Here is a 144,179-nt window from a genome sequence, read left to right on the forward strand (position 1 = left end):
ATCCAATGTGTGAAATCCTCAGGCAGGATTCACCTTGAGAATGAGGATTGTGACCCATTCCCTCATCTGAGACACTAAGATCAATTTTATCATTGCACCACAGCCTTGATTGATGGCCTATGTGCCTCACATAGATATACATTGACAAAGTATAGTTACCTACTGAACTGATCTGGAGCTCCACACATAATTGTGTAGTAACCTGGACACCGGCAGTAACAGCAGTGAGACTCCATAGCTTGGGAAAAGATCTGTACTACTATAGAAAATGAGACCATACCTGGGTGTTCTCACATCTGGGTGTGAGAAGCCAACTCAGACATGCTGTCACTGCTTGTTTGCCCGGTGAGTGTTTCTAAAAGAGAACTGAACCAAATGAGAAGCTTTTGAAGGTTTGATGAACTATGCCAAAACTTCCTTGCTCCTTTCCCCTTTCCCCTACACCACTTGCGATTTGTGCAAGTTCGCTCTACTTGATTGCTGTATTTTCTGTGCAAAGGGACATCCACTTGCAAAGGTTTCGTCACTTCAGTCACTGAGAATGATCACTTCCCAGAAAAGTCACAAATTTCATCTGAGACAGCAGGTAAGGACTGTCCTCTTGGTCTTTGGCATAGAAAAAGGCAAAATCAATCAGGACTCTTGCTGATGCCACAGAGTGCATGTGTGATTTAAGGACAAGAACAAGCTAAGCTCAAATGTCTCCCTCCTACCCCAGCCTCTACCCCTTCCCACAGTCAAATAGCTTACCAGCCCTCACTGGTCATTCTCATACATTAAAGAAGACCACAGAGGAAAATAAGAATGACAGCTGTAAAAGCATACTCCATTTGAGAAGAATTTGAGTTTGTTTTGATGCAGACTGTGATAGTCAAACCATGAACTACCACTATGTCTTCTCAACGATGTTTCCATGAGATTACTGTGAAATTCCAAGTCTTGCTGAGCAGCAAGAGTACTGCAATGTATTGTGTTGATTATAATTTCATTTTCTTTAAATTGTGGGCTTAAACCTGACATCTTTAAAGTGTAACTGTGACGTGGTTCTCTGTCTAAATCGCGAATGCAATGTCAATTCTTAAACTGGTCCACTTTACAGAAAAGTGGAGAACACATCCCCAGTGACTCATGAACAGAATCAATCCTGAAGTTAAGTGGTCTACCAGCTCTGCCTCACTGCCAAAGAACACATTCACCATTGCTCAGTTCAGCATGTGCAAGTATTTCTTTGTGTACATAGATGCGCAAATATCTCTTAAGGAGCTTGAAAATTAGAGAACCATCCTTCTGAGAGTTTTTCAATGTATCAAGCTGAGGGTGTACTTGCATGGGAGTATATGGGCAGGGTTTATTAAGATGCTTTCTGCAACTGAATGGTTGCTGGCCATTCATAATTTGCCTCATGCATATAAAACGGCCCATCAGAGGGCAGAAAAATGGATCCAATTAAGATGGAGGCGCAGACTCTAACTTTCAGAATCTCTGCTCTTATTTTCTTTGATTATCAGCTAGACCCTCTCATGTGAACCTGAGTGATAGGGCTGAGGATGGGGCAGATGGTATACAAATAGATGCAATGCGTAGTGAGACTGTGAGGAAACACAGGCAGATGATAGGGCAAAATGCAGCCAGTGGGATGAATTGAAATGTAACATGGGGGCAACATTGAAAAGGGTGATGAAAACAGGACTGAAGGTGTTATATTTGCATGCATACAGTCCATAGAATATGGTAGATGATCTTGTAGCACAGTTAGAGATTGGCAGGTATGACATTGTGGACATCACTGAGTCATGGCTGAGAAAAGATCCTAGTTGGGAACTTAACATCCAAGGATACATATTGTATCAAAAGAACAGGCAGGTAGGCAGAAGGGTTTGGTGGCTCTGTTGGTAAAAAATGAAATCAGGTCATTAGAAAGAGGTGACATAGGATTGTAAGATGTAGAATCTTCGCGGCTAGAGTTAAGAAACTGTTAAGGTTAAAAAGACCCTGATAGGAATTATATAAAGGCCTCTGAACAGCAGCCAGGAATCAGGCTGCAAATTATAATGGGAGATAGAAAAAGCATGTTAAAAAGGGTAATGTTACGATAGTCATAGGGGATTTCAATATACAGGTAGATTGGGAAAATCAGGTTGGTTCTGTATCCCAGGAGAGGGAATTTGTAGAATGCCTGCCAGACAGCTTTTTAGAGCAGCTTGTGGTTGAGTGCACTAGGGGAAAGGCAATTCAGGATTCGGTGTTACAGGACATAGAACATAGAACATTACAGCACAATACAGGCCCTTCATCCCACAATGTTGTGCTGACCTTTTAACCTGCTCTAAGATCAATCTAAACCTCCTCTCCCGCATAGCCCTCTATTTTTCTACCACCTATATGCATATCTAATGTATCTGTCTCTACTACCACCTCTGGCAGTGCATTCCACGCACCCACCACTTTTTGTGTAGAAAATTTAATTATGACAACCACAATATACTCTCCTCCAATCAACTTAAAATTATGCCCTCTCATGTTAGCCATTTCTGCCCTGGGAAAAAGTTTATGCCTTTTACCATCTTGTACACCTCCATCAAGTCACCCCTCATCTTTCTTCACTCCAAAGTGAAAAGCTCTAGCTCACTCAACCTACCCTGATGCTATCCAATCCAGGCAGCATCCTGGTAAATCTCCTTTGCATCTTCTCTACAGCTTCTGCATCCTTCCAATAATGAAGCAACCAGAACTGGATATAAGTGTGATCTAACCAGGGTTTTATAGAGCTGCAACTTACTTCGTGGCTCTTGAACTCAATCCCCCAACTAATGAAGGCTAACACACCATGTGCCTTCTTAACAGCCCTATCAACTTGCACAGCAACTTTGATCTATGAACGTGGTCAAAATCCTGCCGTTGTACGTTCTTCCCATAGCCGCGTGAGTTTTCTCCGGATGCTCTACTTTCCTCTCACAGTCCAAAGATGTACCGGTTCGTAGGTTAATAGGCCCTTCATTGAAAATTGCCCCGTGATTCCGCGAGGGTTAAATTGTGTTAGTTGGGTGGCACAGCTTGAAGGGCCTATTCCACTCTGTATCTCAATAAAATAAATAAATAAAATCCCTCTGTTCTTCCACACTGCTAAGAATCCCGTCATTAACTCTATAGTCTGTCTTCAAATTTGACTGTCCAAAGCGAATCACTTCACGCTTCTCCAGGCTGAACTCCATCTATCACTTCTCAGCCCAGCTCTGTATCCTATCAATTACCTTTGTAACTCTCAATGACCCTCTGCACTATCCACAACCCGCCAGCCTTTGTATCATTTGCAAACTTACTCATCTACCTTTCTACTTCCTCATCCAAGTCATTAATAAAAATCACTAAGTGCTGACCATTTTGAAACACCTAAACCCTGGAATAGCCATCAGCCATCCCCGCTCTTCTGACAGCTAAGCCTTGTAATGGCCACAACATCATAGTTCTGTGTATTAACCAATGCTCTGTTCATCACCCTTGTTTCTGATACATCTTGCATTAAAATAGGCACACTTCAACCCATCTAGCTGCCTTTTTAAACAAAAGAAAATCTGCACATGCTGGAAATCCAAGCAACACACACAAATGCTGGAGGAATTCAGCAGGCCGGGGCAGCACCCATGGAAAACAACACAGACGACTTCCCGGGCCGAGACCGAAGGGTCTCAACAGACCCAAAGATCCTGGCCCAAAACATCAACCACAGTCCTCTCCATAGACGCTGCCTGGCCCGCCGAGCTCCTGCAGCATTTGTGTGTGTAGCTGTTTGCAACTTTGACCTATTAACTGTCTATCCGTCCTCATAGTCTTTTTACGCACTACAACTACCTGTACAATAATTCCCCATCTTCTGACCTAGCAATCGGGTTACCATCCCCCTGCCAAACTAGTCCAAACCCTCCCCAACCCCTATAGTAAACCTGCCTGCAAGAATATTGGTCCACCTCAGGTTCAGGTGTAACCTGTCCTTTTTGAACAGGTCATACATTCCCCAGAATAGATACCAATGATCCACAAATCTATAACCCTGCCCGCTGCACTAATTCCTCAGCTACACATTCATCTGCCATATCAACCTATTCTTACCCTCACTGGCACGTGGCACCGGCAACAATTGAGAGATTACTAACTTTGAGGTCTTGCTTTTCAGTTTCCTATTTAGTTCCTTATGTTCTTCTTTTTTCTCTCCATGTCATTGGTTCCGATTTGTACCAGAACATTAGGCTGCTCACCCTCGCCCTTTAGAATGCTCTGAACCTAATCTGAGATATCTGTGATCCTGGATCCTGAGAGGCAACATACCATCCGGGAGTCTCTCTCACATCCACACAATCTGCCATCTGTTACCCTAACTATTGATCACCCCTATCATCACCACTCTCCTCTTCTCCCACTTCCTTCAGTGCTGTATCTTTCCCCTGGTCTTGTTCCCCCATCCCCCCAACAGTATACCTGTTTTTGAGGGGAATGGCTACAGTAGTACTCCCTGCCTATTCCCTTCCCTCTCCTGACAGTCACCCCAGCTACCTGCCTCTTGCAGCTTCGGTATGACCACCTCCCTGTAGCTATCAATCACTTCCTCATTCTCCTGTATGGGAAGGTCATCCAACTGCAGCTCCAGTTCCCTAACATGGTCTATAAGGAGGTGTAGCTCGATGCACTTCACACAGATATAGCTATCAGGGTAACTAGAGGTCTCCCATTTCTCCCAGATCTCCCATATCTGGCAAGAACACACTACCTACCTTGGAACCATTCCTACTTCTCTAGCTAATAATTCTGGAACAAATTATGTTTTAAAAGGAAGGGATATTAGTGATTTTAGTGGGATTAAAAGTGTGGCTAAATCCTTCGAGCTTCATGAGATGTATCCCATACTGTTGCGGAAGGTTGCTGGGGCCTTCATAGATGGTGTCAGTTAATGAAGGACAGCAAATCCTATACCTTTATTCAAGAAGCTCGGTAGGGTTTTGTGAAGGCAGTGAGTCTAACATCAATGGCAGGAATATAGCCTTCAGTAATCTGTGCACTGATTATAAGAGTAGGGAGATTGCAAATATACAATATATGAGTTAGCTCCTAGCTGGAGTAGTGAGTGTGGACCTATAGGAAAAATATGATTTTACTGGAGAGAATACAGAGGAGGTTCACCAGGATGTTGACTACAATGGAGCAATTATGAGGAGAGACTAGATTTGTTTTTCTTGGGTACCTGACAGAGGCATACAAAATTATGACAGGCATTATTAGGGTAGATAGTGAGAAACGTTTCTACTTAACAGAGATATGAAATGATTAGAGGTTGTAGATTAAAATAAGTGGTCGGAGGGGAATTGACGATGAATTCTTTCATGTAGACAGTGGTTGAAATCCAGGTGTTGGAGGTAGGTACTCTCATAACTTTTAATAACTATTTAAATGAACACTTGAGATGTTATGGCATAGTAAGCTATAGGCTGAACGCTGGAAATTGGAATTAGTACAGATGGGTACTTGATGGCCAACATAGGCACAGTGGGTTGAAGGGCTTGCTTCTGCATTATTTTAACTCAATAATAAGGGTGACCCAATAATGACTGGAAATACTCAGCAGTTCAGGCAGCATCTAAGAAGAGATAAACAGGATTAATGCTTCAGATACATGTCCTTTCATCAGAACTGTGTACACTTAGAAATCAGGTTTGTTTTAAATTGCAGAGGGGTGGGGGGGTATTGAAGAGAACAAAAGGAGTGCCTTTGGAAGGCTGGAAGCCAAGGGAAAATGGATGACACAGATAGGTATCAGCTGAGGGAGTTTGAAAAGGGGCTTGGTAATGGCAGGAGGGAGAAGAAAGGAGAGGGAAACAAACACCAGAAAGGAAATACATTCCAACTGTGACAACATTGCAGCTACTGGAAGACAGGAGGACGCAGGGAAAGCTCAGTGGATCAGACGACACCTGTGGAGGGAGAAAAACATTGAGTTACATCACAACTAGCCAAGGATTGAAAAGTATAGTAAAGTGCAGGAGGTAGCGGATGAGCTTGAACATACATTATTATTATCTGCCATCATCAGTTTGGTTGCAATAATTTAGAAACTAAAAGTTGATACATTTGCCTTTTTACTAAATAATTGAAAAGCCTAATTTTGCAAGATAACTGAGTAAACTGTGAAACACCAAAATAAAAAGCAAAGAATTCAAACCCTAGATATGATTGAGTGAATTTGTATCTATTATGAACCAGATGGCACATATTTAAGGTAATTGTAGAAGAACCAGTGGGAACTGGAAAAGAAAGAGTTGTAGGAGATGTGACAAGGGAGTTACTCTTTGAAAGAGCCATTTCAAACAAAATATCTGTATGGCTTTCTTTTGTGCGCATTCTCTCCCAGTAAGATGCTGTGCCATGGGTGGTTTTATTGTGATTCTGTTATAGGGACAAGAGTTTAAAGAAATGGGGTTTTCTTTTTTTCTTTCATTTTGGGCCAATATCCTTCATCAGGACTCAATGTTCAATAGGTTTCAATGGGTTCCCCCGACCCCGGGTCTAAACTCCAGCAAGTACAGGTCCAGAGCCATCAAATGCTCATCATCACGTTAACCCTTTTATCCCCAGATAATTCTTGTGATCCTCATCTGGAATTTTAAGGGATTCTACAGATATGTCAAGAGAAAAAGGATTGCAAGGAACAAAACTCAGTCCTCTGGAAGATCAGAATGATAATCCATGCATGAAGCCAAAAGTGATGGGGAGATCTTTAATGAATTTTTTGCATCTGTATTTACTCAGGAGACAGACAGAGAGTCTGTAGAAGTGAGGCAGAGTAGCATCAACTTCATGGGCCCTATGCAGGTTATAGAGGAGGAGATGTTTGCTGTCTTGAGGCAAATTAGGGTGCATAAATCCCCAGGGCCTGACAAGGTGTTTCATTGGACCCTGCAGAGGGCAAGTGCAGAAATTGCTGGGGCCCTAACAGAGATATTTAAACAAAACACATAAAATACTGGAAGAATTCAGCAGGCCAGGCAGCATCTATGGAAAAAAGTACAGTCAAAGTTTTGGGCCAAGACCTTTCGGCAGAGATACTTTAATCATCCCTAGCGATAAGAGAGGTACCAGAGAACTGGAGCACAGCCAATGTTGTCCCGCTGTTTAAAAAAAGGCTCTAAAAATAAACCAGGAATTTATAGGCCAGTGAGCCTGATATCAATAATGGGAGTTATTAGAAGGAACAGGTGTCCCCCGCTTTTCGAACGTTCGCTTTACGAAACCTCACTGTTACAAATGACCTACATTAGTTACCTGTTTTCGCTAACAGAAGGTGTTTTCACTGTTACGAAGAAAGGCAGCACGCAAAAAAAAGCAGCGCGCCGTGTGCCCCGAGCAGCCATTCCTCCCCTGGATTCGGAACGGCATTCTCGCCGGCATTGCTTAAACACGTGCCTGTGAGCAGCCATTTGCAAGATGAGTTCTAAGGTATTGGAAAAGCCTGAAAGAGCTCGTAAGGGTGTTACACTTAGCGTAAAACTAAACATAATTAAGCGTTTTGATCGTGGTGGACAAAGTGAGTTTGGCTTGTGGAAGTTGACGAAGATGATGTTGAAGAGGTTTTGGCATCCCATGACCAAGAACTGATAGGTGAAGAGCTGATGCAATTGGAAGAGGAAAGGATAACAATCAAAACCGAATATAGTAGCGAACGGACTGAAAGTGAAGTCGTCCAAGAACTGAACGTGATGCAACTGCGTGAGATTTTCGCTGCAATGATAAAGTACAACTTTAATTTTGAAAGGGAATGTTGGTTTAGGGTATATTTGCAAGATGGTTGAGTGCTTACAAAGAACTGTATGATAGAAAAATGCACGAAGCTCAGCAGTCAAGCAAGCCTTCCACATCAGCCTCAGCAAACGGCGAACCTCGACCTTCGACATCGAGGCAGGCAGACATCGGAGAACATGACCTGCCTGCCCTAATGGAAACAGACGACGATGAGATGACACCCCAGTGTCCCACCACCCCAACCCCCAGGCCACGGACAGATACCGATTCACGGAGAATGCAGCGGTAGCTGGGAGGCACACAGCACATCTTTAAGAAAAAAGCCGAAATAAACAAGCTAATTAATTAGGTGCCGCCCAGCACGTAAATGTCGGCCCAGATCAGAGGTGATTGCTGATTGCGTCACCTCTGATCTGGGCCGACAATTACGTGCCGGGCGGCACCTAATTAATTAGCACGTTTATTTCGGCTTTTTTCTTAAAGATGTGCTGTGTGCCTCCCGGCTACCGCTGCACCCCTGCATTCTTCGTGGATCGGTATTGGTCAGCAGCCCAAAGGGTGGGGTCCACTGCACTACCCCAACCTTCGAGGACTCAACCTAACACACCATCATCAGTGTGCTCGGCAAGCTGTCTTCCCGATTCCCGTAAATGATACTACACTGTACATACGTTATTTCTACTTTATATAGGCTGTGTATTTTTACATGTTATTTGGTATGATTTGGCAGCTTCATAGTTTAAAGGTTACTGGAGAGAGTGTTTTTGCCACAGTGCTTGCACAGTGTTTCTGCCGAGAGCGCTTGCGTGAGATTTTCGCTACGGAGAACAGTGCAGGCAATGATTGTGGAAAAGTATTTCTACTTTATATCGGCTGTGTATTTATCATATCATTCCTGCTTTTACTATATGTTACTGTTATTTTAGGTTTTATGTGTTATTTGGCATGATCTGGTAGGTTATTTTTGGGTCTGCGAACGCTCACAAATTTTTCCCATATCAATAAATGGTAATTGCTTCTTCGCTTTATGACATTCCGGCTTACGAACCATTTCATAGGAACGCTCTCCCTTCGGATGGTGGGGGAAACCTGTATTCTAAAGGACCAGATATATAAATATTTGGATAGACATTGACTGATTAAGGATAGTCAGCATTGGTGTGGTAGGTCATGTCTAATCAATCTTAGAGTTTTTTGAGGAAGTTACTAGTAAAGTTGATGAAACCAAGGCAGTGGATGTTGTGTACATGGACTTTGGCAAGGCATTTGACAAGATCCCATATGGGAGATTGGTCAAGAAGATCCAGTCACTTGGCATTCAAGATGAGGTAATAAATTGGATTAGATATTGGCTTTGTGGGAAAATCCAGAGTGGTAGTAGGTGGTTGCCTCTCAGATTGGAAACCTGTGACTAGTGGAGGGATCAGTGCTGGGATTGTTTTTTGTCATTTATATCAATGATCTAGATGATAATATCGTTAACTGGATCAACAAATCTACAGATGACACCAAGATTGGGGTGTAACAGTAAGGAAGACGTCCATGACTTGCAGCGGAATCTGGGCCAGCTGGAAAAATGGCAGATGGAATTTAATGCAGACAAGTACAAGGTGTTGTACTTCTGTAGAACCAACCACGGTAGGTCTTAGATAGTGAACAGTAGGACACTGAGGTGTGTGATAGAACAAAGGAATCTGGGATTACAGGTCCATATTTCATTGAAAGTAGTGACCAGGTAGACAGGGTTGTAAAGAAAGCTTTTGGCACATTGGCCTTCATAAATCCAAGTATTGAGTACCGGAGATGGGATGCTATGTTCAAGTTGTATAAGGCATTGGTGAGGCGTAATTTGGAGTATTGTGTTCAGTTTTGGTCACTTATCTACAGGAAAGATGTAAATAAAGTTGAAAGAGTACAGAGAAAATTTACAAGGATGTTGCTGGGTCTGGAGGACCTGAGTTATGTGTTGTGTAATGAACCAGACTTAATGAGGGAGTTTAAGGTAAAGGAACCCTTAGAACAGGGGTCGGCAACCTTTTTGCCTCTGTGGGCTGGTTCGTGATTTAATGAGCAGACGGTGGGCCAGATAAATGCCATAAAAAACTTGAAATATGGAAATTATCCATTTAAATACATCTAGTTAAGTTTTGCCTCAAATTAATGAATAACGCATGCTAGAAAATCATTTGTGCTTAACCAAGGATGCCAATTAGTAATCAAAGAACTCAGTGTAGTTGCAATTTATTTCAATCAAGGCATATTTTGAATCTTTTAAAAGGACACAAAGAATCTTTAAACATAAAACGTATGAACATGATGCATTGAATGGTGGTAAATTAAGTATAATAAAAAAAATTTTTTGATGCAAACAGTTGATAAATCAATGTGAAACTTGATGCTGTTTGTTGCTTGAAAGCTTCTCAATATTGGGTGTCAGACTTGTTGATGCCAAGAGCAAGACATTATCCAGATGGGCATCAGTCAATCTTCTTCTCAAATAGTTCTTGGTGTGCTTCACTTTTGAAAATATTTGCTCACACAGATTCGTGCTGCCAAACAATGATGCCATCTTTTTTGCATGGTCCACTAAGTTAGGATACTTCCCACTTGCATGAATATATTTTCTATAGAAGTCAAGCACTGACACATCTTCAGAATGAAAGTTCGATCTCAATATGTCGTCACACTGCATCTCAATCAATTCCATTTGAAAAATTTCTGGTGCAGTGTCCACGTCCACATCAAATGTAGTAGCAAACACGATCCCATCTGAAAACCTGCCTGTGCACGGAGAGCATCTAATACATATTAATAAGGTAGTCTGCCTTCCCGTCATTCGTATATACCAGTGTGTGGTTTGGAACAAAACAGAACCTGGAGCCAGTGTAACAAGACACCATGCATGTCCATCAGTGTGGTCGTGTGAAACACTCAGAATAAGGAAAAATCACTTGCGGGCCGGATAAGCATAGTATTCCAATATTTGCTCGCGAACTAGATCTGGCCCGCGGGCCATAGGTCGCCTACCCCTGCCTTAGAAGATAGTGATCATAATATGATAGTGAAACCCTGCTGGTTTCCATGGCTGCATACGTCTAGGGAAGATACTCTCTGGTCCCGTCAAACCCATGAGATTGAGATGACTCTCCTACCCCAAATCCCGGTTTGTGTGGATACTGTGTAATTTGCTACCCTGTTACAACTCAGCGCAAAGAAACAACAGACAGCGCACTGCATACGATTAAAGGAATTATATTTATGAATCTTAACTTAACTTAAGGGTTAGTAAAGTAAAGAAAGAGAAAAACAAAAGGGGCTCATTATAACTAAACAGTCAAATGTGCACAAGTTGGAGCTCAACCCTTCCCACAATTCATATTCACTGATCCTCAGTCAATCTCGCCGCCTGGCTCCAATGAATCACAGCCCCCCCACCAGGTCAAATCCTATGACCGGTTCTCTCCAGCGTCTTCTCTCTTCATCTCCCACCGAACAAAAAAACCTAAGACCAACCTTCCTAATTGGATAGCACATATTCCTCAGCATCCCTTATCTTCAACAATAACCCAAACAGGCTGAAAGCAGAACAGACTGCTCTTACAGAACTGCTAAAAATGTGAACCAGGGTGTTACAATAGAATTCATCCTGCAATTTAGAAGGAGAATCTAAAGTCAGATATATCAGTATTACAGTGGAGCAAACAGGATTACAGAGACAGGAGAGAGGAGCTGGCCAAAGTTGATTGGAAGGTGATACTAACAGAACAGCATTGCCTGGAGTTTCTGGGAGTAATTCAGAAGGCACAGGATAGATACATCCCTAAGATGAAGAAGTGTTCTAAAGAGTGAATGAGGCAACCATGACAAGGGAAATCAAAGACAGCATAAAAGCAAAAGAGGAAGCACTTAATATAGCAAAAATTAGTGGGAGATTAGAGGATTCAGAAGCTTTTGAAAATCAGCAGATGGCAACCAAAAAGCCATAAGGAGAGAAAAGATGAAATATGAAGGTAAGGTAGCCAATAATATAAAAAAGAATACACCAAAAGTTTTTTTCAGATACATAAAGAGTAAAAGGGAGGGGAGAGTGGATATCGAAGCACTGGTAAATGATGCTAGAGAGGTAGTAATGTGGGACAGAGAAATAGCGGACAAACGTAATAAGTATTTTGCATTGGTCTTAACTGTTTTAGACATGAGCAGTATGCCAGAAATTCAAGCGTGTCAGGGAGCAGGTGTGAGTGTAGTTGCTATTACTAAGGAGAAGGTTGTTTGGAAACTGAAAGATCTGAAGGTAGATAAGTCACCTGGACTAGATGGTTCTGAAAGAGGTAGCAGAAGAAATTATGGAGGTATTTGTATTGATTTTTCAAGAATTACTAGATTCTGGAATGGTTCTGGAGGACTGGAAAATTGCAAATAACACTCCACTCTTTAATACAAGAGAGGCATAAGGAAGGAAATTATAGTCCATTTAGCCTGACTTCCGTGGTTCAAAAGATGTTGGATTCCATTATTAAGGATGAGGTTTTGGGATACTTGGAGGCACATGATAAAATAAGCTAAAGTCAGCATGGGTTCCTTGAGGGAAAATCTTGCCTGACAAACCTGCTGGAATTCTTTGAGGAAATAACAGGCAGGAGAGACAAAGGAGAGTCAGTGGATGTTGTTTACTTGGATTTTTAGAAGGTCTTTGACAAGGTGCTACATATGAGGCTGCTTAACAAGATAAGAGCCCATGGTATTACAGGAAAGATACAGCATGAGTAGAAGTTTGGCTAACCGGCAGGAGGCAAAGAGCAGAAATAAAGGGGGCCTTTTCTGGTTGGCTTCCAATGATTAGTGGTGTTCCATAGAGGTTGGTATTGGCACCGCGTCTTTTTATGTTTTCTGTCAATAATTTGGGTGAAGGGATTGATGGCTTTGTGGCCAAGTTTGTGGACGATGTGAAGATAGGTGGAAGAGCAGGGAATGTTGAGGAAGCAGAGAGTCTGTGAAGGACTTAGATGGATTGGGAGAATGGGCAAAGAAATGGCAGATGGAATCTAGTGTAGGGAAACATATGGTCATGCACTTTGGTAGAAGGAATAAAGACATAGACTAATTTCTTTTTTTTTAAATTTTATTTTTATTTGGATAAGGAATTCACAAATATCATGTACTTTTTTCACACATATAACCTTTTCCATTTTTTTATATGTATAAAACTATAGTTATTTATACATTCTTAAGTACACATTGAGATGATATAAAAGGAAATTAGACACTCTTATAGATAATTATGTACTGTGGTAATTCTAATCTATTAAGCTAAGTAATGGAATTAGTTGTTAAGAAAAATGGTAATAATAGTTTCCATATAACACTTCTGGACCATTTCCACAGGTCCAAAATGTTGTATATAAGCCTATGTATCAACCATTGTAGGTGTTTATATCCTAATTTGTTCATGCTTGCTCCTGCCCGCAGACATAATTATCCAATCCCTATGTACTTATTTACTTAATTTTTTCATTTTTTTATCCCTTTCCCAAATCTTTCCCTTTACTTGTGTTAATTCTCTATTTTCCAAAAGAAAACAAAAAAAACAAACATTTAGACTAGGGGTGCTTACGTTAGCAATATTACTGTGTTGATGAGAAGAGCAGTATAAATCATTAGGAGAGTCATCTAAAGTCTGCTCGCATTGGGGTTATATATTCAATCCATTTATTCCAAATTTGATAAAATTTTTCTTTTTGAATTCTCAGGGAGTGAGTCAACTTTTCCATTTTAAATATTTCCAAGATAATTTCATGCCAATCGACATAGACTAATTTCTAAATGGGTTGAAAATTCAAAAATCAGAGATGCAAAGAGACTTGGAAGTCCTCATGCTGGATTCCCTAAATGTTAAGTACATGTTGAGTCTATGGTAAGGAAGGCAAATACAATGTTAGCATTTATTTTAAGAGGACTAGAATATAAAAGCAAGGTTGTAATGCTGAGGTTTTATAAGGCACTGGTCACACTGTACTTAGAGTATTGTGAGCAGTTTTGGGTTCATTATCTAAGAAAAATTTTGCTGGCATTGGAGAGGGTGCAGGGGACATTCATGAGAATGATTCCAGGCTCTGCGCCTTTACTCGCTGGAGTTTAGAAGAATGAAGGGGACCTCATTGAAACCTATTCAATATTGAAAGGCCTAGATAGAATGAATATAGAGAGAATGTTTCCTATTATTGGGAGTGTAGGGCCAGAGGGCACAGCCTCACAATAGAGGGACATCCATTTGGGACAGAGATGAGGAGGATTTTTTTTTTAGCCAGAGTGTAGTGAATCTGTGGAATTCATTGCCACAGATAGCTGTGGAGGCCAATTCACTGGGTATATTTAAAGCTTAGGTTGAGAGGTTCTTGATTACTCAGGACATCAAAGGTTACAGGAAGAAGGCAGGAGAATGCGATTTGGAGAGATAATGGATCAGCCTTGATGAAATGGTGGAGCAGCCTTCACGGACTTATGTGTCAATTCTCTTACTTTGTTCCTCTGTTAGATTCTGCCTGCTCCTCTCCCAATAGCACAGTACCATTCTTTACTCCTCAGTCAATATTCCCTGTCATTTTAATGCTTTTCAGCAGTGCAATTCTCTGCTGGACTCTGGCCAGAAACACATTTAACATATAATATTTGCCAGATGTGATTCAAAGCCAAGCTGTAAATGCATTAAAGGTGGCATTCAAGTGCTGGCGCCATATCACTGCCATCACTGGTGGACAACCAGACATTGTAATCTATTTTTTTTTCAGGGAGTCTATGGAGGTAGTGTGCCATTAGCTGTGTTGGTGAAATGCAAGGACCCTGCAGTGAGCAGTCAGGAGTGAGACCTGTTTCATGGATAGTTTAGGCTGAAAGCTTTATGAAATTACTAAGTCCAATTATAGGCCGAAAACCAAAGGACCCAGTTAGGCTGGATTTGTGATTTTTGCTGAATGATTTCAGTTGAGCAAAGAATGAGTACCCAGAATGACAGATGTCAACAGTGCAAAGGGCCTTTAGTGGTTGTGCACTGCGAACAAATGACATCCAAGTATATATTTGAAAGGCTAGGTTTAAAGTCCAGTGAGAGGCCATTTAAGATTTATGAAAACTTGCCTTAATTCACCCTTTCCAGCCCCAATTAGAGAAGAGATGGATGACAGAGCAAAAAAATTCTATACAGTGCAACAAAAAAATCACTTATTAGAGGTGATGCAAACCATTATTTCCAAAGATCAAAGAGCAGAACCTGCTAAAAATGCAGTGCAGCCTCTGAAAGAGAATGACAGGCATCAGTTTTAAGATAAGCCGTGTTGTTCATTAAGAGAGGATGTAATTGAGAGTTACTGTAAGCATCTTGTAAAGCTGCACACAGTGATATATAGGTCAGATACACCTGGATGAGATTCATATTTCTCCATTAATACCTCTCTTCTAAAATACTAGTACATTTACTTGAAATGCACTGCATTTGAGTTCTGACTATATCTCTCACTTTCTTGCATAGATCAGTAACTTTAGTAACTGGATTTCAGTAACTTCAGATGATGTACTGTATAAGAGCACCTCTGTGTACCATAACATCAGTTATACCTTTTTAATCACCTATCTGAAATAGTGCTATAGGATCATTAGCACACACCCAAGACAGCAGGCAGTGCTTTGATTTTGTATCTATCTAAAAGGCATAGTTGTTGGCAGAATCAAACGTGGTGACGAATCAGTATATAGGAGGGAGATGAAAATCTGGCTGAATGGTGCCACAACAGCAATGTCAGCAAGACCAAGGAGCTGATTATTGAGCTCAGGAGGAGGGAATCGGAGGTCCATGAACTGCTCCTCATTGGAGGATCAGAGGTAGAGAGGGTCAGCAACATTAAATTTTTCAGCATTATCATTTCAGAGGATCTGCCCTGAGTCCAGTTTGCAAGTGCCATTACAAAGAAAGCATGGCAGTGCCTCTATTTTCTTTAGAAGTGTGAGAAGATTTGGCATGATATCTAAAACTTTGATAAATGTCTATAGATGCACAGTGGAGAGTATATTGAATTGTTGTATCACAGTCTGGTATGGAAATATCAATGCCCCTGAATGGAAAAGCTTATAAAAAGTAGTGGATACAGCCCACAGTCCATCATGGGCAAAGGCCTCCCCACCAATGAGCACATCCACAATGTGTGCTGTCACAGGAAAGCAGCATCCATCACAAAGGACCCCCACCATCCAGGCCTTCCTCTCTTCTCTCTGCTGCCATCAGGAAGGAGGTACAGGAGCCTCAGGACCCGCTCTACCTGATTCAGGAACAGTTACTACCCATAACAATCAAGCTCTTGAACCAGATAACTTCACTTAACTTCACTCACCCCAACACTAAACTGTTCCCACAGCTAATGGACTTACTTTCAAGGACTCTTCATCTCATGTGCTTTATTACTTATTTATTATTATTATTATGTTGTTTTTTTCCCTTTTTACATTTGCACAGTTTGTTATCTTTTGCACATTGGTCGTCGGTCTTGTGTGCAGCTTTTAATTGATTCTATTGTGTTTCTTTAAATTTACTGTGTATGCCCACAAGAAAATGAATCTCAGTATTGTACATGGTGACATATATGTACTTTCATAATAGATATACTTTGAACTTTGAACCTTGACATAGTTCAGTTTTCACTCCAGATTGCTCTGGAGTCTCAAACTATTTTTTTGTAGTCGAGTCTCAGGAATGGGGCTTGAACCACAACTTTCTAACTGAAACCCAGGAATGAGACCCACTGAACTGCACCCAACACAGGTCCTTCACTTCCCATTTGATACTGACCCACACAATTACTCTTTTACTGTTATAGTGTAGCGGTGTGCTACACACAGCGCTAGAATAACCACACGGAGTCGGTGAGTTAGAGTTGCGATGAAAGAGATTTATTCAAACTTCGCGGCCCGCTTTAAAGCCTTCCCGTTCCCGCCCTCCCTGGGCGGGACTACTGTGGGGAATGCATATTCCCAGACCCTTTCCGTGCGCAGGATTTTCCCCCTGCTGGTGAAGATGGCCTGGCGCCCTTTTTGGGACCGGCCTCTCTGCCTGCGCGCGCTGTTGTGAGCCGGTTCGTGTGTGCCAGAAAGTGGGTCGCCACATAACCCCCCCCCCAGAACCAGTGATACCTCCCCCAATGTCCACAGTCTGGATCGGCCTCTGTTTGGGAGGTCTGCCCCTGCGCCGCAGTGCCTGAGCCTGGACTGGCTGTGCCAAGTCCACGTGGGCCGGTTTGAGTCGGTCCACCGTGAAAACTTCCTCTCTCCCCCCAATGTCCAGCATGAACGTGGACCCGTTGTTCCTGATCACCTTAAACGGCCCCTCGTAGGGCCGCTGTAGCGGTGCCCGGTGTCCGCCCCGTCGTACAAAAAGAAACTTACAGTTCTGCAGGTCTTTGGGTACGCAGGTCGGGCTCTGTCCATGCTGTGAAGTGGGGATGGGGGCCAGGTTACCGAGCCTCTCCCGTAGTCTGTCCTGGACTGCTGCGGGTTCTTCCTCTTGCCCTCTTGGGGCTGGTATGAACTCTCCTGGGACGACCAGGGGTGCGCCGTACACCAACTCGGCCGACGAGGTGTGCAGATCCTCTTTGGGCGCCGTGCGGATTCTGAGCAGGACCCAGGGAAGTTCGTCCACCCAGTTAGACCCCTCCAGGCGGGCCATGAGAGCTGACTTCAGGTGACGGTGGAAACGCTCCACTAGTCCGTTCGACTGTGGGTGGTAGGCAGTTGTGTGGTGTAGCTGCGATCCTAAAAGGCTGGCCATAGCCGACCACAGGCTGGAGGTGAACTGGGCTCCCCTGTCGGAGGTAATGTGGGCCGGTACCCCGAAGCGGGCTACCCAGGTTGCGATCAGTGCTCGGGCGCAGGATTCGGAAGTGAGTGGGACTGCCTCTGGCCATCTGGTGAACCGGTCTATCATAGTTAGGAGGTACCGCGCTCCTCGTGACACTGGCAGGGGCCCCACGATATCCACATGAATGTGGTCGAACCTCCGGTGGATGGGTTCGAACTGCTGCAGCGGAGCCTTGGTGTGTCGCTGCACCTTGGCCGTTTGGCACTGCATGCACGTTTTGGCCCATTCACTGACCTGTTTACGAAGCCCATGCCACACGAATCTGTTGGAGACCAGCCGGACGGTTGTCCTGATGGAGGGGTGCGCTAAGTTGTAAATGGACTCGAAAACCCACCGGCGCCAGGCTGCTGGGACGACGGGGGGGGGGGGGTTGGCCAGTAGCTACGTCACATAGTAGGGTCCTCTCACTTGGGCCTACGGGGAGGTCTTGGAGCTGCAAACCGGAGACTGCAGTCCTGTAACTGGGGATCTCAGTGTCGGCCTGCTGTGCCTCTGCCAGCGCTGCATAGTCCACCCCCTGGGACAGGGCCTGTATGGTAGGTCTGGATAGTGCGTCCGCCACGGCGTTGTCCTTTCCCGAGACATGCCGGATGTCCGTTGTGTACTCGGAGATGTAGGACAGATGTCGCTGCTGGCGGGACGACCAGGGGTCGGACACCTTAGTGATCGCAAAGGTAAGCGGTTTGTGGTCTGTGAACGTGGTGAAGAGCCTACCTTCTAAAAAGTACCTGAAATGTCGGATTGCCAGGTATAGTGCCAATAGCTCCCGGTCGAAAGCACTGTATTTGAGTTCGGGTGGTCGTAGGTGTTTGCTGAAGAACGCCAGGGGTCGCCAGCGACCCCCGATGAGTTGTTCCAGCACGCCACCAACTGCTGTGTTGGATGCGTCCACCATGAGGGCAGTAGGAATATCCGTTCTGGGGTGCACTAGCATCGCGGCGTTTGCTAAGGCTTCTTTGGTTTTAACGAAAGCGGTTGCAGCCTCTTCGTCCCAGGTAATGTCCTTGCCCTTACCCGACATCAGGGTGAACAGGGGGCGCATGGTTCGGGCTGCTGAGGGGAGGAAACGGTGGTAAAAATTCACCATACCCACAAATTCCTGCAAGCCTCTGATTGTGTTGGGTCGGGGGAAGTGGCGGACCGCGTCTACCTTGGCGGGCAGCGGGGTTGCCCCATCTTTAGTAATCCTGTGGCCCAGGAAGTCGATGGTGTTGAGTCCAAACTGGCATTTGGCTGGATTGATTGTAAGGCCAAATTCACTCAGGCAGGAGTAGAGCTGGCGGAGGTGGGACAGATGCTCTTGACGGCTACTGCTGGCTATGAGGATGTCGTCCAAATAGATGAATGCAAAGTCCAGGTCGCGTCCCACCACGTCCATTAGCCGCTGGAAAGTCTGTGCGGCATTCTTTAGACCAAACGGCATTCGGAGGAATTCGAAAAGTCCGAACGGGGTGATAAGTGCTGTTTTGGGGATGTCGTCCGGATGTACAGGGACTTGATGGTATCCCCGGACGAGGTCTACCTTGGAAAAGATCCTTGCGCCATGTAGGTTTGCTGCGAAGTCTTGAATGTGCAGCACAGGGTAGCGGTCTGGCGTTGTAGCCTCGTTCAGTCTGCGGTAGTCACCGCATGGTCTCCAGCCCCCCGTTGCCTTGGGCACCATGTGAAGGGGGGAGGCCCATGGGCTGTCGGACCGTCGTATGATCCCTAATTCCTCCATCTTCTTGAACTCCTCCTTCGCCAGTCGGAGCTTGTCCGGGGGAAGCCTTCGAGCACGGGCGTGGAGGGGTGGTCCTGGGTCGGGATGTGGTGCTGTGCTCCGTGTCTGGGCATGGCTGCCGTGAACTGCGGTGTCAGTACTGATGGGAAATCCGCCAGAACCCTGGTGAATTCATCGTCGGACAGCGTGATGGAGTCCAGGTGTGGGGCTGGCAACTGTGCTTCACCCAGGGAGAACATTTGAAAAGTCTTGGCGTAGACTAATCGCTTCCCTTGCAGGTCGACCAGCAGGCTGTGGGCTCGTAGAAAACCTGCCCCCAGCAGTGGTTGGGCCACGGTGGCCAGTGTGAAGTCCCACGTGAATGGGCTGGAGCTGAACTGTAGCCACACCGTGCGGGTGCCGTAGGTTCGTATTGTGCTGCCATTTGCGGCCCTCAGGGTGGGTCCCGGTTCTCTGTTGCGGGTGTCGTAACTCGTTGGAGGTAAGACGCTGATCTCCGCTCCAGTGTCAACCAAAAAGCGGCGTCCCGACTGCTTGTCCCAGACGTACAGGAGGCTGTCCTGATGGCCAGCCGCCGTAGCCATCAGCGGCGGCTGGCCCTGGTGTTTCCCGGGAATTTGCAGGGTGGTCTGCAGCGGCGGGCCTCTGTGCCCCACCGCTGGTGGTAGAAACACCATTGTTCGTTGGGCTCCTCACTCCCGTCGCCGGGTTTTGTAGGCTCTGCTGCCAGGCCTGGTCTGGTCTGTCGTTGGGCACGCGGCTTGGTGATCTGTGCGACAGATGCCCCTCTCTCTTTCCTGGCGTTCCACAGCACATCTGCTCGGGCCGCCACCTCCCGGGGGTTGCTGAAATCTGCGTCGGACAGCAGCAGGCATATTTTTTTTAAAATTTTAACAAAATTCTTTATTACAAATGTCGGTGCTATACAATATTTACAAACCCAGTGAATAACACATTTACTACACTACAAACAGACAATACATGTTAAACCAATATATTGCCATCCTCGTCAATGATGGCATTTACACCCCGCGGAGCCCAACGGTCCCGGAACATCTCGACGGTCGCCGTGGACTGCGCGTATTCCTTTTCAATGTTCACCCGGGCTCGAACATACCCCCTAAACATAGCCAGGCAGTCCGCCCGGGGAGAACCTCCTGCCACCCTTGTCCAGGAGCCACGGATTGCAATTTTCGCCAGCCCCAGGAGCAAGTTGACAAGGACATCCTCATCCCTCTGTGCCCCCCTCCTTACTGGATGACCATATATGAATAGGGTGGGACTGAAATGCAACCAGAAGGCGAGAAGCAGCCCAGCAGCAGGCATATGTCCTCGGGCAGTTGCTCTAGGAACGCCTGCTCAAACATAAGGCAGGGTTTGTGTCCTTCAGCCAGGGCCCGCATCTCGTTCATTAATGCTGACGGCGGACTGTCTCCCAAACCATCCAGGTGCATTAAGCGTCGTGCTCGTTCGCACCGTGAGAGTCCAAAAGTCCTTATGAGCAGGGCTTTGAATGCTGTGTATTTGCCGTCCTCCGGGGGCGACTGTATAAACTCCTCAACTTGTGCAGCAGTCTCCTGGTCGAGTGAGCTCAGCATGTAGTAGTAGCGAGTGGACTCCGAGGTTATCTGCCGAATGTGGAATTGTGCTTCTGCTTGTTCGAACCATAATTGGGGTCGCAGCGTCCAGAAGCTTGGCAGTTGTAACGAAACTGCGTGAACAGATGCAGCGTCGGTCATCTCTGGTCCAAATATCGTTTGGGCCGTCGAGGTCACCAATTGTAGCGGTGTGCTACACACAGCGCTAGAATAACCACATGGAGTCGGTGAGTTAGAGTTGCGATGAAAGAGATTTATTCAAACTTCGCAGCCTGCTTTAAAGCCTTCCCGTTCCCGCCCTCCCTGGGCGGGACTACTGTGGGGAATGCATATTCCCAGACCCTTTCCGTGCGCAGGATTTTCCTCCTGCTGGTGAAGATGGCCTGGCGCCCTTTTTGGGGCCGGCCCTCTGCCTGCGTGCGCTGCTGTGAGCCGGTTCGTGTGTGCCAGAAAGTGGGTCGCCACAATAGCTCAGATGTTCAGCAGTCCAATGTAAATTGTGTCTCAGGGTTGGTGTACCTACATATAATTGACTTTCGGTGGTGCTGCTGAGTTTGGCTGGTGCAACAGCGCCACCAGTTGATATTCATCCTGTCTGTAATGTGCAGACTATTATAAACTGAGTTCAGTATTACTTTCAAAACTAACAATTTCGACAGATGCAAGAACAAACTACCAGCAGTATTCCACTTTTCATCAATCCTTGTTCCTTTTCTCTGAAAGGCAGCTGGACCATCCAGTATTCACTCCATGATAACTTCTTAGGCAGATCCTCAGGATGGAGGGTGACCTGCTTTCTTTCGAGTAATATGGGTTCTGAGTTCTGTGATGAGGTCAGTGTGGGACCATAGACTCTTGCCACAAATGGGGCAGAAGGTGGTTGATGGGGCAGGGAGGTGGATAGTCTATGAGGTGGTGTACTACTTCTGCCCTTACACAGTGCTTCTGTGTGTTCTTGATCCATGAACTCAAGTTTCTCAATACCACTTTGAATGCTCCTCCATTTTGAACGGTTATAGGCCAGAGGTTGTTGAAGTCAGCATGGATCAACACCCAGAATGACGATATTCTAGCCATTAGTGAGATTTAATTGCAGGAGGGGTAGGACTGACAACTCAATATTCCAGGGTTCCATTGTTTTAGACGCGACAGAGCAGGAGGGATTGAAGGGGAAGGGGTGGTGTTACTAGTCAGGGAAAATGTCATGGCAGTGCTCCATCAGGATAGACTGGAGAACTTGTTTGGTGAGGCGTTATGGGTGGAACTGAGTAATAAGACGAGTATGACCACGTTAATAGGACATATTACAGACTACCCAACAGTCTGAGGGTGTTAGAGGAACAAATTTATAAAGAGATCGCAGACTGTTGCAAGAAACATACGGTTGTTACAGTAGGTGATTTTAACTTTCCACATATTGACTGGGAATTCCATACTGTAAGAGAACTCGGTGGGATAGAGTTTGTTAAATGTGTTCAGGGAAGTTTCCTTAATCAGTGCATAGAATTCCCAACAAGAGAGCGTGTGATACTGGATCTGCAATTAGGGAATGAGACGGGGCAGATGTCAGAAGTATGTGTAGGGGTACACTTTGAACCTTGTGGCCACAATACCATTAGTTACAAAGTAAGCATGCAAAAAGAAAGTTCTGGTCCGTGGGTTGAGATTCTAAATTGGAGAAAGGCTAATTTTGATGGACACAGAAATGATCTGGTAAGTGTGGATTGGGACAGGTTGGTTTCTGGCAAAGGTGTACGTCAAAAGTGGGAAGTTTTCAAAAGTGAAGTTTTGAGAGTACGAAGCTTGTATGTGCCTGTCAGAATAAAAGTTAAAGATAACAGCTTTAGGGAACCTTGGTTTACAAGAGATATTGAGACCTGGTTAAGAGCACAAAAGGAGGTGCATAGTGGGTATAGGCACACAGGAACAAATGAAATGCTTATGGAGTATAAGAAATACAAGAGAACACTTCAGAAAGAAATCAGGAGGGCTAAAAGAAGGCATGACGTTGCTCTAGCAGACAAGGTGAAGGAGAATCCTAAGGGATTTTACAGATATGTTAAGGGCAAAGGGATTGTAAGGGACAAAATTGGTCCAATGGAAGATCAGAGTGGTAATCCATGTGTGGAGCCAAAGGAGATGGGGGAGATCTTAAAACAGTTTTCTGCATCTGTATTTACTCAGGAGATGGGCAGAGAGTCTATAGAATTAAGGCAAAGAGGCATCAACTTCATGAACTCGATACAAATTACAGAGGATGAGGTGTTTGCTGTCTTGAGGCAAATTAGGGTAGATAAGGATATGATAATTAGGGTACACAAATTAGGGTTGGAAAGTGTATGGTCATGCACTTTGGTGGAAGAAATAAACAAGTAGACTATTATTTAGATGGGGAGAGAATTCAAAATGCAGAGATGCAAAGGGACTTGGGAGTTCTTGTGCAAGATACCCTGAAGGATAACCTCCAGGTTGAGTCGGTTGTGAAGAAGGCGAATGCAATGTTGGCATTCATTTCTAGAGGTATAGAATATAAGAGCAGGGATGTGATGTTGAGGCTCTATAAGGCACTCATGAGACCACACCTGGAGTATTGTGTGCAGTTTTGGGTTCCTTATTTTAGAAAGGATATACTGACATTGGAGAGGGTTCAGAGAAGAGTCACGAGAATGAATCCAGGAATGAAAGGGTTACCGTATGAGGAACGTCTGGCAGCTCTTGGGCTGTATTCCCTGGAGTTCAGGAGAATGAGGGGGTATCTCATAGAAACATTCCGAATGTTAAAAGGCCTGAACAGATTAGATATGGCAAAGTAATTTCCTATGGTAGGGGATTCTAGGATAAGCGGGCACGAATTCAGGATTGAAGGACGTCCCTTTAGAACTGAGGTGCGGAGAAATTACTTTAATCAGAGGGTGACAAATCTGTAGAATTTGTTGCCACGAGCGGCTGTGGAGGCCAAGTCATTGGGTGCATTAAAGGCAGAGATAGATACGTTCTTGATTAGCCAGGGCATCAAAGGGTATGGGGAGAAGGCAGGGGAGTGGGGATGACTGGAAGAATTGGATCAGCCCATGATTGAATGGCGGAGCAGACTCAATGGGCTGATTGGCCTACTACTGCTCCTATATCTTATGGTCTTATAAATCCCCAGGACCTGACAAGGTGTTTGCTTGGACCCTACAGGAGGCAAGTGCTTGAGTCCCTAGCGGAGATATTTAAATCATCCTTAGCGACAGGTGAGGTACTGGAGGATTGGAGGAGAGCTAATTTTGTTCCACTGTTTAAGAAAGGCTCTAAAAATAAACCAGGAAATTATAGGCCAGTGAGCCTGACATTAGTAGTGGGAAAGTTATTGAAAGGTATTTTAAAGGACCAGATAGGTGAGTATTTGGATAGACATGTATTGATTAAGGAGAGTTAGCATGGCTTCATGCCTGGTAGGTTGTGTTCAACCAATCTTATAGGATTTTTTGAGGAAGTTACCAGGAAAGTTGATGAAGGCAAGGTAGTGGATGTTGTCTCCATGGACTTTAGTAAGGCTTTTGACAAGATCCTGCATGGGAGGTTGGCCAAGAAGGTTCACTAGCTTGGCATTCTAGATGAGGTAGTAAATTGGATTAGACATTGGCTTTGTGGGAGAAGCCAGAGAGTGATAGTAGGTGGTTGCCTCTCTGACTGGAGGCCTGTGAAAAGTGGAGAGCCACAGGGATTGGTGCGGCATCTATTGTCGTTTGTCATCTATATCAATGTGTTTATCTGGATGATAATCCAGTGGTGCACTACAGGAGCACCACCAACATGATATTTGTTCTCAGGCAGCTCCAAGAGAAATGTAGGGGACAGGACAAGGGATTGTACGTGACGTTTGTCGACTTTACTGAAGCGTTCGACACTGTAAGCAGGGAAGGTCCGTGGCAAATCATGGAACGACTGGAATGTCCCCCAAAGTTCCTCAGCATGGTCATCCAGTTACATGAGGATCAGCGTGGCCAAGTTAGACACAACAACGACCTCTCAGAACCCTTCCCAACAGGCAACAGAGTAAAGCAAGGCTGCGTCCTCGCGCCGACTCTCTTCACCATCTTCTTCAGCATGATGCTTGAAAGGGCCACAGAAGACCTTGATGATGAGGACGGTGTCTACATCCGATACCACACCGATGGCAGCCTGTTCAACCTGAGGCAATTACAATCCCACACCAAGACATTGGAGTAACTCATCCGAGAGCTACTCTTCCCAGACGATAACGCAAAATACTCTGGAGATGCTGGGGTCAAAGCAACACGCACAACACACTGGAGGAACTCAGCAGGTCGAGCCTGACCTGCTGAATTCCTCCAGCGTGTTGTGCGTGTTGCTCCGCGGACAATGCTGCCCTTGTTGCCCACTGCAGCGTATAACATCCTGCTTCACAGAGGCTGCCGCGCTCTTCGGACTGGAAGTCAGCTTGAAGAAGACATAAGTTCTCCATCAGCCCATACCTCAGGAAGATTACCACCTTCCCCGCTTCACCATCGGTGAGGTAGAGCTGAAGGCAGTCCACCAGTTCAGCTACCTGGGGTGCACCATCTCGTCAGATGCCAAGATCGACAAAGAGACTAACAACAGACTGGCAAAGGCAAACAGCGCATTCGGCAGGCTGTACAAAAGAGTCTGGAACACCAAACATTTGAAGAAAGGCACAAAGATCAGCGTGTACAGAGCCGTTGTACTGACCACCCTCCTGTACGGCTCCGAGTCGTGGGTCACCTACGGTCACCACTTACGACTCCTTGAGCGTTTCCACCAGTGCTGCCCCTGCACCATCCTCAACATCCACTGGAGTGACTTCGTCACCAACATCGAAGTCCTCGAACAGACGGAAGTCACCAGCATCGAGGCCACGCTGTTGAAGACGCAGCTGTGCTGGGCAGGGCACATCTCCAGAATGGAGGATCATCGCCTGCCCAAGATTGTGCTGTATGGCAAACTCTCCACTGGCCAACGTGACAGAGGGGCACCAAAGAAGAGGTGCAAGGACTCTCTGAAGAAATCCCTTGGTGCCTGTCACATTGACCATCACCAGTGGTCTAATCTAGCCTCCGATCATGAGGTCTGGCGACACACCATTCACCAGTCTGTCTCCTCTTTCGAGAACGCACGCAGGGCTGGCATTGAGGACAAAAGGGAAGGAGGAAGAACCGTGACACAACAGCACCAAACCCAGAACAGAATTTCCCTTGCAGCCGCTGTGGTCAGGCCTGCCTGTCCCGTATTGGCCTCGTCAACCACCAGTGAGCCTGCAGAAGACGTGGGCAGCCCCCTTCCTAAATCTTCGTTCGTGAAGCCAAGCCATAATGATGAATCTGGTTAACTGGATCAGCAGATTTGTGGCTGACACCACATTTGGGGGTGTAGTGGACAGCAAAGAAAGCTATCATGGCTTGCAGCGGAATCTGGACCAGCTGGAAAAATGGGCTGAAAAATGGCAGATGGAATTTAATGCAGACAAGTGCAAGGTGTTGTGCTTTGGTAGGGCCAGTCAGGGTAGGTCTTACACAGTGAGAAAAGTTTAAGGGGTACATGAGGGGAAACTTTTTCACTCAGAGGGTGCTAAGAGTGTGGGACGAGATACAGTGGAAGTGGTGTATTTGAGCTCACTTCCAATGTTTAAGATAAGTATGGATAGTTTCATGGATGGTAGGAGTATGGAGGGCTATGGTCTGGGTGAAGGTCGATGGTAGTAGGCAGTTTAAATGGCTTGGCATGCATAGATGGGCTAAAAGGCCTGTTCCTATGCTATACTTCTCTATGACTCTAAGTGACACAGTTCTAAAAGGGGTGCAGTAACCCAGGGGTTTATATTCAGATGTCTTTGTGGGTGGGAAAACAAGTTCATAAGACTATTTAAAAAAAACCTGACAGAGTTTTCTTAGAGACATGGAGGATCTCCATAAGTATGTAAAGGAAAAGTATGTAAAGCTTCGGAAGTCAGGATCAAATGAAGTTCATGAGGAATATAAAGGAGCGAGAAAAGAACTGAAGAAGGGAATTAGGAAGGCCAGGAGGGGCATGCAAAGTCCTTGGCAAGTAGGATTAAAGAGAATCCCAGGGCATTCTACTGTATATAGACATCGAGAGCGAGAGAATAACCAGGGAGCATTCAAGGATAAAGAGGGGAACGTTTACTTGGATGCAGAGAATGTGTGTGAGGTACTTAATGAGTACTTCGCTTCAGGTTTTACCAAGGAAAAGGATACGGAGGACCAGGAGATCAGCGTTGAGTGCATAAATATGTTAGGGCGTTTAGAGGTCAAGGAAGAGGAAACGTTGGGCCTCCTAATGAGTATTAAGGTGGACAAGTCCCCAGAGCCTGATGAGATTTACCCCGGGTTATTGAAAGAGGCAAGAGACAAGGTTGCTGGGCCTTTGACCACAACCTTCATGTCTTGTCTAGCCACAGGCAAGGTCCCAGAGGACTGGCAACTGGTTAATTGTACATCTATTTAAGAAGGGGAAAAGGGAAAGTTCTGGGAACTGCTGATCTGTGAGTCTCATGTCAGTTGTAGGGAAATTGCTGGAGAAAATTTTTAGGGATAGGATATATGAGCATTTGGAATCCTGTGGCCTAATTAGGGAGAGCCAGCATGGCTTTGTGCATGGCAGGTCATGCCTTACAAACTTGACTGAGTTTCTTGACAAGGTGACGAGAGAGATTGATGAGGATAGGGCAGTGGATACTGTCTACGTGGATTTTAGTAAGGCGTTTGACAAAGTCCCTCATGGGAAGCTAAACCAGAAGATTAAGATGCATGGGGTCCATGGCAAATTGGCTGTTTGGATTCAGAACTGGCTTTAGCATAGAAGGTAGAAGGTAGTGGTTGAAGGGACTTTTTCATCCTGGAGTCTGTAATTAGTGGAGTTCTGCTGGGATATGTGTTGGGACCTCTGCTGTTTGTGATGTATGTAAATAACCTGGGTGAAAATGTAAGTGGATGGGTTAGTAAATTTGCAGATGATACCAAGATTGGTGGAGTTGTGGATAGTGTAGAAGACTGGCAAAGAATACAGCGTGATATGGATCAGTTGTAGATATGGGCTCAGAAATAGCAGATGGAGTTCAACCCTAATAAATGTGAGGTGTTGCACCCCAGTAGGACAAACGCAAGGAGACAGTACACTGTCAAGATTCTTAAGTGTTGCTGAGCAGAGAGGTCTTGGGATCCAAGTTCATAGCTCCTTGAAAGTTGCTGCACAGGTTGATAAGAAGGCTTATGGAATGCTTGCTTTTATTAGTGGAGCCATTGAGTTCAAAAAGTCAAGAGGTTATGTTGCAACTTTATAAAACTCTGGTTAGTCCACATCTGGAGTATTGCATACGTTCTGGTCACCCCACTATAGGAAGGATGTTGAGGCTTTGGAGATGGTTTACCAGGATACTGCCTGGTTTAGCGGGCATATGCTATAACAATAGGCTGGATAAACTTTTGTCGTTTTCTCTGGTACACTGGAGGATAAGGGGAGATCTGATGAGAGGAATAGATAGTGTGAACAGAGAGTATCTGTTTCCCTGGGTTGAAATGTCTAATACCAGAGGCATACATTGAAGGTGAGAGGGGGTAGGTTTGAGGGGAATGTGAGGAGTAAGTTTTTTACTCAAGAGAGTTGTGGATGCCTGGAATGTTGGTAAAGGCAAATATATTAGAGCCTTTTATGAGGCGCTTGGATAGGCTCATGGATGTAAGGAAGATGGAAGGATATGGTCATGGTGTAGGTAGTAAAGATTGGCGTTTGGGTGATTTTGATTTGCTTTCTAGCTTGTTAGGCACAACATTGTGGGCCAAATGGCCTGCTCCTGTGCTGTACTGTTCTATGTTTTATGTTCTAAGTGATGAAGTACTCATGCAGTTCTGGTCTCCTTACTTGAGGAAGGACATACTGGCTTTGCAGGTGGTGCAGAGGAGGTTTACGATGTTGATTTGGAGATGAAGGGGTCAATCTATGAGGAGAGATTGAGTCACCTGGGACTATACTCATTGGAATTCAGAAGGATGACGGGGGATCTGCCAGAAACATAAAATTATGAAAAGAATAGATTAAAAAAAAGAGGCAGGAAAGTTGCGTCCACTGGTGTGCGAGATGAGAACTAGGGAACACAGGCTCAAGATTTGCGGGAATAGATTTAGGACGGAGATTTGCGGGAATAGATTTAGGACAGAGATGAAGAGAAACTGCTTTTCCCAGAGAGTAGTGAGTGGTGGAATTCCTTGTCCAAGATAGCATAGAGGATATCTCATTGCATATATTTAATGTGTTCAATGAGGTCAGTGTGGGACCGTAAACTTTGCCATAGATGGGGCAGGAGGTGGATGATGTGGTGGGCAGGTGTATAGTTTATGAGGTAATGCACTTTTTTTATAAATATATTTAATTTGGGGTTATCCAAGATGGATCTAGTGAATCACAGCAACATGTTGTGGGATGCTTCCAAAACTTCTAAATATACTTCTTCTGAGTTACTTCACTGCAATCTGCAGCCTGTATAAATTCCCTTCAAGCAATGTACTTTTGAACCATCTTAACGAACTAGGGATTTCACAACCTTCTGAAAGACTCAACGGACTTAACTCTCAAGCATGCAGGTACAACACTTTTAAGTGGATGAAGGTACATCGCCACGGCCGCAAGAGAGGGTGGGAGGGAAACTTTAAGCCAGAATGAAACACCGAAGAATAAAACTCCCTCTACCCAGCACCTTGTTAGCAAATGTATACAGCCAATGGAGAGCAAGACTGAGGATCTAAGGATAAGATTGTGTACTGGGTGGAAATGAGGAATTGCTGTGTTTTGTGTTTCACTAAGATATGGCTCACTCCAGGTATGCTGGATATGTCGGTATGATCCGAGACCTTTTCAATACACCGGATGGACTGGATTGCTGATTCAGAGAAGGCAAAAGTTTGGGTTTGTTTTTCATGATAAACTCATTGTAGTGCTCAGATGCAGAGGTCTTGTTCTCCCAACCTGGAACATCTGATGATTAAGTGCCGGCTGTTCTACTTAACAAGAGAGTTCTCTGTGATCCTGACAGGAGTTTACATACCACCAAAGGCAGATGTTAAACAAGCACTTGATGTATTGAATGCTGCGATTAGAAAACAAGAAATAGCCTACCCTGATGCCTTCCAAATCATTGTCAGGGACTTTAATCACGCTTGTTTGAAGAAACCAATGCCCATTTATCATCCACATATCACTTGCAGCGCCATGGGTCCCAGCATAATTCACTGTTACACTATGATTAGGAATGCCTGCCATTCTATGCCTAGACCGCATTTTGGGAAATCTGATCACTTGGCTGTCCTCCTCCTACCTGCATACAGGTAGAGGCTAAAGAGCAAGGCTCCAGAGATTAGGACAACAAAGAAGTGGTCAAAGGAGGCTGAGGCGCAGCTATGGGATTACTTTTAGTTGATAGACGGAGCTGTGTTCAAGGTTATCAGAGGATCTGAAAGAATACACCCCAGTTATCACAAACTTTATAGAAACAGTCGTAGATGAGTGTGTCCCCACAGAATCATTCAGAATCTTTCCTAACCAGAAGCCGTGGATGAACAATGAGATCCAGAATCTGCTGAGGGTCAGATCAGTGTCATTCAAGTCAAATACAAGAGGTCCAGGTACAATCTCCAGAAACCCATCTCACGTGCAAAGTGGCAATTAATGACCCCCATCGTCTAGGTTATGCCTTGTTCTCATTGCTCTCATCAGGTAGGAGATACAGAAGCCTGAAGACACACACTCGGCAATTCAGGAACAGCTTCTTCCCCTCTGCCATCCGATTCCTAAATGGACATTGAACCCATGAACACCACCTCACTACTTTTTAATTTAGAATTAGGCCATCTGGCCCATTGAGTCTGCTCCGTCATGGCTGAATGTACTGCTACCACAAGGACAACAAGTTTCACAACATATACCAGTGATTTTAGACCTGATTCTGATTCTGGACCAAACTTGAATCACTGAAGGATGCTCAACACCTGTGGCAGGGCTTGAATGCTATCACATCTTACAAAGTGAAAGCAAGTGACATAGGCGACAACAAAGCTTTGCTCCCAGATGAGCTCAATGCCTTTTATGCTCGCTTTGACTATCAAAACCTGGAGGCACCTCCACGAACTCCTACAGCTCCTGATGACCCTGTGATTTCAGTCTCTGAGGCCAATGTAAGAGCATCCTTCAGGAGGGTGAACCCATGGAAAGCATTTGGGCTAGACAGGGTACCTGGCCAAATACTGAAGATCTGTGCTGATCAAGTGACTGGAGTGTTCACCAATATCTTCAACCTCTCACTTCGGCAGTCTGAAGTGCTTCAAGTAGGTTTGACTATCCCCTTGAATGGAAAATCCTGCAAAAAGTAGTGAATTCTGCCCAGTCCATCATGGTGTCATGTGTAAAACCCCTCCCCACCTTTGTGCACATCTACACAGAGCACTGTTGCAGGGAAGCAGCTTCCATCATCAAGGACCCCCAACATCCAGGCCATCCTCTCTTCATGTTGCTGCCATCAGGAAAGAGGTACAGGAGTCTCAGGACTGCATCACCAGGTTCAGGAACAATTATTTACCCCTCAACCATCAGGCTCTTGAACCGAAGGGAATAACTTCACTCAACTTCATACACCCCAACACTGAACTGTTCCAACTGAAGTGGACTCACTTTCGGGGACCTTCATTTCATGTTCTTGATATTTATTGCTTATTTATTTTATTATTATTATTTCCTATTTTCTCTTTCTTTTTGGATTTGCAGTTTGTTGGGTTTTTTTTTGAAACATTGCCTGTTGTTCGCCCTGTTGGGTGTGATCTTTCATTGATTCCATTGTGTTACTTGTATTCCCTAAGATTGCCCACAAGAAAATGAATCTCAGGGTTGTATATGTTGACATATACGTACTTGGATAATTTGAACATTGATATGTTGAAAACAGAGCTAGCTACAGTAGATTTTTGCAGGGGATTTATGGGTAATGGTAGGTGAAGCTGAGTCCACGGCCAGATCAGCCATGATTTTATTGAATGGTGGAGCAGATTTTATGTTCAATGATTAGACCTCAGCTGGAGGATTGTGTCTAGTTCTGGACACCTAAAGCAGATGTCAAAGTCTTGAATTGCACCAGGACTATGTTTATTTAGAAACCGTTGTGAATCTAGATTTGTTCTTGGAATTGAGAAGATTAAGGATAGATTTAACTGAAATTTTAAAAATCATGTTCAGAGTAATTAAAAAGAAACAGCTTTCACTGATAAGAGGACAATAACTGGGGGCATGGGTTTAAGGTAATTGGTAAAAGAAAACCTGGGGAAATTTGGAGAATTTTAAAAATATACTCCAACCTGTTATGGTCCCACCTCAATACCTGAAATATTAGTGGAAGTAAAGTCAATCAAAATTTTTATATGCAAGTTATATGTTTAAAATGTGCATTTGTCTTATTTTAGGATCATGGCGACAGGGAGTGCAGCAACCTCAACAGTTTTTTGAAGAACATCAGGAACCTCTTTACCAAGCTCCAGCAAGCATCGATGTTGCAGTTAAGGAAAAGCATTTCAATTTGTGTGTTAAACGTTGATAAATTTTGACAAATGAACAAGGATTCTATTGGCAAAAAGAGAATCTCCAAAGATAAATCCTATGGTTTGGATTCAGTGATTGAAACAGGACAACATCTGCACATTGATTGGTTATAATGTTGAATGTCTGTCAATCATCTGGGGGGAAATTAAATGAGTCTACTGATGAATGTCATTATTGGAACGGATACCTTCTGGAATATGTATACTGGATAGCTTTCTACCATAGAAAAGGAAACAGCTGAGTCTTTTCCAACACATTCAATCACTGAATGTCAGCATCTACCAGCAAGAATCAGACTTCATCACAGATTCGCAGGAAGAGGACCAATCAGCAGGCATCTGGAGTTATGTAGTCTTTTACAAAAGAAAGCTGGTAAGTGCATGAAAGAATGATTTTGTGAGATCTTGTGCCCAAATTGGCTGTCACCGTTGTCAACCTAACAACAGTAACTATACTACAAAAGAGCTTAGTTAACTGCAAAAGACTTTGGGACAACCTCAGAGTCTGGTGCAGTATCACAACAGTGGGAGTTCTTCAAATTTTTTTCAGGCATAATCTTTCCATCAGGTGGGGCAACGTTTGTGGGTTTCTATCCTAGGGTTTAACAACATTCACTATTCAGTCAAATGATGCCTTTATCATTCAACATATTATTTGTTGATAGATTCTGCTTTGTGCCTCTTAGCACTCTTCTGTCAGAGGTTTCTTCAGTAAAATTTCTACTGCTTGTAATATCATGAGTTTTGAATGTATTGGAACTGAGTCCAGTTAAAAGGATCTTGCCCGTGGCCTGATTGAAAGCAGCTCCCATGATATGTTGAAATGGTGAACTTACTTTTCTATCTTGCTGTAGGATGTGATATTACAGACAGTGGGATGAAAACAGCTGAAATAAATTCTCCAAAGAACATCAGGAACCTGTTCAATGGAGCTCCATAAAGTCCTTGATGCCACAGTTGCTTGAAGAAATGTCAACATATACCCGTTCATGGCCATAAATGCTGGCATGTGAACTGAGTTAATTGAGAAACCAGATCTCCGGAAAGGAATCTGAAGTTTTGGATGCAATATTTGATACAGGGTGATATTGGTTGAGATGTTGAATACTTATGAATCGTCTGGGGGGAAAAGAGAAAGGGGCCACTGATGAATGCTTTTGGGAATATGTAACTTCGATGGTTATATAACATGGAGAACACCATATGGAAGGTTGCAGCACTGCTGATCTCTGAATCTTAACAGCCAACCACAGGATACAAATCTGATAATGAATTCCCATGCCAGTACTCGGGAGTAAAACAGGCTTTAGTGTCAACGGAGGAAAGGACTATTTCTTTGGGGGAAAAATCTGGTAAGTACTTTCAATGCAGGAGGTTCACACCCTGATGACGATCATTGTGAAACAGCAAGGAAAGCGATCTTGTACCCATGAAACTGCATTGCAGCAAAACTCAGGAAAATCTGACAGGGAGACAGAAGGTGAAGAAAATTTGGATGAGTAAAGGTTGAAGTGAGTGGTTCTCAGTGACAATTTCTTGCTCTATTTCCTGGCATTAAGGAGAATTACCTGCCTCAAATGTAAAAGTTTTGTACTGATTACCTTTCACAGCTGTTCATTGTGTTAGGAACAGAATTCTAATCTGCACAAGTCCCATTTGTCTTGCAGGATTCTAAGTATGGAGAATGACCAGACAAGTAGTTAATACATGGAGTGCTGGAGACAGAGGAACACGCAAGACCTGAGCTGAGTGACATCTCAGCACTGTGTTGGGCGTACATAAATGAGGTGATCTAACAGAAGTGTATGAAATTGTAAACAGTATGAAAAATGTAAATCTAGGGAAGTTAAACTAAACCGAGAGGAAGGGGGTAAGAAGGTCAAACAAATGGAAGTGTAAGTCTAGTAACAATGTTTCTTTTTATGCAGCAAGCTATTGACACTTGGATGGAATTCCCAAATGGAATAGTGGCAGTGAGAACCCTGAAAGCAAGAAACATGGGATAACGAAGGGACTGCAACATCTTTCTGGATGGATGGACTGGGACAGAGCAATTGTCTTTCCTCAGCTATTCTACAAACTCAGCTTGCTTGTACGATTCCAGGTTTGAGGGACTTGAGTTACCTGTAGAGACCAGAATAGCTGGGGTTATTCTTGGAGCAGAGGAAGCTTCAAGGAGATCTGATATTTAAAATCGTGAAGGGTAGACAAAGTGAAACTGTTCTCATTGGCAGACGAGTGACGAATCAGGGTACATAAAGTGAAAAGGGTTGGTAAAAGAACCAAAGGTGACATGAGGAAAATCTTTACACAGCAAATGATTGGGATCTAAATGCACTGCTGGGGTATTAGTGCAAGGGGATTCAATCGTAGCCTTTAAAAAGGAATTCGATAAGTATCTGAAAAGAAAGGGCTGTGGGCAGAGGAAGGGAAGTGAGATGAGGTGAAAAAGCCAAATGGTCTCCTTACATACTATAGCTATTCTGTGATTTTCTAAGTGAGTGGCTCTTAAGTTAGCAGAACTTACTTGCTGCTAGGCTAGGGCTTTAGTTGTGCCCATCCCTATTTAGCCTGAAGAGCGTGTCCTGGAACTGGATACAAGCCATTAAGCGATTAAATAGAGGTTCATAAATTAATTGATTGTAACTTTTACTTAACAATACAACTGTTTATGTCATACTTGAGCTCCACAATTTTTAGGTTGGTGTGCCTAAAATAGCCTGAAACAGTCAGTCAGTTTCAGCTGTCATAGTTGTGTGACACTCCTCCAGCCTCACTTCATACACGTCAATCTATCTGCACCAACCTACAACTCTTGGAGCCACTCGGCAATCCAACATACAATCTGCCATGTATCTGTCCACCCATACTAGACGAAAGAAGCATGTTCATCCATTAGGCCAGACCCCATAATCATTCTGGAACAAAACTTGCCTTCACATAAGCAGAATATATTTTGCTTGAGCTTCAATTAATTGCTTAGATGGCTTACCAATCCTTTTCCAGCTCATAAATACCTCACAATTGATGTGAGAGAGTTTTGGTTTGTGAAGATAGAAAACAAATGATAATGATTTAAGAGTCCATCTGTGCTTAAATAAAAACTGAACTGAATTTCAGAGGCACAAACAGACGTGAAGAGCCAGTTGTTTCAAGTATTTTAGTCAAAAATAATGACATTGTTATGGAAATGAAACTGGAAAATTCATGATCTACAAAGGCATCCAGGTCCTTTAATTGAGAAAGAAGCATGTTTCTATCTTATGTGCTCTCCTGCTGTCACTGAGCTTACTAGACTAGTTCCTTAAGTTCCAGCTGAGCTTGCTCTTGGCCTCACATGAAGTTCACACTTGAGTTCTATCCAGCAAAGTACAGTAAGCAATAAACTAGTGCATTTGGTTTATTATAGGGCTCCTGTCTCTGAAACAACTAAACAGCTCATATCACCTGATGAAATGATGAACTTGTATTTGTTTGTTTTGCTGTAGGGTGATGGCTATTGCTATTGGGGACAAAGCAGCTGAAGGATCTGCAGCACATCTCCAGAGAACACTGGGAACCTGTTCACCAGAGCTCCATCAAACCTCAAGACTTCAGTTGCTGGGAGAAATTTATTTGTTCAATCATGATAAATGCTGATGTGTCAACGATGGATTAATCTCAGAAACCAGATCTCCAGATCCCTGGAGTTTGGATGCATTGTTTGATTGGTTGGCATATTGAATATCTGTCAGTCGTCTGGGGGGAAACAGAATGGGGCCACTGATGGATATCATTTATTGGAATGGATACCTTTCCAGGATACATATTGTTTCACACTACCATGAAGACCACAGTGGTTGTTGTTGCAATACATTTGATGGCTGAATCATAACAGCTAACAACTGGAGACAACGCATTCTCAGGATGGATTCAATTCCTGTACTGAAGAGGGAAGAGGCATTAATAACGATCAAGAAAAAGAGTTTGTTTCTCCACAGGAGCTATTTCCTTACTTATTATTTTCCTTACTTATTATTTTCCTTATTTTTTTTCTCCAGGTGGGATGTTCCTTCCATCAGTCGAGCCACTTGATCTTCTGCAAGAGCAGTAGCTGAAAGCTAAAATGAAGAGTGATTCGAGCTAACATTCTCTCCAGTTGCAGAGGAGGTCTCTTCACTTCTAGCTGTACCTATTCCTGACCGTACCTAAAATTTATTTATTCATAGATTCAGGCCCTTCCAGTCCTTCCGGTCCAGCAAGCCACGCTGTCCAGTAACACAGCTATTTAACACTAGTACAATTTACATTGACTAATTAACCTACTACCTGGTACATTTTTGGAATGTGGGAGGAAACTGGAGTACCCGGAGGAAACCCACGCGGTCACGGGGAGAACGTACAACCTTCTTACAGGCAGCGCCGGAATTGAACTCCGAATTCTGATGCCCCTACCTGTAATAGTGTTGTGCTGATCTCCACACTACCGGGGCACCCTATCTTAAGACAATGCAGAAAGACCACTTATAGGGCTGCTGCCTCTGGTATGGTTGAAGGCAGCTCATCTTACCTCTCAAGATATTGATCTTGTCTCTTTCTCTTGTTGCAGGCTGATGGCTCTTGAGAATGAGGACAAAGCAACTGCAACACTTCTCCAGAGAACACGGGAAATCTGTTCACCAGCGCTTCTTCCAACTTCACTACTGCAATTGCGTGGAGAGATGGTGAGATCTACTTTTGATGAAATGTTATCAAACTGAACATTAACTTTGTTTCCTATCTCCACAGATGCTACCTGGCCTGCTGTGTATTTCCAGCATCTTCTGTTTTACTACCCAAGATTTATTCGTTTGTGGATGACAACTACGGGCTCATCAACAGAGAGAAATCGTGTTGTTTGGATGCAATGTTTGAAACAAGATTATGTGTGCATGTTGATTTGGTTAAAATGTTAGACTGTCAGTCGTCTGGGGGGATAATAGAAAGGGGCCATTGATGGATATCGTTATTGGGTTGGATACCCTTCTGGAAAATGTATTGTGGATAATTTTACACTGCGGAGAAGACCACAGCAGAGGTTGTCGCAACATGTTTGACCTTGGAAACTTAACAGCCAACAGCAGGAGACAACTGCATTTAGTGCCATTGCTTGAAGGCCAGAGGGATTCGTGAACAGGCTTCAGCGTTAATGGAGAAAAGCGTATTTTTTTCTCATCAGAACATAAAGTCATCTTTTTGTTAAAACGAAAAAAGATGGTAAGTGTGAAAAGTGATGGTGCGAGAAACTTGAAACATGATATTACTGATCTAAGTTTGGAACAGGCTTCATTCTAGACCTCAACCCCAACCATGTGTGCTGTGGAGAATGGAGGAGTCCAACTTTGGTTATGGCCTAGTACACTCACACTTGCTCACTTCACATTCTGAGTTATGATCACAGCGTTGAAGGGCAGTCCTAATCTAATCATTAGAATCTCCTTCTTTGTTACAGACCATTAGTTGGTTGGTTTATTATTACTGTCACATGTACCAAGATACAGTGAAGAGATTTTGTTAGCATGCTATCCAAACATACATAACGTACATATCCTTCCATACATAACTATGAGAATAGGTTAAGTGACCTTGGCCTTTTCTCCTTCGAGCGATGGAGGATGAGAGATGACCTGATAGAGGTGTATAAGATGATGAGAGGCATTGATCGTGTGGATAGTCAGAGGCTTTTTCCCAGGGCTGAATTGGTCAATACGAGGGGGCACAGTTTTAAGGTGCTTGGAAGGAGGTACAAGGGGGACGTCGGGGTAAGTTTTTCACACAGAGAGTGGTGGGTGTGTGGAATGCACTGTCAGCGATGGTGGTAGAGGTGGATACAATAGAGTCTTTTAAGAGCCTCTTAGATAGGTACATGGAGCTTTGGAAAATAGAGGGCGATGCAGTAGGGAAATTCTAGGCAGTTTCTAGAGTAGGTTACATGGTTGGCACAACATTGTGGGCTGAAGGGCCTGTAATGTGCTGTAGATTTCTATGTTTCTACGTTATACTGAGGTAGTAAAAAGAAAACAAAATGCAGAACATAGTATTAACAGTTACAGAGAAAGTACTATGCAGCTAGAAAAATGAAGTGCAAAGGTGACGACCAGGTTGATTGAGAGATTAGGAATTCATCTTTTAGCACATAACTATGGATGTTGCGTCCCAGCTGTCTATGTGATATGCAAGGCATGGCAGTACAATATCTAGAGCAAGCTGTTGCCCATGCAGTAGGCTTCCCATCTCCACGCAGCTGATGACTCCAAATCAATGGCAGAGACCAATACAGTTTGGCACCAGTGGCATTCCAGGAGTTGCCAGTCAGCATTGAATTCAATGTAGGTCTGCCTTCGGGACTTCAGGTCTGGAATTTTCCTTGGGGTTTACTCCAATAACTTCCCCATGAGTGGGTATAGCTGTCACAACCACGGATTCGGCAGCGCAGTAGATACGGCAATTGCGGTTGTGTATTTGCACTTGTCAGCTAATTATTATTTAATTGTGTTAGTATTTAACTCCATACTTGTCGTCATAGTGCTTGTCAAGACTTGGAAAGAGCACAGCAACAGTTCGCTGCCTGTTTGTATTTGGCCTTCCCTGAGAAATTGGACTTTCGAGTCAACTGACTGTGTAGACTAGTGGTATTCGTTTAGTGTTTAGATGTTCTTTTCAGCAGCTGTGCAGGCTTCGTTTTCCATTTGAAAGTTTTAGTTAACGGCCCTGTTTGGCCTAGTGCTTATTGTTTTATTTTCCCTTTAACACTGTTCGCAGTAAAGTCTGTGAACTATCGACCTGCTTCAGTGTCTCTCACTCCGTATCCAAACCCGGTAACAGCAAGTCTCGACCACCAGCAGAGAGAGAGCAGCTGATCTTGGCCGTGAGATTCATTGGTCGGGTAGGAGACAAGCTACAGGCAATAGAATCTGTTCTCAGTGAAGTTACGGAGGCAATGAGGCAGATAACTTTGTGTCGACACCCAGTCTCACTTGGAGGAACAGGTATCATCCTGAGCCGCAACTGTTCAAACAATCGGACATAGGTGTCTGCGATTTCTACACTCACGGCCTCCGTCCACGAACTTACTGTGAACAGCCAGCATCAATTGATAGCCATTAACGTTCTCACCAACTCAATTCTGCTGCCCTGACGATCTCTGCTACTAATGATCCCGCTCCCGTGCCCGGACCAGATGCGACTCCCACGACCGTACTGGAACCCAGTATTCCACCACCAGGCAAATATTCTGGTGATCCTGATGGTTGCAGGAATTTTATTACCCAATGCCAGCTGACATTCCAAGCCCAGCCTGGCTGTTTTGGTGATGATGCGCGAAAACTGGCATACATGGTCAATCTTCTTGATGAACCTCCACTCAGCCTGTTCAACGCTTTACGGGAGCAAGGATACCCCGCAGCCCAGTCGTTCCAATATTTCGTGGCGGAATTAAGGAGGGTTTTTGATTTTCCAGTTCGGGGTCAGGAAGCTGCCCACCGACTCTTGGACCTGCGCCAAGGCAGAGGAACGATGAGGGCCTATTGCTGTTACCCGGTTCAGGTATGGCCCAAGTGCAGAGTGAGAGACACTGAAGCGGGTCGATAGTTCACAGACTTTATTTCATTTTTAAATCTTTTTATTAATATATAATCTTCCACAGTTATCAAATACAGAAATTCAACACATTAGTATATATATAATTAATAAAAACATATATATGCTAATGAAAAAAAAATTTATAAAAGAAAAAGAAGGAAAAAAGAGAACCCCAGCTAACTAAAAAAACCCACTAACTATAAAACAAAAAAAAAGAGAAAAAAAACCCCATTAGGAACCAACTCCCGGAGCAATACATCTTACAATCATTTATATATATATATATAAAAGAAGAAAAAGAAAACAACAACTGCCAAATCACATTTATATAACATAAAATTGGAAGGAAACCATGTAAATTGATTCAAATTAAATGATAATATTTAGCAAAAGACCCCCACCTTCTCTCAAAATCAAATCGGGGATCAAAGGTTCTACTTCTGATTTTTTCCAAACTAAGACATAACATTACTTGGGAAAACCATTGAGTTAGTGTAGGAGCAGAGGTATCTTTCCACTTCAATAAAATAGCCCTTCTTGCCAACAATGTAACAAATGCAATTACATGTTGGTCTGAAGATGAAATACCCTGAATATGATGCAGAACTGTTCCAAATAGAACAGTCAATGTATTAGGTTGTAAATTAATTTTCAAAGCTTTAGAAATTGTAGAAAATAAAGACTTCCAAAAAGATTTCAATGAGGGACATGACCAGAACATATGTGACAAAGTAGCTACTTCATTTTTGCACCTATCACAGTAATTATCTATATTAGGGAATATTTTGGATAGCCTCTCCTTTGTTAAATAATAGCGGTGAACAATTTTAAATTGAATTAAACAATGATTGGCACATATCGAAGAAGAATTAACCATTTTCAGAACTTGCGACCAGTCTTCATTAACAAAAGTCATATTAAGTTCTCTCTCCCAATCTTGTTTAATCTTTACTGAGAGGTTATCATTTTGTAGTAAAAATAAATTATAAATTCTACCAATGGAGCCTCTCACTAAGGGATTCATATTGAAAATAGTATCCAACAAATCAGATTCTTGCATATATGGAAACGTAGAAACATATTTTTGTAAAAAATGTCTAACCTGTAAATATTGCAAGAAATGTGTGTGAGAGAGAGAATATTTACTAATTAACTCTTTAAAAGACATCAATTGACCATCACTAAATAAATCTGCAAAAGAACAAATCCCCTTATTTCTCCATAAAAGAAAGATGGGATCAGTAATTGAAGGTTTAAATAGCAAATTTCGAAATACAGGACTAGACAATTTAAATTGTTTGAAATTAAAAGAGTTGTGAAACTGAAACCAAATCCGTAAGGACTGTTTAATAACAGGGTAGAAATTTAAATTAGAAATTTTAGCAAGTTGTAAAGGTAATGGAGCTCCTAACAGTGAAGTTAAATAAAATTGATTAATAGCTTTAAATTCTAAATCAATCCAAGCTGGTTTCTGGTTCTTATCGAGCCAATATAACCAAAGACATAATTGTTGAATATTAACAGCCCAATAATACAATCTTAAATTAGGTAGCGCGAGTCCACCTTCTTTTTTAGATTTTTGTAAATGGAACTTATTAACTCCTGGTTTTTTATTATTCCAAATAAAGGACGAAAAAGTAGAATCAATTTGATCAAAAAATTTTTTGGTTAGAAAGATAGGTATATTTTGAAAAATATATAAAAATCTAGGTAAAATCATCATTTTCACGGCATGAATATGACCTATTAAAGAAAGTGTAAGAGGATTCCATCTAGAAAATAATTGTTTCATAGAGTCCAATAAAGGAACTGCTTAGCTTTATAAAGATCTTTATTTTTTTTGTAATGATAATACCCAAATATTTAAAAGATCTCACAATTCTAAATGGAATATCCTTATATACATAAAACAGGAACATTTAAAGGGAACAATTCACTTTCATTTAAATTAAGTTTATATCCTGAAAATTTTCCAAAATCATTTAATAATTCCAAAAGATTAGGAATAGATTCTTCAGGATTTGAGATATAAACCAAAAGATCATCTGCATAAAGAGAAATCTTATGTATGGTCCCATTTATAGAAACACCATAAATATTTTTAGCTTCGCGAATTGTTATAGCCAAAGGCTCCAATGCGAGATTAAATAATAAAGAACTTAATGGACACTCTTGTCAAGTACCTCATGAAAGTAAAAAAAGGGAGACCTAAGATTATTAGTAATGACGGTAGCAATAGGGTTCTAATAGATCATTTGAATCCACTTATTAAAATTATTACCAAAGCCAAATCTCTTTAATACATTAAACAAATAAGTCCATTCAACTCTATCAAATGCCTTTTCTGCATCCAGAGAAATAACACATTGGGGTGTTTTGGATAATGGGGACTATATAATATTCATCAATCTCCGAACATTAAAAAAAGAGTAACGGCCTCCAGTAAAGCCTGTTTGATCCATAGAGATAATTTTAGATAAAATGTTTTCCAAACGGTTAGCCATTATCTTGGAAAGAATTTTAGCATCCACATTTAATAGCGAAATAGGTCTATAAGATGAGCATTCAGTTGAATCTTTATCTTTCTTCAGGATTAAAGAAACAGAAGCTTCATAAAAAGAAGAGGGTAAATTATCTTTCTCAAAAGATACATGAAATATTTCCAAAAGGTATGGAGAAAGTAATTTTTCAAATTTTTTGTAAAATCCTACCGAATAACCATCGAGTCCAGGAGCTTTACCTAATTGCACTGACCATATAGCTTTCTGAATTTCATGCTCAACAATTGGAGCATCAAGGGTCTGTTGATCTTCAGCAGTAATTTGAGGAAATTTAATTTTATATAAAAAAGCTTTCATTTTAGAGGGATCTGCTGGAAGCTGAGATTTATAAAGATCGGAATAAAAATCCTGAAAGATATTATTAATATCGTCATAATTATTTACTATATCTCCATTATCTTTACGAATCTTTAAAATTTGTCTTTTAGCTTTAGCAGCCCTTAATTGGGAAGCTAATAGCCTATTATTTTTATCCCCAAAAATATAAAACTGACTTTTTAATTTAAGCAAATATCCTTCAATAGGATAAGTTAATAATAAATTATATTGTGATTGTAGTTCCACTCTTCTCTTAAACAATTCAACGTTTGGAAAGATTGCATTGAAATTATCTAATTCTTTAATTTGTTTAGCAATTTTATCTAATTCTATTTTTGTCTGTTTCTTCAACTTAGCTAAATAAGAAATAATCTGACCACGTAAATAAGCTTTTAACGTATCCCAAATTACTAACTTTGAGATGTTTCCTGTATTATTAAAGAGAAAAAACTCTTTTATCTGAGTTTCAATAAGCTCAACAAAATCTGAACTTTGTAACAAATATTCTGGAAAACGCCAAGGTGGTCTTATAGAAACAACATCTTTCAAATCAAATATTAAATTTAAAGGAGCATGATCAGAAATAACAATTGCATTATATTCACATTTCTGAACGTTAAGTAAAAGTCGAGGGTCCGCTATAAGATAGTCGATTCTCGAATATTTATTATGGACATGTGAAAAAAAGGAATATTCTCTATCAGTAGGATGCATATGTCTCCAGACTGAATAAACCATAATCAATTAAAAAGGAACGATTAGGGAGTTGATGTCTAAATGATGATTTATCTAACAAGGGATTTAAGAAAATATTAAAATCTCCACCCATTAATAACATATATTCATTTAAATCAGGTAATAGACCAAAAATATCTTAAAAAATGAAGGATCATCAGTATTTGGTCCATATATATTAACCAAATCCATTTTCTTATTGTAAATGATTCCTTTAACAATCAAAAATCTACTATTAATATCAGATATAATATCCTCCTGATTAAAGGGAATACTGGAATCAATAAAAATGGAAACACTCCTAATCTTACTTTGAGAGTTTGCGTGAATCTGAGGATCCTTCCAAAATTTAAAAAATCGATTGTTATCACATAACCTGACGTGTCTCTTGTACAAAAGTTATATCAGGTTGGAATCGATTAATAATTTTAAATGTTTTCTTACGCTTAATAGGATCATTCCAACTTAAGACATTTAACTGTTTAACTAACATCATGAAACTTTATATCTAAAGAAAACAGTTAAACACGTCAGGATAAAGAAATTTTAAATGGCGGTGATAAACGACAATGATAATAATTTGTGTACGCTCCAGAATTCCATAATGGGAATAAAAAATAGAAATAAAAAAAAGAAAAAAACCCACCCAACCTACAAAACCCAGAAATAAGTCGATATTAATTGACACAAGCCCCAAGAAATGCATAGAGGCAATTCTGAACTCCACCTGCCTAAGTAAAAGGTACAAATTTAAAAACAGTAATCTGTCTCCCTCTCCCGGGTAAACGACTCATTACAGTCAACATACAATCCATTACAATTAAATTAGAAAAAACTGTTAACAGAAATGGCCTTCAATTTAGAAAGTAACCTTTATAACATTAGATAAGAAAAAAAGCACTTCCAAAACAAATTCTTGAAATATTTGCACAGAGGAAAAAACATCACCATCTTTAAATTTTTACATCTAACTACAAAACGTAAAAAAAAATAGTAGTTGAAAGTTCTTAACAAAACCATACAAAGCAAAAAGAAACAATTAAATCATATATATAGCAAACAGAAAGAAATTTTAAATGGTTTAAGATTTCTACAGTCTTCCAATAGATCCCATAAAATATCTTCTAAAGTTAAAACCGTCCAAACCAGTCTATTTCAGAGATAAAGGTACTTTTTAATACCAAGATTTTCTGTACTTCTCAATTCTTCCGATCTCATCATTCCTTATATCGCAAAACAATCGAATAAATGTAAGTCTTTTAAACTTCAGGCTTCGGACTCATCTGGGAGAGAATTAATAAAACACAGTACATCGGCTGGATCCTTGAAGATATGAACCTGAGTCTTTAGCGAAAAGCCTTAATTTAGCTGGATAAAGAAGGAAAGGATACATCTGATTTTGAAAGGCCATTCGCATTGCGGTCGCGAATCCAGAACGTTGCTGAACAACTTTGCGTGGAAAACCTTGAAAGAAACGAATCTCAGAGCTTTGAAATTTAAACAGTCTTTGTTTTATTGCCAGTTTAATAATACGGTCTTTGTCTCGAATACGGAGGAAATGCAAAATAACATTCCTGTTTTTACCTCCCCTCGGAGCTCCAACTCTGTGGGCTACTTCGATGTCGGGCAATTGTGAAAATGCCTCAGGAAGTAGAGGTTGAAACATTTTAGCGAAATAGTCCAGTATATCAGCAGATTCTGATTGCTCTTTCAATCCAACATTTCTAATATTATAACGACGAGAACGAGTTTCCAAATCAACAATCCGACGTTGTGTTTTTCCCAAATGAGAAGAAATATCAGCCGCATTACGAGTTACTTCTTTAAGATCCAAGCTCAAAGAGTCAATTTTTTCCTCGAAAGGAAGAAGACTTTCTTTTAGTTGAGTTAATTCAGTGACAATAGAGCTCATTTGACTCTCTAATCTATTAACCCAGGCTGGCTCTTCAGAAGCTTCATCAGTTTTTTTTAGATTTACCATTACCAGCATCGGGAATTTTTTTCGTGCTTCTCAAGGTAGCCATAGTTATAATTATCACTTTGAAAGATCCGACTGAATAAAGTTAAAATTTCAAAGTTTAAGTCGGGAAAGGGAGAATTTGAAAGCAGACAGAAAGACACTGTGTCTTACATGTCCACAGGCAGAAGGTGGAGTCCCGTTCACAGACTTTAATGCGAACAGTGTTAAAGGGAAAATAAAAAAATAAACTCTAGGCCAAACAGGGCCATTAACTAAAACTCTCGAATGGAAAACGAAGCCTACACTGCGGCTGAAAAGAACATCCAAACATTAAACGAATACCTTCAGAGTCAGTTGACTCGACGGTCCAATTTCACAGGCAAGGCCAATGCAAACAGGCAGCGAAGCATTGCTGTGCTCTGTCCAAGTCTCGACAAGCATTACAACGACAAGTACGGAGTTAAATACTATCACAATTAAATAATAATTAGCTGATACGTGCAAATTCACAAGCGCAATTGCCATATCTATGGCGCTGCCAAATCTGGTTGTGACAATAGCCGCAAGGCAGCAAAGGTTTGAGATCAGAGTTTTCCTTCTTTTAGATGAGCTGCCAACCACAGCTGACAAGTCCTATCTGCCCAAAACAACTGGTTTTAAGGAGCTGGTAAACCTGCCTTTGCCCCTTCTTCTTTCAGTAGAGACGGTTCTGCCGAGCTTAGTAGCTAAGCCACATTTGTAGGTCAGGAGCTGGACTTGGTTGTCAGAGGCCATTTGTGGTGCACACCATTTAATAGGTTGTGGGAGCTAATCCCCATTACCACCCCCAGATATGACAACCTTAATGAGCTGTTAAAGAAGTGATTGAACAACAACAGCCACTCATCATCTTTAATGTGGAGCCAGGTGAAGATGGGTGATTCACAGGGGTATTCATGAGCATTTCCTCAGTTAGGCAGCATTACCTGACACTAGAGCACAGATGCTGGAAATTGGAACTAAAAACTGAGACTGATAGAAAACTCAGTAGGTTAGGCAGAGTTAATGTTTCAGGTCAATGATTCGTAATCAGAGCTGAAGAAAGTTCAAAGTACTTTTATTATCAAAGTATGTATTCTATATACAACTTTGAGATTTGTCTCCTTACAGGCAGCCACAAAACAAAGAAACTAGTAGAACTCATGAAAAAAGACCATCAAACACCCAATGTATAGAAAAATAATCATACCAACAATAAAAGTAAGCAAATAACATTCAGAACTGAAGTTCATGAAAGTGAGTCCACAGCCATGAAGCCAGTCATCACTGCAGCCAATCCAGGAGCCCACTGGTTGCAGGTCACAGCCTCAGATCAGCGCAGAGATGAGTAAACCTGGCAGAGCAGTGAGCTGAGCATCAGCCTGTCAGTCGCTTCCAGCCCCGCCACCCTAGCCTTTTCAATCTGACCGGCACTTGAATCAGCCAAACAGCAGATCATTCCTCACTCTTGGACCTGGGCCCTGCGGCTTTGATACCTCTTGGGCCTGAAACCCGCCATTTCAATCTGGCCTATACCCGATCTTTCCAATCAATCAAACATTGACTTGTTCTTTGTTCTTGGGCCCGAGGTCCACCACTTCGAGTCTGCCTAGCCTCAGTTCTGCTGCTTTGAATTGTCTCTAAGTCTACTCCAGTGGCCAAATATTGGCTTGTCCCCCACTCTTGGGCCCGGCCCCACTGCCTCGATTCGGCTTGTACATGCCATGCCGCAACTGCCCTACATCTTCAAGACTTTATTTTGCAGCGCAAAACTGCCAGGTCATAAACTCAACTCCAAAAGGGAAGTTTCAAGTTGTTGATGGCAGTGATCGTTTTCGATAAAAAGTGTGAGTAATAAGGTAGTTAATATTTGTGTTTGCTGCCAGCAAGTCATCGCTGGGCTTCACCAGCACCATCTTAGACCAGAACTGTTAGAGATGGAACAGATTTTAGGAAAGTACAGAGGTAAGGGAAAAATGGGAGGAATAAATAAAAATGAAGGTCTGTGATGAATAGAAGGCAGAAAAGATTAAATGACAATAGGCACAGTGGCACGAGGAAAAAGGAACTTTAATGACAATGTCCTTATTTTCAAGTGCCATTACAATGTACACTGGACAATCTTAAGGTTGTTAAGTGTGTTATAATCATTGACAGTTGTACCACTCAGGATAGCTATTTGGTATCAATGTTTCTGAGTCAAACATCTTGTGTTCAAGCCCAAATCCATTTAAGTACGTATCAAAATGCTAAAAATATGAAGTGAAAACAGAAAACACTAGAAACGCTAATCATGTTAAGCAGCATCAATGGAAAAAGAAACGGTAAACGTTTCTGGCCAAAGGTCCTCTCTTGGAATCATCTAATGAATGATCAATGACTTGAAACATTAGCTTTGTTTCTCTCTCCATAGATGCCGCCTGACTTGCCGAGTGTTCTTAGTATTTTTGTTTCTTATTTGAAGTTTCTAGCGCCTGCAGTTTTCTTTCACTTTTCCGTTTGTTGAATCATGCTGTGAACATTTTTGCTAATCTGCTAACCCAGTTTAGAATAGGAAATGATGAATATCTTTTTTTCCCTTATTGTAGGTTGTCGTCCACCAAACAGCTGGAAGGACCCCAGTAGTTCTTCAAAGAACATCAGGATCCTGTTCCTGAGAGCTCTTGGAAACCTTGTGTTTGCATTCTACTAGAAAAATAGTGAGATTTACTTCTTCAGTGTGGTTAAAATGATGAATGTTTGTGAATCATCTGGGGGGCAAAAGAAAGGGGCCACTGCTGGATCTATTTTTGTGATGGATACCTTTCTGGGATACATATATTGGAAAAATTTCTTCTGGCAACCGGAGTGAAGCAATCAATTCTTGAAAATTCAACAACCAGCATCAGGAAGCAGCTTGTATCACATGCTCTCAGGATGGATTTAGTGCCAGAATTCTTTCGGAAGAATTGCAGTCAACAAGTTTCAGTGCCAATGGAGAAAAGAAATCAGATTCTCTTGATCTGTAAAATGATCATTTTGTGGGAACGTATAAGAAAGATCACTGGTAAGTGAAGGAACGATGTGGGAAAAAATTCAAATGAGATGTATTGATTTGTAAATGGAAACAGCATTGAGTGCAGTACAGAATGGGAACAGAGCAGCACAGATCCATTGCTGAGAATCAACCGCTTCATTCTCAGCCAATGTAATGTTTTTTTTCCTGTGAAAGCAATAACAGAATGGACTCAGCTGCAAGCCAATTTTACATTGATCACCAACTAAAGTAAATGCTTAACGCTCACTTATTTTGAAAGTACACACAAGAACTGTGGAGAAAATATCAACCAACCACTGCATGAGAGAACAGTTTCCAAAAACCTTAGAATAAAGAAATAAAAAACACATCACTCTTTCCCAGTGATAATGGTTCTTTATCTTCCACATAGAAGATAAGAGAGAAAACATTTCATCATTTTCTTCGAAAGAGTAAAAGCATTTTGACTTCTCCCTGAGAGAGAAAAGGAAAGAAAAGTATCTCCCAAGTTTCCAGAGAGGGAGACACAGATTTATCATTTTCAGAGACAAGTAGAGAGAGAGAGTAATCAGTTCACTGCTAGCACTTCTTATATGATGAAACCTGGGTGTGGCAGGAAGTTCAATAGTCTTACTGCCTGGGGGAGAAGCAGTTTCCCATCCTGACAGTTCTTGTCCTAATGCTACAGCACCTCCTGCCTGATGGAAGGGGATCAAAGAGATTGTGGGAGGGTGGGAGCGTGTGGAGTCTCACTCGCCTCAATCTCCTCACAAAGTAGAGACACTGTTGTGCTTTCTTGACCAAAGAGGTGGTGTTGAGGGACCGAGTGAGATCATCTGTTATGTGCAGCCCCTGAAACTTGGTGCTCCTGGCACTGTCCACGGAGGAGCCATGTATGTGCAATGAGGATTGGTCACCCTGCACCCTCCTAAAGTCCACAATCATCTTTTTGGTCTTGTCCGTGTTGAGACTCAAGATATTGTGCTCTCACCATTCTAACAAGCGCTCTACCTCCTCTCTGTACCAGCTCATTGTTATTGTTGATGAGGCCAACCACTGTTGTGTCATTACCGAACTTCATGATTCTGTTTGAATTGGATCTAGCAGTACAGTCATGCGCCAGCAGCATGAGCAGCAGTGGGCTGAGCACACAGCCCTGGGATGTGTCAGTGCTCAGTATGATGGAGCGAGAGATGTTTCTGCCTACATGAACTGACTGTGGCCTTTCTGTCAAGAAGTCCAGGATCCAGTTACAGAGAGAGGCGTTAAGGCCCAACGAGGACAGATTACTCACCAGCTTCTGAGGGATAATCGTTTTAAGTGTTGAGCTGAAGTCAGTAAAGTGCATCCAGGCATAATAGGCACCATTTTCCAGATGAGACAGGATGGAGTGGAGTGTAGAGACCATGGCATCATCAGTGGACCGAAAAGTGAACTGGAAAGGGTCCAATGTAGTAGTAAGGTGGGATTTAATGTGATCCGTAACCAGCCATTCATAGCACTTCAGTTTTGATGATGTCATTGCCACTGGACAGTAGTCATTCAGGTAACTGCTGTCGCCTTCTTGAGCAATGGGATGATGGTGGCGACCTTAAAGCCTGAAGGGACAGTGGACTGTTCCAGAGAGATGTTGAAGATGTCTGTTAGAACCTGAGTTAACTGGGCTGCACGGTCCCTCAGCACCCGGCCGGTTAAATTATCAGACCCTGCAGATTTACTTGGGTTGACCATGGCTAGGGTCTTCCTCACATCAGCAGCGCTAGACAGAGTGCCTGCTCCTCAAGGGGAAGGGGTCTTAGTCACCAGCATATTGTTCTGTGCATGGAAATGGGTGTAAAATATATTAAGAATCCATTACTGAAATAATGAGGGTCCAACAAGACTCTTCAAATGAGGCCATATGGATAGAGCTAAGAAATAAAAAAGGGGAAATCACTTTGTTTGGTATACAGTACAGTCCTCCCAACAACCATTGCGAGATAGAAGAGCAGATCTGTTGACAAACCTCAGATTTTAACCGGAATCACTTTAGTGGTAAAGGTGTAGCGGGGAGAAATTTTTTTAATGTATCCAGTACTTTTTGAGCCAGTATATAAATGGTTCTGCTAGAGATGGGGCATTACTGGACCTCATTCATTCTGAGGGAATGAATTTGGGAGCTGGACAAGTAGCTAAGGTCCCTGTGGGTGATAGCAACCATCACTCCAAGTCTCCAGGTAGTTTTGGAAAGAGATCAGGATGGTCTGAAAATTAAGGCTCTAAATTGGGAGAATGATTTCGATATACGACAGAACCTGGTAAAAGTAGACTGGGACAGCTACTTGCTGGTAAACCTACCACCCACAAAAGTGAAATAGCTAGAGATCAGGGCTAACATGTAAGTGTGAATGGTACTGAGAGCAAGTCCAGAGAATCCTGGCTGACAACAGATAGTGAGAACTGAATAAAGTTTAAAAAAAGAAGCATTTCATAGATATAGAGAGGTGAAAACAGGCAAAGCTCTTCGGGGGTCGGTAAAGTGTAGGAAGTTCTTAAAGAAAAAAATTGGAGGGTAAAGGGGGGGGTTTAAATATCTCTGTAGACAAGATTCAAGAAAATCCTAGGGCATTTTATCAGTAAATTAAGAACTAAGGGGTAACCAGTGTTAGGGTATGGCCCCCATTCAGAACCAATGGGACAGTCTGTGCATGGAATGGAGCCAATGGATGTGGGTGTGGTCTTAAATGAATATTTCTCATTTGTATTCACCAAGGAGAAAGGAATTGTAGTTACATATCTCAGGGAGGGGGTGAGGATTGTCTGGAGATTGTTAGCATTAAGACCAGAAGACATAGTAGTAAAATTAGGCCATTCTGTCCATCTCGTAACTATATGTGCTGTGTGGTGTGTGACTATACTGCGTTTTGCACCTTGGTCTCAGAAGAATGCTGTTTCATTTAGTTGTATATACATGAATGATTCAATGACAATTAAACTTGAATTGAACTTGGTCTAGTTTGCTCCTTAAAATAAACATAGAACACAATCAGAATCAGAATCAGGTTTCTTTTCACCGGCATGTGATGTGAAATTTGTTAACTTAGCAGAGCAGTTCAATGCAATACATAATCTAGCAGAGACAGAAAAAAATAGTAATAATAAATAAAATAAAACATAATAATAAATAAACAAGTAAATTACACATATTGAATAGATTATTAAAAATGTGCAAAAACAGAAATAATGTATATTAAAAAAGTGAAGTAGTGTCCAAGAGTTCAATGTCCATTTAGGAATCAGATGACAGAGGGGAAGAAGCTGTTCCTGAATCGCTGAGTGTGTGCCTTCAGGCTTCTGTATCTCCTACCTGATGGTAACAGTGAGAAAAGGGCGTGCCCTGGGTGATGGAGGTCCTTAATAATGGACGCTTCCTTTGTGAGACACTGCTCCCTGAAGATATCCTGGGTACTTTGTAGGCTAGTACCCAAGATGGAGCACAATATAGCACAATATAGGCCCTTTAACCCATGATGCTGTGCCAACATTTTAATCTACTCCAAGATCAATCTAATGCTTCCCTCTCACATAGCCTTCCATTTTTCTTTCATCTATGTGTCTATATAGTGTCTCTTAAATGTCCCGAATGTACAGTATTTGCTTCTACCACCATCTCAGCAATATGTTCCATGCACCTACCTCTCTGTGTAAGGAACCTGCATCTGATATCCTCCCTACACTTTCTTCCAATCCCCTTAAAATTATGCCCTCTTGTATTAGGCATTTCATCCTGGGGGAAAAAAGTCACTGGCTGTCCATTCTTATCTATGTCTCTTAACATATTGTACACCTCTATCAAGTCACCTCTCATCTGCCTTCGCTCCAAAGAGAAAATCCATAGCTCACTCAACCTATCCTCAAAAGACATGTACTCTAATCCAGGCAGTATCTTGGGAAATCTCCTCTGCACCCTTTCTAAAACTTTCACATCCTTCCTGTAATGAGGTGACCAGAATTTTAAAGAGCTGCAGCATTACCTCATGGCTCTTGAACACAATCTTGACCTTTGAAGGCCAACACACCATAAGCCTTCTTAACCACCCTCCCCCCCTCAACTTGCACAAAAGTTTGAAAGATCTATGGACATGGACACCAAGATCCCTCTGTTCCTCCATACTGTTAAGAATCTCCTCCCAATAACCCTGTATTCTGACTTCAAGTTCAACTTTCCAAAATGTATCACTTCACACTTTTCTGGATGGGACCGATTCTTTTTATGTTGTATATCAATGATTTAGATAATGGAATAGCTGGCTTTATGGCCATGTTGCAGATGATATGAAGATTGGTGGAGGGGCAGGTCATGTTGAGGAAACAGGTAGGCTGCAGAAGGACTTAGACAGATGAGAATGGGCAAGAGAGTGGCAAATGAAATATGATTTTGGAAGATGCATGGTTATGCATGTTGGTAGTAGAAATAAATGTGCAGACTATTTTCTAAACAGAGAGAAAATCCAAAACTCTGAGATGCAAAGAGACTTGGGAGTTCTTGTGCAGAACACCCTGAAGGTTAATTTGCAGGTGGAGTTGGTGATGAGGAAGACAAATATAATGTTAGTATTCATTTCAAGAGGTCTAGAATACAAGAGCAGGGATATGATGCTGAGGCTTTATAAGGCACTGGTGAGGCCTCACCTTGAGTATTGTGAACAGTTTTGGGATCGTCATCTAAGATAAATGCAACATGATGCATTTTGGGGGTCTTATCAGATGTGCCATGAATGATAGGATCCTGAAGAGTAATGAAGAACAGGGGACCTTTATGTACAAAAAGTGGCAGCTCTGGTGGTGAAGAAAGCATATGGGCTGTTGGCCTTAATTAGCCAGGGCATCAATTATAGGAGCATGGAATTCATTGTACAACTTTATAAAACTTTGATTAGCTGGAGGATTGTGTGTACACATGGTTATCCCACTTACAGGAAGAACAAATTTACATTGGATGGGGTGCAGAGGAGACTAATGTGGATGTCATTAAACTGCAAAGAGAGCAAAAAAAGATCTATAAGGATGCTGTCTGGACTGGAGGGCTTGTGTTTTAAGGTGAGGCTTGATATTTTTCCTTGGACATAGGAAGCCAAGGGATGACCTTATAGGTTTATAAAATCATGAATAGCATAGATAAGATGAATGGTCCCAGTCTTTATCCCAAGGTAGGGGTTTCTAAAACAGAGGGCATAAGTTTAAAGTGAGAGAGGAAAGATTTAAAGGGGACCTGAGGGTCAACTTTTTCACAGAGTATGATGAGTATATAGAACAAGCTGCCAGAGGAAGTGATAGAATTATGACATATAAAAGTCCCTTGGACAGGTACATTGATAGGAAAGGCTTATAGGGGTACTGGCCAAACACAGGCAAGTGGGACTAGATCATGTAGGCAAGTTGGACTGAAAGGTCTGTTTGCGGTATACTCTTTGACTCTATGGAGATGTTGCTTAGGATGGAGCATTTTACTTATGTAGAGCGATCTAATAGGCTGGGTTTGTCATCCTTGGAGCAGAGGAGACAGGAAAAACCTGACAGAGGAAGACAAAATTATAAGGAATATAGGTAGGGTGGATACTAGATAGAAGGTTTTGAGGCAGAGATTCTCACAGCATTTAAAAAGCATGTGTACAAATATTTGAGTTGCTAAGGCATAGAATGCCACAGAGCAAGTGCATGAAAATAGGATTTGTATTAATAGGTATTTGATGGTATTCCCATAGAGAAAGAGAGAGGTGGGTAGGGAGATAGAGCAATGAGATAGATAGATAGAGAGAGAGAGAAGAAAGAAAATATTTTTGGCATTGTCCCTGCAAGAGAGAACGAGGGTCGTGAAAGATGCATATAAAGATGTAGAGAGAGAAAGACACCATTTTACATATTCCTAGAAAAAGAGCAACTATTTCATGTATTCCTGGGGGTAGAGAGACAGAGCGACTATTCACATACTCCTGGAAATGTTGGGGGGGGCGGTGAGAGATTAAGCATTTTAACATGTTTCCCGAGAGAGAGACCATTTTACTATTCCTGGATAGAGAGAGCACCATTTTATGTACTACTGAGAGAGAGGGAGCAACCATTCACATATTTCTGGTATGTGTGTGTGTGGGGGGGGGGGGGGGAGCTTAAGAGAGAGAATTTCCAAGGTCCTAGAAAGAGAGAGAAAATTTAAGCATTTTAACATGTTTCCTGAGAGAGAGAGAGAGAGAGAGAGAGAGAGAGAGACACAGAGGAGAGGGCAATGGGATGGGAGAGACACAGATTCACAGAAAAAGGAAGAGTGTAAAGATTTTCACATACTCTATGAGAGAAAGACCTTTTCACTACTCCTAGATAGAGAGGGAGCAACCATTTACATACTCCAAGGGGGGGGGGGAAGGAGAGAGAAAAATGAAAGGCAGTATTTCACATACTCACAGAGAGAGAGAGAGAGAGAAAAAGCATTTCCAGAAAGAAACGGGGGGGGGGGGGTAGTGAAAGATGTATGTATGTATATATATATATATATATAGAGAGAGAGAGAGAGAGAGAGAGAGATATCATTTCTATTGTCCTGGAAAGAGAGAGAAAATCATGCATTTTAATATGTTTCCTGAGAGAGGCAGAGAGAGAGAGAGAGAGAGAGACGGATATTTCTATGGAGTTGGGGGAAGGGACACACAGATCGTCAGAAGGAGAGTGCCACCATTTCAGTATACTCCTGCAGAGAGAGAGCGCCACCATTTTGTGAACAAGAGAAAACAAGAGGAAGCAAACATTTTGACATGTTCCCTGAGAGAAGCTGGAGGGAGACACAGAGAGAGACGGAGAGAGAGAGAGAGAGAGAGAGAGAGAGAAAATAGAGTGAACAAGGCACTACTTCACATACTCTGAGAAAGAGAGAAAGAGATCTTTTCCATTATCTTGAAAGTGAGAGAAAAATTAACTATTTTATCATTCCTCGACAGAGAAAGACAGATAGATAAAGGGAGTTAGAAGGGACACACCGATCGTAAGAAGCAGAGTGTACCATTTCCACATAATCCTGCAGAGAGAGCACCACCATTTTGTGAACATGTGGAGAGAAGAAAAGAGAAAGCAAACATTTTGTTATGTTTCCTGAGAGATAGGCTGGAGGGAGACAGAGACAGAGATAGGGGGAGAGGGAGGGAGAGAGAGAGAGAGAGATAAATAGACAGAGGGAGTTGGGGGAAGGGTCATAGATCCTGAGAATCAGTGCGATCATTTCCACATACTTCTGCAGAGGGAGCGCCACCATTTTGTGAATTTGTGGAGAGAAGGAAAGAGAAAGCAAACATTTTGACACGTTCCCTGAAAGAAGCTGCAGGGAGACAGAGGGTGTGAGAGGAAGCGAGAAAGAGAGAGAGAATTTCACATATTCCTAGGTAGAGAGAGACAGAGAGGCACTACCTCACATTCTCCTAGAGAGACAGAGACAGGGAAAGCCACAATTTCACATAATCCTAGCTGGGGTGGGGGGGGCAGGGGGTGGTACAGAGAGAGAGAGAGAGAGAGAGAGAGAGAGAGAGAGAGATTGATTATTGCTATAGTCCTGGAAAGAGAGAAAAATCAAGCATTTTATCATGTTTCCCGAGAGAGAGACAGATAGACAGAGGGAGTTGGAGGAAGCAGTGTGACCATTTCCATATACTCCAGCAGAGAGAGTGAGAGAGCGTCACCATTTTGTGCACTTGTGGAGAGAAGGAAAGAGAAAGCAAACATTTTGACACGTTCCCTGAAAGAAGCTGCAGGGAGACAGTGGGTGTGTGTGAGAGAGAGAGAGAGAGAATTTCACATATTCCTAGGTAGAGAGAGACAAAGATAGAGAGAATGAGGCACTACATCACATTCTCCTAGAGAGACAGAGACAGGGAAAGGCACAATTTCAAATAATCCTTGGGGGGTACAGAGAGAGAGAGAGATTACTACTATAGTCCTGGAAAGAGAGGAAATTCAAGCATTTTATCATGTTTCCTGAGAGAGAGAGAGAGAGAGACAGACCGATACACAGAGGGTGTTGGAGGAAGCAGTGTGACCATTTCCATATACTCCTGCAGAGAGAGTGAGAGAGCGTCACCATTTTGTGAACTTGTGGAGAGAAGGAAAGAAAAAGCAAACATTTTGACACGTTCCCTTAAAGAAGCTGGAGGGATACAGAGGTTGAGAGAGGCTGAGAAAGAGAGAGAGAATTTCACATATTCCTAGGTAGAGAGAGACAGATAGAGAGAATGAGGCACTACCTCACATTCTCCTAGAGAGACAGAGGCAGGGAAAGGCACAATTTCACATAATCCTGGGGGGTGAGGTACAGAGAGAGAGAGAGAGAGAGATTATTACTATAGTCCTGGAAAGAGAGAAAATTCAAGCATTTTATCATGTTTCCTGAGAGAGAGAAACACAGATAGATAGACAAAGGGAGTTGGAGGAAACAGTGTGACCATTTCCACATACTCCTGCAGAGAGAGAGAGAGAGAGAGCGAGCCACCATTTTGTGAATTTGTGGAGAGAAGGATAGAGAAAGCAAACATTTTGACACGTTCCCTGAAAGAAGCTGGCGGGAGACAGAGGTTAAGAGAGGGTGAGAAAGAGAGAGAGAATTTCACATATTCCTAGGTAGAGAGAAACAGAGAGAACGGGGCACTACCTAGAGAGAGAGAGAGCGCAAGCGAGCGAGCCACCATTTTGTGAACTTGTGCAGAGGAGGAAAGAGAAAGCAAACATTTAGACACGTTCCCTGAAAGAAGCTGGCGGGAGACAGAGGTTGAGAGAGGGTGAGAAAGAGAGAGAGAATTTCACATATTCCTAGGTAGAGAGAGACAGATAGAGAGAATGAGGCACTACGTCACATTCTCCTAGAGAGACAGAGGCAGGGAAAGGCACAATTTCACATAATCCTGGGGGGTGAGGTACAGAGAGAGAGAGAGAGAGATTATTACTATAGTCCTGGAAAGAGAGGAAATTCAAGCATTTTATCATGTTTCCTGAGAGAGAGAGAGAGAGACAGACAGATACACAGAGGGAGTTGGAGGAAGCAGTGTGACCATTTCCATATACTCCTGCAGAGAGAGTGAGAGAGCGTCACCATTTTGTGAACTTGTGGAGAGAAGGAAAGAAAAAGCAAACATTTTGACACGTTCCCTTAAAGAAGCTGCAGGGATACAGAGGTTGAGAGAGGCTGAGAAAGAGAGAGAGAATTTCACATATTCCTAGGTAGAGAGAGACAGATAGAGAGAATGAGGCACTACCTCACATTCTCCTAGAGAGACAGAGGCAGGGAAAGGCACAATTTCACATAATCCTGGGGGGTGAGGTACAGAGAGAGAGAGAGAGATTATTACTATAGTCCTGGAAAGAGAGGAAATTCAAGCATTTTATCATGTTTCCCGAGAGAGAGAAACACAGATAGATAGACAAAGGGAGTTGGAGGAAACAGTGTGACCATTTCCACATACTCCTGCAGAGAGAGAGAGAGAGAGCGAGCCACCATTTTGTGAATTTGTAGAGAGAAGGATAGAGAAAGCAAACATTTTGACACGTTCCCTGAAAGAAGCTGGCGGGAGACAGAGGTTAAGAGAGGGTGAGAAAGAGAGAGAGAATTTCACATATTCCTAGGTAGAGAGAGACAGATAGAGAGAATGAGGCACTACCTCACATTCTCCTAGAGAGACAGAGGCAGGGAAAGGCACAATTTCACATAATCCTAGGGGGTGAGGTACAGAGAGAGAGAGAGAGAGATTATTACTATAGTCCTGGAAAGAGAGAAAAATCAAGCATTTTATCATGTTTCCCAAGAGAGACAGACACAGATAGATAGAGGGAGTTGGAGGAAGCAGTGTGAACATTTCCACATACTCCTGCAGACAGAAAGAAAGAAAGCGAGAGAGAGAGAGAGCCACCATTTTGTGAACTTCTGGAGAGAAGGAAAGAAAAAGCAAACATTTTGACACATTCCCTTAAAGAAGCTGGGGTGAGACAGAGGTTGAGAGAGGGTGAGAAAGAGAGAGAGAATTTCACATATTCCTATGTAGAGAGAGACAGAGAGAACGAGGCACTACCTCACATTCTCCTAGAGAGGCAGAGATAGTGAAAGGCACAATTTCTTGGGGGGGTAGAGAGAGAGAGAGAGCGAGCGAGCCACCATTTTGTGAACTTGTGCAGAGGAGGAAAGAGAAAGCAAACATTTTGACACGTTCCCTGAAAGAAGCTGGAGGGAGACAGAGGGTGGGTGTGAGAGAGAGAGAGAATTTCACATATTCCTAGGTAGAGAGAGACAGATAGAGAGAATGAGGCACTACCTCACATTCTCCTAGAGAGACAGAGACAGGGAAAGGCACAATTTCACATAATCCTTGGGGGGAAGGTACTGAGAGAGAGAGAGAGAGAGAGAGAGAGATTATTACTATAGTCCTGGAAAGAGAGAAAAATCAAGCATTTTATCATGTTTCCCGAGAGAGAGAAACACAGATAGATAGACAGAGGGAGTTGGAGGAAACAGTGTGACCATTTCCACATACTCCTGCAGAGAGAGAGAGAGAGAGAGAGAGAGAGAGAGAGAGCGAGCCACCATTTTGTGAAATTGTGGAGAGAAGGATAGAGAAAGCAAAGATTTTGACACGTTCCCTGAAAGAAGCTGGCGGGAGACAGAGGTTAAGAGAGGGTGAGAAAGAGAGAGAGAATTTCACATATTCCTAGGTAGAGAGAAACAGAGAGAACGAGGCACTACCTAGAGAGAGAGAGAGCGCAAGCGAGCGAGCCACCATTTTGTGAACTTGTGCAGAGGAGGAAAGAGAAAGCAAACATTTAGACACGTTCCCTGAAAGAAGCTGGCGGGAGACAGAGGTTGAGAGAGGGTGAGAAAGAGAGAGAGAATTTCACATATTCCTAGGTAGAGAGAAACAGATAGAGAGAATGAGGCACTACCTCACATTCTCCTAGAGAGACAGAGGCAGGGAAAGGCATGATTTCTGGGGGGGGGGGGGGGCGGGGCAGTACAGAGAGAGAGAGAGTATTACTATAGTCCTGGAAAGAGAGGAAAATCAAGCATTTTATCATGTTTCACGAGAGAGAGAAACACAGATAGATAGACAGAGGGAGTTGGAGGAAACAGTGTGACCATTTCCACATACTCCTGCAGACAGAGAGAAAGAAAGTGAGAGAGAGAGAGCCACCATTTTGTGAACTTCTGGAGAGAAGGAAAGAAAAAGCAAACATTTTGACACGTTCCCTTAAAGAAGCTGGGGTGAGACAGAGGTTGAGAGAGGGTGAGAAAGAGAGAGAGAATTTCACATATTCCTAGGTAGAGAGAGACAGAGAGAACGAGGCACTACCTCACATTCTCCTAGAGAGGCAGAGATAGTGAAAGGCACAATTTCTTGGGGGGGTAGAGAGAGAGAGAGCGAGCGAGCCACCATTTTGTGAACTTGTGCAGAGGAGGAAAGAGAAAGCAAACATTTTGACACGTTCCCTGAAAGAAGCTGGAGGGAGACAGAGGGTGGGTGTGAGAGAGAGAGAGAGAATTTCACATATTCCTAGGTAGAGAGAGACAGGTAGAGAGAACGAGGCACTACCTAGAGAGAGAGAGCGAGCGAGCCACCATTTTGTGAACTTGTGCAGAGGAGGAAAGAGAAAGCAAACATTTTGACACGTTCCCTGAAAGAAGCTGGAGGGAGACAGAGGGTGGGTGTGAGAGAGAGAGAGAATTTCACATATTTCTAAGTAGAGAGAGACAGATAGAGAGAACGAGGCACTACCTCACATTCTCCTAGAGAGACAGAGACAGTGAAAGGCACAATTTCTGGGGGGGGTTGGTACAGAGAGTGAGAGAGCGAGCCACCATTTTGTGAACTTGTGGAGAGAAAGAAAGAGAAAGCAAACATTTTGACACGTTCCCTGAAAGAAGCTGGAGGGATACAGAGAGTGTGTGTGTGTGTGAGAGAGAGAGACAGATAGATAGAGGGAGTTGGAGGAAGCAATGTGACCATTTCCATATACTCCTGCAGAGAGAGAGAGAGAGAGTGAGAGTGAGCCACCATTTTGTGAACTTGTGGAGAGAAGGAAAGAGAAAGCAAACATTTTGACACGTTCCCTGAAAGAAGCTGGAGGGATACAGAGAGTGTGTGAGAGAGAGAGAATTTCACATATTCCTAGGTAGAGAGAGAGAGAGAGACAAAGTTAGAGAGAATGAGGCACTACCTCACATTCTCCTAGAGAGACAGAGACAGAGACAGTGAAAGGCGCAATTTCACATAATCCTGGGGGCTTGGGATACAGAGTGAGAGATTATTACTATAATCCTGGAAAGAGAAAAACATTAAGCATTTTATCATGTTTTCCAAGAGAGAGCGAGACAGATAGACAGAGGGAGTTGGAGGAAGCAGTGACCATTTCCACATACTCCTGCAGACAGAGAGAAAGAGAGAGAGCGAGCACCACCATTTTGTGAACTTGTGGAGAGAAGGAAAGAGAAAGTAAACATTTTGACACATTCCCTGAAAGAAGCTGGAGGGAGACAGAGGGTGTGTGAGTGAGAGAGAGAGAGAGAGAGAGGGAGAATTTCACATATTCCTAGGTAGAGAGAGACAGATAGAGAGAATGAGGCACTACCTCACATTCTCCTAGAGAGACAGAGGCAGGCAGGGAAAAGCACAATTTCACATAATCCTGGGGGGAGGGGTACAGAGAGAGAGAGAGAGATTATTACTATAGTCCTGGAAAGAGAGAAAAATCAAGCATTTTATCATGCTTCACGAGAGAGAGAGACAGATAGATAGACAGAGGGAGTTGGAGGAAGCAGTGTGACCATTTCCATATACTCCTGCAGAGAGAGAGAGAGAGAGAGAGATTATTACTATAGTCCTGGAATGAGAGAAAAATCAAGCATTTTATCATGTTTCACGAGAGAGAGAGAGACAGATAGATAGATAGAAGAGTTGTAGGAAGCAGTGTGACCATTTCCACATACTCCTGCAGAAAGAAAAAGGGAGAGAGAGAGAGAGAGCCACCATTTTGTGAACTTGTGGAGAGAAAGAAAGACAAAGTAAACATTTTGACACATTCCCTGAAAGAAGCTGGAGGGAGACAGAGTGTGTGTGTGAGAGAGAGAGAGAGAGAGAGAGAGAGAGAGAGAGAGATTATTACTATAGTCCTGGAAAGAGAGAAAAATCAAGCATTTTATCATGTTTCCCAAGATGGAGAGAGAGAGACAGATAGACAGAGGGAGTTGGAGGAAGCAGTGTGACCATTTCCACATACTCCTGCAGAGCGAGAGAGAGAGCGAGCCACCATTTTGTGAACTTGTGCAGAGAAGGAAAGAGAAAGCAAACATTTTGACATGTTCCCTGAAAGAAGCTGGAGGGAGACAGTGGGTGTGTGTGTGAGAGAGTGAGAATTTCACATATTCCTAGGTAGAGAGAGACAGATAGAGAGAATGAGGCACTACCTCACATTCTCCTAGAGAGACAGAGACAGGGAAAAGCACAATTTCACATAATCCTAGCCGGGGTGGGGGGGTACAGAGAGAGAGAGAGAGAGAGAGAGAGAGAGAGAGAGATTATTACTATAGTCCTGGAAAGAGAGAACAATCAAGCATTTTATCATGTTTCCCGAGAGAGAGAGAGACACAGATAGATAGACAGAGGGAGTTGGAGGAAGCAGTGTGACCATTTCCATATACTCCTGCAGAGAGAGAGAGAGTGAGAGCGAGCCACCATTTTGTGAACTTGTGGAGAGAAGGAAAGAGAAAGCAAACATTTAGACATGTTCCGTGAAAGAAGCTGGAGGGAGACAGAGGTTGAGAGAGGGTGAAAAAGAGAGAGAGAACTTCAAATATTCCTAGGTAGAGAGAGACAGATAGAGAGAACGAGGCACTACCTCACATTCTCCTAGAGAGACAGAGACAGGGAAAGGCACAATTTCACATAATCCTGTGGGGGGGGGGGTACTGAGAGAGAGAGAGATTATTACTATAGTCTTGGAAGGAGAGGAAAATCAAGCATTTTATCATGTTTTCCGAGAGAGAGAGAGAGAGAGAGAGACAGATAGATAGACAGAGGGAGTTGGAGGAAGCAGTGTGACCATTTCCACATACTCCTGCAGAGAGAGTGAGACAGAGAGAGAGAGAGAGAGATCATTACTATAGTCCTGGAAAGAGAGAAAAATCAAGCATTTTATCATGTTTCCCGAGAGAGAGAGAGAGAGAGAGAGAGAGAGAGAGACGGATAGATAGAGGGAATTGGGGTATGCAGTGTGACCATTTCCACATACTCCTGCAGAGAGAGTGAGACAGCGTCACCATTTTGTGAACTTGTGGAGAGAAGGAAAGAGAAAAGAAACATTTTGATATGTTCTCTGAGAGAGGTTGGAAGGAGACAGAGACAGAGATACAGAGACAGGGAGACAGAGATAGCGAGAGAGACAAAGAGGGGAACCATAGAGAGACCATCATACATCCCAGTGAGATACTTTGACAAGTGGTTGATTATTTTGTAATTCCTGGAGTGAGGTGGCAGAGAGAGATACAGATAAATGGAGAAAACAACCATTTCTACATGCTCATATTTCCTAGAGAGAGTGACACCATTTTCACAGATTTCCAGTTATTCCCATAGAGAGAGAGAGAGAGATAAGGTGACCAATAATTTTCACTATTTTCCAGAGAAAAGGTGAAAGTGAACAAAATATCTACAAATTACATGAGAAAGGAAGTCAGAGAGAACAGATGGAGAGGAAAATGTAAGGGGGAACAAGTCTTTCCCATATTCCTGTGAATTTCCCATTTCATCCACTAAAAGAAAGAGTGAGTGGGAGAATGGTAGCCTTTTATCAGAGGGGAGAAAAAGAAAAACCTCCGCCTCTCCCAGAGAGACAGAGAAAAGTAGTAAATTCTATTTATTCCCAGAGGAAACAATCAAAACTTTTAACAGAAAGTGAGAGACAAAGTTAAGGAAAACAAGAGAGAGTGACACCTTTTCCACTATTCACAGAGAGGGAGACCATTCTGCTATATTCCTAAATAGAGAGAAGGCAGCTATTCTGACATGTTCCCAAAGAGAAAGAGAGGGGTAATGAGTGACATTCAGTTGTTAAACAAAGAGAGGTGAGGGTGTGGCGTGGTGTGTGAGCAATGCAGATATACAAAGATGTAGCAAAAGAAAGCAACCATTTTGTTATGCTCCCCGAGGGAAGTGGGGAGGGGGTAATGAAAGATGCAAATACAGAGAAAGAGAGATTGAAAGGGAGAGAAAAAGCAGACGAGGAGGAGAGAGAGAGAAAGAAAGAGAGACCGATCATTTCAACAAAGCTCTGGAAGGAGATTGAGATGAGAGAGTGAGAGAGAAAACACAATTCCACAAGATAGAAAGCAAAAGATAGGGAGAGCCATTACACATTCTCCTTGGGAGGGGTTTTGAAAATAACTCCCGATTTACTCAGAAAGACTACAGTACATTAGTTATTTGCCAAAAGCAGAGGAAAATTCTTTTCCATTCACTCTCAGGACAGAAATCACTTCAGAGATAGTACAGTGTTGCAGCTAGTAGAGCCGCTGCCTCACAGCTCCAGCGATCCAGATTCAATCCTGACCTTCAATGCTGTCTATGTGGAGTTTGCATGTTCTCCTTCTGAGTTTCCTCTGGGTGTTTCTGTTTGCTCCCACATCCCAAAGCGGGCAGGTTGGTTGGTAATTGCCTGCTGTAAGCTGCCTCTAGTGTGTAGGTGATTGGTGGAAACTGGGGGGAATTGATGGGGATATGGTATTAGTGTAGCATTGGTGTAAATGGGTGGTCGATGGTCAGCATAAATTTGGTGGGCCAAAGGCCCTGTAATGTAATGTACAACTATGACTTCTCAATACTCCCTGATGTACTGAATTGTATTGGAACATGGTTAAATATCTGTTTGCAAAAGCATGCTTTAAGCTAGTCTTTAACTGTAATTTTGGAAGAAACAAAGCTATATCTCAGGGAAGTTAATGCTTACTCCTGCTCTTCAGGGAACTCATCGCAATTATCAACTTCAAGTGGCACCATCGAATTGAGACAAGACAGGTACCTTTTCTTCAACTGGTGGGTGAGAAAACACTGATTTATTTTTACCTTGCAACTTCTGTTAGAATCTCCATTCCCCGCTCTATTTCCTGCCATTAAAGAGAATTACCTGCCTCAAATGTAAAAGTTTTGTACTGATTGCCTTTCACAGCTGTTCATTGTGTTAAGGAACAGAATTCTAATCTGCACAAGTCCCATTTGTCTTGCAGGATTCTGAATGTGGAGAATGACCAGACATGGAGTGCTGGAGAGAGAGGAGTACACAAGACCTGAGCTGAGTGACTTCTCAGCAATGTTTCTTTTTATTTTCATTTCTTTTCCTTTTTTTATTATTTGATAATTCTATATACAACATGATTTTAAGCCATCAAAACAAGTCTAGAATCTATACAGACTAGAATTATCTAGTCGACATTTCAGTCAAAATTTTCAAGTAGCTTACACATTTCATTTTTGCATGTCTCAAGTTTTCAAACCTTCATTCCAAATCCCTTGCCATCTCTAGCTCTGTCTTCACTATGATGTAACATCTGTGTCTTCCAGCCTCAACAAATGCTTCTCCTGCTTCAGGTAATCTCAGATCAGTTCCTGCTTGGAGTTGTTCTGCAAGCTTTTTGCTTGTATTTATTTTTGGTGGACGAGACCTCTGAAGGAATATTCTGCCATCCCTTCCCCATTTTTGCCTCTGACCTAATCCTTCCTGTCCAATTCTTCCTCTAAATAGTTTTGACCAACTTTCTGGTTCATATGAACCCCACATCATTCTCCACAACTTTCCCCATCTTTCCCTCTCCCCCCACCCTACTCTCCACTTTCTGCACAATATCCATGACTCCTTTGTCCATTCGTCCCTCCCTACTGATCTCCCTCCTGGCACTTACCCCTGCAAGCAGGACAAGTGCTACACCTGCACCTTCACTTCCTCCCTCCACCTTCTCCCTCACCACCATTCAGGACTCAAACAGTCTTTCCAGGTGAGGCAACACTCAACTTGCAAGTCTATTGGGATCATCTACTGTATCCAGTGCACCTGCTGCAGCCTCCTCTACATTGGTGAGACCCATTGTAAATTGGGGAACTGCTTTGTTGAGTACCTTCGCTCTATCCATAACAGGTGGCATTTTCTTGTAGTCACCCATCTTAATTCTACATCTCATTCCCATTCTGACATGTCAGTCCATGGCCTCCTCTGCATCGTGATGTGGCCACTCTCAGGTTGGAGGAACAATACCTCATATTCCATTTGGGTAGCCTCCAACCTGATGGGATGAAAATTAATTTATCCTACTAATGGTAGTTTTTCCCCCACCCCCTTTCTCTTTATCCATTCCCCATTCTGGCTCCCCTCTTACCCCTTCTCTTTTCATCTGCCTCTGATGACTGTCCTTCTTCCTTTTCTCCCGGAGCCCATGCCCTTCTCCTATCGGATTCCTTATTCTTCAGTCCTTTACCTTCTCCATCTAGCACCTCCTAGCTTCTCACTTCATCCCCACCCCCCCAACTGACTTCACCTATCATCTGCCAGCTTGTACTCATTCTCCTCCCCCTCCTTATTCTGGATTTTTCCCCTTCCTTTCTAGTCCTGATGAAGTGTCTCAGTCCAAAACATTGCCTGTTTTTTCCTCTCCATGGATACTACCTGACCTGCTGAGTTCCACTCGTGTTTTGTATTTGTTACTCTGTATTTCAGCATCTGCAGAATCTCTTGTGTTTATTATCTAGATCAGGCCTCAAACAGATATTGTGTCGGGTTCTGGTGAACCACTTTGCGACCCCATTGACCAGAGCTGGGCCTGATTGGTTTAAGGTAAGCTAACAGAGGTGGGGTGAAACTGTAAATAATGTAGGAAAAATTAATTCCATTCAACTGAGAACATAAAGCAAGCTAGTTCATACTCTTAGAGTCACAGAGTCATAGAACACTACAGCACAAAAACAGGTGCTTTGGTCCATCTAGACTGTGCTGAACTATTAATCTTCCTACTCCCATTGAACTGCAGTCCTCTATACCTCCCCCCCACCCCCGCATCCACATACCTATCCAAACTTCTCTTAAGTGTTGAAATGGAACCTCACCACTTTCACTGGCAGCTCGTTCCACACTCTCACCGCCCTCTGAGTGAAGTTCCTTCTCATGTTCCCTTAAACATTTCACCTTTTGCCCTTAACCCATGACCTTTTTTCTACTCTCATACAATCTTAGTGGAAAAATTTGCCTGCTTGCACTTACCCTATCTATACCCCTCATAAATTTCTATACCTCTATCAAATCTCCCCTCATTCTCCTACACTCCAGGGAATCAAGTCCTAACCTGTTCAATCTTCCCCTATAACTCAGGTCCTCGTCTGGACAACATCTGTGTAAATTCTCTCTGCATTCTTTCAACCTTCTTAATATCTTTCCAGTAAGAAGGTGACCTAAACTGCACACAATATTCCAAATTAGGCCCCCCAAGTGGCGTTATTCGCAGATGATGTTTTGGTCTATCTGAGTGAACCAGAAAAATCATTTATAGGATTGTTTACACTGTTGGATGACTTTGGGAAAATATCAGGTTATAAAATAAATGTAAAGAAAACGCAGGTTATGTCCCTAAATTATACACCATCCAAAAAAATTGCAGGATACATATGATCTTAAGTGGGAAGCTAAATCATTAAAATGTTTAGGAATAACCCTGCCGAAGGATCTTTCAACACTGTCACAGGTAAATTATGGGCCATTAATCTCAGAGATAAAAGCACATATGCATAGATGGAATCTTATCCCCTTTTTAAGTTTAAATTCAAGGATAAATACTATAAAAATGAATATTCTTCCTCGGTTATTGTACCTTTTCCGTACTTTACCGGTGGAGGTGGATGATAATCAATTCAGGGAATGGGACAAATGGATTTCCCGCTTCATTTGGCAAGGAAAGAAACCTAGAATTCGATATAACACCTTACAGTTAGGGAAGGAAGGAGGAGGTATGGTTCTTCCTTGCCTGAGAAATTATTTTTATGCCTCACAGATAACCCCTCTGTTATATTGGTGTAATAGGGAATATAAGGCTAGATGGAAGGAAATAGAATTTGGATTAGTTGACAGTTTTCCTCTTCAGGCCTCAATAGCTGACAAAGGATTGATGGCCCAGTTGGAAAAATTTAAAAACGCTTGGATAAATCTTACATTAAAAGTATGGCAGAAGGTGGTTAATTCATGTGGAATTAATAACATGTTAAAACTCTTTAGATGGTGTGCATATGATACCGAATTCCTTCCCAACAGAGGAAATAAAAGATTTGAGCTATGGATAAAGAAAGGTCTTACAACCTACCTCTCATTTATACATAAAAGAGTATTACAAAGTTTCCAAATCCTGCAGGACAAACATGGCCTAGAACACAATGACTTTTTTAGGTACCTTCAAGTATGAAATTATGTTAACCAGAGCTGTAGATATACAGACCTATCAACAGTAGAATTAGAATTTTTCAAGATTCTGAATTCGGCTTGCAGTTCAATACCTAGTAAATCAGTTTCTCAATTATATAATGCACTCTCCCATGCTAAAAATGTAAATACACTGTATATTAAAGAGAAGTGGGAGAAAGAAGTGGGGTTGGTACTTTCAGAGGAGGCTTGGGAGAAAATCTGCAGCTTTCAATGGTCCTCGACTAATTCTTTGACTTGGAGAGAACATTGTTGGAAAAACATTATAAGATACTTCAAGACCCCATATCAGGAAAAATATAAAGATACAAATGTGATGTGTTGGAGAAGGTGCGGCTCCAAGGAGGCAAATCATTTTCATATTTTTTGGGATTGCCCTAAATTAAGTCTATTTTGGGAACATTAGTTAAGGTACTTAGGTCCCAGATACCTCTGAACTTTGAGACGCTCTATTTGGGGCATGTATTGTTTCTTGAACAGAAGGAAGATATAAAGTTGCTGCAGGTCCTCTTAGCGGCAAGTAAGAAATCAATCACTAGAAAATGGCTAAATCCAATACCACCTACGTTAGAAGATTGGTACGAAATTATCTTGGAAATATTTAAAATGGAAAAGTTGACTTACTCCCTGAGAACTCAAAAAGAAAAATTTTATCAAATCTGGAATAAATGGATTGAATATATAACCCCAATGCGAGCAGACTTTAGATGACTCTCCTAATGATTTATACTGCTCTTCTCATCAACACAGTAATATTGCTAACGTAAGCACCCCTAGTCTAAAGGTTTGTTTTTTTTGTTTTCTTTTGGAAAATAGAGAATTAACACAAGTAAAGGGAAAGATTTGGGAAAAGGATAAAAAAATGAAAAAATTAAGTAAATAAGTACATGGGGATTGGATAATTATGTCTGCGGGCAGGAGCAAGCATGAACAAATTAGGATATAAACACCTACAATGGTTGATACATAGGCTTATATACAACATTTTGGTCCAGTGGAAATGGTCCAGAAGGGTTATATGGAAACTATTATTCCCATTTTTCTTAACAACTAATTCCATTACTTAGCCTAATAGGTTAGATTTACCACAGTACATAATTATCTATTTAAATGTTTATTTTCCTTTTATATCATCTCAATGTGTACTTAAGAATGTATAAATAATTGTAGTTTTATACATATAAAAAAATGGAAAAGGTTATATGTGTGAAAAAAGTACATGATATTTGTGAATTCCTTATCCAAATAAAAATAAAATAAAAAAAAACAAATTAGGCCCCCCATCAAAGTCTTATACAACTCTTAAGCAGAAAAAAGAAACTTTGCGATTGATAGCATTTCTGTATACAGTGAGTAATCAACAATGGACACAAAATGCAAAATGGAGCAGTGGAAGTGAGAACCCAGGATGTACTTAGGAAATAATTAGCTTGTGTAACAAAGGGATGTGACATTTTTTTAGATGGATGGACTAGTATGGAGGAACTAGCTTTCCTAATCTGTAAATTCCTCGGCAAATTTAGATTGTTTCTTTTCAGTACATGACAATGCTCTGAATGAATGGGTTGTGAGGTTAATGGGTCACCTTTAACCAGGAATTTAACTAAATTAGCCTGTAAATACTGCGACTAGGCGTTGGGTATACAACACCTCCTGACACCACGAAGCCATTCCACAATTACAAAAACATGTCAGGAGTGTAATGGGACAATCTCCATTTGCCTGAATGAGTGCAGCTCCAACAACTCTCAAGAAGCTTTACACCATCCACTTTCATTGCAGCCTTCTTGATCCATCCACCACTCCAAACATTTACTCACTCTACCACTGGCTGTACTGAGGCTGTATTATGTACCATCTACAAAGCATACAGCAATAACTCACAAAGGCTTTTCCAGCAAGTAGGAACAGCAGCAGTCCCTTCAAGTCTGCCCTGCTTGGAAAATCATAGCTGATCCTACTTTCCCGCCCTTTCCCCATTACTCTTGATTTTTTTTTACTAAAAATCTATCTCAGTTTTCAACATATTGAAGGGTTCTGGGCAAGGTTATGGGCAAATCTTAAATGGACACCCCCTTATTTGGAGACCATGACCTCTCTGATGAAAAGAAACATTCTCTCAACATTTACCCTGTCAAGCATCCTAAGTATAATATGCCTCAATCAGATAACCTTTTATTCTTTTAAACCCCATTGAGTAGAGTACCAACTTGTTTAACCTTCCAACACACACAAAATGCTGGAGGAACTCAGCAGGCCAGGCAGCATCTATGGAAAAAAGTACAGTCGATGTTTCGACCCGAAGCATCAGCTGTACTACTTTCCATAGATGCTGCCTGGCCTGCTGAGTTCCTCCAGCATTTTGTGTGTGTGGCTCAGATTTCCAGTATCTGCAGATTTTCTCTTGTTTGTGATGTTTAACCTTCCCTCTTTTTGTATGTGGGACCATCCTAGTGAACCTCTAACTGCTCCCAATAATAATATACCTATATGTCTCTTTAAGTAAGGCAACCAATACTGTACACAGGACTCTAAACGCCCAATTCTCTTGTAGTAAGACTTCCCTCCTTTTATACTCCAAACCCCTCTATCCACTTTGCCTGCTATGTTCTTGAAGAGCTGTAATAAAAATTTCAGACTTGATTTCCCCTTTAGCCATGCTAACTCTGCTGGTTCAGATTATGACTTTCCAAATGTTCTGCAAATACCTCAATAATTGATTCTAATATCTTTTTTTTTCAAAAGGATATGTTAGACCAACCAATCTACATTTACCTGCTTTTTGCCTCCCACTCCTTTTGAATAATGGTATCACATTGGCAGTTTTCCATTCCTTCAGTACTTCTCCAAAATCTAAGGAGTTTTGCAACATTACAACCAGTGCAACCACTAACTTTGTGGCCATTTCTTTAGGATCCTAGGATGCAAACTATCAGCTCAAGTGACTTGTCAGTCTTTAGCTTAATACCAGTTCTCTAATGATGGTATTTAATTCCTTCTCTGTATGTTTAGTATTCTTCTTGGACAGTTCCTTGAATTAATAGAATGTTTGTAGATTTACTGCATAAAGATTGGTGCAAATATGTTGAACTTTTCTGAAATTTCCTTGGTTACCTGAAACTAATTCCCCTATCTCTTTCTCTAAGTGACCTCTCTATTCCCTTTTATATGTTTCAAGAAACTCATTGTCAGTTTTCATATTTCTCGCTAGTTTGTTCTCATAATTTATTTTATCCTTCTTGGTTAATTTTGAAATCCTCCTTTCCAGGATTCTGAATTTATCACAATCTTCAGTCCTACGACTAACTTTTATTACCTTATCTGGCTTATCCTACAATTTAACACCCTCATTAACATCCTTGGTGATTTAATCTCTCTGCCTCTACTTTTAAAATCTGTCCTTTTTTTGGGTTATATGAATCGCTGGGTGTCAGGAATTATTTCCTTAAATGTTTGGCATAGTTTCTTTGTTGTCATACTTGATAGTGCTTGTCCAATCTACATTAGCCAAATCTATTTTTGTAATTCCCCTTATCCTTTTAATTGTAGTTCTCTCAAATGTGACCTCCAGACATATGGAAACAGCACCACCTGCAGGTTACTCTGCAAACCACACTCCATTCTTCATCATCGTTTTGTGGAGATACTGGAACAGTCTGTTAGAAGGAATTTTCTCAAGCTTAAGAATTTGGCAATAAGTTTGGTAGTTCTCTGGTAAGTTGTGGGTAAATAAATTTAAACTGGAACTTGGTTTAATATTTAATATTTAACCAAAAATTAAAACAGTTAAAAGAAGTGCAAGTTCATTAACGGTCAATAGAAACTTTCTGTCCATGGCAATCAGCAGTGATTCTCTAAACTGGGAGCAATTATAATGAGTAAAAAAATGAATAATCGCCTATATCTTGGGTATAGCTCAAAAGGATTTTTATACGAGTTTCTGTAGATACACAGTGTTTTTAAACACATTCACTCAGAAACTGTATTTAATTCTTTTTTGATAGGCAAACATTTTTTTGATAGAACCAAATCCCAATCAGATCCCCTACAAAAAAGACATGTCATTAACCAAAGATATATTTGAAGCCATGGTTCAATGGTTTATTATGCACTGAAAGAAAAGTAATGATTTTCCTACTTGCATTTCATTTTGTATTGCTTGACATGCTCTTGCTGCACACCTTCCTGAGAAAAACATCAGCCCTTCAAGACACACACCAGAGCAGCCAGACACCAGCAACTCACACTATAGCTGCTGGAGAGGAGGCAGAGGTTGCAGGGGAGAAGGAAAGAACCTCTAGTTTGAGTTGCAAGAGATCAGACATTTTCATTAGTGAGGAAAATACAATGATGAGGTCCTGTGTTCTGGGAGGAGGGACAGGACATCCCACAACCCCTCAGAGCCATCACTGGAAGAACTTGGCAGGAGGTTGCTCAGCTGTCTCCTGCAGCTGTGAGAATCCTTGCTCATTTCAGCAATGCAGAAATAATTTTCATGCCCTTACCATTGAAAACAGTTGCGGTGGACCATTTCTGGTAAATGGATCAGAGATTCATTATGATCAATGCAGGTGATCTTGCAAGGGATAATGTGAGGGATTATTATGTGTCATTGAGCTCTCTTGGCTAATTGCTGGTGTTATGAGGTGAGTGATTGTCACAACATTAGGTCAATGATTTGGCAGTCTCCTTATTGAAAAGCATCTCTCTGTCAGCGAACACGAGGAAATCTGCAGATGCTGGAAATTCAAGCAACGCATACAAAAAATGCTGGTGAACGCAGCAGACCAGGCAGCATCTATAGGAAGAGGTATAGTCGGCGTTTCAGGCCGAGACTCTTCATCAGGACTAACTGAGAGAAGAGATAGTAAGATCACCAGCATTTTTTGTGTGTGTCTCTGTCAGCGAGTTCCTCCTCTGCTCTGATGTGAGATGACGCTGGTGATGTTCTGCGAGCATTTCCCTCCTGCTCCTCTTGCACCTATTCTTCTTCAGTTTCCTCTCTGGTCTGTCAGGCTCTGCCCATCTGTAAACTGTTCTTAGACCATAAGATCATAAGACATAGGATCAGAATTAGGGCCTTTGTCCCATCAAGTCTACATCACTATTCATCATGGCTGATTTTTCCTCTCAACCCCATTTTTCTGCCTTCTCCCTTTATCTTTGACACTGTTACTAATTAAAAACTGATTGTCTCCACTTTAAATATACCCAATGACTTGGCCTCCACAGACATCTGTGGCAATGAATTCCACATAGTCAGCTTCCTCTGGCTAAAGTAATTCCTCCTCATCCCTCTTGTAAAGGTACACCCTTGTATTCTGAGACTGTGCCCTCTGATCATGGACTGCCCTACTATAGGAAACATCCTCTCTATGTCCACTCTATCTAGGCCTTTCAATGAGGTTTCAGTGAGATTCCCCCTCATTCTTCTAAACGGCAACAAGTATAGGCCCAGAGCCATCCTTTCTTAGATAAGGAGCCCAAAACAGCTTCCAATACTCCAAGTTTCTCTTTTTACAGAGCGGGAGATCACAGACAGAGCTGGAGACTGTTCTTTGTGGACTTTATGTGCCATTTTAAAAAAAGCAAGTGGGGCCTATTGGGACTTTCTGCAGAGCGGAAGATTTTGTGGGTTATTAGTAACTTAGGAAGGGCCAATAAAAAGAAGGTTTAAGCAGAATGGCCATTAGGAGACCAACCATTCTTGAAGTGGGCCAGGTTAGTGGGGAAAGCTTTGGTTCAAAAGGCATAGGCTAAGACTGCTGAGTCATTTGGAATCATTTATTGATTGTAGAACTTAGGCCTGAGAAGTTAGAGCCAAAGTAATATCAAGCTCGGCGAGAAGAGGTGGAGTGAGTGACCTAGGTGAGTGTGAAACTCAAAGATTTCAGAGAGAAGATACAAGTAGGAACAGACAAGCTATTTTTTTGTTGTCTGTAAATCCTTAGTCCTTAATTCAGTGTAAACAGGATAGTAGGTAAGGCAGTGGAATGCCCCTCCTGTAAGATATGGGATCTCAGGGTACTTAACAGTCTCCATGATGACTACATCTGCAGGAAGTACACTTAACTGACAAGGTTAAGGAACTGGAGCTGGAGCTGGATGTACTCAGGGCCATCTGGGAGGCTGAAAACCTCAGATGAAACTTCGACTGAGGTGGTCACACACAGAGTGCAGGCTTCAGGTAGTAGATGGGTGACCATCAGCAGAAGGAAGAGGAGTAAGCAATGAGTGCAAGGTTCCCCTGTGGCCATTCTCCTCAGCAACAAGTATACCCCTTTGGATACTGCAGGGAGGATGATCTATCAGGGCACAGCATCAGTAGCCAGGCCAGTGGCACTGTGGTCAGCTCAGGGGCTCAACAGGGCAGGGTAAAGTCAGGCAAAGCGATAGTGATAGGAGACTCGATAGCCTCCCAAGTGCTAGGGTCCAGCATGTCTCGTAGCAGCTGCAGAATATTCTCAAGAGGGAGGGTAAGCAGCCAGAGGTCGTGGTGCACATTGGCACTAATGACATAGTGAGAAAGGGGGAAGAGTGATTATGGGGAGTTAAGAAGGAGGCTGAAGAGCAGGACCTCTATATAGTAAATCTCTGGATTACTCTCAGTGCCATTCGCTAGTCAGGGCATGAATGGGATGATAGTAGTGATGAATGGGTGGCTGAGGAACTGGTGCAGGGTGCAGGGTTTCTTGGATAATTGGAACCTCTTCTGGGGCAGGGGTTACCTGTACAAGAGGGTGACTTGCACTTAAACTGGAGGGGAGCCAATACCCTGGCTGGGAGGTTTGCTAGTGTTACTTGGCAGGGGAATGGGAATCAGAGCACCAAGTCAGAAAGTTGAGGGATGGACAGGAAGTTATATGTCAGGACCAGTAAAACCTGGTCTGGCAGGATCAAAAGAATAGATAAAATGGGATGGATAGTTTGAATTATGTGTATTTTAATGCTAGGAGTATTATGGCTAAAGGTGATGAACTTAGAGCATCAGTACATGGAACTATGATGTTGTGGCTATAACAGAAATTTCATTGAGGGAGGGACAGGGAAGGGTGCTTGATGTCCCAGGGGTTCGATGTTTTAGAAAAGATAGAGTGGGAGGTAAAAAAGGGAGGGGTAAGAAAGGTTGCACTACTAATCAGGGACAATATCCCAGCTGCCTTTCAGAAAGGAAATAATGGAGTCCACTGAGTCTATATGAGTAGAACTCAAAAATAAGGAAGGTGCAATCACTCTGATGGGATTGCACTACAGACACCCCCCTCAATAGACACTGGGAAATTGAGGAACAGAAATGCAGGCGGATTATTGAAAAGTGTAAAAACAATAGAATTGTTGTCATGGGGGACTTCAACTTCCCTAATTTAAACTGGGACTTCCTTAGCGGAAGATGTTTAGATAGGATCAAATTTGTTAGGTGCATTCAGGAGGGTATTTTACATAAATATGTAAATAGTCCAACAAGAGGATAGGCTATCTCTGTGTTGAGTAAATAGCCTAGCCAGGTGACCGGTCGGAGCCTGATGGGATATACACCAGATTATTGAGAGAGGAAACAGATGAGATTACTGGGGCCTTGACCAATATTTTCATGTCTTCTCTAGCCACAGGAGGACTGGCATGTAGCTAAAATTGTTTCATCATTCAAGAAGGGAACCAGGGATAATCTTGGAAACTGAAGACCAGCACGTCCCACATCAGAGAGAGGGAAGTTACTGGAGGGAATCCATAGGGATAGTACTTATGCACATTTGGAAAACCATGGCCGAATTAGGGAGAGCCAGCATGTCCTTGTGTGGGGCAAGTTGTGTCTTATTGACTTGATTGAGGTTTTGTCAAAGTGATGAGGGTGATTGCTGAAGGTAGAGATGTGAATGTTGTCTACTTGGATTTTAATAAGGCGTTTGACAAGGTCCCTCATGGGAGGCTCACCCAGAAAATTAAAATGCATGGGATCCATGGTAAATTAGCTGTTTGAATTAAAAACTGGCTTGCCATAGAAAACAGTGGGTAGTGGTCGAAGAGACCTATTCTAGCTGGAGGTCTGTGATGAATGGTGTTTCACAGGGATCAGCACTGGGACCTCTGCTGTTTGTGATTTGTATGAATGTGCAGGAAGAAAATACAGAATAAATGGGGGGTTAGTAAGTTTGAAATGTCTAATACCGGAGGGCATACATTTAAGGTGGGCAGGGCATGGTTGAGTTCAAAGGAGATGTGAGGGGTAAGGTTTTTACACAGAGCGTGAAGTATGCCTGGGGTGGTGGTAGAAGCAGATACACTACGGACTTTTTAAGAGATATTTAGATAAGCAGATGAATGTGAGAGAAATGGAAGGATACGGGCATTGTGTAGGCAGAAGGGATTCGTTTAGTTTGCCGTTTGATTACTAATTTAATTGGTTTGGCACAATATTGTGGGCTGAAAGGTCTGTTGCTGTGCTGTCCTGTTCTATGATCTAAGTTCTATGTGTGTTCTGACCAATACCTAATAAAGCTTCAGCATACATACTTGATTTTATATACTAGTCCTCTCAATATGAATGCTAACATTGATTTGACTTCCTTACCACAAACTCAGTCTGCAAGTTAGCTTTAAGGAATCTTGCACAAGGATTCCCAAGTCCCTTTGCACCTCTGATTTCTGAATTTTCTCCCCATTTAGAAAATAGTCTACACCTTTACTCCTTCTACCAACGTGCATGACCCTAGACTTAAAAACACGATATTCAGTGTGCCACTCCTTTGCCCTTTCTCCTAATCTGTCTAAGCTCTTCTGTGGACTCCCTTGTTCCTGATGACTACCCATCCTTCCACCTAGCAAACTTGGCCACAAAGCCATCAATCCCTTCATCCAAATCACTGACATATAAGGTGAAAAGAAGCAGTCCTAATACTGACACTTACGGAAAACCACATGTCACTGGCAGCCAACCAGGAAAGTCCCCACTTCTTGTTCTGGCACTACATACAGTCTGTCATTGGCTCAGTTGGGCAGCAGACAGCAACCAATGAGGCAGCCCTCACACCTGCTGGATGTCTACTGTAGGATGCTACTGGACTGACACTGGCTCTGGAATCACTTTTGCAGAAAACACCTGGCATCTTCCCCCGTGATTCTGATGTTTGGATGCGCCTCATTGCAACGACGCTCAGCTGTAGTGACGAGTCTTCAGGAATGCAGAGAGTTATGTTTTCCTGTCAGAGTCCAGTCTTTTGGGTAATGTTTTCTTTGGAAAATTGTCTGGCAGTTGGATCTCCATGAGATGAAGTCATCATTCTTCCTAGAAATGTGTCATTGACCTTCAAGAAATTTTAATGGTGATGCACAGCCATCAGATCGTTCAGCAAGTGTAAACCTTTCCTGTTATTGAAAAGACCCAGGTAGTTAAAGAGAGCACCTGTTGGCCCATATATGCAGTTACTGCTGCTTTCACTTGTGGAAAAACCCATTGGCACCTGAAATGAAGATAGGTGACACTATCCATCCATATCTGCTGATGCCACTGGTGGAAACAAACTGGGTGACGTGGCAGAGATCAGATGCAGCCCTTTGGGAAGATCTGGTGGTGAGTAAGTTGATTGTCAATGCAACCTTGACCTTCATGGAGCAGCAAAGGCACGTGAGCATGGCAAGAGTTTTGCTGGTGATTCCACTGTGTTCAATTCCATATACAACTCTTCACAAATGAATGTATGCATGAGCTGATAAGCATGAGATTGCATGGAGCCATTGGAGAGTCAACTGTGGGAGTCAGCTGAGCCAGTTGTGACATACTGCATGCCTGAGATCACGAAGAGCTGGTGGTGAATCATTTCTGGGAGCAAGATTGGAAAACGATCGGGCCAGTCGGGACATTCTGCATGCTGGAGATTGCTCAGAGCCATTGGCAAGTCAATTGTGGGAGCAGGATTGGAAAAATGACCGGGGCCAGTCGGGACATTCTGCATGCCGGAGAATGTCCCGACTTTAGCAAGTCAATTGTGGGAGGAAGATTGGAAAATGCGAACGGGGCTAGTTGGAACATTCTGCATGCCGGAGATTGTTCAGAGCCATTGGCAAGTCAATTGTAGGAGGAAGATTGGAAAAAGTGAGTGGGGCCAGTCGGGACATTCTGCATGCCAGAGATCATGGAGTGATTATGCACTTGACAAGGCCCAATAAAAGGAAGTCAGGTGTAAGTGAAGAGGTTTTTGTGGGAGCGACCATTGTGTGAATTCGCCAGTGTAGAGTGGAAGATTTGAGGCTTAGCTCAAAGAGACGAAGGGTAGAGTAAGTTTCTGGTAAGTTTTTTTTCTTTCTTTGTTAATGCCCAGCTCGTGCAGTGAGAATGATGGGTCCAGGGTCAGCAATGGGTACTTCATGTTGGATGTGGGAATTCTGGGTGAGCTGCAGTCTCCCTGAAAAATACAATTAGGTGAAGTACATCCAGCTGCAGCTCCTTACAGACTGTGTTAGGGAAATATGGCTGCAGTTTGGTGACCTACAGCATCTGCAGATTTTCTCTTCTTTGAGATTTGACAGATGAATGCATGGCTGTAGAATTGGCATGGCGATCAGAGTTTCATATTTTTGGCTCATTTGTATCTCTTCTGGGGAGGATATGACCTATGAAAAAAGGACCAGTTACACCTGAACATGAGGGGCACAAAATATCCTTGCAGGCAGATTTGCTGGAGCTGTTGGTGAGGATTTAAACTACATTGATAGTGGACTGGGAACCAGAGTGATAGGCCAGAGGATGGGGCAGTTGGTGTGCAGATAGATGCAGCACGTAGAGAGACTGAGAAAGGACAGGCATTCTATAGGATAAAATTTCAATCAATGGGATTGGGTGAAGTGTGTCTATTTTAATGCTATCAGCAACAAGGGTAAAGAACTTAGAGCATGGATCAGTACATGGAACTATGATGTTTTGGCCATTACGGACATATGCCTGTCACAAGGGCAGGAGTGGCTGCTGAATGTTCCATCCCAATAGCAACAGAGACACTGAGGAACAGATCAGGAGCCAGGTTTAAGAAAGGTGCCAAAATTAACAGGGTTGTTGTCATGGAGGACTTCAACTTCCCTCATATTGATTGGAACCTCCTTATCGTAAAAGGTTAAGTGGGGTGAAATTTGTTAGGTGTGCCCAGGAAGCATTGGTGACAGGCTGAAGAGACGAGATGCCATACTATATCTGGTGCTAGGCAGAGTGTTGGATTTCTTGAAGAGTATTAAGGAGGTTAGTTTCCTGGGCTTGATGGTATATAGGCAGGTTATTGACGGAGGAAAGAAACGAGATGACTGGGGCTCTGACCAATATCTTCATGTCCTCTCTAGCTGCAGGCAAGGTCCTGGAGGACTGGCAAGTAGTTAATGTTGTTCCATTATTCAAGAAGAGAACAAGGGATAATCCTGGAAACTATAGACCAGTGAGTCTCATGTCAGTGGTAGGGAAGTTATAAGGGAGAATACATTGGGATAGGATTTACATGCATTTGGAAAACCCTGGCCCAATTAGGGAGAGCCAGCATGGCTCTGTGCAGGGCAAATTGTGCCTTACAAGCCTGATTGAGTTTTTTGATGAGGTGATAAGGGTGATTGATCAAGGTAGAGCTTTGGATGTTATATACACAGATTTTAGTAAAGTGTTTGACAAGGTCCCTCATGGGAGGCAGAAGCCTGATTGAGTTTTTTGATGAGGTGATAAGGGTGATTGATCAAGGTAGAGCTTTGGATGTTATATACACAGATTTTAGTAAAGTGTTTGACAAGGTCCCTCATGGGAGGCAGAAGATTAAGATGCATGGGATTGATAGTATACCAGTAGTTTGGATTCAGAACGGTCTTACCCATAGAAAACAGAGGGTAGTGGTTGAAAGGACTTATTTAGAGGTCTGTGATTAGTGGTCTTCTGCGGGGATCAGTACTGGGACCTCTGCTGTTTGTGATGTACTGTATAGAAATGACAAGAATGAAAATGTAGATGGGTGGGTTAGTAAGTTTGAAATGTTTGATACTGGAAGGCATGCATTTAAAGTGAGAGGAATTGACTTCAAAGGAGCTGCGAAGGGTAAGGATTTTACCTAGAGATGGGGTGTGCCTGGGGTGGTGTTAGAGGCAGATACATGACTGATTTTTAAGTGATGTTTAAATAAGCACATGAAAGTGAGGGAAATGGAAGGATTGTGTAGACAGAAGAGATTAGTTTAGTTGGTCATTTGATTACTAATTTAATTGGTTTGGCACAACATTGTGGGCTGAAAGGTCTGTTCCTCTGCTGTACCGTTCTATGATCTACGAACGTTCCATGTTCCAAGTGCAGTTTGACCAGTGCCTTTTAAAGCTTCAGCATTACCTCCTTGCTTTTATATTCCAGTCCTCTCAAAATGAATGCTAGCATTGAATTTGCCTTCCTTTCCACAGACTCAACATGCAAGTTCAACTTTTGGAATCCCAAGTCCCTTTTCACCTCTGATTTTTGAATTTGCTGCTGTTCAGAAAACTGTCTATGCCTTTACTCCTACCAGTGCATGACCCTATACTTCCGTACACTATATTCCATGTGCCACTTCTTTGTCTATTCTCCAAATTCTTCTGCAGACTCCCTTGTTCCTGAATGTTACTGGTCTTTCCACCTAGCTTTGTATTCCCTGCAAACTTGGCCACAAAGCCATTAATTCCTTCATCAAAACCATTGATATATAACGTGAAAAGAAGCAATTGGACTCTGACCCCTGCGGAACACCACATGTCGCTGGCAGCCAAACAGAAAAGGCCCCGCTACTTCTTGTTCTGGCGCTGGATACAGTCTGTCATTGGCTCAGTTGGGCAGCAGACGGCAACCAATGAGGCAGACCTCACACCTGCTGAACATCTACTGCAGGATGCTACTGGAATGATGTAGTTGGGAATCACTTTTGCAGGTTTCCACCCTGATTCGGATGTTCAGACTAATTGTAACGGTGTTTAGCTGTAGCAGTGAGGCATTCAGGAAAGCAGAGAGTGGTGTTTTCCTCTTAGAATCCAGTCCTTTGGGTAATGTTTTCTTTGGAAATTGTCTGGCAGTTTGATCTCCATGAGCTGAAGTCATCATTCTTCCTAGAAATGTGGCATTGACCATCAAGAAATTTTAATGGTGATGGACAGCCATCTGATCGTTCAGCAAGTGTAAACCTTTCCTGTTATTGAAAAGACCCAGGTAATTAAAGTAGGCACCTGTTGGCCCATATATGCAGTTACTGCTGTCTGCACTTGTGGAAAAACCCATTGGCACCTGAAATGAAGATAGGTGAAACCGTCCATCCATATCTGCTGATGCCTCTGGTGGAAACAAATTGGGTGATGTGGCAGAGATCAGATGCAGCCCTTTGGGAAGATCTGGTGGTGAGTAAGTTGATCGTCAATGCAACCTTGACCTTCATGGAGCAGCAAAGGCACGTAAGCATGGCAAGAGTTTTGCTGGTGATTGCAATGTGTTCAATTCCATATACAACTCTTCAGCAAATGTATGTATGCATGGCCTAATAAGCATGAGATCACAAGGAGCTGTTGACAAGTCAATTGTGAGAGCAAGATTGGAAAAACGATCGAGAACAAGTCAGGACATTCTGCATGCTGGGGATTGCTCAAAGCCATTGGCAAGTCGATTGTGGGAGCAGGATTGGAAAAATCATCGGGGCCAGTCGGGACATTCTGCATGCCGAAGATTGCTGGGAGTCATTAGCAAGTCAATTGTGGGAACAAGATTGGAAAAACAACTGGGGCCAGTTGGGAATTCCTGCATGCTAGAGATTGCTCAAAGCCATTGGCAAAAGTCAATTGTGGGAACAAGACTGGAAAATGATTGGGGCCAGTCGGGACATTCTGCATGCTGGAGATTGCCCAAAGCCATTGGCAAGTCGATTGTGGGAACAAGATTGGAAAAATGATCGGGGCCAGTGGGGACATTCTGCATGCTTGAGATTGCACAGAGCCATTGGCAAGTCAATTGTGGGAACAAGATTGGAAAAACGATCGGGGCCAGTCAGGACATTCTGCATGCTGGAGATTGCACAGAGCCATTGGCAAGTCGATTGTGGGAGCAGGATTGGAAAAACGATTGGGGCCAGTGGGGACATTCTGCATGCCTGAGATTGCACAGAGCCATTGGCAAGTCAATTGTGGGAACAAGATTGGAAAAACGATCGGGGCCAGTCAGGACATTCTGCATGCCGGAGATTGCTCAAAGCCATTAGCAAGTCAATTGTGGGAGCAGGATTGGAAAAACGATCGGGGCCGGTCGGGACATTCTGCATGCTGGAGATTGCTGGGAGACATTGGCAAGTCAATTGTGGGAGCAAGATTGGAAAAAGCGAGCGGGGCCAGTCGGGACATTCTGCATGCCGAAGATGCCTGAGATTGCTGGGAGTCATTAGCAAGTCAATTGTGGGAGCAAGATTGGAAAAACAACCGGGGCCAGTCAAGACATTCTGCATGCTAGAGATTGCTGGGAGTCATTAGCAAGTCAATTGTGGGAACAAGACGGGAAAAAGCAATCGGGGTCAGTTGGAACATTCTGCATACCGGAGATTGCTCAAAGCCATTGGCAAGTCAATTGTGGGAGCAGGATTGGAAAAAGCAAGCGGGGCCAGTTGGGACATTCTGCATGCTGGAGATTGCTGGGAGACATTGGCAAGTCAATTGTGGGAGCAAGATTGGAAAAAGCGAACGGGGCCAGTCGGGACATTCTGCATGCCGAAGATGCCTGAGATTGCTGGGAGTCATTAGCAAGTCAATTGTGGGAGCAAGATTGGAAAAACAACCGGGGCCAGTCAAGACATTCTGCATGCTGGAGATTGCTGGGAGTCATTAGCAAGTCAATTGTGGGAGCAGGATTGGAAAAATGATCAGGGCCAGTCAGGACATTCTGCATGCCGGAGATTGTTCAAATCCGTTGACAAGTCAATTGTGGGAGCAGGATTGGGAAAACGATCGGGGCCAGTCGGGACATTCTGCATGCCTGAGATTGCACAGAGCCATTGGCAAGTCAATTGTGGGAGCAGGATTGGAAAAATGATCGGGGCCAGTTGGGACACTCTGCATGCCGAAGATTGCTGGGAGTCATTAGCAAGTCAATTGTGGGAGCAGGATTGGAAAACAACCGGGGCCAGTCGAGACATTCTGCATGCCGGAGATTACTCAAAGCCATTTGCAAGTCAATTGTGGGAGCAGGATTGGAAAAACGATTGGGGCCAGTCGGGATATTGTGCATGCCTGAGATCGCTGGGAGACATTGGCAAGTCAATTGTGGGAGCAGGACTGGAAAAACGATCGGGGCCAATCGGGACATTCTGCATACCGGAGATTGCTCAAAGCCATTGGCAAGTCGATTGTGGGAGCAGGATTGGAAAAACGATCGGGGCCAGTGGAGACATTCTGCATGCCTGAGATTGCACAGAGCCATTGGTAAGTCAATTGTGGGAACAAGATTGGAAAAACGATCAGGGCCAGTCAGGACATTCTGCATGCCAGAGATTGCTGGGAGTCATTAGCAAGTCAATTGTGGGAGAAAGATTGGAAAATGATCGGGGCCAGTCGAGACATTCTGCATGCCGGAGATTGCTGGGAGTCATTAGCAAGTCAATTGTGGGAGCAAGATTGGAAAAACGATCGGGGCCAGTTGAGACATTCTGCATGCCGGAGATTGCTGGGAGTCATTAGCAAGTCAATTGTGGGAGCAAGATTGGAAAAACAATCGGGGCCAGTTGAGACATTCTGCATGCTGGAGATTGCTGGGAGTCATTAGCAAGTCAATTGTGGGAGCAAGATTGGAAAAACAATCGGGGCCAGTTGAGACATTCTGCATGCTGGAGATTGCTGGGAGTCATTAGCAAGTCAATTGTGGGAGCAAGATTGGAAAAAGTGAGTGGGGCCAGTCAGGACTTTCATTTTTAAATCTTTTTTTATTAATTATTATTGAAAATCAACAAAAATATACATTAAAGTAATCAAGTCAACATGTCAATATGTACAATAAAAATTAAATGATCAAATAACTGATTAACAAAGCTAAACAATATATCAATAATAATAAGAAAAAATAAAATGTTAAAAGTATTTTCTTTGGAAAAATGAAAGATGGACAAAAGAACCCTGCTAACTAAAACAAAAAAAACTCCTACTAACAGAAAAAAAAATGAAAACTAAAACCCCATTGGGAACACAGCCCCGGAGCTATACACCATACAAGCTTCTATAAAAGAAAAACATCAATCCGCCAACTCAAATCCATTTAAACAAGAATCGGAAGGGGACCACCTTAATTAACTCAAATCAAATGATAGTAGCGGGCAAAAGATCCCCACCTTTTCTCAAAGTCAAATCAAGGATCAAAAGTTCAACTTCTGATTTTCTCCAAACAAAGACACAACATCACCTGAGAGAGCCATTGTATCAAAAGTGGGACCAGAGGTACCTTTCCATTTCAATAAAATAGCCCTTCTGGTCAATAATGTGACAAATGCAATTACAAGTTGGTCTGATATAGAAATACCATGAATATATTGAGGAATTATACCAAACAAAACTGTCAATTTATTAGGTTGTAAATTAATTTTTAAAGCTTTAGAAATTGTAGAGAAAATGGATTTCCAAAACTGTTTCAGTACAGAACAGGACTAAAACATATGTGTCAATGTAGCTATCTCAGTTTTACATCTATCACACTGACTATCAACATGAGGAAATATTTTAGACAATCTCTCCTTTGTCAAATAGTAACAATGTGCAATTTTAAATTGAATTAGAGAGTGACTGGCACAAATCGAAGAAGAGTTAACCAACTTCAAAATTCGCAACCAATCCTCTGTTATCCAGGTCATGTTAAGCTCTCTTTCCCAATCTTGATTAATCTTAAGTAAAGGATAATTGTACTGTTGCAATAGTAAATTATAAATTTTCCCAATAAAACCTTTCACTAAAGGATACATTTTTAAAATTATGTCTAACAGGTTAGAATCTTGTATATATGGGAAATTACGTAAATATTCTTGTAAGAAATGTCTGACCTGAAGATATTGCAAGAAATGTGAGTACGAGAGAGAGTATTTAGTTACTAATTTCTCAAAAGACATCAATCGGCCTTCTTGTAACAGATCCATGAAGGAATAGACTCTTTTATTCCTCCAAAGAAAAAAGGTAGGATCACTAAGTGAAGATATAAATAAATAATTTCGATAAATTAAACTAAGAAGGTTAAATTTTTTTGAGATTAAAAAAATTATGAAACTGGTACCAAAATTGTAATGCTCAGAGCCATTGGCAAGTCAATTTTGGGAGCAAGATTGGAAAACGATCAGGGCCAGTCGGGACATTCTGCATGCTGGAGATTGCTCAGAGCCATTGGCAAGTCAATTGTGGGAGCAGGATTGGAAAAAGCAAGTGGGGCCATTCAGGACATTGTGTATGACTGAGATTGTTCGGAGCCTTCAGCAAGTCAACCGTGGGAGTAAGATTGGAAAAACGATCGGGGCCAGTCGGGACATTCTGCATGCCGGAGATTGCTGGGAGACATTGGCAAGTCAATTGTGGGAGCAAGATTGGAAAAAGCGAGCGGGGCCATTCCGGACATTCTGCATGACTGAGATCGCTGGGTGATTATTCACTTAACAACAGCCAGTACCAAGAAGTCAGATGGAAGCGAAGTGATCATTGTGGGAATGGCCATGTGTGAGTGGACCTGTGTAAGAGTGGTGGATTTGAGACTTCAGCGAGACGAGAAGAAGGGTAGGGTAAGTTTCTGGTAAGCTACTTTCTTTCTTCGTCCATTAGTGACTAGCTAGTGTAGTGAGAAAGTGCGCAATGCCAGTGATGGGTTCTTTATGTCAGATCTTTGAATTCTGGGTGAACTGCTGTCTCCCTGAGAACTACAATTGCATGTTGTACATCCAGCTGCAGCTCCTTACAAACCTTGTTAGGGAAATGGAACTGCAGTTGGATGAGCTGCAGATCATATGGGAGAATGAGGAGGGGGTAGTTAAGATAAGCAGAGAGGTAGTTACTCCTTGTTGCAGGAGGCAGTTTGCTGGGTAACTGTCAGGAGAGGAAAAGGCAGTAGGCAGACAGTGCAGAGTAACCCTGTGCTGTTCCCCTCAATAACAAGTATAGCACTTTGCATACTGTTGGGGGGGGGGGGGGGGAAGGCAGATTGACCAAATGGGGGAAAACTGCACCGTCCAGGTCTCTGGAACTGAGTCTAGCTCTGTGGCTCTGAAGGGAAGTGGGTGAAGATAAATACGGTGTTCAGAGGGCATTCTTACAAGATTTATTGAGTTTTTTGATGAGGTGACGAGGGTAATTGATGAAACTAGAGCTGTGAATGTTATCTACATAGATTTTGGTGAAGTGTTTGATAATGTCCCTCATGGGAGGCTTATGCAGAAGTTTAAGGTGTATGGGATTGATGGTGAAATGGCTGTTCGGATTCAGAACTGTCTTGCCTATTGAAAACAGAGGGTAGTGGTTAAATGGACCAATTCTAGCTGGAGGCCTGTGATTAGTGGTGTTCTGTGGGGATCAGTACTAGGACCTCTGCTGTTTGTGATGTACTGTATATAAATGACAAGAATGAAAATGTAGATGGGTGGGTTATTAAGTTTAAAATGCCTTATACCGGACGGCATGCTCTTAAGTAGAGAGGGGGTGAGTTCAAAGGAGATGTGAGGGGTAAGGTTTTTACACAGAGTGCGAGGTGTGCCTGGGGTGGTGGTAAAGGCAGATACACTACGTACTTTTTAAGAGATATTTAGATAAGCAGATAAATGTGGGAGACATGGAAGGATATGGACGTTGTGTTGGCAGAAGGGATTAGTGTAGTTGGATACTTGATTACTAATTTAATTGGTCTGGTACAACATTTTGGGCCGAAAGGTCTGTTCCTGTGCTGTACCATTCTTCGTTTTACCTTCCATGTTCCATGTTCCAAGTGCCATGCGACTAATGCCTTATAAAGCTTCAACATTACATCCTTCTTTTTATATTCTAGTCCTCTTGAAATTAATGCTATCATTGCATTTGCCTTCCTCACCACTAACTCAACCTGCAAGTTAACCTTCAGGAATCCTGCTTCAGGAACCCTGCACGAGGACTCCTAAGTCCTTTTGCACTTCTGATTTCTGAATTTTCTCCCTGTTCAGAAAATAGTCTGCACCTTTACTCCTTCTACCAGAGTGCATGACCCTATACTTCCCTACATTTAGTGCATGTGCCACTTCCTTGCCCATTCTCCTAATCCGTCTAAGTTCTTCTGCAGACTTCCTTGTTCCTGAACACTATCATATTCCTTCACTTAGCTTTGTATTGCCTGCAAATTTGGCCACAGAGCCATCAATTTCTTCATCCAAATCTTTGACATATGATGTGAAAAGAAGCAATCGAACTCCGACCCCTGCGGAACTCCACGTGTCACCAGCACTGGATACAGTCTGTCGCTGGCGCAGTTAGGCAGCAGACAGCAATCAATGAGGCAGCCCTCACACCTGCTGGATGTCTACTGTAGGATGCTACTGGACTGACACTGGCTCTGGAATCTCTTTCGTAGAAAACATTTGGCGGCTTCCGCCCTGATTCTGATGTTCGGATGTGCCTCATTGCAACAGTGCTCAGCTGTAGCGGTGAGGGTTTCAGGAGAGCAAAAAGTAGTAGTTTCTTCTCCGAATCCACTCCTTTGAGTAACATTTGCTTTGATAATTGTCCTGCAGTTGGATCTCCATGATGTGGCATTGACCATCAAGAAATTTTAATGGTGATGGACAGCCATCTGATCGTTCAGCAAGTGTAAACCTTTCCTGTTATTGAAAAGACCCAGGTAGTTAAAGAGAGCACCTGTTGGCCCATATATGCAGTTACTGCTGCTTTCACTTGTGGAAAAACCCATTGGCACCTGAAATGAAGATAGGTGACACTATCCATCCATATCTGCTGATGCCTCTGGTGGAAACAAATTGGGTGACGTGGCAGAGATCAGATGCAGCCCTTTGGGAAGATCTGGTGGTGAGTAAATGCAACCTTGACCTTCATGGAGCAGCAAAGGCACGTGAGCATGGCAAGAGTTTTGCTGGTGATTCCACTGTGTTCAATTCCATATACAACTCTTCACAAATGTATGTATGCATGGACTAATAAGCATGAGATCACAAGGAGCTGTTGACAAGTCAATTGTGAGAGCAAGATTGGAAAAAGCAAGAGGGGACAGTTGGCACAGATGCATGCCGGATATTGCGAGAAGCAATTAGCAATTCCTTTATGAGAGCGACCAGTCAAGACATTCGGCATGCCGGAGATAGCTAGGATCCATTCTCGTGTCAATTATGGGAGAAAAAATTTGAAAAAGCGAGGGGCGCACGCCAAGAAATTCTGCATGACTGAGGCTGCGGGTGATAATGCACTTGACAAGGGCCAATAACAAGAAGTCAGATGTAAGCGAAGCGTCACTGCAGGAATGGCCATTGTGTTACTGGGACAGTGTTACATTGGAAGATTTGTAGCTTGGCTCAAAGAGGCTTCAGCAAGAAGGGGCGAAGCAAAAGGTAAGTTTCTGGTAAGCTCCTTTCTTTCTTTGTCTAGCTAGTGTAGAGAGAATGTGTCTAGTTTCAGTGGGTCCTCATGTCAGATGTGGATATTCTGGACAAACAGCAGTCTCTCTGAAATGCATCCAACTGCAGCTCCTTACAGACTGTGTTAGGGAACTAGAGCTGCATTTGGGTGACCTATAGCTTATATGGGAGAATGAGCAGGATATAGTTAAGGACTACAGAGAGGTAGTCACCCCTAAGTTGCAGGAGGCAGCTCGCTGGGTGATTGTCAGGAGAGGGAAAGGGAACAGGCAGACATTATATAGAGAACCCATGTGCTGTTCCCCTCTGATACTGTTGGTGGGGGAAGGGGGAGCTACCTAATGGGGGCATGTCACAGGGTCGAAGTCACTGAGTCAGAAGGGAAGTGGGGAGAAGAGGAGTGCCACATTCAGAGGGGATTCTATACTTAGGCGAGCAGACAGGCGATTAAGTGGATGTGAAAGAGGCACCCAGATGGAATTTTGTTTCCTAGGTGACAAGGTCAGTGATGTTTCAGATCAGCCCACAGCATTGTCTTGATGGGTGGACGGAGGTTGTGGCGCATATTGGTACCCACAACATATAGGTAGGAAAATGGATGATGTCCTGAAGAGAGAATGTTGGGAGCTAGAAAGTAATCTGAAAAGCAGGACCTCAAGGGTAGTAATCTCTGAAGTGCTGCATGTGCTATGCACCAGTGAGGGTAAGAATAGGATGATTTGGCAGATCAATGCATGGCTGAGGAACTGGTGCAGGGGGTAGGGTTTAGGATTTTTGGCTCATTGGTATCTCTTCTGGGGAAGCCAGGGCTGTATAAAAACAATGGGTTACACCTGAACTTGAGGGCACAAGATATCCTTGCAGGGAGGTTTGCTAGAGCTTTTGGCGAGGATTTAAACTAATTCGGGAGAGGGATGGGAGCCAGAGTGATAGGCCAGACGATGGGGCAGTTGGTGTGCAGGTAGATACAGTGTGTAGAGAGACTGAGAAAGGACAGGAATTCTATAGGGTAAAATTGCAATCAATGGGGTTGGCTGAAGTATGTCTACTTTAATGCTATCAGCAACAAAGTTAAAGAACTTCGAGCATGTGTCAGTACATGGAACTATGACTTTCCGGCCATTACAGAGACAGGCCTGTCACAAGGGTAGGAATGGCTGGTGGATGTTTTGGCATTTATATGTTTCAATAGGGATAGGGAGGGAGGTGAAAGAGGTGTGGAAGTGTCATTGTTAATCAAGGGTAGCATCACAGCTGCAGAAAGGGAGGGTGACGTGAAGTGACTGCCTACTGAGTCCGTGTGGGTGTAAGTCAGAAACTGGAAAGGAGCAATCACTCTATTAAAGTATTCAGTTGAACTCACGACCCCCATCCCAATCCCCATTTGCAACAGAGACACTGAGGAACAGATCGAGATGTAATTTTGCAAAGGTGCGGAAATACCAGGGATATTTTCATGCGGCTCTTCAAATTTCCTAATATTCATTGGTACCTCCTTAATTAAATGGTTCAGATGGGGTGGAATTTGTTAGATGTGTCCAGGAAGCATTCCTGACACAATATGTAGACAGGTTGATGAGAGAGAGACCACACTATATCTGGTGCTAGGCAGAGAGGTGGAGAAGGTCCCAGTGCCTTATAGGATATACACCAGGGTATAGAGAGAGATGACATTACTGGGGCCTTGACCAATATCTTCATGTCCTCTCTTGCCACAGTAGAGCTGGAGGTCTAGTGAGTAGGTAATTTTGTTAACTCTTTCAACAAGAGAACAATGGATAATCTTGGAAACTATAGTGTGACGAGTCTCACATCAGTGGTAGGGATGGTACTGGAGACTATTCATAGTGATAGGGTTGATGAGCATTTGGGAATCCATGGCTGAATTAGGAAAAGCCAGCATGGCTTTGTGCTGGGCAAATTGCACCGTACCAACTTGATAGAGTTTTTGGACGAGGTGAGAAGGGTAATTTATGAAGGTAGAGGTGAGGATGTTACTTACGTCGATCTTAGTAAGGTGTTTGACAGGGTCTCTCATGGGAGGCTCATGCAGACATTTAAGATGCATGGCTTTGATGGTAAATTGGATGTTTGGATTCAGCACTAGCTTGCCTATTTAAAATAGTGAGTAGTGGTCGAAGGACCTATTCTAGCTGGAGATGTGTAATTAGTGGTGTTCCACAGGGATCAGTATTCAGACTTCTGCTGTTTGTGATGTTCTGTATATAAATGGCAAGAATGAAAATGTAGATGGGTGGGTTATTAAGTTTGAAATGTCTAATACCGGAGGGCATGCATTTAAGGTGAGAGGGAATGAATTCAAAGGATGTTGAAGGGTAAATTTTACATAGAGCCTGAGGTGTGCCAAGGGGTGGTAGAGGCAGATCGATTTCAGATTTTTAAGAGATGTTTAGATAAGCACATGAATGTGAGAGAAAAGGAAGGATGCAGATATTGTGTAGGCAGAATGGATTAGTTTAGTTGGCCATTTGATTACTAATTTAATTGGACCAGTACAACATTGTGGGCTGAAAGGTCTGACCAATGCCTTATAAAGTTTCTACCTTGCTTTTATATTCCAGTGTTCTCAAAATGAATGCTAATATTGAATTTGCTTTCCTTACCCAAGACTCACCTTGCAAGTTCATCTTTAGGAATCCTGCACATGGCATCCCAAACCCCATTACACCTCTGATTTCTGAATTTACTCCACGTTTAGAAAGCAGTCTGTGACTTTAAACCTTCTACCAAATACTTCCGTAACTGTAGTCCACCTGCCACTTTTTTGTCCATTCTCTAAATCTGTCTAAGCTCTTCTGCAGGCTCCCTTGTTCATGAACACTACCTGTTCCTCCACACGAGGAAATCTGCTGATGTTGGAAATTCAAGCAACACACATAAAATGTTGGTGGAACGCAGCAGACCAAGCAGCATCTATAAGAAGAAGTACAGTCGACGTTTCGGGCCGAGACCCTTCGTCCTGACTAACTGACAAAGGGTCTCAGCACGAAACGTCAATTGTACTTCTTCCTATAGATGCTGCCTGGCCTGCTGTGTTCCACCAGCATTTTGTGTGTGTTACCTGTTCCTCCACATAGCTTTGTGTTGCCTGCAAATTTGGCAACAAAGCCATCAATTCCTTGGTCCAAATCATTGACCAAAAACGTGAAAAGAACACGACTCCTGTAGAACACTACATATCACTGACAGCCAAATAGGAAAGCCTCCACTTCTTCCTCTGGTACTGGCGCAGTTGGGCAGCAGACAACAACCAATGAGACAGCCCTCACACCTACTGGATGTCTACTGTAGGATGCTACTGGACTGACACCGGCCCTGGAATCACTTTTGCAGAGAACATCTGGCATCTTCCACCCTGATTCTGATATTCAGATACACCTCATTGCAACGATGCTCAGCTGTAGTGACGAGACTTCAGGAAAGCAGAGAGTTATGTTTTCCTCTTGGCATCCACTCCTTTGGGTAATGTTTTCTTTGGAAATTGTCTGGCAGTTTGATCTCCATGAGGTGAAGTCATTATTCTTCCTAGAAATCTAGCACTGACCATCAAGAAATTTTAATGGTGATGCACAGCCATCTGATCGTTCAGCAAGTGTAAACCTTTCTTGTTATTGAAAAGACCCAGGTAATTAAAGTAGGCACCTGTTGGCCCATATATGCAGTTACTGCTGTCTGCACTTGTGGAAAATCCCACTGGCACCTGAAATGAAGATAGGTGAAACCGTCCATCCATATCTGCTGATGTCTCTGGTGGAAGCAAATTGGGTGACGTGGCAGAGATCAGATGCAGCCCTTTGGGAAGATCTGGTGGTGAGTAAGTTGATCATCAATGCAACCTTGACCTTCATGGAGCAGCACATGAGCATGGCAAGAGTTTTGCTACAATTTGCAATATATACAATTCTTCACAAATGTATGTATTTATGGGCTGACAAGCCTGAGATCACAAGGAGCCATTGGAGAATCAATTGTGGGAGTGAGAATTGAAAAAATGAGCATATCCATTTGAGTCAGTCTTCAAGCCTGAGATCACAAGGAGCCATTGGCATGTCAATTCTGGGAGGTAGATTGGAAAAAGCAAGAGAGGACAGTTGGCACAGATGCATGCCGGAGATAGCTAGGATCCATTCTCGTGTCAATTATGGGAGAAAAAATTTGAAAAAGCGAGTGGCGCACGCCAAGAAATTCTGCATGACTGAGGCTGCGGGTGATAATGCACTTGACAAGGGCCAATAACAAGAAGTCAGATGTAAGCGAAGCGTCACTGCAGGAATGGCCATTGTGTTACTGGGACAGTGTTACATTGGAAGATTTGTAGCTTGGCTCAAAGAGGCTTCAGCAAGAAGGGGCGAAGCAAAAGGTAAGTTTCTGGTAAGCTCCTTTCTTTCTTTGTCTAGCTAGTGTAGAGAGAATGTGTCTAGTTTCAGTGGGTCCTCATGTCAGATGTGGATATTCTGGACAAACAGCAGTCTCTCTGAAATGCATCCAACTGCAGCTCCTTACAGACTGTGTTAGGGAACTAGAGCTGCACTTGGGTGACCTATAGCTTATATGGGAGAATGAGCAGGATATAGTTAAGGACTACAGAGAGGTAGTCACCCCTAAGTTGCAGGAGGCAGCTCGCTGGGTGATTGTCAGGAGAGGGAAAGGGAACAGGCAGACATTATATAGAGAACCCATGTGCTGTTCCCCTCTGATACTGTTGGTGGGGGAAGGGGGAGCTACCTAATGGGGGCATGTCACAGGGTCGAAGTCACTGAGTCAGAAGGGAAGTGGGGAGAAGAGGAGTGCCACATTCAGAGGGGATTCTATACTTAGGCGAGCAGACAGGCGATTAAGTGGATGTGAAAGAGGCACCCAGATGGAATTTTGTTTCCTAGGTGACAAGGTCAGTGATGTTTCAGATCAGCCCACAGCATTGTCTCGATGGGTGGACGGAGGTTGTGGCGCATATTGGTACCCACAACATATAGGTAGGAAAATGGATGATGTCCTGAAGAGAGAATGTTGGGAGCTAGAAAGTAATCTGAAAAGCAGGACCTCAAGGGTAGTAATCTCTGAAGTGCTGCATGTGCTATGCACCAGTGAGGGTAAGAATAGGATGATTTGGCAGATCAATGCATGGCTGAGGAACTGGTGCAGGGGGTAGGGTTTAGGATTTTTGGCTCATTGGTATCTCTTCTGGGGAAGCCAGGGCTGTATAAAAACAATGGGTTACACCTGAACTTGAGGGCACAAAATATCCTTGCAGGGAGGTTTGCTAGAGCTTTTGGCGAGGATTTAAACTAATTCGGGAGAGGGATGGGAGCCAGAGTGATAGGCCAGACGATGGGGCAGTTGGTGTGCAGGTAGATACAGTGTGTAGAGAGACTGAGAAAGGACAGGAATTCTATAGGGTAAAATTGCAATCAATGGGGTTGGCTGAAGTATGTCTATTTTAATGCTATCAGCAACAAAGGTAAAGAACTTCGAGCATGTGTCAGTACATGGAACTATGACTTTCCGGCCATTACAGAGACAGGCCTGTCACAAGGGTAGGAATGGCTGGTGGATGTTTTGGCATTTATATGTTTCAATAGGGATAGGGAGGGAGGTGAAAGAGGTGTGGAAGTGTCATTGTTAATCAAGGGTAGCATCACAGCTGCAGAAAGGGAGGGTGACATGAAGTGACTGCCTACTGAGTCCGTGTGGGTGTAAGTCAGAAACTGGAAAGGAGCAATCACTCTATTAAAGTATTCAGTTGAACTCACGACCCCCATCCCAATCCCCATTTGCAACAGAGACACTCAGGAACAGATCGAGATGTAATTTTGCAAAGGTGCGGAAATACCAGGGATATTTTCATGCGGCTCTTCAAATTTCCTAATATTCATTGGTACCTCCTTAATTAAATGGTTCAGATGGGGTGGAATTTGTTAGATGTGTCCAGGAAGCATTCCTGACACAATATGTAGACAGGTTGATGAGAGAGAGACCACACTATATCTGGTGCTAGGCAGAGAGTTGGAGAAGGCCCCAGTGCCTTATAGGATATACACCAGGGTATAGAGAGAGATGACATTACTGGGGCCTTGACCAATATCTTCATGTCCTCTCTTGCCACAGTAGAGCTGGAGGTCTAGTGAGTAGGTAATTTTGTTAACTCTTTCAACAAGAGAACAATGGATAATCTTGGAAACTATAGTGTGACGAGTCTCACATCAGTGGTAGGGATGGTACTGGAGACTATTCATAGTGATAGGGTTGATGAGCATTTGGGAATCCATGGCTGAATTAGGAAAAGCCAGCATGGCTTTGTGCTGGGCAAATTGCACCGTACCAACTTGATAGAGTTTTTGGACGAGGTGAGAAGGGTAATTTATGAAGGTAGAGGTGAGGATGTTACTTACATCGATTTTAGTAAGGTGTTTGACAGGGTCTCTCATGGGAGGCTCATGCAGACATTTAAGATGCATGGCTTTGATGGCAAATTGGATGTTTGGATTCAGCACTAGCTTGCCTATTTAAAATAGTGAGTAGTGGTCGAAGGACCTATTCTAGCTGGAGATGTGTAATTAGTGGTGTTCCACAGGGATCAGTATTCAGACTTCTGCTGTTTGTGATGTTCTGTATATAAATGGCAAGAATGAAAATGTAGATGGGTGGGTTATTAAGTTTGAAATGTCTAATACCGGAGGGCATGCATTTAAGGTGAGAGGGAATGAATTCAAAGGATGTTGAAGGGTAAATTTTACATAGAGCCTGAGGTGTGCCAAGGGGTGGTAGAGGCAGATCGATTTCAGATTTTTAAGAGATGTTTAGATAAGCACATGAATGTGAGAGAAAAGGAAGGATGCAGATATTGTGTAGGCAGAATGGATTAGTTTAGTTGGCCATTTGATTACTAATTTAATTGGACCAGTACAACATTGTGGGCTGAAAGGTCTGACCAATGCCTTATAAAGTTTCTACCTTGCTTTTATATTCCAGTGTTCTCAAAATGAATGCTAATATTGAATTTGCTTTCCTTACCCAAGACTCACCTTGCAAGTTCATCTTTAGGAATCCTGCACATGGCATCCCAAACCCCATTACACCTCTGATTTCTGAATTTACTCCACGTTTAGAAAGCAGTCTGTGACTTTAAACCTTCTACCAAATACTTCCGTAACTGTAGTCCACCTGCCACTTTTTTGTCCATTCTCTAAATCTGTCTAAGCTCTTCTGCAGGCTCCCTTGTTCATGAACACTACCTGTTCCTCCACACGAGAAAATCTGCTGATGTTGGAAATTCAAGCAACACACATAAAATGTTGGTGGAACGCAGCAGACCAAGCAGCATCTATAAGAAGAAGTACAATCGACGTTTCGGGCCGAGACCCTTCGTCCTGACTAACTGACAAAGGGTCTCAGCACGAAACGTCAATTGTACTTCTTCCTATAGATGCTGCCTGGCCTGCTGTGTTCCACCAGCATTTTGTGTGTGTTACCTGTTCCTCCACATAGCTTTGTGTTGCCTGCAAATTTGGCAACAAAGCCATCAATTCCTTGGTCCAAATCATTGACCAAAAACGTGAAAAGAACACGACTCCTGTAGAACACTACATATCACTGACAGCCAAATAGGAAAGCCTCCACTTCTTCCTCTGGTACTGGCGCAGTTGGGCAGCAGACAACAACCAATGAGACAGCCCTCACACCTACTGGATGTCTACTGTAGGATGCTACTGGACTGACACTGGCCCTGGAATCACTTTTGCAGAGAACATCTGGCATCTTCCACCCTGATTCTGATATTCAGATACACCTCATTGCAACGATGCTCAGCTGTAGTGACGAGACTTCAGGAAAGCAGAGAGTTATGTTTTCCTCTTGGCATCCACTCCTTTGGGTAATGTTTTCTTTGGAAATTGTCTGGCAGTTTGATCTCCATGAGGTGAAGTCATTATTCTTCCTAGAAATCTAGCACTGACCATCAAGAAATTTTAATGGTGATGCACAGCCATCTGATCGTTCAGCAAGTGTAAACCTTTCTTGTTATTGAAAAGACCCAGGTAATTAAAGTAGGCACCTGTTGGCCCATATATGCAGTTACTGCTGTCTGCACTTGTGGAAAATCCCACTGGCACCTGAAATGAAGATAGGTGAAACCGTCCATCCATATCTGCTGATGTCTCTGGTGGAAGCAAATTGGGTGACGTGGCAGAGATCAGATGCAGCCCTTTGGGAAGATCTGGTGGTGAGTAAGTTGATCATCAATGCAACCTTGACCTTCATGGAGCAGCACATGAGCATGGCAAGAGTTTTGCTACAATTTGCAATATATACAATTCTTCACAAATGTATGTATTTATGGGCTGACAAGCCTGAGATCACAAGGAGCCATTGGAGAATCAATTGTGGGAGTGAGAATTGAAAAAATGAGCATATCCATTTGAGTCAGTCTTCAAGCCTGAGATCACAAGGAGCCATTGGCATGTCAATTCTGGGAGGTAGATTGGAAAAAGCAAGAGAGGACAGTTGGCACAGATGCATGCCGGAGATAGCTAGGATCCATTCTCGTGTCAATTATGGGAGAAAAAATTTGAAAAAGCGAGTGGCGCACGCCAAGAAATTCTGCATGACTGAGGCTGCGGGTGATAATGCACTTGACAAGGGCCAATAACAAGAAGTCAGATGTAAGCGAAGCGTCACTGCAGGAATGGCCATTGTGTTACTGGGACAGTGTTACATTGGAAGATTTGTAGCTTGGCTCAAAGAGGCTTCAGCAAGAAGGGGCGAAGCAAAAGGTAAGTTTCTGGTAAGCTCCTTTCTTTCTTTGTCTAGCTAGTGTAGAGAGAATGTGTCTAGTTTCAGTGGGTCCTCATGTCAGATGTGGATATTCTGGACAAACAGCAGTCTCTCTGAAATGCATCCAACTGCAGCTCCTTACAGACTGTGTTAGGGAACTAGAGCTGCACTTGGGTGACCTATAGCTTATATGGGAGAATGAGCAGGATATAGTTAAGGACTACAGAGAGGTAGTCACCCCTAAGTTGCAGGAGGCAGCTCGCTGGGTGATTGTCAGGAGAGGGAAAGGGAACAGGCAGACATTATATAGAGAACCCATGTGCTGTTCCCCTCTGATACTGTTGGTGGGGGAAGGGGGAGCTACCTAATGGGGGCATGTCACAGGGTCGAAGTCACTGAGTCAGAAGGGAAGTGGGGAGAAGAGGAGTGCCACATTCAGAGGGGATTCTATACTTAGGCGAGCAGACAGGCGATTAAGTGGATGTGAAAGAGGCACCCAGATGGAATTTTGTTTCCTAGGTGACAAGGTCAGTGATGTTTCAGATCAGCCCACAGCATTGTCTCGATGGGTGGACGGAGGTTGTGGCGCATATTGGTACCCACAACATATAGGTAGGAAAATGGATGATGTCCTGAAGAGAGAATGTTGGGAGCTAGAAAGTAATCTGAAAAGCAGGACCTCAAGGGTAGTAATCTCTGAAGTGCTGCATGTGCTATGCACCAGTGAGGGTAAGAATAGGATGATTTGGCAGATCAATGCATGGCTGAGGAACTGGTGCAGGGGGTAGGGTTTAGGATTTTTGGCTCATTGGTATCTCTTCTGGGGAAGCCAGGGCTGTATAAAAACAATGGGTTACACCTGAACTTGAGGGCACAAAATATCCTTGCAGGGAGGTTTGCTAGAGCTTTTGGCGAGGATTTAAACTAATTCGGGAGAGGGATGGGAGCCAGAGTGATAGGCCAGACGATGGGGCAGTTGGTGTGCAGGTAGATACAGTGTGTAGAGAGACTGAGAAAGGACAGGAATTCTATAGGGTAAAATTGCAATCAATGGGGTTGGCTGAAGTATGTCTATTTTAATGCTATCAGTAACAAAGGTAAAGAACTTCGAGCATGTGTCAGTACATGGAACTATGACTTTCCGGCCATTACAGAGACAGGCCTGTCACAAGGGTAGGAATGGCTGGTGGATGTTTTGGCATTTATATGTTTCAATAGGGATAGGGAGGGAGGTGAAAGAGGTGTGGAAGTGTCATTGTTAATCAAGGGTAGCATCACAGCTGCAGAAAGGGAGGGTGACATGAAGTGACTGCCTACTGAGTCAGTGTGGGTGTAAGTCAGAAACTGTAAAAGGAGCAATCACTCTATTGGAGTATTCAGTAGACCCTCCAGTAGCAACAAAGACACTGAGGAATAGATCGGAAGGCTGATTTTGGAAAGGTGCAGAAGCACTAGGGTTGTGTCACGGGGGACCCAAACTTCCCTGGTAATGATTGGCACCTCCCTAGCTGAAAAGGTTTAGATAGTGCGAAATTTGTTGAACATCTCCAGGAAGCACTCCTGACACAATACGTAGACAGGCTGATGAGAGGAGAGGCCACACTATGTGCAGTGCTAAGCAGAGGGTTGGTTCTCTTGAAGAGCATTAATGTGGAGATGTCCCCAGTGCCTGATGGGATATACTCCAGATTATTGAGGAGGAAAGAGATGACATTACTGGGGCCTGACCAACATCTTCATGTCCTCTCTTGCCACAGGAAACGTCCTGAAGGACTGGTGAGTAGCTAAGTTTGTGTTCTATTTCAACAAAAGAACAAGGGATAATCCTGGAAACTATAGACAGATGAGTCTCACATCAATGGTAAGGAAGGTAGAGGAGAGAATTCATAGGGATAGGATTTATAAGCATTTGGAAAACCATGACCGAGTGGGAAGAGCCAGCATGGCTTTGCGTGGAGCAAGTTGTGTCTTACATGTATTTAAGGCGAGAGGGATGAGTTCAAAGGAGATGTGAGGGGTAAGGTTTTTACACAAAGAGTAGGGTGTTCCTGGGCTGGTGGTAGGAGCAGATACATTACCAATTTTTAAGACACCTTCAGTTAAGCACATGAATGTGGGGATTATGGAGGGATATGGATATTGTGTAGGCAAAAGGGATTAGTTTAGTTGGTCATTTGATTACTGATTCAATTGGTTCAACAGAACATTGTGCTCCAAATGATGTGTTCCTCTGCTGCACTCTTCTATGATCTATGTTCCATTGTTCCAAGTTTGTTGTGACCAGTGTCTTATAAATCTTTAGCATTACATCCTTGCTTTTATATTCTTGTCCTTTCAAAATGCATGCTAACATAGAACTTGCCTTCCTTACCACAGACGCAACTGCAAGTTCACCTTTAGGATTCCTGCATTAGCACTCCCAAATTCCGTTGCACCTCTGATTTCTGAATTTGCTCCCTGTTTAGAAAATAGTCTATGCCTTTACTTCTTCTACGGAAGTACACGACCCTATACTTCCCTACACTATAGTCCATGTGCCTGTTCTTTGTCCACTCTCCTAATCTGTCTAAGTCTCTCTGCAGGATACCTTCTTCCTCAACACTAACTGTCCTTCCACTTAGCTTTGTATTGCCTGCAAACTTGGCCACAAAGCTGTCAATTCCTTCAACCCAATTACTGGCATATAACATGAATAGAAGCAACTGAACACTGACCCTTGCGGAACACCACGTTGCTGACAGACAGCAACCAATGAGGCAGCCCTCACACCTGCTGGATGTCTACTGTAGGATGCTACTGGACTGACACTGGCTCTGGAATCACTTTTGCAGAAAACACCTGGCATCTTCCACCCTGATTCTGACATTCGGATGCGCCTCATCGCAACGATGCTCAGCTGTAGTGACGAGTCTTCAGGAATGCAGAGAGTCATGTTTTCCTGTCAGAGTCCAGTTCTTTGGGTAATGTCTTCTTTGGAAATTGTCTGGCAGTTGGATCTCCATGAGATGAAGTCATCATTCTTCCTAGAAATATGGCATTGACCATCAAGAAATTTTAATGGTGATGCACAGCCATCAGATCGTTCAACAAGTGTAAACCTTTCCTGTTATTGAAAGGACCCAGGTAATTAAAGAGAGCACCTGTTGGCCCATATATGCAGTTACTGCTGCCTTCACTTGTGGAAAAACCCATTGGCATCTGAAATGAAGATAGGTGACACCATCCGTCCATATCTGCTGATGTCTCTGGTGGAAACAAATTGGGTGATGTGGCAGAGATCAGATGCAGCCTTTGGGAAGATCTGGTGGTGACCTTCATGGAGCAGTAAAGGCATGTGAGCTTGACAAGAGTATTGCTGGTGATTGCAATGTGGTCAATTCCATATACAACTCTTCAGGAAATGACTGCATGCATAGGCTGACAAGCATAAGATCACGTGGAGCCATTGGAGAGTCAATTGTGGGAGTGAGATTTGAAAAAGTGAGCTGAGCCCATTGTGACAGCCTGCATGCTTGAGTCACGAGGAGCTGTCGGTGAATCAATTCTGAGAGCAAAATTGGAAAAAGCGATCAGGTCCTGTTCGGACATTCGGCATGCCTGAGTTTCCAAAGAACAGGTTGCAAGAGCGAGATTTGAAGAAGCGAATGGGGCCACTGGAGAAATTTTGCACACCTGAGATCATGGAGTGGTTATGCAGTTGACAAGGACCAATAAAAGAAGTCAGGTGTAAGCAAAGTGGTCATTCTGGGAGTGGCCATTGTGTGTGCGGGTCAGTGTTAGAGTGGAGGTTTTGAGGCTTCGCTCAAAGAGGCTTTGGTGAGAAGAGGCGGTGTAAGGTAAGTTTCTGGTAAGTTCCTTGCTTTCTTTGTCTTTCAGTGCCAAGCTAGTGGAGTGAGAATGTGTCCAAAGGTCAATGATGGGTTCTTCATGTTGGATGTTGGAATTCTGGGAAATGACCCTTGTAAAGTACATTTGCATGAGGTACATCCAGCTGCAGCTCCTTACAGACTGTGTTAGGGAACTGGAGCTGCATTTGGGCGACTGACAGCTCATATGGGAGAATGAGGAGGAGATAGTTAAGAACTGCAGAGAGGTACTCACCCCTAAGTTGCAGGACGCAGGTAGCTGGGTGATTGTCAGGAGAGGGAAAGGGAATAGGCAGACAATGCAGAATACCCCTGTGCTGTTCTCCTTGGTAATAAAAATACCAGCTTGGATACAACTGGGGAGGAGGAGGAGCGGCCACTCCAGAGGAAAGCCACTTCATCCAGGTCTCTGGTGCTGACTTTGGCTCTGTGGCTCAGAAGGAAATGAGGTTGGGGGGGGGGAGGAAGAAAAGGAGTGCAGCGTTGAGAGGGGATTCTATACTTAGGCGAGCAGACAGGCGATTAAGTGGATGTGAAAGAGACACCCAGATGGAATTTTGTTTCCCAGTTGACAAGGTCAGTGATGTTTCAGATCAGTCCACAGCATTGTTTAGCATTTTAATGCTATCAGCAACAAGGGTAAAGAACTTGAGCATGGGTCAGTACATGGAACTATGATGTTGTGGCCATTACGGACATATGCCTGTCACAACAGCAGGAGTGCCTTCTGGGTTCCAGTGTTTACATGTTTCAAAGCGGACAGGGGGGTGGTAAAAGAGGTGGGAAGTTGCATTGCTAATCTCAGTTGCAGAAAGGGAGGACATCGTAAAGGGACTGTCTACTGAGACAGTGAGTGTAAATCAGAATCAGGAAGGATCAATCACTATATTGGAATATTCAATAGACACTCCCAATAGTAACAGAAAAACTGAGGAACAGATCGGAAGGCAGATTTTGGAAAAGTGCAGAAATGTCAGGGTTGCTGTGATGGTGGACTTAAACTTCCCTCATATTGATTGGCACCTCTTTAGTCAAAATGCTTAGATGGGGTGGAATTTGTTAGGTGTGAGAGGGGTGGCCACACTCTACCTGATGCTGGGCAAAGTATTGCCTCGCTTGAAGAGCATTATGGTGGATAAGACCCTGTGCCTGATAGGATATACACCAGGTTATTGAGGGAGGAAAGAGATGACATTACTGGGGCCTTGACCAATATCCTCATGTCCTGTCTAGCCACTGGAGGTCTGCAAGTAGCTAATGTTGTTCCATTATTCAAGCTGGGAACTAGGGATAATCCTGGAAACTATAGACTGGTAAGTCTCACATTAGAGGGAGGGAAGTTACTGGAGAAAATTCATAGGGATGGATTTATGAGCATTTGGAAAAGCATGGCCCGATTAGCGAGAGCCAGCATGGCTCTGTGCGGGGCACGTTGTGTCCTAGTAAATTAACAGAGTTTTTTGACGAGGTGATGAGGGTGATTGATGAAGGTAGAGGTGAGTATGTTATCGACATGGATTTTATTGAGGTGTTTGACAACCTTCCTCATGGGAGGCTGATGCAGAAGTTCGAGATGCATGGGATTGTTGGTGAATTGGCTGTTTGGATTCAGAACCGGCTTGCCTATTGAAAACAGAGGGTAGTGGTTGAAGGGACTTATTCGAGCTGGAGGTCTGTGATTAGTGGTGTTCTGTGGGGATCAGAACTGCAACCTCTACTTTTTGTGATGTACTGTAGATAAATGACAAGAATGAAAATGGAGATGGGAGGGATAGTAAGTTTGAAATGTCTAATACCCAAGGGCATGCATTTAAGGTGGGCGGGGGTGAGTTCCAAGATGTGAGGGGTAAGTTTTTACACAGACTGTGAGGTGTGCGTGGTAGAAGTAGATACATTATGAAAATTTAGATAAGCACATGAAGGTGAGGGAAATGGAAGGTTATGGACGTTGTGTAGGCAGAAGGGATAAGTTTAGTTTGCCATTTGATTATGACTATTTATTGGTTTGGTACAACTTTGTGGGCCGAAAGGTCTGCTTCTGTGCTGTCCTGTTCTACAATTTAATTGTGGTGTGACCAGTGTCTTATAAAGCTTCAGCATTATATTTTGCTTTTATATTGTAATCCTTTCCAACTAATTACTGAAAATTGAATTTACCTTCCTTACCAGACTCAACTTGCAAGTTCACCTTTATTAATCCTGCATGAAGACTCCCAAGTCCCTTTGCATCTTTGGTTTATGAATTTGCTCCCCGTTTAGAAAATAGTCTACATCTTTACTCATTCTACCAAACTGCATTACCCTGTACTGTAATTCCCTGTGCCATACTCCATGTGCCACTTCTTTGTTCATGCTCCTAATATGTCTAAGTCCTTCTGCTGACTCCCATCTCCTCAACACTACCTGCCCCTCCATCTAGCTTTTTATTGCCCGCAGAGCTGGCCACAAAACCCTCAATCCCTTCATCCAAATCACTGACATATAAGGTGAAAAGAAGCAGTCCTAATACTGACACCTACGGAAAACCACATGTCACTGGCAGCCAACCAGGAAAGTCCCCACTTCTTGTTCTGGCACTACATACAGTCTGTCATTGGCGCATTTGGGCAGCAGACAGCAACCAATGAGGCAGCCCTCACACCTGCTGGATGTCTACTGTAGGATGCTACTGGACTGACACTAGCTCTGGAATCACTTTTGCAGAAAACACCTGGCATCTTCCACCTTGATTCTGATGTTCGGATGCGCCTCATTGCAACGGTGCTCAGCTGTAGTGACAAGACTTCAGGAAAGCAGGGAGTTATGTTTTCTTCTTAGAATCCAGTCCTTTGGGTAATGTTTTCTTTGGGAATTGTCTGGCAGTTTGATCTCCATGAGGTGAAGTCATTATTCTTCCTAGAAATCTAGCACTGACCATCAAGAAATTTTAATGGTGATGCACAGCCATCTGATCGTTCAGCAAGTGTAAACCTTTCCTGTTATTGAAAAGACCCAGGTAATTAAAGTAGGCACCTGTTGGCCCATATATGCAGTTACTGCTGTCTGCACTTGTGGAAAATCCCACTGGCACCTGAAATGAAGATAGGTGAAACCGTCCATCCATATCTGCTGATGTCTCTGGTGGAAGCAAATTGGGTGACGTGGCAGAGATCAGATGCAGCCCTTTGGGAAGATCTGGTGGTGAGTAAGTTGATCGTCAATGCAACCTTGACCTTCATGGAGCAGCAAAGGCACGCGAGCATGGCAAGAGTTTTGCTGGTGATTCCACTGTGTTCAATTCCATATACAACTCTTCACAAATGTATGCATATATGTTCTGACAAGCCTGGGGTTGCATGGAGCCATTGGTGTGTCAATTGTGGGAATGAGATTTGAAAAAGAGAGCATGGCCAGTTGGGACCTTCTGCATACCAGGAATTGTGAGGAACCATTAGCAAATCAATTTTGGAAGAAAGATTTGAAAAAGTGAGCAGGATCAATTGAAACATTCTGCACGTCTGAGATTGCAAGGAGCCGTCAGCAATCAGTTGTGGAAGTGAGATGTGAAAAAGTGTGTGACACCGGTTTGGACATTCTGCACACCTGAGATCACAGGGTGGTTGTGTACTTATCAAGGACCAATAAAAACAAGTCAGGTGTAAGCGAAGCAATCATTATGGGATTGGCCATTATGTGAGTGGGCCACTGTTAGAGTGGAGGATTTGAGGCTTGGCTCAAAGAGGCTTCGGCAAGAATAGGCGAAAGGTAAGGTAAGTTTCTGGTAAGTTTCTTCCTTTTTTTATATATTAGTGCCTAGCTGGTGTAGTGAGAAAGCGTCCAGTGTCAGTGATGGGTACCTCATGTTGGATGTGCAAATTATGGGTGAACTGCAGTCTCCCTGAGAACTATATTTGTAGGTAGTTCTAGCTGCAGCTCTTTATAGACTGTGTTAGGGAACTGGAGCTGTTTTTGGGTGACCTACAGCTCATATGGGAGAATGAGGAAGAGATAGTTATGATCTACGGAGAGGTATCGCCCCTAAGTTGCAGGAGGCAGGTAGCTGGGTTATTGTCAGGAGAGGGAAAGGGAACAGGCAGATTGTGCTGAATACTCCTGTGCTATTCTATTCAGTAACAAGTATACCAGTTTGGATATCCTTGTGAGGGATGGGGAGCCACCCAATGGGTGAAAGCCGAGCTGTTCAGGTCTCTGGTACTGAGTCTAGCTCTATGGTTCAGAAGGGAAGTGGGGAGAAAAGGAGTGCAGTGTTGAGAGCGGATTTTATACTTAGGTGAGCAGACAGTTAATTCTATGGACATGAAAGAGACCCCTATATGTTATGTTCCTTCTCAGCTGCCAGGGTCAGTGATATCTCAGATTAGCCACAGCATTCTAAAAATGGAGAGTGAGTAGCCAGAAGTTGTGGCGCATATTGGTACCCACTACATATAGATAGGAAAATGGATGAGGTCCTGAAGAGAGAATGTTGGGAGCTAGAAAGTAAGCTGAAAAGCAGGACCTCAAGGGTAGTAATCTCTGAAGTGCTGCATATGCTATGCGCCAGTGAGGGTAAGAATAGGATGATTTGGCAGATCAATGCATGGCTGAGGAACTGGTGCAGGGGGTAGGGTTTAGGATTTTTGGCTCATTGTTATCTCTTCTGGGGAAGCCAGGGCTGTATAAAAACAATGGGTTACACCTGAATTTGAGAGGCACAAAATAACCTTGCAGGGAGGTTGCTGGAGCTGTTGGTGAGGATTTAAACTAGTTTGGCAGAGGGATGAGAACGAGAGTGATAGGCCAGATGATGGGGCAGTTGTGCAGGTAGATGTAGTGTGTAGAGAGACTGAGATAGGACAGGTATTCTATAGGGTAAAATTGCAATCACTGGGAGTGGGTGAAGTGAGTCCACTTTAATTGCTATCAGCAACAAGGGTAAAGAACTTAAAGCATGGATCTGTACATGGAACTATGAATTTCTGCCCATTATAGAGACAGGCCTATCACAAGGGGAGGAGTGGCTGGTGGATGTACCAGGTTTTAGATGTGACAAAGTAGACAGGGAGGGAGGTAAAAGAAGTGGGGAAGTGGCATTGCTGATCAGGGATAGTATCACAGGTGCATAAAGGAAGGGTGGTGTGAGGGGATTGTCTACTGAGACAGTGTGTGTGTGCAAGTCTGAAACAGTAAAAGGAGCAGTAAAAGGACTTTTTTAAAAAATATTCAGTAGACCCTCCTAACAGCAACAAAGATACTGAGGAATAGATCAGGAGTCAGATTTTGGAAAGGTGCAGAAAAGAACAGGGCTGTTGTTATGGGGAACTTAAATTTTTCTGATATTGATTGGCAACTCCTTAGTCAAAAGGTTTAGATGGTGCAGAATTTGTTAGGTGTGTTCAGGAAGCACTCCTGACACAATATGTAGACAAGCCAAAGAGACTAGAGGCCACACTATATCTGGTGCTTGGCAGAGTTTTGGTTCTCTTAAAGATCATTAAGGTGGAGATGCCCCAGTGCCTGATAGGATATACAGCAGGTTATTGAGAGAGGCAGGAGATGAGATTACTGGGGCCTTGATTTAAACATTTGTGTCCTCTCTACCTGCAGGCAAGGTTCCAGAGGACTTTTGAGTAGCTAATGTTGTTACCTTAGTCAATAAGTGAACCAGGGAAATTCCTGAACACCATATTCCGGCGAGTTGCATGTCAGAGATAGAGAAGTTACTGAGGAGAATTTATAGGAATAGGAATTAAGAGCATTTTGCAAACCATGGCTGAATTAGGGAGAACCAGTATGGCTTTGTGCAGGACAAGTTGTGTCTTGCTAACTTAATTGAGCTTTTTGAGGAGATGATAAAGGTGATTGATAAAGGTAGATCTGTGGATGTTATTGACATGGATTTTATTAAGGTGCCTGACGACATTCCTAATGGGAGGCTGATGCAGAAGTTTAAAATGCATGGGATTGATGGTGAATTGGTTGTTTGGATTCAGAACTGCCTTGCTTATTAAAAACAGTGGGATAGTGGTTGAAAGGACCAATTCTATGTAGAGGTCTGTGATTAGTGGTGTTCCACCGGGATCAGTACTGGGACCTCTACTGTTAGTAATGTTCTGTATATAAATGACAAGAATGATAATGAGATGGGTAGGTTAGTAAGTTTGAAGATTCTGATACTGGTGTGCATGCTTTCAAGGTGAGAGGGGGTGAGTTTAAAGGAGATGTGAGGGGTAAATTTTTACACAGAGAGTGAGGTGTGCCTGGGGTGGTGATAGAAGCAGGTATATTATGGATTTTTACGGACTTAGGAAGTGGAAGAATACGGGCATTATGTAGGCAGAAGAGATTAGTTTAGTTGGCTACTTGGTTACCAATTTAATTGGTCTGGCACAATATTGTGGGCCGAACGGTCTGTTCCTGAGGTATACTGTTCTATGTTCGAAGTGTGATGTGACCAGTTCCTAATAAAGCTTCAGCATTACTTCCTTGCTTTTATATTCTAGTCGTCTCAATATTTATATTCTAGTCGTCTCAATATGAATGCTAACATTGAATTGCCTTCCTTATCACAGACTCAACCTGCAATTTCACCTTGAGAAATCCTGCACGAGGACTCCCAAGTCCCTTTGCACTTCTGATTGCTGAATTTGCACACCGTTTAAAAAATAGTCTACATCTTTAATTCTTCTACCAACGTGCATGACCCTAGACTTAAAAAACATGTCATTCCATGTGTCACTCCTTTGCCTGTTCTCCTAATCTGTCTAAATCCTTCTACAGACCTCCTTCTTCCTCAGCGTTACCTGCCCCTCCATCCAGCTTTTTATTGCCCGCAGAGCTGGCCACAAAGCCATCAATCCCTTCATCCAAATCACTGACATATAAGGTGAAAAGAAGCAGTCCAAATACTGACACTTACGGAAAACCACATGTCACTGGCAGCCAACCAGGAAAGTCCCCACTTTTTGTTCTGGCACTACATACAGTCTGTCATTGGCTCAGTTGGGCAGCAGACAGCAACCAATGAGGCAGCCCTCACACCTGCTGGATGTCTACTGTAGGATGCTACTGGACTGACACTAGCTCTGGAATCACTTTTGCAGAAAACACCTGGCATCTTCCCCCGTGATTCTGATGTTTGGATGCGCCTCATTGCAACGATGCTCAGCTGTAGTGACGAGACTTCAGGAATGCAGAGAGTTATGTTTTCCTGTTAGAGTCCAGCCCTTTGGGTAATGTTTTCTTTGGAAATTGTCTGGCAGTTGGATCTCCATGAGATGAAGTCATCATTCTTCCTAGAAATGTGCCATTGACCTTCAAGGAAATTTAATGGTGATGCACAGCCATCTGATCATTCAGCAAGTATAAACCTTTCCGGTTGTTGAAAAGACACAGGTAATTAAAGTGAGCAGCTGTTGGCCCATATATACAGTTACTGCTGTCTTCACTTGTGGAAAAACCCAATTGTCAGTGTCGCCACCTGCAATCAAGATAAATGAAACAATCCCTCCATATTTGTGTGATGCCTCTGGTGGAAACAAATTGGGTGACATGGCAGAGATCAGATGCAGCCTTTGGGAAGATCTAGTGGTGAGTAAGTTGATTGTCAATGCAACTTTGACCTTCATGGAGCAGCACATGAGCATGGCAAGAGTTATGCTGGAACCTGCAATGTGTTCAATTCCATATACAATTCTTCACAAATGAATGTATGCACAAGCTGATAAGCAAGAGATCATGTGGAGCCATTATAGAGTCAATTGTGGGAGTGAAATTTGAAAAACTGAATGGAGCCAGTTGGGACAGAATGCCTGTCTGACATCACATGGAGCCATAGGTGAATTATTTCTGGAAGCAAGAATGGAAAAAGCAAGAGACATTTGGGACATTCTGCATGTCCTGAGATTGCTCGGAGCCATAAGCAAGTTAATTGTGGGTAAAATATTTGAAAAAGCAAGCTGGGCCAATTGGAGCATTGTGTACAGCAGAGATGGCAAGGAGCAATTGACAAGAAGTCATGGAAACAAGATTAGATAAAACGAATGGGGCCAGTTGGGACATTCTGCATGGGATGATCATGCACTTGACAAGGGGCAATAAAAAGAAGCCAGGTGTAAGCAAAGTGGTCTTTGTGGGAGTGGTCATCATGTGACTGGGCCAGTGTTAGAGTGGAGGATTTGAGGCTTGTTTCAAAGGGGCTTCGGCGGAGAGGCAAAGGATAAGGTAAGTTACTGGTAAGTTTCTGTATTACTTTGTCTATTAATACCTAGCTAGTGGAGTTAGAATGTGTCCGGTGTCAGTGATGGGTTCTTTACGTTGCATGCAGGAATTCTGGGTAAACTGCAGTCTCCCTGAGAACTCCATTTGCATGATATGCACGAGCTGCAGCTCCTTACAGACCATATTAAGGAATTGGAGCTGCAGTTGAATGAGCTACAGCTCAAATGGAAGAATGAGGAGGAGGTAGTAAGGTCTACAAAGAGGTATTCACCCCTAATTTGCAGGAGGCAGGTAACTGGGTGATTGTCACAAGAAGGAAGAGGAATAGGCAGACAGTCCAGAGTGCTCTTGTGGCTATTCCTTTCAGTAACAAATATAGCACTGTTTATACTGCTGGGCAGGGTGTGGAAGGGACCTAATGGGGGAAAGCAGCGGCGTCCAGGTCTCCGAGATTGAGTCTGATTCTATGCCTTAGAAGGGAAGTAGGGAGAATGGTTGGTGGATGTTCTGGAGTTTAGATCTTTCAGAGGGGGCAGAGGGTTGCAAAAGAGGTGGGGAAGTGGCACTTGTTTAATCATGGATAATATCACAGCTGCAGAAAGGGAAGATGTCATTCAGGGATTGTATATTGGGTCAGTCTGTGTGGAAATCAGTAACAGGAAAGTAGCAATCAATCTTTTGGAATATTGAATAGACCCTCACAGTATCAACAGACACTGAAGAACAGATCGGGAGGCAGGGTTTGGAAAGATGCAGATATAACAGGGCTGTTGTCATGGGGGACTTCAATTTCCCAAATGTTGATTGGTACCTCCTTAGTTCAGGATTTCCTTTTTGATCATAATTAAGCTGCTGTCATTTGCCTAGATGCATCCACTTGCTGAGCAAGGTAATTTCCCCATTAGTTCTTTAATCTTACTGTGCATCAACTTTGTTCCAGGGTTATGGGTTTGTAGTATTTCTATCTCTGAGCATTTCTCATTTAGCCATCTGTCTTTAGCTTCTCTGCATTTCCGTTTTATTGTCTTATCAAGTTGTTTGTATTCTTCGCTGTCTCTTGGTTCGATGGTCTGCTTTTGTTGTATCAATTGTATTATCTCTTCAGTTATCCATTTCTTCTTACTTTTCCATTCTTTTTGTGGGATCTTTGCAGCTTCAACCATGGATTCCTTCATTATGTCCCAGGAAGATTTACCTCCTTCATCCTGCAGCAATTGAAAATGGTTTTTCACCTTGTTTGCGTATTCTGTTTTCAGATGAGGGTTGTTTTGTAGTTGTTGATAATCCAGTGGTTCTGATCTTTTTGGTTTCTTTAATTTTCTTAACTTTATTTTCACTTTGCAAATTACTGGTATGTGGTCGCTTCCATATGCTCCAGGGTAGCTTTTAGATTGATTTATCGAGTTTTTGAATCTTTTATTGATTATTATGTAGTTAATTTGATTTTTGTTGTTCCCATCTGGGCTTCTCCATGTCCATTTCCTTCTTGGATGTTGTTTAAACCAAGCGTTGGTGATTATCTGATTGTTTGTTTTACACCATGATATACGCTTTTCTCCTCTTTCATTTCTTTCTCCCAATCCTTGGTCTCCAACAATATGGTCTTCTCTTCCCTCACCAACTTTTGCATTGAAGTTGCCCATGACTATGATGGCTTCTTGTGATTTGCATTCTTCTAGTGCTTTGTCTAGGGAGTGGTAGAGGCATCAATTTCTTCCTCTGAGCTTGCCATTGTGGGTGCATATACTTGGATGATAGAGATGTTGTTTTGTTGTCCTTTTAGTTCGATTAGCATCATTCTGTCTGAGATATGCGAGCATCCTAGCAGGCTCTTGGATGTTTCTTTGCCTAAGATGATTGCAACACCCTTTTCATGTTTATCTCCACCAGAGTATATCATCTTGTAGTCGCCTGATTGGAATACTCCAGTGCCTTTCCATCTTATTTCACTTAAGAAAGGAACATAAAGAAGAATCTTGAAGGACCTAGCATTCTAAAATCAGAAATTCGAGCAGCCATAAATAAAACAAAACATAACAGAGCAACTAGTCTAGACAACAATGCCGTTGAAATGATACTGGCCTTAGAAGATTTTGGAATAGAGAAAATAACAGAAATAACAAATGAAACCTATGATCATGGGGAGATGCCTGATGATTTAAGTAAATCAGTGTTCATCACACTTCCAAAGAAAGAGGGAGCAACAGAATGTGAGTTACATCGTGCAATAAGCCTGATGAGCCACGTGGCAAAAATTATTCTCAGAGTAATCATGATGAGAGCAAGACACTGTATAAAACCAGAAATCAGTAAAGAACAATGCGGCTTTGTGGAAAACACTGGAACCAGAAATGCAACTTTCATGCTACCGATGATCTGTGAACGAGCCAGCCAGGTACACAAATACATCTACTTATGTTTCATCAACTATACAAAAGCTTTTGACACCGTCAGACACCAAGATCTTCTGGAAATGCTTCAAGATCTTGACATAGATGGGAAAGATATAGGTTTCTTAAGAAACTTATACTGGGACCAGACAGCATCCATCAGAATAGAAGGAGAAGTGAGTGAGTACGTGAATATCATGAGAGGAGTCAGGCAAGGTTGTGTCCTTTCGCCAGACTTATTCAACCTGTATAGACATAGACATAGAAAATAGGTGCAGGAGTAGGCCATTCGGCCCTTCGAGCCTGCACCGCCATTTATTATGATCATGGCTGATCATCCAACTCAGAACCCTGCACCAGCCTTCCCTCCATACCCTCTGATCCCCCTAGCCACAAGGGTCATATCTAACTCCCTCTTAAATATAGCCAATGAACTGGCCTCAACTGTTTCCTGTGGCAGAGAATTCCACAGATTCACCACTCTCTGTGTGAAGAAGTTTCTCCTAATCTCAGTACTAAAAGGCTTCGCCTTTATCCTCAAACCGTGACCCCTCGTTCTGGACTTCCCCAACACCGGGAACAATCTTCCTGCATCTAGCCTGTCCAATCCCTTTAGGATTTTATATGTTTCAATCAGATCCCCCCTCAATCTTCTAAATTCCAACGAGTACAAGCCTAGTTGATCCAGTCTTTCTTCATATGAAAGTCCTGCCATCCCAGGAATCAATCTGGTGAACCTTCTTTGTACTCCCTCTATGGCAAGGATGTCTTTCCTCAGATTAGGGGACCAAAACTGCACACAATACTCCGGGTGTGGTCTCACCAAGGCCTTGTACAACTGCAGTAGTACCTCCCTGCTCCTGTACTCGAATCCTCTTGCTATAAATGCCAGCATACCATTCGCCTTTTTCACCGCCTGCTGTACCTGCATGCCCACTTTCAATGACTGGAGTATAATGACACCCAGGTCTCGTTGCACCTCCCCTTTTCCTAATAGTGTAAATATCTTGAGAAGTAGTAAAGACATCAAAGGATTCACAATTGGAGGCCATAATATAAGTAACATCAGATATGCTGATGACATTGTACTAAAAGCTGACTCAGAAACAAAACTTCAAGAACTACTCACTATAGTGGCAGCAGAAAGTAATCGCAAAGGCCTCTCAATCAACACCAAGAAGACAGAAAGCATGGTCATCTCCAGAAAGACAAACATCCCACAATGTGTGATCAAGATCGGAAATACAAACATCAAACAAGTCAACAAATTCAGATATCTTGGCAGCCTAATAACAAGTGATGGCAGGTGCGACGCAGAAATCAAATAGAGAATAACAATGGCAAAAGAAGCTTTCCAGAAAATGAGGACCATATTAACAGACAGAAAGATGAGCACGTACACTAGAAACAGAATATTGCAGTGCTACATTTATTCTATCCTGACTTATGGAAGTGAATGCTGGACCATTTCCCCAGCAATGGAAAAGAGACTAGAAGCAGCTGAATTTTGGTTCTACAGGAGAATGTTAAAAATATCATGGACCAGACACACATCAAATGAAGAAGTTCTCAGAAGAGCCCAAGCAGTTCGATCACTCATACCAACAATAAGAGAAAGACAACTCAGATTCATAGGACACATCATGTGGAAAGATGAACTAGAAAAACTCATACTCTCTGAAAAGATCAAGGGGAGCAGGGCTACACATCGAGGAAATGGAAGTCATCCAAAGAACGAGGAATAGATCTATATGGAAAACCATGGTCACCAACTTCTGCATCGGATATAGTACCTAGACAGACAGACCTCCTTAGTGCAAAGGTTTAGATGATGTGGAATTGTTGAGTGTGTCCAGGAAGCATTCCTGACACAATATGTAGACAAGCCGATAAGATTAGATATCATACTATATCGGGCGCTAGGCAGAGTGTTGGTTCTCTTGAAGAGCATTAAGGTGGGGATGGCCCCAGTGCCTGATGGGATATACAGCAGGTTTTTGAGAGAGGCAGGAGATGAGATTACTGGGGCTTTGACCCCAACTTTTGTGTCCTCTCTACCTGCAGGCAAGATCCCAGAGGACCTTTGAGCAGCTAATGTTGTTACCTTAATAAGTGAACCAGGGATAATCCTGAACACCAGAGCTAGTGAATCGCACATCAGAGATAGGGAAGTTAGTGGAGAAAATTTGTAGGAATATGATTCACATGCATTTGGGAAACCACGGTCAAATTAAGTAGAGCCAATATGGCTTCGTGAGGGGAATGTTGTGTCCTACTAACTTAATAGAGGTTTTTGATGAGGTGATGATGGTGATTGATGATGGTAGAGGTGAGGATGTTATTGACATGGATTTTATTAAGGTGTTTGACAACGTTCCTCATGAGAGGCTGATGCTGAAGTTTAAGGTGCATGTATTTGATGGTGAATTTGCTGTTTGGATTCAGAACTGGCTTGCCTAATGAAAACAGAGGGTAGCGGTCAAAGAGACTTAAATCAAGCTGGAGGTCTTTGATTAGAGGTGTTCCACAAAGATCTGTACTGGAATTCTACTATTTGTGATATACTGTATAGGAATAACAAGAATGAAAATGTAGATGGGATGGTTAGTAAGTTTGAAATGTCTCATACTGGTGAATATGCGTCTCACGTAAGGGGGGTGAGTTCAAAGGAGATGTGAGGAGTAAGGTTTTTACAGAGAGTGGTGTGTGCTTGGGGTAGTGATAGAGGTAGATACATTACAGACTTCTAAGAGACATTTTGACAAGCACATGAATGTGAGAGAAATGGGAGGATACAGACATTGTGTGAGCAGAAGGGATTAGTTTTGTTGGCCATTAGATTACTAATTTTATTGGTTCCACACAACATTGTGGACCGAAGTGTCTGTTCCTGTGCTGTGCTTTTCAATGTTGTATTTTCTGAGTTCTAACTGCAACCCTATCAATGCTTTATAAACCCTCAACATTACATCCTTGCTTATATATTCTAGTTCCCTCAAAACAAATGCTAACATTGAAAAACACATTCAATCTTCGAGTTAACCTTTAGGAAACCCTGCATGAGGACTCCCAAGACCCTTTGCACCTAACCCTAACCCTCTAGATCCAAACATGGTGCCCAACCACTGGAGAACTGCAAATGTCACACTTCTCTTGAGGGAAAAAGGTTTAGGGATAAAGCTAGTAAATAGAAAATAGTCCATGCCTTTATTTCTCCATTTAACCATACACTTCCCTATACAATATTCTATCTGACACTTCTTTGCCCATTCTCCTAATCTGTCAAATTCCTTCTGCAACATCCTCACTTCCTCAATATTACCTTTCCCTCCACCTATCTTTGTATCACCTGCAAACTTGACTACATACCATTGACACATAACATGAAAAGAAACAATCAGCTCTGACCCCTGCGGAACACCACATGTCACTGGCAGCCAACCAGGAAAGTCCCCACTTCTTCTGGCACTGGTTACAGTCTGTCATTGGCTCAGTTCAGCAGCAGACAGCAACCAATAAGGCAGCCCTTACGCCCATTGGATGTCTACTGTAGGATGCTACTGGAACGACACGATCGCAAATCACTTTTGCAGGAAACACTTCGGCAACTTCCACCCTGATTCTGATGTTCAGATGTGCCTAACTACAACGGTGCTCAGCTGTAGTGGTGAGACTTTCAGGGAAGCAGAGAGTAGTGTTTTCCTGTCAGTGTCCAGTTCTTTGGGTAATGTTTGCTTTGGAAATTGTCTGGCGGTCGGATCTCCACGAGCTGAAGTCATCATTCTTCCTAGAAATGTGGCATTGACCATCAAGAAATTTTAATGGCGATGCACAGCCATCAGATCGTTCAGCAAGTATAAACCTTTCCTGTTATTGAAAAGACACAGGTAATTAAAGTGAGCACCTGTTGGCCCATATATGCAGTTACTGCTGCCTTCACTTGTGGAAAAACCCAATTGTCAGTGTCGCCACCTGCTATCAAGATAAATGAAACAATCCTTCCACATCTGTGTGATGCCTCTGGTGAAAACAAATTGGATGATGTGGCAGAGATCAGATGCAGCCCTACAGGAAGATCTGGTGGTGAGTAACTTGATTATCAATGCAACTTTGATCTTTATGTTGCAGCCCATGCATGTAAGCATGGCAAGAGTTTTGCTGGTGATTGCAGTGTGTTCAATTTCATTTGCAACTCTACAGCAAGGTAAGACATGCATGGCTAATAAGCATGTAATCACCTGGAGCCATGGGAGTATCAATTGAGAGTGAGATTTGAGAAGCAAGTGGGACCACTTGTGATATTCTACATGCCTGAGATTGTGAGGAGCTGTTAGCAAGTCAATTGTGGGAGCAGGATTTGAAAAAGCGAGTTGGGTAAATTTTGAGTGTCTGAGATTGGAAGGAGCTGTTGGTGAGTTAATTGTGGGAGTGAGATTTGAAAGTGAGAGCAGGGCCAATCAGAATATTCTGAATGCCCACGGACGCAGGTTATTAGGCACTTAGTAAAGGCCAATAAAAAGAAATCAGGGTGTAAGTGGAGCAGTCATTCTGAGAGTGGCAATGGGTCAGTGTTAAGAGTGGAGGATTTGAAGTTTTATTGAAAGAGGCTCTAATGTGAGGAAGCAAAGGGTAAAGTAAGTTTCTGTTAAGTTCCTTTCTTTTTTTGTTTATTGGTACTCACCCCTAAGTTGCAGGAGGCAGGTAGCTGGGTGATTGTCAGGAGAGGGAAAGGGAATAGGCAGACAGTGCAGAATACCCCTGTGCTGTTCTCCTTGGTAATAAAAATACCAGCTTGGATACGACTGGGGAGGAGGAGGAGCGGCCACTCCAGGGGAAAGCCACTTCATCCAGGTCTCTGGTGCTGACTTTGGCTCTGTGGCTCAGATGGAAATGAGGTTGGGGGGGGGAGGAAGAAAAGGAGTGCAGCGTTGAGAGGGGATTCTATACTTAGGCGAGCAGACAGGCGATTAAGTGGATGTGAAAGAGACACCCAGATGGAATTTTGTTTCCCAGTTGACAAGGTCAGTGATGTTTCAGATCAGTCCACAGCATTGTTTAGCATTTTAATGCTATCAGCAACAAGGGTAAAGAACTTGAGCATGGGTCAGTACATGGAACTATGATGTTGTGGCCATTACGGACATATGCCTGTCACAACAGCAGGAGTGCCTTCTGGGTTCCAGTGTTTACATGTTTCAAAGCGGACAGAGGGGGTGGTAAAAGAGGTGGGAAGTTGCATTGTTAATCTCAGTTGCAGAAAGGGAGGACATCGTAAAGGGACTGTCTACTGAGACAGTGAGTGTAAATCAGAATCAGGAAGGATCAATCACTATATTGGAATATTCAATAGACACTCCCAATAGTAACAGAAAAACTGAGGAACAGATCGGAAGGCAGATTTTGGAAAAGTGCAGAAATGTCAGGGTTGCTGTGATGGTGGACTTAAACTTCCCTCATATTGATTGGCACCTCTTTAGTCAAAATGCTTAGATGGGGTGGAATTTGTTAGGTGTGAGAGGGGTGGCCACACTCTACCTGATGCTGGGCAAAGTATTGCCTCGCTTGAAGAGCATTATGGTGGATAAGACCCTGTGCCTGATAGGATATACACCAGGTTATTGAGGGAGGAAAGAGATGACATTACTGGGGCCTTGACCAATATCCTCATGTCCTGTCTAGCCACTGGAGGTCTGCAAGTAGCTAATGTTGTTCCATTATTCAAGCTGGGAACTAGGGATAATCCTGGAAACTATAGACTGGTAAGTCTCACATTAGAGGGAGGGAAGTTACTGGAGAAAATTCATAGGGATGGATTTATGAGCATTTGGAAAAGCATGGCCCGATTAGCGAGAGCCAGCATGGCTCTGTGCGGGGCACGTTGTGTCCTAGTAAATTAACAGAGTTTTTTGACGAGGTGATGAGGGTGATTGATGAAGGTAGAGGTGAGTATGTTATCGACATGGATTTTATTGAGGTGTTTGACAACCTTCCTCATGGGAGGCTGATGCAGAAGTTCGAGATGCATGGGATTGTTGGTGAATTGGCTGTTTGGATTCAGAACCGGCTTGCCTATTGAAAACAGAGGGTAGTGGTTGAAGGGACTTATTCGAGCTGGAGGTCTGTGATTAGTGGTGTTCTGTGGGGATCAGAACTGCAACCTCTACTTTTTGTGATGTACTGTAGATAAATGACAAGAATGAAAATGGAGATGGGAGGGATAGTAAGTTTGAAATGTCTAATACCCAAGGGCATGCATTTAAGGTGGGCGGGGGTGAGTTCCAAGATGTGAGGGGTAAGTTTTTACACAGACTGTGAGGTGTGCGTGGTAGAAGTAGATACATTATGAAAATTTAGATAAGCACATGAAGGTGAGGGAAATGGAAGGTTATGGACGTTGTGTAGGCAGAAGGGATAAGTTTAGTTTGCCATTTGATTATGACTATTTATTGGTTTGGTACAACTTTGTGGGCCGAAAGGTCTGCTTCTGTGCTGTCCTGTTCTACAATTTAATTGTGGTGTGACCAGTGTCTTATAAAGCTTCAGCATTATGTTTTGCTTTTATATTGTAATCCTTTCCAACTAATTACTGAAAATTGAATTTACCTTCCTTACCAGACTCAACTTGCAAGTTCACCTTTATTAATCCTGCATGAAGACTCCCAAGTCCCTTTGCATCTTTGGTTTATGAATTTGTTCCCTGTTTAGAAAATAGTCTACATCTTTAGTAGAAGGGCTGAAATGTGTGTACCTCAATGCAAGAAGCATCAGGAACAAAGGTGATGAACTGAGAGCTTGGATACATACATGGAATTATGATGTAGTGGCCATTACAGAGACTTGGCTGGCACCAGGGCAGGAGTGGATTCTCAATATTCCTGGATTTCAGTGCTTTAAAAGGGATAGAGAGGGTGGAAAAAGGGGAGGAGGGGTGGCATTACTGGTCAAGGTTACTATTACAGCTACAGAAAGGGTGGGTAATGTAGCAGGATCCTCTTTTGAGTCAGTATGGGTGGAAGTCAGGAACAGGAAGGGAGCAGTTACTCTATTGGGGGTATCCTATAGGCCCCCTAGTAGCAGCCTGGAGGCTGTGGAAGTGAGCGAGGTCCTCAATGAATACTTCTCTTCATTATTCACCAATGAGGGGGAACTTGATGATGGTGAGGACAATATGAGTGAGGTTGATGTTCTGGAGCATGTTGATATTAAGGGAGCGGAGGTTTTGGAGTTGTTAAAATACATTGGGACAGATAAGTCCCCGGGGCCTGACGGAATATTCCCCAGGCTGCTCCACGAGGTGAGGGAAGAGATTGCTGAGCCTCTGGCTAGGATCTTTATGTCCTCGTTGTCCACGGGAATGGTACCGGAGGACTGGAGGGAGGCGAATGTTGTCCCCTTGTTCAGAAAAGGTAGTAGGGATAGTCCGGGTAATTATAGACCAGTGAGCCTTACATCTGTGGTGGGAAAGCTGTTGGAAAAGATTCTTAGAGATAGGATCGCTGGGCATTTAGAGAATCATGGTCTGATCAGGGACAGTCAGCATGGCTTTGTGAAGGGCAGATTGTGTCTAACAAGCCTGATAGAGTTCTTTGAGGAGGTGACCAGGCATATAGATGAGGGTAGTGCAGTGGATGTGATCTATATGGATTTTAGTAAGGCATTTGACAAGGTTCCACACGGTAGGCTTATTCAGAAAATCAGAAGGCATGGGATCCAGGGAAGTTTGGCCAGGTGGATTCAGAATTGGCTTGCCTGCAGAAGGCAGAGGGTCATGGTGGAGGGAGTACTTTCAGACTGGAGGATTGTGACTAGTGGTGTCCCACAAGGATCTGTTCTGGGACCTCTACTTTTCGTGATTTTTAACGACCTGGACGTGGGGGTAGAGGGGGGGGGTGTTGGCAAGTTTGCAGACGACACAAAGGTTGGTGGTGTTGTAGATAGTGTAAAGGATTGTCAAGGATTGCAGAGAGACATTGATAGGATGCAGAAGTGGGCTGAGAAGTGGCAGATGGAGTTCAACCCAGAGAAGTGTGAGGTGGTACACTTTGGAAGGACAAACTCCAAGGCAGAGTACAAAGTAAATGGCAGGATACTTGGTAGTGTGGAGGAGCAGAGGGATCTCGGGGTACATGTCCACAGATCCTTGAAAGTTGCCTCACAGGTGGATAGGGTAGTTAAGAAAGCTTATGGGGTGTTAGCTTTCATAAGTCGAGGGATAGAGTTTAAGAGTCGCGATGTAATGATGCAGCTCTATAAAACTCTGGTTAGGCCACACTTGGAGTACTGTGTCCAGTTCTGGTCGCCTCACTATAGGAAGGATGTGGAAGCATTGGAAAGGGTACAGAGGAGATTTACCAGGATGCTGCCTGGTTTAGAGAGTATGCATTATGATCAGAGATTAAGGGAGCTAGGGTTTTACTCTTTGGAGAGAAGGAGGATGAGAGGAGACATGATAGAGGTGTACAAGATAATAAGAGGAATAGATAGAGTGGATAGCCAACGCCTCTTCCCCAGGGCACCACTACTCAATACAAGAGGACAAGGCTTTAAGGTAAGAGGTGGGAAGTTCAAGGGGGATATTAGAGGAAGGTTTTTTACTCAGAGAGTAGTTGGTGCGTGGAATGCACTGCCTGAGTCAGTGGTGGAGGCAGATACACTAGTGAAGTTTAAGAGACTACTAGACAGGTATATGGAGGAATTTAAGGTGGGGGGGGTTGTATGGGAGGCAGGGTTTGAGGGTTGGCACAACACTGTGGGCCGGAGGGCCTGTACTGTGCTGTACTATTCTATGTTCTATGTAAACTCATTCTACCAAACTGCATTACTCTATACCGTAATTCCCTGTGCCATACTCCATGTGCCACTTCTTTGTCCATGCTCCTAATATGTCTAAGTCCTTCTGCTGATTCCCATCTCCTCAACAGTACCTGCCCCTCCATCCAGCTTTTTACTGCCCGCAGAGCTGGCCACAAAGCCATCAATCCCTTCACCCAAATCATTTCCACCATGCTCAAACTTTCACTAGTCAAGAAAATAGACACAATTTTTTTTCTTTCAGGAATTGAGAGTCTCAAAGGCTGTGTTATCTGTGTGGTACCCGGGTTTGTGATATCTCATCTGACCTGTAGAAGAATTTGGAGTGGGAAGGGAAAAATCCAGTTGTTGTGGTCCATGTAGGTACCAATGATGTAGGATGACAAGGAAAGAGGTCCTACTGTAGGAATTTCAGCATGTAGGAACTAAATTAAAATGCAGAACGAAAAAGGTACTCATCTCTGGATTGTGACCTGAGCCACAACAAAAAAGTCAAAGGGAGGACATACGATAGAGCAAAAATTCATGGGAAGTTAGGGCGACTGGGAAGCTTTTAAAAACCAATAGAAGGCAACTAAAAAAATTCATAAAGGAGGAAGAGATGGAATATGAAGGGAAGCTAGCCACTAATATTAAAGAGGATACCAAATGTTTCTTCAGATACATAAAGTGTAAAAGAGAGGCAAGACTAGATATCAGTCTGCCTGAAAACAATACTGGAGAGGCAGTATTAGGAGACAAGGAAATGGCGGACGAGCTGTGTAAGTATTTTGCATCAGTCTTCACTGTGGAAGACACTAGCTGTATGCTGGAAGTTCGAGAGTGCCGGGGGCAGAAGCGTGTGAAGTTGCCATTACTAGGGAGAAGGTGCTTGGGAAACTGAATGGTCTGAAGGTAGCAAGGGGTTTAGATGGGGTGGAGTTTGTTAGGTGTGTTCAAGAAGGTTTCTTGACACAATATGTAGATTACCCTACAAGAGGAGAGGCTGTACTTGATCTGGTATTGGGAAATGAACCTGGTCAGGTGTCAGGTCTCTCAGTGGGAGAGCATTTTGGAGATAGTGATCACAATTCTATCTCCTTTGCCTGAGCATTGGAGAGGGATAGGAACAGACAAGTTAGGAAAGTGTTTAATTCGAGTAAGGGGAAATATGAGACTATCAGGCAGGAACTTGCAAGCACAAATTGGGAGCTGATGTTCTCAGGGAAATGTATGGAAGAAATGTGGCAAATGTTCAGGGGATATTTGCATGGAGTTCTGCATAGGTACGTTCCAATGAGACAGGGAAAGGATGGTAGGGTACAGGAACCGTGGTGTACTAAGGCTGTTGTAAATCTAGAAATTAAGAGAGCCAGAAGGGGCCATGAAAAGGCCTTGGCGGACAGGATTATGGAAAACCCCAAGGCATTCTACAAGTATGTGAAGAGCAAGAGGATAAGACGTGAGAGAATAGGACCAATCAAGTGTGACAGTGAAAAAGTGTGTATGGAACCGGAGGAGATAGCAGAGGTACTTAATGAATACTTTACTTCAGTATTCACTACGGAAAAGGATCTTGGTGATTGCAGGGATAACTTACAGCGGACTGAAAAGTTTGAGCATGTAGATATTATAGAAGAGGATGTGCTGGAGCTTTAGGAAAGCATCAAGTTGCATAAGTCACTGGGACCGGATGGGATGTACCCCAGGCTACTGTGGGAAGTGAGGGAGGAGATTGCTGAGCCTCTGGCGATGATCTTTGCATCATCAGTGGGGACGGGAGAGGTTCCGGAGGATTAGAGGGTTGTGGATGTTGTTCCATTATTCAAGAAAGGGAGTAGAGATAGCCCAGGAAATTATAGACCAGTGAATCTTAATTCAGTGATTGGTAAGTTGATGGAGAAGATCCTGAGAGGCAGGATTTATGAATATTTCAAGAGGCATAATATGATTACGAATAGTCAGCATGGCTTTGTCAAGGCAGGTCATGCCTTACAAGCCTGATTGAATTTTTTAAGGATGTTTTTTGAGGATTGGTAAAGGTAAAGCAGTAGATGTAGTGTATATGGATTTCGGCAAGGCATTTGACAAGGTACCCCATGCAAGGCTTACTGAAAATGGAAGGAGGCATGGGATCCAAGGGGACATTGCATTGTGGGTCCAGAACCAGCTTGCCCACAGAAGGCAAAAAGTGGTTGTAGATGGGTCATATTCTGCATGGAGGCCAGTGACCTGTGGTGTGCCTCAGAGATCTGTTCTGAGACCCCTACTCTTTGTGATTTTTATAAATGACCTGGATGAGGAAGTGGAGGGATGGGTTTGTAAATTTGCTGATGACACAAAGGCTGGGGGTGTTGTGGATAGTGTGGAGGGCTGTCAGAAGTTATAATGGGATATTGATATCAGTAAACAATGATCAGCAGGGTTCTAGTGCATGCAACATAGGCAAGAAGGAGTTAAGAATGGACTTAAGAGAGGTAGAAAGGGGCATGAGAAGGCCTTGGCAAATAGAATTAAGGAAAACCCCTAAGCATTCTACATGCATGTGAAGAATTGAATTGGTTGAGTTGAATTGACTTTATTTCTTACATCCTTCACATACGTGAGGAGTAAAAATCTTTACGTTACGTCTCCATCATAATGTGCAATGTACGATCATAGTAATTTATAATAATTCATAATAGATAGAACAGTCAATGTAAGATAGAGTACACTCAAATCAGTGTGAGTTAGTCAGTCTGATGGCCTGGTGTAAGAAGCTGTCCTGGAGCCTGTTGGTCCTGGCTTTTATGCTGCGGCACCGTTTCCCAGATGGTAGCAGCTGCAACAGATTGTAGTTGGGGTGACTCGGGTCCCCAATGGTCCTTTGGGCCCTTTTTACACACCTGTCTTTGTAAATGTCCTGAATCATGGGAAGTTCACAACTACAGATGCACTGAGCTGTCTGCACCACTCTCTGCAGAGTCCTGTGATTGAGGGAGGTACAGTTCCCTCACCAGGCAGTGATGCAGCCAGTCAGGATGCTCTCAATTGTGCCCCTGTAGAAAGTTCTTAGGATTTGGGGGTCCATACCAAACTTCCTCAACCGTCTGAGGTGAAAGAGGTGCTGTTGTGCCTTTTTCACCACACAGCTGGTGTGTGCAGACCACGTGAGATCCTCGGTGATGTGGATGCTGAGGAACTTAAAGCTGTTTACCCTCTCAACCCCAGATCCATTGATGTCAATAGGGGTTAGCCCGTCTCCATTCCTCTGTCAATAGGGTTTAGCCTGTCTCCATTCCTCCAAGAACAGGACGATGACTAGAGTGAGGGTAGGACTGATCATTGATGGAAGAGGAAACATATGCCTGGAGTCAGAGGAGGTAGAGCCCGTCCTTAATGAGTGCTTTGCTTCAGTATTCAGCAGTGAGAGGGACCTTGATGTTTGTGAGGACAGTGTAAAACAGGCTAATATGTTTGAACATGTTGATACTAAGAAACAGCATGTGAAACATAGAAACATAGAAAACCTACAGCACAATACAGGTCCTTCGACCCACAAAGCTGTGCCAAACATGCCCCTACCTTAGAACTACCAAGGCTTTACCCATAGCCCTCTATTTTTCTAAGCGCCATGTAGCTATCCAGGAGTCTCTTAAAAGACCCTATCGTTTCCGCCTCCACCACCGTCACTGGCAGTCCATTCCATGCACTCAGCACTCTCTGCGTAAAAAACTTACCCCTGACATCTCCTCTGTACTTACTTCCAAGTATCTTTAAATTATGCCCTCTATGCTAGCCAATTCAGCCCTGGGAAAAAAGCCTCTGACTATCCACACGATCAATGCCTCTCATCATCTTATACACCTCTATCAGGTCATCTCTCATCCTCCATCACTCCAAGGAGAAAAGGCCGAATTCACTCAACTTATTCTCGTAAGGCATGCTCCCCAATCCAGGCAACATCCTTGTAAATCTCCTCTGCACCCTTTCTATAGTTTCCACATCCTTCCTGTAGTGAGGTGACCTGAATTGAGCACAGTACTCCAAGTGGGGTCTGACCAGGGTCCTATACAGCTGTAACATTACCTCTCGGCTCTTGAACTCAATCCCACTGTTGAAGGCCAATGTACCGTATGCCTTCTTAACCACACAGTCAACCCTTGCAGCAGCTTTGAGTGTCCTATGGACTCGGACCCCAAGATCCCTCTGATCCTCCACACTGCCAAAAGTCTTACTTTTATATATTCTGTATATACTTTCTATATTCTGCCATCATATGTGCTGGAACTTTTGAAAAACATTCAGATAGATAAGTACCTGAATGGAATATACCCCAGGTTACTAAATGGGAAGCAAGGGACAAGATTACTTTACCTTGTGTGATGAACTTTGCGTCCTCACTGGCCACATGAGTAGTACTAGATGACTGGAGGGTGACAAATGTTATTCCTTTGTTCAAGAAAGGGACTGGGGATAACCCTCAAAATTATACACCAGTGAGTCTTACTTCAGTGGTAAGCAATTATTGGAGAAGGTTCTTTGAGATAGGATTTATGACCATTTAGAAAAGCATAATGTGATCAGGGATAGTCAGCATGGCTTTGTGAGGGTCAGGTCATGCCTCACAAGCCTAATTGAATTTTTTGAAGATGTGACCAACCATATTGATGAAGGTATAGAGCAGTGGATGTGATGTATATGGATTTTAGTAAGGCGTTTGACAAGGTTCCCCATGGTAGGCACATTTAGAAGGTCAGGAGGCATGGGATCCAGGGAAATGGCTGTGAGCATACAGAATTGCCATAGAGGGCAGATGGTAGTTGTAGAAGGAGAATATTCTGCCTGGAGGCCAGCAGTGTTTCACAAGGATCTGTGCTGGGACTCCTGCTGTTTGAGATTTTTATAAATAACTTGGATAAAGATATGGAAGGGTGGATTGGAAAGTTTGCAAATGACTCAAAAGGTTGGTGGTATTGTGGACAGTGTGGTGGTGGTTGTAGTTTGCAGCGGGACGTTGACAGGATGAAGAACTGGGCTGAGAAATAGCAGATGGAGTTCAATCCAGAAAAGTGTGAAGTGGTTAACTTTGGAAGGTTGAATTAGAAGGCAGCATACAGAGTTAATGGTAGGATGCTTGGCAATGTGGGGTAACAGAAGGATCTTGGTGTCCACGAAAAGAGATCCCTCAAAGTTCGTGAATCATTTGATAGGGTCATGAAGAAGGCTTATGGTGTGTTGGCCTTCATTAATTGGAGGACTGAGTTCAAGAGCTGGAAGGTAATGTCTAACTCTGGTTAGACAACATTTGGAATATTGTGTTCAGTTCTGGTCACCTCATTATAGGAAGGATGTGGATACTATAGAGAGAGAGTGCAGAGGAGATTTACAAGGATGTTGCCTGGATTAGAGAACATGTCTTGTGAAGAAAACTTGAGCAAAGAAGGATGAGAGGAGACTTGATAGAAGTGATAAGATGATAAGACGCATTGATAGAGTGGCTCACCAGAGACTTTTTATAGGGTGCAACCAGGGAAGTGGTATTGAGGCTAGTATCAAATCAGTTAAAACCTCATTTAAGTGACAGAGGAACTTTATGTGGCCCACCCCTGCAGCTATTTCTTCTATAGACACAAAACATCGAAACAAAATTAGGCCATTTGGCCTATTGAGTCTGCTTCACCATTCCATCATGGCTGATCTCAACCCCATTCTCCCACCTTCTCCCTGTAACCTTTGATGCCTGACTAATCAAGAATGTATCAACCTCCACGTTAAGTACACCCAATGATTCGGCCTCCACAGCTGCCTATGACAATGAATTCCATAGATTCACTACCCTTTGGCTAAGGAAATTCCTCCTTACCTCTGTTCTACATGGATGCCCCTCTATTCTGCGGCTATTCCTTGTGGTCCTTGACTCCCCCAATATAGGAAAATTCCTCTCCAATCCACTCTATCTAGGTCTTTCATTTAGGTCTATATATAAAGTTAATGTTTCAAGTTAATGATTTTTCTTCAAACTAGGACTTTAGAAAACAGCCTAAACTTACAGAGGAGGAGGAGGATGGAGGGATCAAATGGAATGGTTGTGATGGTGTGGAGACCAGGAGAAGACAGATGACACAAGTGGGTGCTGGTTGAGAGAGAGTGGCTTGTTAATGTCAACTGATCTGTCTGGATGAGGTGTAAATAGGGGGGGGGGGAGAGAAAAAAACTAACAAAACTGAAAGTGAAATACAGAACATAATATTTGCTGGAAATCCAAAATGAAGGAGGATGCAGGGAAAGCTCAGCAGATCAGGCAGCATCTCTGGAGAGAAACTGAATGACATCAGAAAATCACCAGGGATTGGAAAGCAAAACAACTGCAGATGCTGGAAATTTGAAAAAGAAAGAAAATGCTGAACTCAGCAGGCCAGGTAGCATCCATAGAGTGAGACACTGGAGTCAATGTGAAGTCATCCAGTTAAAATGCAAAACTACCTCCAGCAATTGGACAGGCATGCAGAAAAGAACAAGTGGCTTTAATGCAGCATTTAAATTTCTTTCTAGATTGAGATAAGCTTATAATCTGATAGGTAGTGAATTTTTAATGTGTTCTGCAGAATGACAGCCCAAAATTAACAAGTGGGAAGCCCTAGTGTGTTTGGTGATAAATTGTAAGCTAACTTTAGTTTGCAGCCCAATGTATGTGACACTTTTTTCACTAACAAATACAATATAGTTCTGTTTATTGCTATGTTAGAAAAGAAGAGATGCAGCTCAGTTGCCAGCAGCACGCAGTCTATTGGAGGAACTCAACAGGTCGAGAAGCATCTATGCAGGGGAAGGATTGTCAACATTTCGGGTTGAAACCCTGCATCAGGATTCTAAGCTGCTAGATTTACTTGATGCTGACTTCCATGCAATTCAGGCTTAACAACATAAGGAGGTAGGTGATACCATAAAGCTAATTAAAAAGCATGGGAAGGCAAACTAGAAAGAGTAATAAGAGTTACAAGAAGAATACATGAAAAAAATTGCACAGTATTTCTGATTAAAAATTATATTTGGAAACAATGATGGTCAGGAGAAACATAGCCCCCTCAAAAGTGGATAATGGCAACACTAAATGAAAATAAGGACATATCAGATACATTATGTTGAAACATTTTCTTTACATCAGTTTTACAACAAACACAAGAGCCCTTCAGACATCCCAAGAAAGCTGACGTTTAATCAGATATAGGGATATCAAAAATTAACATAATGAATAGAATAACATCACTAAAGAGTGCCAAAAATCCAGGAGGAGATTATTTGCACATCAGGGCTTTCATTATGCAGCTATTCTACCAGTAAATTTACCAGTACGAAACCTTGAGTCCAAGAGTTAAAATTACAGAGAAAAGCCATGTAAATTAGGGTTATATTCCCCTGAATTGAGAATGTTAAGTGTCATTTGATTGAAGTGCACAACATGTAAGACTAAAACCATTTCCCAATGTGATACCAGCTGATTTCGGACCTTCTAACCTAGAAAGGGGAAACTGTTTCTGTTGGTTCTACAGAACCAAATATTTAAGAGTCTTGCTTTTCAGGAGTGAAGTCAGAAAACAATTCTACACACAAAGTGCGGCAGATATTTAGAAACACACACAAAATGTTCGAGGAACTCAGCAGGTCAGAAAGCATCTATGGAAAAGAGTACAGTTGAGATCCTTCATCAGATAATTAGAACTTGTCTTCTGTAAACAGAGGTTCATGCCAAGTCAAGTGTTAATTTTAAATTTGAGATTGATAGAGTTTGTTAACCAATTAAAAGAATTTTGGAAGAAGGCAGGTATGTATATGTAGTCAAATCACAGATAAAACTAGATCTGATGAATAATGAAGCCAAATGGCCTATTCCAGTTCCAGTGATAGCACTTTCCCAACATGTGTTACAGCAGTCTAAGGAAGTAATCTACACCTTCTGATCAGTTTGGCCTACAGTGAGCAGTAAATGCCTATGTTGACCTTGCCAACAATATCAGAATCAGAATCTGGTTTATTATCACTGGCATGTGACGTGAAATTTGTTAACTTAGCAGTAGCAGTTCAATGCAATACATAATATAGCAGAGAGAGAAAAAGTAATAATAATAAAATAAAACATAATGATAAATAAACAAGTAAATCAATTATGTATATTAAATAGATTTTTTTAAATGTGCAAAAACAGAAATACTGTATATTAATAGAAAGTGAGGTAGTGTCCAAGGATTCAATGTCCATTTAAGAATCGGATGGCAGAGGGGAAGAAGCTGTTCCTGAATCGCTGAGTGTGTGCCTTCAGGCTTCTGTACCTCCTACCTGATGGTAACAGTGAGAAAAGGGCATGCCCTGGGTGCTGGAGGTCCTTAATAATGGACGCTGCCTTTCTGAGACACCGCTCCTTAAAGATGTCATGGGTACTTTGTAGGCTAGTGCCCAAGATGGAGCTGACTAGATTTACAACCTTCTGCAGCTTCTTTCGGTCCTGTGCAGTAGCCCCTCCGCACCAGACAGTGATGCAGCCTGTCAGAATGCTCTCCACAGTACATCTACAGAAGTTTTCAAGTGTTTTAGTTGACAAACCAAATCTCTTCAAACTCCTAATGAAATATAGACACTGTCTTGCTTTCTTTATAGCTGCATTGATATGTTGGGGCCAGGTTAGATCCTCAGAGATCTTGACACCCAGGAACTTGAAGCTGCTCACTCTCTCCACTTCTGATCCCTCTATAAGGATTGGTATGTGTTCCTTCGTCTTACTCTTCCTGAAGTCCACAATCAGCTCTTTCGTCTTACTGATATTGAGTGCCAGGTTGTTGTCTAATATGAATTAGAAATTCATTATCTCTTTCAAGGGCTACCAACATTTCAGGAGCTCCTTCACCCTTCCCTTCCTCTTTCTACAGATCACTTGAACTGCAGGGCATGGCCGCCGGACCCTGAGTAAACTTCACCTCACAGTGGAGTGAGGAGTCAGGTCATACTATTGCAAGGTGAGTGTCCACACACAGGAAGTCACCACGTCTGCAAGCACACAGGAGATCATCGTGTCTGCACGTGCAGAGGATTGTCATGTTCGCCGCACAGGGGATTAGGAAGGCTGGACACAGACAGGAGAGCGTCACATGATGATGCACACAGGAGATTGTCCCGTTCATGCACAGGAAGTCACTCACACCATTTGCCTACACAGAGATTGCCACATCCACACACACACACACACACACACACACACACACACACACACACACACACGTGATTGTTGAATCTGTGCACGCACACACACACAAGATTGCCATGTCCACAAACTCACAAATGGCTATATCCCACACACAGATCACTGTGTCCACACGCTGATCATTGTGTCTGTACACACACAGTATTGACGCATCTGCACACACACATCACCACGTCCACACACACACCATGTTTACACTCAGAGGAGATCACCATGTCTGCACTCACAGGAGATTGCCATGTCAATGCACACAGGAGAGTGCCACATCCACACACACACACACACACACTGGAGATTGCTGTCTCTATACCGATGGGAGATCAGGTGCACAGGTACAAATTAGAGTGCCATATCCACATATGCAGGAGATCGCTGTGTCAGCACACACACAAGATATCACCACATCTGCACACTTACAATATTACTACATCCTCACAAATGCATCAGTGCATCCATGCATACACAGGTGATCCCCATCTTCACTCACACAAAAGAGGCTGCTGCTTCTGCACAGAACCACAAAAGATCATTGCATCCACACACACTCATGGGAGCACTGTGCGTGGAAATGCAAGAGTTTGCCCTGTCTACACACAGGAAGTCACACCGTCCACACACATAGAGTACGTTGTATACATACACACACACACGAGCTCGGTGTGCGTCCACACACAGGAGATCTCCCATCTACAGACACAGATCACTACGTCCACACACAGAGTGGAGAGCGCCATGTCCATGCACACATTCGACATCACTGTGTCCGTACTCACAGGAGATCATCATGTACAATGGTACAATGTAGAGTGCCATCTCTACAAAATGAAATCATGACATCCGCAGAAACATGTAACCGACACATCTGCACTTACAGGTCACCACATCTGTGCATGCACGCGCGCACACACACACACACACACACACACACACACACACACACACACAAAATTGTCGGATCTGCACACATACATCACTGGTTCTGCACACACATAGTATTTCTCCATGTTCACAGTTAGAGGATACCTCTGCATTCACAGGAGATTGCTATGCCCGCAAGGACAAGAGGTTTCTGTGTCAGCACACACAGGAGTTTGCCGCATCCACACACACACACACACACACACAGAGGAGATTGCTGTGTACACCATATCTGTGTGCATGTACTATTTCTACTGATTCTGTGCACACAGTGGAGAGTGCTGTGTAGAAACATGAAGGGAATTGTCCCAGGCGCACACACACACAGGACATCACGGTGTCAACACACACACGAGATCGGTGTATTCACACACAGTGGAGATCATCTTGTCCACACAGACAGAGATTACCATGTCCACGCACACAGAACTTCATCATGTGAACACACACGAGGTCTCTGGAGATGGCCACATCCATACATCCGGGAGATCACAATATCCACAGACACAGAGGAGATTCCCGGATCACTCACACACAGACGATTGCTGCATCTGTACATACCCGGAGGATCGCTAGTTCTGTACACGCACAAGCTGACACGATGGCACACACACATCACCATTCCCACTCACATACAGGAGTTCACCATGTTCGCATTCAGAGAAGATAGCCGTGTCTGCGCACACAGGAGATTGTTCCGTCCACCGACACAGGTGGTCACGAAGTACACGCACACAATTGAGAGCACCGCGTATGGAAACACATAGGAGATCACCTTGTCAACACAAATAGGGGGAGACACTGTTTCAACACACACAGGTGCTTGGTGCACATCCACACACAGGAAATCAGCATGCCCGCATACTGGAGATCACTCTGTGTCACACACAGGACAATACCCTGTCCACACACACCCAGGAGATTGCACCTTCCTCCCACACACAGGACATCACCGTGTCCATGGGAGGACACAGCGTACGCAGGTACAAAGTAGAGTGTCCTGTCTGTAATACACATATTACCATGTCCACACACACAGGTGATTACTACATCAGCACACTCACAAGGGATCATCATGTCTGCATGTAAAGGAGATCACTATGTCTGCTCACACACACACATGAGATCGTGGGTTCCAACACACACAGGAGGTCATCATATAGATACAAAGGAGGTCTCTGTGTCCACACACACACACACACACACACACACACACACACACACACACACACACACACACACATAAGATTACCATATCAGCACATGTATAAGAAACCACACAAATACAAGTGTCATGCGAGGAAACACAGAGAAATTCGACACATCCACACACAGTGGCGATCACCCAATCCTCACACAAAGGTAGTAAACATGAGCACATACACACACATGAGATCGCCATGTCAAAACACACAGGAGGTTCCCGCATCCGCACACAGATCACAACTTTCACCCACACTGGATCGCCGGGTACACAGGCATCAAGTAGAGCACTGTGTTTACACACACACAGAAACAGTAGATTGCTGTGTCAGCGCGCACACAGTGGATCATCAAGTCCATGTAAAAACACACAAGATTGCCGCGTTTGCAGACACACATCGTGTCCAGACATATTGGAGCTCACTATGCACGCTGAGGGGATTGTTGTGTCTGCACACACACAGCATAGGGCCTCATCTAAGCACACAGATTGTGTTGCCGTGTCAACACACACATACAGGAGATCAACGTGTTCTGACACAGAAGAGATCAGCCTGCCTAATACAGTGGACATCACCATGTCCATACTCAAGAAGATTGCTATGTCTACATACACACAGGAGTTCACAGTGTCTACACACAAACAGTTGACCATGTCAGCCCTCACAGGAGATCACAGTTCACCACACATGCAACAGAGATTTATACACACAGACTATCGCTCCGTCCTCATGGACACAGGAGATTGCCAGGTCAACACACACAGGAGAGCACCGGGAGCTCAAACACACAGGGATCCCTCCATCCAGACACACTAAGGAGGTCGTTCAATCCATGCACACACAAAATGTCGCTGTGTCCAGAAACACAAAACACAGAAGGTGGCCATGTCCACAGACACACAAAAGACCGTCACCTCCAAATCACACACAGGAGATCGCCATGTTTGGAATTGCACAGGCGATTGCTGCATCTATACACACAGAGGGGATCAATGTGTCCATATACACATAGGAGATCGCTGCCTCCACAAATGCACAGGAGATCACTAGGTCCACAAACACGCAGGAGGTCACAGTATCCCCCCCACACATACAGCACAGGAGTTCTCATGATTCACACGCACAGATGGTGCCGCCATGTTAGCACAGACCCTTAGAGATCAACCCGTCCTCAAATAGGAGGTCATTGTTGCCACACAAGCAAGATCACCAAACCATACACACAGGATACCACTGTGTCCACATACAGAGGAAATCAACGTGTTCATTCACACACACACACACACACACAAAACAGATAGTATCATGTCCACACACACAGGTGATCCCTGGGAATGCACACACAGGAGATCACCATGTCCACACACACAGGAAGTCACGGGAAATGCACACACACTCACAGAAGAGTACCATGTTCACACACGCAAGAGATTACTGTGCCTGCACACAGAGGAGATCACCGTGTTCTCACATATGGATTATGTGCCCTATCTGCACATACACAGGGGATCTACAAGTCACACACCAAAACACAAGATTGACATACTTGCACAAATATACACAGACATATATCATCACATCCACACACACACAGTACTGTGTCAGTGTGTTCACACACAGAAGAAATAGTTTTATCTCCACACACACCAGACTGCCGCGTTTGTAAACCCCCAGGACATCGCCATGTCGACACACACATAGCATCACCGAGTTAACACACACAAAGAGGACATTGCCATGTCAACACGCACTTAGAGGAGAAATACGTGTCCTCACACACAAGAGTTTGCCATGTACACAGGTTCACTGTAGAGCACCCTGTCCGCATACGCAAGATCACCACTTCCACACACATACACACACACACACACACAACATAGGTCACCGTGTCCACACACAAATGCACACAGGAGATCGCCAGGTCCACCCACAGACAGGAGGTCACAGTGTCCATGCACACACAGAGAGAAGACTGCCATGTCATGGCTCACAGGGCACCAACACTCTCCACACATACAGCGGAGATCGTCTCGGCACACATCCTCATAGCATAACGCCCTGTCGGTTCGCATGCAGGAGATTCTCATGTTCGTATGCACAGAATATCGCTGAGTCTGCACACAGGAGATCCCTCTGTCCAGGTGCACTGACGAGGTCGCCCGGTCCACACACACAGGAAGTCATTGTGTTTACATGCACAGGAGATCGTCAAGTCCATAAAAACCGGTGATCACTGAAGATATTGCTGTGTCGACATGTTCTACACTTGTACACAGGAACAAAGTACAGCGTTGTGTTTGCATATAGAGATGACCGCCTCCAACCTCCACACAGGAGATCACCACAACTGCATACTGGAAATTGCTCCATTTGTATATACACAGTGGATTGCAAGGTCTCGACACAAACACACAAGATTGCCATGTCTGCATGCACATCACTGCATCGGCACACACATTACGGAGTCCACACCCATCCAGAAGTTCACTATGTTCACACTCAGAGGAGATTGTAGTGTTTTTACGCACACAGGAGAACGTCATGTGCGGAAACACTCTGGATGTCACTATGTTCACACACAGGAGGTCACAACATTCATGCACACAGCGGGTGCCATCGTGTCATCACACGCACTTAGGGGAGTCCTCACGTACAGGAGATCACCATGTCCACAGATTCACAGGAGATTGCCGTGTGCAAACTGGAAATCACCACGTCTGCACAAATCAAGTCTCACGGCTCACATGCACAGATGGCGTTGCCATGTCAGTACAGACACTTTGAGGTTATAAACATGTCCTCACACAGGAGGTCACTCGGTGCAGTCACACAGGAGATAGCCGCATTCACATACACAAGCGATCGAGTGCTACATCTACACATATACAGGGCATCGGTAAATGTGCACACCAATGTATAAGATTGACATGACTGCGCACACATACACATACCGCCGCATCTGCACACACATTACCATGTCTACAACAGAGGGGTTCATGATTTTTACGCTCAGTGGAGATTGTTGTGTCTTCACACACACAGGACAGCGCCTCATATGGAAACACACAGGAAATGACAGCGTCCACGCTCACAGCGGATATCAGAGCATTCAAACGCAGGGGAGATCAGCGTTCCAGACACAGTGGACATCACCGTATCGTCACACACGCGGGAAATTGCTGTGCCTACACTCATGGGAGAGCGTCATGTCTACAAGAATGAGAAATCTGCTCGTCAACAGACAGTGGAATCCACACCGACGCAGAAGATTACCGTGTGCAAAGCAGAGCGACGTGTCCACATGCACAGACACAGGAGGTCGCATGGCCGCACACGCAAGAGATCACCGAATCTGCACACACAGGGGAAATCACCATATCCCCAGACACAAAGGAAATTGCCATGTCCACATATGCATAAAAGATCACCGCATCCACACACTGTCACAAGATCGATGCGACCGCACAAACAGACCATCGCTGCATCCACACGCATACAGGTGTCGCTGTGTCCGTGCACCTCTAAGTGATTTGCCACATTGGTAGACACAGTAGTGCTCGCTGAGTCCGCACAGTCACATGCGATCGCTATGTCTGCACAAACAGGAGATTGCTACGTCGCACGCACAGGTGATCACCAAGACTGTATACACATACACACACACGACAGTGGCGCGAGGAAACACAGATGAGTCCGGCACATCCAGACACTGATAAGATAAGCATATCCTCACACATAGGAGATTTCAGTGTCTACAGTCACGGGAGAGCACCGTTTCCACGCTCAAGGAGATCGCCAGGCCCACGTACAGACAGGAGGTCATAGTATCCACACACACACACACACACGCAGGAGACTACGAAGTCACTGCTCCCCACACATACAATGGAGAACGGCACGTCGGCACACGCACACAGACAGAATATCGCTCTTTCTGCATACACAAGAGATTATCACGTCCTCACGCACTGTTGCTCGCCGAGTCTGCACACACACAGGAGAGCGCCGGGAGTGCAAACACGCAAGAGATCACTCCATCCAGACGCACTGAGGAGGTCACCCGGTCAACACACACACACACACACACAGAAGGTCGCTGTATTCATACACACACATAACGGACCGTCGCCTCCAAGGCACACACGGGAGATCGTCGTGTCCACAAACACAAGAGGATCACTGCGTCTTCACACACACAGGATATTGCCGTGTCCAAACGCAAACACATACAGGTGACAGCCGTGTCAACGCTCACAGATCATCACTGCTCTCCACATATGCAACGGAGATTGCCACATTGGCACACACACACAATATCACCCTGTACGGACGGACACAGGAGATCGTTACATCGCACGCGCAGGTGATGACCAAGACTACACACACGCATATGCCAGCAGCGCGTGAGGAAACACGGTGGAGTTCGCACGTCCAAAAACAGAAGGAATCTGCGTGTCCACATACAGTTGATCACCGAGTCTGCACACAGGTGAGTGCTGGGAGCGCAAACACACATGAAATCCCTCCGTCTAGATCACCGTGTCTACACGCACAGGAGAACACCGTGTCCACACAAACAGCAGATCGAGTGCTGCATCTGCACATACACAGGGGATCGGTAAGTCGGCACACCAACGTACAAAATTGACACGACTGCATACACAAACACATGACTGCATATGCACACACATTACCATGTCCAGACACAGGAGCTCAAGATATTCACACTCAGTGGAGATTATCGTTTCTTCACACACACACACACACACAGGAGAGCGCCTCGTGCGGAAACACACAGGAGGTGACAGTGTCCATGCACACACACACAGGTGATCAGTGCGTTCAAACGCAGGGGAGGTCAGTGTGCCCAACACAGTCAACATCACCGTGTCGTCACATACGGATCGCCGTGTCCACACGAATGAGAAATCACGTCGACACACAGTGGAATCCACGCAGACGCAGGAGATTATCGTGTACACAGGTACATAGTAGATCGACGTGTCGAGATACCCAGATCACTGCCTGCAGAGACACAGAGGGTTGGCAACTCTGCACACACGCACAGGAGGTCGCATGGCCGCACACGCAAGAGATCCCCGAGTTTGTACACATAGAGGAAATCTCCATATCCCCAGACACAAAGGAAATCGCGGTGTCCACACATGCGCAAAAGATAACCGTATCCATACTGTCACACGTCTATGAGTCCGCACACACACGCACAGGATCGATGCGTCCACACACATACAGGTGTCGCTGTGTCCGCGCATCTATAAGACCACCACATCCGCATACACACACTAGTGATCGCCGAAGCTGCATAGTCACACAAGATCATCATGTCTATACAACAGGAGATTGCTACGTCGCATGCACAGGCGATCACCAAGACTGCATACATATACACACACGACAGCAGCGCACGAGGAAACAGAAGAGTTCGGCACGTCCACACAGTGGAGATCACCCTGCCCTCACACACAGGAGATCTCCATGTCTACACTCATGGGAGAACACCGTGTCCACACTCAAGTAGAACGCCACCTCCACAACTGCACAGGAAATCACTGCATCCACACACACACACAAAGAATATCACCCTGTGCGCACCGATTACCACATCTGCATGCACAGTTGATCTCCGAGTTTGCACACACGCTAGAGAGCGCCGGGAATGCAAACACACAGGAGATCCCCCCCCCCCACCCGCCGTCCAGTTGCAGTGAGGGGGTCATCCGGTCCACACACACATCGGACCGTCGCCTCAAAGGCACGAACAGGAGATCGCCGTGTCCAGGAACGCACAGGGGATCGCTGCGTCTTCACACACACAGGTGACAGCCACGCCAGCGCTCACAGGACATCATCGTTCTCCACACATGCAGCGGAGATCGCTATGTCGGCACATACACACAGAATGTCGCCCTATTCGGATGGACACAGGAGATTGCTACGTCCGCACGCACAGTTGATCACCGAGTCTGCACACCCAGGTAAGCGTCGGGAGCACAAACACAGAAGTGATCGATCTGTCACGACGCACTGATGAGATCGCCCGGCCCAGACATACAGACACAAAATTGGCGTGTGTAGAAACACACACACACACAGAGATCACCGAGTCAACACACGCAGGGTCTCTTCGCATCCATACAGACAGGAGATGCCTTGTGCATACACATACACGAGTTTGCTGTGTCGACATACTAATGAGTCCACACTCATGCAGAAGTTCACTATGTTCACAGAGGAGATTGTTGTGTCTTCATACAGACAGGAGGATGCCACTAGTGGAAACACACTGGACATTACCATGTCCATACACAAGAGGCCACGGCGTGAGCGCAGACAGCAGACGTCGCTGTATCAATACGCACACCTAGAGCAGATTAATTTGTCCTCACACACAGATCACTGTGTCCACACATACAGGAGATCACCGCGTATGCACATACACAGGAGATCACCATGTCCGTGAATGCACAGGTGATCACCGTGTCCGCACACACAAGAGATTGCCGTCTCCAGACACACAGGAGATCACCGTGTCCACACAGAAAAGATTGCTGTCCCCCCACACACAGGAGAGCACTGTGTCCACGTACACAGAGGAGATCACCGTGTCTGCGCACACACAGGTGGCCACCGTGTCCACACACACAAAAGATTGCTGTCCCCACACACAAAGGAAATCACCGCGCCCACAGTCATCTCACCGTGTTCACCAATTTCACACTCAGAGGAAATTGACGTTTCTATAATGACAGGAGACTGCCATTTCCGCATTCATATGAGATTAGTGTGTCGCCACACACAAGAGTTTGCTGCATTCACTGGTGCAAGTTAGAGCACCGCGGTTGCTTACACCGATCACTGCCTCTACCTGCACACATAGGATATCGGCGAGTCCGCACGGATACGCCATTTCTGTCGAGTCTGCACACAAAAAGGAGAGCACCGCGTGGAAGCACACAGCGGATCGCCACATCTAAGAACACACGAGATCGGTGTGACCACACACAATGGAAATCATCGTGTCCTCATAGGAGATAATCGTGTGCACACACGCAGAGGAGATTGCCGTGTTGACACTGACAGGAATTTGCCGTGTAGACAGGTACAAAGTACACCGCTGTCTCTGCCTACAGAGTTCAGCGTGTCCAGAAACACACATCTGCGATGGTCGTGTTCACACCCATGTCCACAGATTTACCGGAGATCACCGTGTCCATACAAATAGAGTAGTTCGCCGCATTAGCAGACGCACTGGAGATGAACGCATATGCACACTCACAAGTGATCGTTGTCTCTCCAAACACGAGATTACCGCGTCAGCACACACACAGGTGATTGAGTGTTGCATCTGCAGGTAGACAGGTGTTCAAGTCCGCACACATACACACCAAATTGGCATGTCTGCACGCACATAGAAGGACACATCACTGTGCTAGCACACACATGCAGAAATTCACTTATGTTCAAACTCATAGGAGATAGTTGATTCTTCACACACACAGCAGAGCGCCGCGCGAGGAAACACACTGGACATCACCACGTCCACGCACAGGAGGTTTCACCGTCCACACACACAAGAGATCGCCATGTTCGCTCACACAGGAGGCAGCCACATTCACACACACTGGAGATTGCCATGTCCACGCACAGGAGATCGAGTGCTGCATCGGTAAATCCGCACACCAGCACACAAGATTGACGCGAATGCACACACACACATCACCGCATCCGCGCACATAATACCGTGTCCACATACATACAGGATTTCACTATGTTCACCTACACACAGATCACCATCCCTACACACACAGGAGATCTCCGTGTCTACACCATGGGAGAGCGCCGTGTCCACACGAATGAGAAATTTCAACGTCGACACACAGTGGAATCGACACAGACGCAGGAAGTTGCCGTGCACGCAGGTACAAAGCAGAGCAACGTGTCCGCATACACAGATCACCGCCTGCACACACACGGGAGGTCACCACGTCCGTGCACACGGGAGATCACCAAGTGGGAGTGGGAGCATTAGTGGTAGAGATGATCGGGGCAGCGGGAAAGGAGTGCCTGCGAGATGCTGGGGGAAAGACTGACACGGGTAGCGGTTGCTGCATTGCGATGGCGACAAGGTTAATGGGTGTCAGCTGACGCTGGCTATCCACAGTGAGTTTATGGACGGCAGCCGCGAGAGCGAAAATCGCGGACACCTGACTTCGATTGTCTAGGGTAAGCTGTTGAGCAGTTGTGGCAAAGATGATACCTGTTCCTCCAGATGAGTATGGGCTTGTCGGCACGAGATTACCTGCCTCATTGCTTCAGTAACTTCACCCAGAGCAGATTCAATTGCCTGTAGCTTGTCCCCTACCTGACCAATGAGCCTATTCACGAGTGCAATAGCCAAATCTGCTGCGTTGCAGAGTCCGTGGCTGTGGCCGAAGGAAATCGCTGTATTCACATACACAGGAGAGACCGTGCCCACACACACGCATGAGATCGCCATATCCACACCCAAGGAAATTCGCATGTCCACAAATGCAAAGGTAGGTGGTCAATGTGTCCACGCGCACACAAGCGATTACCATGTTCATGCACTCATGCAGGAGGTCGCCATGTCCACACACACATTAGGTGACTATGCAGACACATACAGGAAATCACGGTGTACACACACACGTCGGCGATCTCCAATTTTTGCGTCCTTAAATGTGCATGATATCACACACACACAAGATTGTCACGTTGGCGCGCACAGAAGATCGCGGATTCCCCGCTCACAGTAGATCGCTGTGTCCACACACACGGCACATCACTGCGTCCACACACGCATATGAGATCGCCTTGTCCACACACAAGGAGATCCGTACGTCCACAAATGCGCAGGTGATCACTGTGCCCACGCACACACAAGCGATCACCGTGTCCACACACAGAAATCGTCGCGTCCCCACGCACAGCAGATCCGCGAATCCACACAGTAACCTTCTGTGTGTGTGTGTGTGTGTGTACATGGCAAAACCACTTTGAAGAGAGCTATCCTTTCAATCAGGTCCGCACTCAAGTTTAAAAAAGACAGAACTTAAAGTCAGTTTTTCGGAATTGGACTTCAGCCAGTCATTGAGCAGGGTTCATTAGAAAGGGCAAGTAAAATAACACAAGTTCGAGAGGAACGGCCATTGTAAGTGGGTCACTGTTTGGAGTGGCTTTGGATAGATTAGGGTTGGGCGAGGTAAAGTATCTGGCAAGGTTCGCTCTTTGTTCTTAATTCTTCATTTCTCGTTTGTTAGGGCAGAATAGTGCAGTGAGAATGGCTCCAGGGGTGGTGTTTTGTACTCTGTATGAAATGTGGGAATTCTGGGAGACCTCCATTCCACCGGTTAAACACATCTGCACCGGGTGCACCGAGCTGCAGCTCGATGACCTTCGGCTCATGCGAAGGAGCGGACAGTAGGAGCTACAGGGAGGTAGTCACCCCTAGACTGCAGGAGAGCGGTAACTGGGTGACTGTCAGGAAGAGGAAGGGAAATGAACAGCCAGTGCAGAGTACCCCTGTGGCCGTTTCCAAAGGTATATACTTATAAACAGGTATATAGGTATATCAGTTTAGATACTGTTGAGGGGGACGACCTGCCAGGGGACAGCCGCGGTGACCGGGTCTCCGGCACTTAGCCTGGTGCTGTTGCTCAGAAGAGAAGAGAGGTGAAAAGGACTGTAGTGGTGATAAGCGATCCCACAGTCAGAGGAACAGAGACACGATTCTGTGGGCTTGATAGACACCTCGATGGTAGGTTGTCTCCGAGAGGACAGGATCAGGTATGTGTCGGATCGGGTCCATGGGATTCTAAAGGGGAGAGTGAGCGGCCAGAAGTCTTGGTACACACCAGTGACAGAGGTAGAAAAGGTGAGGACATCCTGAAGGGGGATTTTAAGGATTTAGGTAGAAAGTTCAAATACAGAACCTCCAGAGAACAAATCTTTGGATTGCTGCCTGTGCCACGCGGCATTGAGGGTAAGAATAGGATGGTTTGGCAAATGAATGCGTGGCTGAGGAACTGGGGAAGGGAGCAGGGGTTCAGATTTATGGATCATTTGGACCCCTTCTGCGGAAGGTCCAACCTATACAAAAGGGACACGTTACACCTGAACCCGAGGGGGACCAATATCCTCGTGGGCAAGTCTGCTACAGTTATTCAGGAGGATTTAAACTGATTTGGCAGGGGCATGGGAACCGGAGTGATAGTTGTGAGGATGAGGTAGTTGGCTTACAAACAGGGGCAGTGTGCAGTGAGACTCCGAGCAAGGAGAGGCTGATGATAGAGCAAAATTGCAGTCAACAGGATGAGTTGCAATGTAAAAGGTGGACAAAATTGAAAAGGGAGAATGCAGGACTGAAAGTGTTATATCTGAATGTGCACAGTATACGGAATAAGGTAGATGATCTTGTAGCGCAGATACAGGTTGGTATGTATGATATTGTGTACATCACTGAATCATGGCTGAAAGAAGATTATGGCTGGGAGCTTAACGTCCAAGTATACACATTGTGTCGAAAGGACATGCCAGGGGCGGGGGTGGCTCTGTTGATAAAATATGAAATTCAGTCATTGGAAAGAGGTGACCTAGGGTCAGAAGGAGTTGAATTGTCGTGAGTATGTGCGTAAAGCTAAGGAACTGCAAGGGTAAAAAGACCTTGATGTTGTATACAGATCCCAAACATTTGCAACAATGTGCTCTACAAATTACAACGGGAGATAGAAAATGCATGCCAAAAGGGCAATGTTACAACGGTCATAGTTCATTTCAATATGCAGGTGGATAGGGAAAATCAGGTTGGTGCTGGATCCCAAGAGGGGGAATCTGTAGAATGCCTATGAGATAGCTTTTAGGAGCAGCTCATAGTTGAGCCCACTAGTGGATCAGCTATTCTGGATTGGCTGTTGTGCAATGAACTGGAATTGATGAGAGAGCTTAAGGTAAAGGACCCCTAGGGGAAAAGTGATCATGATACAATTCATCCTGTGATTTGAGAAAGGAAGCTAATCTCAGATATTTCAGTATTACAGTGGAGTAAAGGGAATAACAGAGGCATGAGAGCAGAGCTGGTCAAAATTGATTGGAAAAGAACACCGGCAGGGATGATGGCAGAGTAGTAATGTCTGGAATTTCAGGAAGCAATTTGGAAGGAGCAGGATATATATATCCCAAAGATGCAGAAATATTCTAAAGACAGCATGACACAACTGTGGCTGACAAGAGAAGTCAACCCGAACATAAAAGCCTAAGAAAGGGCATATAATATAATAAACGTTAGTGGGAATTTAGAAATCAATAGAAGGCAGCTGACAAAGTCACTAAAAAGAAAAAGATGAAGTACCAAGGTTGGTTAACCAGTAGTATTAAAGAAGACACCAAACGTTCCTTCAGATGCATAATGTGTAAAAGAGAGGCGAGAGTGGATATTGGACCGCTGGAAAACAATGTTGGAGAGAGAGTAATGGGGTGCAAGGGAATGTCGGATGAACTGAATAAGTATGTTGCATCAGTCCTCACTCTGGAAGACACTAATAGTATGCCGAAAGTGCGAGAGTATTGGGGGCTGAAGTATATGAAGGTGCCATACTAGGGAGAAGATTCTTGGGAAACTGAAAGGTCTAAAGATAGGTACGTCACCTGGGCCAGATGGTATGCACCCCAGGGTTCTGAAAGAGGAGGCTGAAGAGATTGTGGAAGGATTAGAAATGATCTTTCAAGGATCAATTGATTTCTGGCATGGTTCCGGGGGAGTACAAAATTGCAAATGCCGCTCCAGTGTTCAAGAAGGGAGAGAGGCAGGAGAAAGTACATTATATGTCAGTTAGTCTGA

The 144,179-nt window shown here is 43.6% G+C and overlaps 2 long non-coding RNA genes across 5 annotated transcripts in view; both read left to right on the top strand.

Annotated features, from left to right (window-relative positions):
• The first annotated feature begins 33,985 nt into the window (after positions 1-33,985).
• Positions 33,986-86,407, top strand: LOC140191741 (uncharacterized). Its single transcript, XR_011883902.1, has 10 exons — positions 33,986-34,133; positions 34,290-34,409; positions 34,551-34,726; positions 36,111-37,857; positions 42,813-42,890; positions 48,402-48,859; positions 64,839-66,700; positions 71,879-72,043; positions 77,420-78,612; positions 80,741-86,407. It is a non-coding gene; the product is annotated as an uncharacterized lncRNA (long non-coding RNA).
• Positions 86,408-96,365: 9,958 nt separating this feature from the next.
• The window catches only part of LOC140191826 (uncharacterized), a 48,637-nt gene continuing 823 nt past the window's right edge, over positions 96,366-144,179 (top strand). Inside the window, exons 1-5 of one of the 4 annotated variants that reach the window (XR_011883942.1) lie at positions 96,366-116,236; positions 126,950-127,051; positions 127,671-127,856; positions 129,847-129,933; positions 135,344-144,179. The exon at positions 135,344-144,179 is cut by the window's right edge and continues 823 nt beyond it. This is a non-coding gene — a long non-coding RNA (uncharacterized lncRNA). The remainder of the gene's footprint in view (positions 116,237-126,949; positions 127,052-127,670; positions 127,857-129,846; positions 129,934-135,343) is intronic. The other 3 variants (XR_011883940.1, XR_011883941.1, XR_011883939.1) reach the window with 3 other exon arrangements.

The sequence above is a fragment of the Mobula birostris genome, chromosome X, assembly GCF_030028105.1.
Source record: "Mobula birostris isolate sMobBir1 chromosome X, sMobBir1.hap1, whole genome shotgun sequence".
Taxonomy (NCBI): Eukaryota; Metazoa; Chordata; class Chondrichthyes; order Myliobatiformes; family Myliobatidae; genus Mobula; species Mobula birostris.